At 45.7% G+C, this 143,622-nt stretch overlaps 2 protein-coding genes across 4 annotated transcripts; both read left to right on the plus strand.

Moving 5' to 3' along the window:
- The first annotated feature begins 7,726 nt into the window (after nucleotides 1-7,726).
- On the plus strand, nucleotides 7,727-78,382 carry DNAJC5 (DnaJ heat shock protein family (Hsp40) member C5). Of its 3 annotated transcripts, none has more exons than XM_083361003.1 (6): nucleotides 7,727-8,120; nucleotides 36,617-36,712; nucleotides 66,698-66,815; nucleotides 71,902-72,115; nucleotides 74,206-74,377; nucleotides 77,276-78,382. In XM_083361003.1, exons 3-6 carry the CDS (start codon nucleotides 66,709-66,711, stop codon nucleotides 77,377-77,379), a joined length of 597 nt encoding a protein of 198 aa, XP_083217129.1. In that variant the 5' UTR covers nucleotides 7,727-8,120; nucleotides 36,617-36,712; nucleotides 66,698-66,708; the 3' UTR covers nucleotides 77,380-78,382. The 3 variants fall into 3 exon arrangements, with proteins under 3 accessions (XP_083217129.1, XP_083217130.1, XP_083217131.1); XM_083361004.1 differs by having other exon boundaries at nucleotides 7,727-8,116; XM_083361005.1 differs by lacking the exon at nucleotides 7,727-8,120 and having other exon boundaries at nucleotides 36,333-36,712.
- A 10,108-nt stretch (nucleotides 78,383-88,490) lies between these two features.
- On the plus strand, nucleotides 88,491-109,270 carry LOC310639294 (tripartite motif-containing protein 54-like). The gene is made up of 10 exons (XM_083360902.1): nucleotides 88,491-88,761; nucleotides 93,747-93,907; nucleotides 94,312-94,477; nucleotides 95,661-95,756; nucleotides 97,326-97,559; nucleotides 98,909-98,931; nucleotides 99,035-99,159; nucleotides 100,092-100,360; nucleotides 103,458-103,619; nucleotides 108,191-109,270. Exons 1-10 carry the CDS (start codon nucleotides 88,594-88,596, stop codon nucleotides 108,290-108,292), a joined length of 1,506 nt encoding a protein of 501 aa, XP_083217028.1. The 5' UTR covers nucleotides 88,491-88,593; the 3' UTR covers nucleotides 108,293-109,270.
- The last annotated feature ends 34,352 nt before the right edge of the window (nucleotides 109,271-143,622 follow it).

The following is a 143,622-nucleotide window of genomic DNA, read 5'->3' on the forward strand; positions in this document are numbered from 1 at the left end:
ATGAAAATCAGCTGGGTGACTTTCAGCCAATCGCCAGGAGACTGGGAGTTCTAGTCCCACCTTAGGGATGAAAATCAGCTGGGTGACTGGACCAATCAGCAGGAGACTGAGTTCTAGTCCCGCCTTAGCTATGAAAGCCAGCTGGGTGACCTTGGGCCCGTCACTCTCAGCTTTATCCACCTCACAGGGTTGTTGGGGGAAATAAGGGAAGGAAGGAAGGAGTATTAGGTATGTTCCCTGTCTTGAGTTATTTATGAAAAAATAAATAATAAAGGCAGAATAAAAAGATATAAGTTTTGTGTTTTTCTTTGTTGTCAGGGAAGCAGGACGTGGACCTGTGGCCTAGATTACTGCCCTATTAAAATGTGAATTCACACTATTGGATGTGATACAGATGTGATACAGTTCATAGGAAATGTCCCCAGCCGCATAACTTTTTTATAATTCCCTAATGGGGACATGTCCAGTGGTATATCCATGCAAAACAATATGTGATTTATTACACTTAATACACTACAGGATTCATAGCACATAATAGGATCCTGGAGGATTGATGGCTGGTGGGTTAAAATTTGTGTGTTTTCACTAGACTCTCAAATCCCAAAGCAAAATATGACCCCATCATCTTTTTTTGTTGTTTGGATATTGCCCATCACTCATCAAAGCCACATGGAGGCCCTAAGGTAATGCCAAACCATTGCTTAATGAGACTAGGTTTGTCCTGTTCTCCTAACATCTAACCTGGTTAATGAATTAACCTGTTTTCTGCATTCATACAAATACACTGATCATAACCAAATGGTCTGAGTTACTACAAAAGGCTTAGCTGGAAAAAAAACCCTAATCAAGATTAACACTATCCAACTTAACATGTGCGAATAGAGTGGCTAGATACTGTTCAGATAGTCCTTGACTTGCAACCATTTGTTTAGCCAACATTCAAAGTTACAACGGCAATGAAAAGACTGACTTACGACTGGTCCTCACACTGACGACTCTTACCGCATTCCCCACAATGAGGTGATCAGAATTTGGGTGCTCAGCAACCTGCATGGTTGCAGTGACCCGGGATCATGTGATCACCAATTGCCACCTTTCCAGCCAATTTCTGACCAGAAAAGTAAATGAGGGAAGCTGAATCCATGTAACAAAAATGATTTGCTTAACAAAAGGTCGTAAAATGGTTGCTTTGCATCAATCATGTCACACCCGGCTGTGTTGCAGCTTTGCTTTTGAAAAATCCACCTTGCTGTGTGACAAACACTCGAAATGACAACAGGCAGACATAATTTCACACAATACCTTCTCCGGGCAATCTTACGGCTTGCTGATTATTGTGAGTCAGCCAGTGCAATGAAATGACGGTTCAGCGATGCAAACTCAGAACGTAGTTAATTCAGTTCAGTGAGCAACAAGCTCAACATGTTCTTCTAACAAGAGGCAGAGAATACATCTTAATTCTGCAGCAACATTATGTAATGAACCTTTTAAGCAGTTGGGCTACAGGTTGAGGTTTTTTTTGCCTGTGATCAATGTCTCTTGAAAGTGCACAGTTATTAAATGTGCATTTGATAGGAGTTTTTTTGGGTGGTGGGGGGGAGAGAAGAACACAGGTAGTTGATAAATAAAAAATATTGGTGTAATAAATAAAAAATATTGGTATGATATCAAGAAGGACTTGGGTGAGTAAATGCCTGAGGCACAAGGAACCATGGTATCCTAGCCACTGAGAAGAGCCAGCTAGCCAGCATATCGAAAAAGAATATATACAGTATATACTGTATATATATTTGCATAGCATTCTTTTCCTTTCATTTTTAAGTATAGGTAGTCCTCAGTTTATAATAGCTTGTTTAGGGACTGTTCACAGTTACATCACGGAAAAAAGTGACCATTTTTCACCCCTACAACCGTCGCAACATCTCCATGCTCGTGTGATCAGCATTCAGACAGTCGGCAACTGACTCGCGTTTATGACGGTTGCGGTGTCCCAGGGTCATGTGATCCCCTTTTGCGACCTTCTGACAAGTGAAGACAATGGGTCAACCAGGTTCACGTAAGAACTGTGTAAATAACTTTTAAGAACTGCAGTGATTAGCTTAACAACCGTGGCAAGAAAGGGACAAAGATCAGTTAGCTAGTGTCTCGCTTGGCAACGGAAATTTTCTTCTCAATTGTGGCTGTAAAGTCGAAGATTACCTGTAGTAAAAACAAATCTGTATAGAAAAAAGAATCCAAAAGGATTTGTCACAAACCCACTTGAGGTATATATTATATATTTGAGGTTTTTCCCTATCTATTGACTGGTTTCAGGCCAAGACCTCAGTGAGAATTCCTAAGCAAACTTGGGATTTCTTTTAGAGCAGGGACAGAAAAGGAATAGATAGTACTGCACAGGTGGTCCTGTACTTAACAACCGTTCATTTAGTGACGATTCGAAGTTACGACGACATTGAGAAAAGTGACAGACGGTTCTTGCTCCGATTGACTGGTGTCCCCTGGGTCACGTGATCAAAATTTGGTCGCTGTACGTATTTACGACCATCGCAATATAATCCGAGGTCATGTGATCGCCATTTGCAATCTTCTCAGCTGGCTTCCGTGGGGAAAGTTAGATTCACTTGATAACTGAAAGTTGTAAAATTGGACACAATTCATTTAACAACCGCCTTAATTAGCATTAAAAATTCTGGGGTCCCAACGGTGGTTGTAAGTTGAGAACTACTTACCTATCACCTGTCTATCAGCGATTGTCTTCACATTATTCTGTTGATAGTTCCCACTTTAGTAAACGTGCATAAAATGATTTACTTGCTCCAGCTTTTCACATTTCTGGCCAAATTTGTAATTACTCGTGACATTTTGCCATCTTGGTCGTTGATGCATTAATTTTTGGGGATCTGTAGTGCTCAATGCACCATGCACTCTTTAACAGCTGCAGCTGGAAGCATTATGTTCAGGGATAGCAGTCGATGCCGTTTTGAATTATGATAGAATTGGAATTAGGCAATGTTTTAAGATTAATATACTGTAAGTATAGTGCAAATGTGTACTGTGATTTTTATTCTTTTGCTAGTAGTGCAGTTCAGTAAAAACACAATACAGGTAGTCCTCGGCTTACAATCATTTGTTTAGTGTTCGTTCGGAGTTACAACAGCACTAAAAAAATGACCGATGACCGTTTTTCAGACAACTGTTGCAGGATGCCCATGGTCATGTGATCAAAATTCAGACATTTGGCAACTGGCTTGTATTGATGATGGTTGCAGTGTTCCGGAGGGTCATGCGATCAAATTCTGTAATCTTCTGACAAGCAATGTTAATGGGGAAGCTGGATTCACTTAACAACTGTGAGAAGTCAGGCCCCCCACCCACCCAGAGAAGGAAATATTAAAAGGGCAGAATGTTATATTTCCCCAAAGGATCTTAAAGAGGCAGAAAAGCATGCCCGGTTTTTCTTAATAGCCCCAAGTTTTCCTCCCCCAAGGAGAAACCAGCTCTGTAGAAATGCAGATGTAGATAATCCATTCAGGAAGGTTGGAGCTCTCCAGCTAGAAGCTTAGGGAGACAAAGACACCTAAAATCTACATACCCCACCCAAACTCTAGGACTAGGATTAACCCACAGATGCCAAAGGGGCACACTCAGACTCAGGTCAAAGTTCATGCCACAGGAACAGCTCCAAACAAAAGGCTCCAGAGGGTATAAAAACCCACTCCCTACATGTGCTCTCTCTCTTTTCTTCCAGAGCCATCTTCCTGTCTGGTTCTCTTCTTCAATAAACTGCAACAGTCGCCATGTTGTTTATTCCCAGCTTGGACTGAACCATGATGAAGACTTTTCCTCCAACACAACTTTGTTATAACTTAACAACTGCAGTGGTTCATTTAGCTGTGGCAAAAAAAGGCCTTAAAATGGGGTAAAACTCACTTAACTGTCTTGCTTAGCAACAGAAAGTTTGGACTCAATTATGGCTGTTGCAAATAAAAATATATTACAGCAGCAATTGGGACTGGAATTACTGTCACAGTTAGTGACACGGTTTTAAAATGTGTCTGCGTTGCCTAGCAACAGCAATCCGTAGCAGCTGTGGTTAAGTGAATTGTACAATTGTTGGGCAAGGCAAGTTCCTGCTGGCTTCCCAGAAGCAAAGCCACTGGGGAAGCCAGCAGGAAATTGCGAGTCCCAGGCCAGCAAGCAGTTCAGCAGCCGTTGCCAGGTGCGGAAAGGGAGCAAGGGGAATGTGCAGAGGGGAGCATAGGGAGGCAAGGGGGGTATATTAGAGGCACTGGGAGGGTCAGGGAGGGTGAGGGGATATGTGAGAAGTTTATTTATTTATTTAGCGTATGGCTGGTCACACACAGAATTAAAAGCACTTCATATTTACAAGTTAGAACAGTTAAAACATTTTTTTTTAAAAAAGAAGCAATTATAAAACCTAAGAGGAAAACAGAAATAACGTTTCAGAGTTTAATGTCGAGTTTGGAGATCCAGTCAGTAGCTGCCGTTGTTACGCAGAGGAAGTCCTTAAAATCTCCTGGGTATCTTCTATTAGTGCATTCCCTCACTATATGTTGGATAGTCTGTCAGGGAGCCCCGCAATCACATTGTGCTGAAGGTGTCTTTTCCCATTTATACAGAGAATCGGCACACACCCCATGTGTCGTTCTAATTCTATTGTATGTCACCCATATGTGTCGGGGTAGATTAAATCCTGGAGGTATACTATTAGGATTAATATGCTCAGAAATATCTTGGGAGGTATAGCTACTCCATGCTTCCATCCATTTTTGTATAGTGCTCTGATGTTCGGCCAGCAGCTTAAGCGCTGTGAGGAGTGGTGGATTTCTTGACTTTAATCGTCATCTTAAGAGATCAGAGGTATAGGCATGAATGGGTAGAGAGGAGTTTAGCAGGATCTTACTATACTCCCGAATGAGAGCTTCTTGTCGTCGTAAGTGCGGGGGAAGTATGTGGCTAAGAACTGGTAGCCAGTGAATAGGTGTAGATTTTATGCACCCAGTAATTAATCTCATCCTATGCTTGAGTTGAACATCAACAAGTCTTGTATGTGAGCTGTTTATCCATACAGGTGCGCAGTATTCTGCTACAGAGTAGCAAAGCCCAAGGGCTGCACATCGAAGAGTTGGAGCTGAAGCTCCCCAAGTTGTTCCGCATAGTTTTTGCAGAATGTTGTTTCTGCTGTTAACCTTGGCAGCCATATTCTGAATATGTTTTTTAAAAGACAGGGTCCTGTCTAAGGTGACTCCCAGATATTTTGGAGTTGCCTCATATGGGAGCAATTTGTTATTTAGGTATACATTGAGTTCTCTTTTTGCCAGTTTATTATTAAGGTGGAAACATGATGTGACTGTCTTACTTATGCTTGGGATTAACCTCCATTGGTGGAAGTATGTGCTCAGAGTTGTAAGGTCGGCTGTAAGTACACCTTCTGTAACTTCGATGTCCTTGTGGCTATATGCTAATGCCAAGTCATCAGCGTAAGAGAACTTTGTTGATAGCGTGGGTGGTATATCGGAAATATATAAGTTGAATAAGGATGGGGCCAATACCCTTCCAACTTTTTATTATTATTATTATTATTATTATTATTATTATTATTATTATTATTATTTATTACAGAGCCCTGAGGGAGTCCATTATTCAGATGTCTTTGCTTACTAATTTTATCGCCCATGATGACTTGAAAGGTCCTTGCTGAGAGCATGTTATTTATTAGGCGGCCCATGGTCCTACAAGGGACAGCGTGGAGGAATTTGCTTAATAGACCATCCCTCCACACTGTATCGTATGTGAGAAGTGTGATGTGTGTGCGTGTATGGTCAGCAGGAGCACGGAGGGAGATGTGTGGATGGTGAAGACTTGGTGACTTACAACCTTGCCTGCTGGCTTCCCCAGTGACTTTCTGAGGAGGCTGGCAGGGAAGGTTGCAAATGATGGTCACGTGACGATGGGGTGCTGCAACCTGTTGTAAGTGCAAACTGAATTACGTGAAGTCGCACATATCTTTCGGGCTGCCAAGGCCGGGAAACACTGGACTGGCGTGTGAATATTGTTTTCAGCATTCACGTTTCTTAACCAGCAAACAAAACCTAATGGATCAAGCATCTCTCTGCTTTACACCGTCATGACTTACAGTCCAAATTATAGGCTGAATTGTGCTTGTAGTTATAGGACTACCTGTAATCAGAAGTGGCCCCTATGTCAGACCTCAGCAGGTGAAGCAAATCTGGTGGTAAATGCACGGATAGGGGACCACTGGAAAATTTCTCAATTGTACTCTAAACTCGGAAGGGGAAGAAACTATATGATGTCCTCATTCCTCAACTTTGCTCTTTGAGACAGCCCAGCTTTGAGAGTGCAGAAACTTTGCACTAGTTGGTCCTCCCAGAGCTGGGTGGGAATTCTGGGGGGTTGTAGTTCTAACCCATCTCAACCTTTGGAGAGGTGCGTGCGGACCTCTGCGAGAACGGGCAGCGGCGCCACTCTTTGGGAAAGCTGTCGCGGCACGTTTACAGGCTGCCGAAGGAGGTAGCTCTGCAAACGGGCCGTCGCTGTCGCGCAACCGGGAACCGGTTCCATCACACATTAAAAAAAATGGCAACTGTGCGCGTCCGCGCATGGACGCACACACGTGGCTCCCACTTTTTTTATGTGTGATGGAATCGGTTCCCAGTGGCTCTTTTCCTTTTTCAGGTTGCCGACCCCTGTTTTAGGTCATCTAGTCCACACACACCCCGCCCAATACGTGGACATGCGTGTGTAATGCTTAGTTGCACATCGCTTTCTCTTCCATTTTTCATAAGAACAGAACAGACCGATAGAAATTGCATAACTGAGTTGCAGGAAAACCAGAGAATTCTGCTTTGATAAGGCTTCACAGAGTACCAAACATCCATCTTCCCTGGTGGTCTAGTGGTTAGGATTCGGCGCTCTCACCGCCGCGGCCCGGGTTCGATTCCCGGTCAGGGAAATGGAAACTTTTTTTTTTTTGTAACTTAGCGCCAACTGCAGAGAGCTCGACCCGATTAGAAACCTTCCTCTTTGGCATCTGCCTCCCTCCGGAATACCCCAGCGCCTATCATCCCCAACCAGTCAGCCCGCCAGAACACGAGGCGGGGGGGGGGGGGGGCGGGGGAGTTGCGCCTCCTGCCGCAGCACCACTGCGCCTTGAGGAAGCACCGGGAATCCCCCTCCCAGCAAAGCCATGTGCGCACGCGCGAGGGAGGAGGAGGAGGAGGAGGGAGGAGGGAAGAAAAGGAGGAGGGCTCTCTCTCTGTCTCCCTCCCTCCCTCCCGCCCGGCCGGCCGTCCGCGCGCCTCGCGCCCCTCACGCGCCTGGGAAAGCGGCCGCCTCCTTCTTTTCCCTCCTCTTCATCCGACGCCAGCCTCTTCCTTTAATCCTCCTTAATAAATATATAAATATCTATCTAACTATCTTTCTAAATCGTGGTGTTTTTTTTCCCCCTCCCTCCCTCTGGTCGAAGCGCGCGCTCCTGGCCTCCCTCACGAGTGCGGAGACGCCGCCTTCCTCCGCCGGCGCCACACAAAAACCTCGTCTGAGGGAGACGCAGGCTCCAGACCGCGCGAGTCTCAGGCGCGCGCGCGCGCGTGCGCTCTCTCTCGCTCGCTCCCTCGCTCCCGTCCCCTCACCCTCACGCGCCTGTTTCTCTTCTATCCCCTCCCCCACCTCCCCAACCACACGCGCCTGTTCCCCTCACGCGCCCCCGCCGGGCTCTCTCTCTCTCTCTCTCGCGCGCGCGCGCACACATCCCTCCCTCCCGCTACCGTCCCCGTGAGCGCGCACGTCGCTTGTGTCCGGGCGCGCTGAAGGGAGGGCGCGAGCGCTTCGGGTTTTTTTTGGCACCGGCCGGCCGGCTGCCTTCTTCCCTCTCTTTTCCCCTCACGCCCCGTCGCCGGCCCTGCTTCCTTCCTGCCTGCCTCTCGCCCGTCCGTCCGCCGCCTCGGCTGAGGGGAAACGCGAGCCCGCCTCTCCCGTCGCGGCTGCCGGAGGCCGCCCGCCCGCCTGCCTACCTACCTACCTACCTACCTACCTACCGGCGGCGGCGAGGAGGAGGAGGAGGAAGAAGTCGAAGGCAGGTGAGGGGAGCCGGGCGAGGCGACGGTGGCGCAGTCGGGCGGGGTGGGGGTGGGTTTCGTAAATGGGGGGATTTTGGGGGGCGGCGGAGAAAAGGGGAGCCCCGGTGAGGGAGGCCGTTCCTTCCCAGCCGCCCGGAGGAACCGGGATAGAAGACCGGGGAGAGAGGAGGGGGGGTCGTCTCTCTCCTTGGTGCTCATCTGAAGCCCCCACCCGCCTTCCCCATTTTATATAGGCTTTGCTGTCAGGGATGAGGAGGAGGAGGCCGCGGATGCTGGAAGGAGGCGAGCGGGCCAGCCAAGGAGGGGGGGCAGGATTGGGGAGATGATGATGATGATGATGATGATGATGATGATGATGATGATTTATTGTATTTGTATACCGCCCTTCTCCCGAGGGACTCAGGGCGGTGAACAGGGCACATATAAATAGAGAATACAAAAATTAAAAAGAATTAAATAATTGCCCAGATAAGAACAATAACAGTATAAAAACCCTGTTGCCCATGCTGCTGGGCCGGGGAAGGCCCCCCCCAATCTCTTAGTCTGTCTCTTGAGATGTTGGGGTGGGCTGCTCCAAAGGTATAGTTGGGTTTTGCAAGCAGGAGATCTTCTCTGCTTCTTGGTGGGAAGCTGGGCCAGCAGCCCTTTGCGGACAGGAGCATCCTTTGGGCCTCTCCTGCTGGGATTTAAATTTTTTTTAATTTTAAAAAAAATCTCCTTTCTGGTGGGAATAGATACAAGCTGGGGGGGAGGGGGGAGTAAAACACCCACCCACCCCTAAATTGCATACAGTGCTGGGCTTGCATTTTTTTTTCTAATTTGGGAGGGGTGGGGAGGGAAGAATCCTCCCCGCCGGTGAGGCTTCCGAAATCCCTTGCCTTTCGAAATCCCTTGCCTTTCGTTTGATTTTTTTTGGGGGGGGGGGAAGAGGGTCCTTGAACAGCAGTTTGGCTTTATGGATTGGAGGAGGATGGTGGAGAACGAACGGAGTAGCCTTCTTCTTCGTTGGGTGCCATCCTTGGTGCTGGTGGCTGATGCAGTTTCTATAACCAGACCCCGGAGGAGAGAGGATGAAGAATCAAAGAGACGTGCGTCATTCCTACATTTTATCTGTGTCTCAGAATTACAGACTTGATGGCCCAAACCGGTCAGTTCGTTATCCCTGTTGGTGGAATTAGGGAGCTCTTTTATGGAGGGGTGGGGGGGAAAGGGAAAGCCATCCGGCTAAATGCTGGTGCTGTTGGAACACAGCAGGGACTTGCATCAACTTTTATGCCTTGCACGCCTGGTTATCTAGCAAAGCATCGGTTTGCAATATTGCAATTAATAAATGCACTGCTAACGTTTGCTCTTCATTTCTGCCTTTTGGATAGGGTGTGGAAAAGGGAGGGGGGGAAGTGAACAAAATCAGCACATCCCTTTGGACCGGTAGGAGATAAAATTTGCTTTTATCAGTTCAAGCTGTTTTATTGCTGCAATTTTCTCCTTGGGATGTGTAATGGTGAGAGTGCCTTTCTGGCTGGTTACTGAAGCAAAAATTGAGTTAGATAGGTCATTCCATGAGCTACTGCAACATCTTTAATTACTGTACAGAAAGGCATTTATTTATTTATTTGCAGACTTTATAGGCCTTTCCAATCCACTGACTCTGAGCAAATCCATAGTTGGAGTTAAATACATAACAATCAAAGGTTAAAATCAAGACCATACACTATAAAACATCAGACTCACCGGTAATCAAACGTTCCCCTGTCCAAAAAAACTAATTAAAAGTAAATGTGGAAGGATAGTCACAGCAGTCTTGCTGGATGAATTATTAGATGAATAAGACCCTTTATCTGGGGGTATCCTATTCCAGATTGGGGAATAGCCCCAAAGAGGCCTGTTTCTGTAGTCCTTATATATGGCAATATGTGATCAAAAGGACCTTTAAAGATCTTACCCTACTTAAGGGTTGGGGGGGCAGATGTTTTTTGGAGGGAGATGGTCCCCCACAGAAATCAAAATAGAGCTGTTAGATGGTCCAGCTGCCACAATCTGGAACAGCTTCTATTGCCAATTGCCTTTCAATGACATCCAAAAATAGAGTTCATCACAGTAGGCCAATCCAGGCAAAAATTACAGAAGGTTGCAGTTGGTATCCAAGATGGAGCTCTGCAAAGGCACTCTTGACTGACTGCTGCTTAATTATCCCTCTACATTTAAAGCTGGTAGTTTGTTTGTTTTTTTGGATAGGGGAATGTTAGATTCCTTATGTATCTGGGTGTTTTATAATGTATGGTCTTGGCTTTAACCTTTGATTGTTAGGTATTTATTTTAACTTAGTTGACTAAAAGGGCCTATAAACCCTGCAAATATATAAGTGTGCTATTTAAATTCAGTTGGAGGGGGAGGTCAGAAAGGTGCTAGTAGTACTTGCAGGCTTGCTGAAAGGAGCAGGCATAGGCTCCCCTTTAAAATCTCCCTGATGAAAACTTGACTGCCTCTTGATTTCATTCCACTTGACTACAGGAGGACGAGGGCTACATACAAACTGGGTCAGTGGCCTGCCCTCCCTTTGGCAGCAGCGAAGTCTGTTGTGATTCCCAGGACTTTTGACCGAAGGCCAGGGGAACTGTTTTAACATATGGGATTAAATTGAATATTGCCAGTGGTGCATGATTCATTTATTTTACAGTTCTGCATAAAGCTAATTGAATTAGCACATCTTATTTTCTCGGTGCACGGAAAGGGAGATAAACTTCGGGAGAAAAAGAGGAGGTGAAAGAGTGTCCAGCAGATTTATGTTTCTGTCCTCTGAATTCTTCTTGCAGTCCAAGGGACTCGCAGGAGTCTTCTCCAGCACCTTAGTTCAAAGGCCTCTGGCATCTGACCATCTACAATGTAATTGTTGTTGTTAGTTGCGAAGTCGTGTCCGACCCATCGCGACCCCACGGACAACGTTCCTCCAGGCCTTCCTGTCCTCTACCATTTTCTGGAGTACATTGAAGCTCATGCCTCCTGCTTCAGTGACTCCATCTAGCCACCTCGTTCTCTGTCGTCCCCTTCTTCTATTGCCCTCCATCTTTCCCAGCATTAGGCTCTTCTCCAGTGAGTCCTTCCTTCTCATTAGATGGCCGAAGGATTTGAGTTTCAACTTCAGGATCTGGCCTTCTAAAGAGCAGCCAGGGTTAGAATGAGTCTCCACCCTCATTAATCATTTCCCCAAGCAGAGCTGAATGTTGAGAAAAAGTAGCATTCCTAACCCTCTTAATGGTGACCGGTGTTGCTTTGGTATTTTTTGTCCCGTTCCCCAATCTTTCTTTCTTTAGAGCAGGGGTGTCAAACTCCCGGCCCGCGGGCCGGATGTGTCACACAGAAGCTGTCCTCTACCCCAGCTCCGGCAAGGGGGGAAAAAGTCAAAAGTCACGCTACGTCGTGACAGGTCATGTGACACGGCAAGTTTGACACCCCTGCCTTAGAGCGGGATCTAAGTTAAGATCTAAGGAAATAAAATTGCCTTGAGTTTCGTTTCTTGCATGTGCCTCCTTCTCGGCTGTGGGTGTGGCTGCATTTATTGGTTGAGCTACTTTATGGGTTTTTTCCAATTAGCTTCAGTTCCTCGTATAACAAGGAAGCTGTTGGTAATTATGTTAAACCTTTCTTCCTTTGCTTTTTAACTTACTGCTGTCTGTCCCAAAAGGTGCTTTTTTTCAAAAGGCAACTGGACTTTATTTTTCCTGGAAGATGTTTTGCTTCTCACCTTCTTATCCAAGAAGCTTCTGGGATGAGAAATGAAACATCTTCCAGGAAAAAACAAAATCCAGTCGCCTTTTGAAGGGGGGGGGAAGCACCTTTGGAACAGCCATGACCTGGATGACTGAGAATCTCCATAGACCAGGGGTAGGCAACCCTGGCTCTTTTAGGACTCGTGGACTTCAACTCCCAGAATTCCTGAGCCAGCATGGGGGAACTATGGCTCCTTCATGACTCGTGGACTTCAACTCCCAGAATTCCTAAGCCAGCATGGGGGAAGTATGGCCCCTTTGTGGCTTGTGGACTTCAACTCCCAGAATTCCTGAGCCAGCATGGGGGAACTATGGCCCCTTCATGACTCGTGGACTTCAACTCCCAGAATTCCTAAGCCAGCATGGGGGAAGTATGGCCCCTTTGTGGCTTGTGGACTTCAACTCCCAGAATTCCTGAGCCAGCATGGGGGAACTATGGCCCCTTCATGACTCGTGGACTTCAACTCCCAGAATTCCTAAGCCAGCATGGGGGAAGTATGGCCCCTTTGTGGCTTGTGGACTTCAACTCCCAGAATTCCTGAGCCAGCATGGGGGAACTATGGCCCCTTCATGACTCGTGGACTTCAACTCCCAGAATTCCTAAGCCAGCATGGGGGAAGTATGGCCCCTTTGTGGCTTGTGGACTTCAACTCCCAGAATTCCTGAGCCAGCATGGCTCAGCTTGGAAACCTCTCCCTTTTCCCTCAGCATGGCTGGCTCAGGAATTCTGGGAGTTGAAGTCCACGAGTCCTAAAAAGAGCCAAGGTGGCCTACCCCTGCCATAGACATTATTTCTGTCTGGTGACATGGAATCCATGACACTTTTCTTAATGGAAACTGTAGCAGTACGTCTGTTGATGCCCATTACCATAAGAATGACAATATTAAAACATTGGCTTCGCTCAGCGGAGCCTTGGGGTGGATGTACACGTTTAATAAATAAGTAAAAATGTTAATCATCTTTCCTCATTGGGTCAAGAATCTCTCTCAGTACAGATGGTCCTTAACTTAATGGGACCAGAATATTTTGTTCCTAAGCGCAAGGCGAGTGTTGAGTGAGTTGTGCCGAATTTTATGACCTTTTTTTGCCATGGTGGTTAAGTGAATCACATAGTCATTAAGTGAATCCCCATTGACTTTGATCATCAGAATCCAAGTGGGAAGGTCGCAAATGGCGATGACACGACCTCAGGATGCTGCAACCATCGTAAATACTTGCTGGTTGCCAAGTGCCTGAATTTGGATCACATGACCGTGGGGAGGCTGCAGGAGTTGTAAGTCCATGGACTGGTTGTAACTCACTTTTTCAATGCCATTGTAACTGGTCACTAAACAGGTGGCTATAAGGTGAGGACTACCTGCATTTCCTATAAGCAGAGTAAAGAAAAATATTAAAGGCTATAGAAGATTTATAATACGATACTTGTTATGAATCAGTTACATTTTCAAGTCCATTCTCACACTTCAACCTCCACACAAATGTAAGTAGGACGTGGCATTTAGATTCATCGTAATTGCACACTTCTGCAGTCTAGACTTCTGACTACGCGAGAAGGATGTACAGTGTGTTGTGAGAATTCATTATTTTAGTTTGTCATAGAAACCCTCTATCACAGGAAGCCATAAAATGATTTGTTTGGGCATAGAGCAGATGGTATGAATTTGTCTGTGCTGTATTTCAACACCCTTGAATTGAATGATAGAAGTCTTGCTTATTTTGGGTATGTTGTTTGGATATTTAGAACCTGAACAAAATTGTTACTGGGGTGAGTTTGCCTTTGCCATGAATTTGCTCAAGGGTTTCTTACAACAAGGCTTTTCAACCAGTGGTACGGGTACCACCTGTGATACATTGGCACCTGGCAGGTGGTATGCGAGCATCCTAGGAAAGTGGTAGCGGGGGAGGGGAATGAGCTGAACCGGTGGCAGCACCGCACAAGCCTGAGCGAGAGAGAGACAGCTGGAGCTGCAGGGCTGTCAGGGCTCAGCGGAAGCGCCAGGATCGGCTCCAGCTGGAGCTCGGCACTGATCCTGGTGCTTCTGCTGAGCCCAGGAGAAGCGCCGATCAACTGGAATGTTGCAGCATCTCCAGGGTCTTGTGATTTACATTCAGATGCTCGGCAACTGATTCATATTTATGACGGTCACATTGTCCCAGGGTCATGTGAAGTGACCAAAACCTGCTGCAACCACCCAGCAGAGGGGGGGGGCAATAAAAACCAAACACCCCCCCACCCCTGCACCCCACCCCCACTGCCAATCCTCAACAGAAATGCTCACAACAGTGAAAACCTCGGACAGGAGGAAGAGCGCCGCCAGGCAGGCAGGCAGGCAGGTTTGTTGCTCGGCTGTGGCTTAGGAGTCACTTTTTTCAGTGCCATTGTAACTTCGAACAGTCACTAAGCAAACTGTTGTAAGTTGAGGACTACCTGTACTTCATCACTCCTTTCCTTTTTTTTTTTTGGTCATCAAGTTTTTGACACCTTGCTAGGCGACTGGTGGTCCTCGGATGTCGCCATATCCTAAAAGTGGTACAATGGGTGAAAAGGTTGAAAAGCCCTGTCTTACAAGATTCAGTTAATGCAAGCAGCTATTCACCCAGTTGCCTCTCTCCGCTGTTGGTGGCGAAATGTCCACTTGCTGAGTGAAGCATTTTAATATATCTGTTCTTGGAGGCATCTCTGGCTGTATCCATGGAAACCTTTAACTACTTCTAGATTTCAGCTAGTGGCAAAAGTCTGAAGGAAAGCTGTAAGTTTTTTATTGCATGCAGGATGATGATCCAGCAATTCCCTTTCATACACACCCTATCGATGCTTCTCAACTTCATGCATCTCTTAAGATATGTGGACTTCAGTTCACAGAATCCTCCAGCCAGAATGCTGGCTAAGGAATTCTGGGTGTTGAAGTCCACACATGCTGGATAGGGAATTCGGGGAATTGAAGCGCATGCATCTTAAAAGTTGCTGGAGTTGAGAAACACTGCACTAGACAGTCCATTTTATGCTCGTTGGGTTTTTTTTTTAAATTCCATTTATATCCCGCCCTTCTCCGAAGACTCAGGGCGGCTTACAAGCTTAGCAGTAGCCTTCATTCTATGTATATGCCTGCTTATTAGGGCTTTCACACACACACACACACCCCAAGCGGCATTATTACAAAGTCAGCTTAATTGCCCCCACCAATCTGGGTCCTCATTTTACCTACCTTGGAAGGATGGAAGGCTGAGTCAACCTTGAGCCTGGTGGGATGCGAACCTGCACTAATTGCAGGCAGCTGGTGTTACTTAAGGAGGCATTAGCCCACTGCCCCACCAAGGCTCTTTTGTTTGTTCCAAATCTCAGGTGTGTCAGAACTGCCAAGAATTTTACAGGTAAGCAGTTCCTGCACACACTGTCCCCCAACTTGCTCTCTTGGAACTCCTACTTTTGTAATTCCAAGTGAAAGAGCAAGTTATCCAACATAGTGAGCCTTGGTGGAGCAGTGGGCTAATGCCTCCTTAAGTAACACCAGCTGCCTACAATTAGTGCAGGTTCGAGTCCCACCAGGCTCAAGGTTGACTCAGCCTTCCATCCTTCCGAGGTAGGTAAAATGAGGACCCAGATTGTTGGGGGCAATTAAGCTGACTTTGTAATAATGCCGCTTGGGGGGAAGGCGAAAGCCCTAATAAGCAGGCATATACATAGAATGAAGGCTACTGCTAAGCTTGTAAGCCACCCTGAGTCTTCGGAGAAGGGCGGGATATAAATGGAATTAAAATAAAAATAAAAATAAAAAATCTCTAGAAAGCAGCATCAAACCTTGTTGAGTAACAATTGAGTGTATAAATGTTAAATGTTTTTGTTTTGAGGGCAGAAGTGAAGTGAGAGCTTGAGGGAGGGGGGGGCTTATCAGCACATTTTATTTGGCAGCTGTGTGGGTCAAGTGTACCCACACCGAAGTTTTATTTGATGGTCCTGTTGGCTGGATATACCGAGCCCTGATCCAATTTACTTAGGAAGCAAGCAGTTCAGCTTCCAAATGAAAATAGATGAATGTGGTCTATTAAATTACTTAATTTGTAAAGTTCATCTTCCTGCCGTTTTTAAAGGTGGCTTTGTGTTTGTGCTTTCTACGTGCTCTCTTAGGCCAAACTAAAATGTGGCCTTTTCAGGCTGAGAATCACGTCGTTATAAATAATAGCAGTGATTGTTTAAAAAAAAAAAAAGACCTTTGCCACGGCCAGTGGAGCTGTCCAGCATATAATACTGAAATGAATACCTGAGTTTCTTTCTTAGATTCTTTGGTTTGGTTGAGTGTCTTCTGAGTTGAGCTGAATACAGGTAGTCCTCAACTTACAACCAGTCATTTGGTGACTGTTCATAAGTTTCAGTGGCACTGAAAAAAAAGGGCTTTCTGAGCGTTTTTCACACTGATGACTGTTGTAGCATCCCCACGGTTATGTGACCAAATTTTGGGCATTTGGTAACTGGTTCCTATTTAGTGTCCCAGGGTCTTTTACTTTACTTTTTACTTTTTTACTTTTATTAAATTTGTATACCGCCCTTCTCCCGAAGGACTCAGGGCGGTTAACAGGGCATATATAAATAACAATACAAAAATTAAAAAGGAATTAAATGCCCAGTTAAAAATTACAATAACAATAAAAGCAATAAAAGACCCATTAAAAACCCTAATGTTCCCCATCAGGCCAGACCAGCTAGTTCAAATAAGTGGGTCTTCAGCCCGCGCCGGAAGGAGCGAAGGTCCGATGCCATCCGGAGCTCAACCGGCAGTTGGTTCCATAATGCCGGAGCGCCCACAGAGAAGGCCCTCCCCCTGGGGGCCACCAGTCGACATTCCCTGACCGGAGGCACCCTGAGGAGGCCCTCTCTGTGGGCACGCACAGGGCGGAGGGGAGTTGACGCCGGCAGCAGGTGGTCCTCGAGGTACGCCGGACCCATGCCATGTAAGGACTTGAATATCATAACCAAAACCTTGAACCTCACCCGGAAGACAACTGGTAACCAATGTAGCTAGCGGAGCAAAGATGTAACATGGGAGTACCGGGAAACTCCCAAGACAACTCTCGCGGCCGCATTCTGTACCAGTTGGAGCCTCCGAGTGGTCTTCAAGGGAAGCCCCATGTAAAGAGCATTGCAGTAGTCCAGGCGAGAGGTCACGAGCGCATGAGTGACCGTACACAGGGCATCCCGGTCCAGATAGGGCCGCAACTGGCGCACCAGGCGAACCTGGGCGAAAGCCCCCCTAGTCACGGCCACTATATGGTCTTTTGAGACGTTCTCACCAGCAAAGTCAATGGGGAAACCAGGTTTACTTAACAAGCATAATTTAACAACAAGCACTGATTCACTTAACAGCTGTGGCAAGAGCAGTTGTAAAATGGGGCAAAACTCAGTTGACAACTATTCCACTTAGCAACAGAAATTTGGGGCTTAACTGTGGTTGTAAGACGAGGACTACCTGTATGCTTCCTGGAATGTATTAACTCTCCACCCCCACCCCCGGGCGGTGGGGAGAAAAATCAACTTTCCAGATTGTAAGAAGGAGAGAAAGTAGAAGAGGTGTGAGTCAACTTTTTCATGCTTGATGTACTACATTTTCTTCTTTTCTTTTTGTCCTCCTCTACTTTTTTGTCCTGTAGGAGTTCAGTGGGATAAATACACATCTGGAAAAAAAATAAAGGCTGGAAGAAAGAGAAAATATTAAACATCTGTTTTAGAGTTACTACTTTGCTGAGGGGAAAGGGCTATTGAGAAGGAGCTACAGATGTTTGTGCGTTATTGTGTAGTTTTACCTTAAAGGCCTTTTATTAGGGGCTGGAGCAGGCTCTTGAAAATGCTCCCATGGTCTAATGCAGGAGTTCCCAAATGGGGGTGCTCGCACCCGCTGGGGCTGTGAGACGATATTCCAGGGGGCACGAAAACTTGGGTTTCGGAGTTTCATAATTATAGTGTATATGCATAACCAGGTATCACTTTTGTAAGGGGTGAGAGAGTATATCAGAAGCATTCTAGGAGTACGGAGTAGAGAAAAGGTTGGGAGCCTCTGGTTTAATGTTTATGGAAAAAATATATGGAAATAAATAATTCACATACCACATAATTTAAAGCGACTGGCAATTCTGAGAGCTTTTGGGTCTTAATACTGGTGCTAACGTTAGCCTGTTAGCTTTGCAGACACCAAACTTTTTTTTTCTCTGTAGAATGCTTTACAACATTAAGTAGTTTTTTTTAGAAAAATTGAAAATCTGAGGGCCAATGTTTATTTTTGTATTTTTTAAAATTTATTTTAATTAGCCCAGATCACCTTGTAGGAGAGATGGGTGGCCTAAAAATTTTAAAAAATAAAATAAGGCTTCCCCCCCCCCATGAACAAAAAGTTGGAGTATGCATTTGGTAGTTAATTAACCATGTAATGTTTCTTTCTATTCAGTTTCAATTTCCATGAGTTTGAGGATTTAGTATGTTAAAATATGGAAACGTGCCCTGTTCCTTTCTTCGTCATCTTCACGTGAAAGAAAGCAGTGTGTGGATTATTTTATCCTCATTCAGAATTGGCAAATGAGGTATAATCCATAGATCCATGATGCAATGCCGCTTTTTGTGTCGTGCGTTGCACTCACCTTAAGATCTTAACCGGTCTCTTAGTTGATAAGGAAGCCTGCAAAGCCTTCCATAGCACAGAACGTGGTCATAGGAACTCTGGTGACCCAGCGGTTAGAATACAGTATTGCAGGCTGACTCTGCTCACTGTCAGGAGTTCGATCCTCACCAGCTGAAGGTCGACTCAGCCTTCCATCCTTCTGAGGTCAGTAAAATGGGGACCCGGATTGTTGGGGGGCCATAGGCTGGCTCTGTAAGCCGCTCAGAGATGGCTGTGAAGTGGTATATAAGTCTTGAGTGCTATTGCTGTCGTTTGCTGTCCATCTTCTCAGCTTTATCTACCCATGCCCTCAGGTGCAGCAGAAGAAGCTTGCGTCCAGTAGGAAATGTTATACGGTGGGATCTAGAAAGAGGGCTTCTTCTGCGGCTGCACATTAATAATAATAATAATAATAATAATAATAATAAGAAGAAGAAGAAGAAGAAGAAGAAGAAGAAGAAGAAGAAGTTGGAAGGGACCTTGGAGGTCATCTAGTCCAACCCCCTGCTAAGGCAGGAAAACTTATACCATTTCAGACAAGTGGCTGGCCAGTCTCTTCTTAAAAACTTCCAGTGTTGGAGCATTCACCACTTCTGGAGGCAGGTCGTTCCACTGGTTAGTTGTTCTAACTGTCAGGAAGTTTCTCCTTAGTTCCAGGTTGCTTCTCTCCTTGATGAGTTTCCATCCGTTGCTTCTTGTCCTGCCTTCAGGCACTTTGGAGAATAGCTTGACTCCCTCCTCTTTGGGGCAGCCCCTGAGATATTGGAAGACTGCTATCATGTCACCCCTCACCCTTCTCTTCATTAAACTAGACATACCCAATTCCAGCAACCGTTCCTTATATGTTTTAGCCTCCAGTCCCCCAATCATCTTTGTTGCTCTTCTCTGTACTCTTTCTAGAGTCTCGACATCTTATCCTATGGAACTTCCTTTCCCTTACGTCAGGCTGGGCCCGACCCCGATAGTCTTCTGGAAAGGCTTGGAAGACCTACCTGGCTTTGCCACCTGGCCTCGGGGATCAGAGGGTGGCGTAGATCCCATAAAACAGCTGTATTGCTCTTGAATGGCTGTGCTCCCCTGGTGATTGCACTGCGTAACCTTTCATCGTTGACTTGTTTTTAATGTTTGCACTGCTTGCACGCCCGTTTTGTTCTTTTGTTTTGGCACCGTTTATATTTTAATCCAGAGACATGGAGGTGAGGCGGGCGGAGATATAAATTGGATAAATAAATGGAGAGTTAGACAGAGAGACAGAAACACAGAAGGATTGCAGGCTTGTGATATTTCTACATCGTGGAAGAAAATTGCATCCCTCCAGTGGGGGATGTAGCATAAATTTGCAAATGAAAGTCTTCCCAGTTAAACTGCTCTCTTTCTGGTCCTCATTTTTTTATTTTTTTTGGACAGCAACATGCTTTCACGGCACCAAATAGAATAATTAACACAGCTAGCTTATGTAAGATGGTCCTGAATTCTAACAATAAAATCCATACAAAATACCTGGCGTAGTTTCTTTAGTTTATTGACTACCACAGACTTCTAAAAAACACATATGCTGAAAACAGATTGTCCATAAATATAGAATTAAGGAACACCCAGATGCCCGTGGTTGTATTCCAACATGGGGAATGTTTGAAACTGTTGCTGTACAATATTGATGGCACTGAACAAACAGCGAGGCAATAAAGCCGAGAACGTTATTTTGAGATTATTCCATCGAGGTGGTTCTCAGAGGAACCACTTGATACGTTTCACTGAGAGAAACAAATAGGGCCGTTTCCTTATGATAAAACACTAGTCATTTCGGGACAGAATGAAGGCATTAGTAGCATAGATGCTATAAAAGGAAGTCAAGATAGGTATAGAGCCTTGGTGGAGCAGTGGGCTAATGCCTCCTTAAGTAACACCAGCTGCCTGCAATTAGTGCAGGTTCGCATCCCACCAGGCTCAAGGTTGACTCAGCCTTCCATCCTTCCGAGGTAGGTAAAATGAGGACCCCGATTATTGGGGGCAATTAAGCTGACTTTGTAATAATGCCGCTTGGGGGGGCGAAAGCCCTAATAACCAGGCATATACATAGAATGAAGGCTACTGCTAAGCACATTGATTTGTACTTTAAATTGTAAGCCACCCTGAGTCTTCGGAGAAGGGCAGGATATAAATGGGATTTTTTAAAAAAAAGACCAAATGGGAAATCCGCTCCAGGTTTTCCAGCCAGCCCGCCCAGTTCCTGAGTCAAATGTGTCCTTAGAGCTAAGCCGCTGCTCTGGCTGCTGCCTTCCCCACCTGCCTTTCAAGTTGGGATATACTACAGCTGCTCTTCAACTTTAGAAGAAAAGACGCCCAGACCCCAGCCTGTAAAAAATCACAGACTGCAGCTTCTTCTCCAATTGGTCCCGCTTTCCCTGCACAGACTAAATGGGAGATCCGCTCCAGGTTTTCCAGCCAGCCCTGTCCCTAAATTTTCAGCACCCCGTGTATAAGACGACCCCTGACTTTTGAGAAGATTTTCATGGGTTAAAAATTAGTCTTATAGGCCGGAAACTACGGTAGGTAAAATGAGGACCCAGATTGTTGGGGGCAATTAAGCTGACTTTGTAATAATGCCGCTTGGGGTGTGTGTGAAAGCCCTAATAAGCAGGCATATACATAGAATGAAGGCTACTGCTAAGCTTGTAAGCCGCCCTGAGTCTTCGGAGAAGGGTGGGATATAAATGGGATTAAAATAAAACAAATAAATAACAGTGTAAAAAAAACAACACAACCCATAGAGGTGATCTTGGAGAAACCGTGCAAAAGCAGTTTGTCAAAATATGATTTACAGTAAGTTCAGAACAGGAAGAAAACTAGAAAGGAACTCATATTGGCGGCTATGCTTTAACTCTCAGAGGGGTGGGGGCAGAAATAGTCCGTTTTTCATGTTTCTGCTACTTTAGCCTGTTACCAGTAAAGTTTAAAAATTACCTGTGGAGTCGTTGATGCTCTCTGAGCTTGGTGGTTTTCTTACAGATGTTTCATTGCCCAACTAGGTAGGTAGAGTGCCCTGTTGATGCTATCTAGTTGGGTAATGAAAGAAAACCACCAAGCTCAGAAAGCGGCAAAAACACCAAAGTCCAACCCTGAGCTAAAAATATTCTCTTCTATCTAAAGTCTCTTTCCTGACCCGGTCTATCCTGAAGGGCTGACAAGTATTTTTTATGTTTAAGGGTGTCCTTATAAGAGAGCTGTTTATTTTAAAGTGCCATAATCTCATATGAGAATCTTAATAGGCGTGGTTCTGAATTTTTTTTAAATTGGTTATATCCGGGGACGTTAAAGACACAGTACATACATTTCTACAACGAACAGATCCGATTGTTGATTGGCCAATTTACAAGCCTAGCAGGCATTTCTGTACCGTATGTGGGCAAGACGTAGGCTTGGTTTAAAACCAGCTTTGAAAAACACTGAAAAACTGGATTAAGAAACACAACTGGTTGCTCAAGTCGAGATAATTAATTGGAGTTGGGCACGTGTGAAGGAGAATGGGTTGCAATAATACTGATCCAAAACAATAAGAAATAACGAGCAAGTTTTAGAAAGCCGGGCATGTGCTGTGTTCTTGCTTACGTAAGTTTGGTGCTAGGAGCAGTGCTGAATCAGAAGGTAAGCCTCGACTTACACAACCGCAATTGTGACCAGAATTCCCCTTGCTAACCAAGGCGATTGTTAAGTGAGCCATGTCTGATTTCACGATCTTTTTGGCCACGGTTGTTAAACGTATCGCTGCAGTCGTTAAGTGAATCCAGCTTCCAATCCAGCATTGGCTTTGCTTATCAGAAGCCAGCTGGGAAGATCACAAAATGGCGATGACAGTGACCCCAACAGTGCTGCAACTGTTGTAAAATGCATGCCGGTTTCCAAATGTCCAAATTTTGGTCCTGTGACCAGCAGGGTGCTGTGACAATCCTAAGCACGAGGACCATTCTTTTGGCAGTACCGTTGTAGCTTCCAACGGTTGCTAAACGAATCGTTAAGTTGAGCACTTAACCTGTGCTAGCCTTCTGTGGCCAACAGGGTCAACCAAAGCATTGAGAGATGCTTGCAAAGAAAGCATGAAGGAATAGCTTTGTGGTGTTTATTCCAAGCACCTGCTTCCAAGAATTAACCATTGGCAAGGGACTCTTCGTTATGCACAGCACCATTTAGCCACATGCATTTAAGAAGAGCAAATCCTCACCCCAAACTCCACACTCACTTTATTTTCGTAAATTAGAAAGTTCCAGACATTGGTTGTGCTTCTTCCCTTTCCCATTTCTTGCTATTATGGCCTTTTCCACCGAGGAAGTAGAATTGCACATGGTAACCCCAAGTGTGGATTGTAAGCCATACATTCATCTGAAAGCATTACAGTAAGGTAATTATTTTATTTCTTTTGTAGTGATTTCTTGAGAGCTAGTTAAAGGCAGCAGGCTGGATAACTGGGAAACCATGAATTCTGGTCCTACCTAGGAAGACGATAAGGACAAATCACCTCCATAAATGCTGCCAGGAAAACTGCAGGGGTTTGTCTATGTAGTGACAAGTGGTTTCTTATTGAAAATGTCCTTTTCTTCTCCAAAAACTGTTGCACACTGAATTGATATTTTTATTGAGCTGTCTGAGATCGCTTTCTTAGTTATCATTAACTATCAAAATATATGTATCCTGGGATTTTATTTTTGCTTCAGTCCTCTCTCTCTCTCTCTCTCTCTCTCTTGTTTGAATTGATTATGCTGCAGATATTGTAATGTAAATCACTGAACGTGTAGAAAAGCATGTTTGAGTGTTGAAGTCAGTGATTCGGTGATAAATCAGAAATAATATTGGCTCATAGCATTCGTGGCCTTTACTGTGTGTAGATTAACACTCCGTGCATGAGAATTAAATAGGAGGATCTTAAACACTTAATACAGAGAAAGGTAGGTACAATTTAATAAGCATAACAGAAACCTGAGGGAATCTCTCCTATAACTGGGATATTACCAGCTGAAGAAACAGAAGTAATTAAAGGGGTCTGGTGGTAACTTTTCCTAGTAACAAATTACATTAAAAGGCATAGGCCTTTGCGACTCGTAGCTCACTTCATCAGGGGCATAGAGTGGCTGGATTGATGTGGGATTTATTGTAAATGGGGTTGAGGTGGAGGGGCAGACAAGCTTGTTATGTAAATGTGAGATAGATTACAGGTACTATATCAATAAACAATTGCAATGTATTAAAGTGAGAATAACAGAATAACATAGTTGGAATAGACCTTGAATGTCTTCTAGTCCAACCCCCTGCTCAGGCAGGAAACCCTATACCAGTGATGGCGAACCTTTTAGAGACCGAGTGCCCAAACTGCAACCCAAAACCCACTTATGTATCGTCGGGTGCCGGTTGGGTGTGGCCATTGGGGTGGGCATGGACCATTGGGTGGGCATGGCAGCAGTGGTAATGGCAGACTGGGTGGGACTAAAAAGTTCAATCAATTCCAACTTTGTGACATCTTTTTTCCCCCGCAAGGAATTGAAATTGACTGATGGATTGAACCTTGTTTTTTTTTTCACACGGCGGCAGAGGCCTAAAACCCAGCTGAAGGCCTAGGACTGGGGCAATGACATGCGTGCCCACAGAGAGGGCTCTGGCACGCATGCCATAGGTTCGCCACCACGGCTATATACTATTTCAGACCAGTCTCTTCTTTAAAAACTCCAGTTGAGCACCCACAAGTTCTGGAGGCAAGCAATTCCACTGGTCAGGACATTTCTCTCTTGGTTGAATCTCTTTTTAATGATCTTCCACATGTTACTTCTTGTCCTGCCTTCAGGTGCTTTGGAGAATAGGTTGGCCCCCTCTTCTTTGTGGCAGCCTCTCAAATATTATCCCTCCTAATCCTTCTTTTCATTAGACCACGCATCCCACTGTCTATAATAGATATTATAATATCACAATATATAATAGATAGTCTGTTGTGTTTGTTCTGAGATATCATGAAAACTTTTTAATGTACATGAATTCAGCTAAGTAATAGAAAGGGAAGAATAATTGCACCGTTGCATTATATACTGAAAGTATCCTTGCTCACAAAGCCAAGAAAGTGAAGTTGGCAGTAAAGAATCTTGAGTTAAAGTAAGCGGAGAGAAGGAAATAATGAAAACACTGTTGTTGTTTTCTCCCACCCAATCATTGAGAAAATGCGAAGGATTCCTTCCGAAACCAAAGCAGACACCTCTGGAGAGAACGTGAAGTTGTGTTATTGCTTTGAACTGAAGACAATTTTTGGTCCTTCGTGGCTGTTCCTGCCTTGTTGATTTTGCCTGTCCAAGAATGGCAGAAGGTAGGGGGGGGGGGGAAGCAGCTATCTTATTTAATGGCACCTGACAGATAAAACTTGATGAAATGGAAGTAGCGGAAAGTGATCATGTAATGCTAATGTTCTTGATGGTAAGGAAACTAAAGCTGGGTGCAGTTGAGTGCACGGGAGTGGATTTTTATAAGCTCAGAAGAATGATGGTTGTGGTTTCATTCTAGGACAGGGGTAGGCAACCTTGGCCCCCTCATGACTTGTGGACTCCAGCTCCCAGAATTCCTGAGCCAGCCATGCTGAGGGGAAAGGGAGAGGTTTCCAAGCTGAGCCATGCTGGCTCAGGAATTCTGGGAGTTGAAGTCCACGAGTCATAAAAGAGCCAAGGTTGCCTAGCCCTCGCCTAGGCCTAGGCCGTTTTATGACTTGTGGACTTCAACTCCCAGAATTCCTGAGCCAGCCATGCTGAGGGAAAAGGGAGAAGTTTCCAAGCTGAGTCATGCTGGCTCAGGAATTCTGGGAGTTGAAGTTCGCAAGTCATGAGGGAGCCATAGTTCCCCCATGCTGGCTCAGGAATTCTGGGAGTTGAAGTCCACGCGTCATAAAAGAGCCAAGGTTGCCTACCCCTGTTCTAGGAAGACACTGTGGAGAAGAAAAGGCTGGTTGGATGGTCCAAGGAAAAATAAATGCTCAGAACCATGACAATGGCTACCACAAAATTCTAGCAAGGGAGACAACAGGAAGTATAAGCCTCTGGGACTATCCAAAAACTGCAATAAGGAACTGAGGGGGGAAAAAGACAACATATACAGGAAGTAGAAAGAGGAACAAGTCACCAAGAAAACGAATGAGCAGCTAGCCCCAAATTGTAGACCATCTTAAACCCAGAAAAGCTGAAACTCAGAATTCGCTGGTGAAAGATGCTAAGAATACCAAGGACTCGTTCAGATATTTTCAAAATAAAAGGAAGAGGGGGAAAAAAATGGTTAACCAGCTGCTGAATGAAGATGGCAGCATGCTGAGAAAGAGTATTATAGGCAGAACTAGTACACTTTAATTATAACAGAATTAACAGAGTTGGAAGGGGCCTTGGAGGTCTTCTAGTCCAACCCCCTGCTCAAGTGGGAGACCCTGTGACATTCCAGATAAATGGCTGTCCTGTTTCTTCCTAAAAGCCTCCAGAGATGGAGCACCCACAACTTCTGGAGGCAAGCCATTCCACTGGCTAATTGTTCTGTCAGGAAATTTCTTTTTAGTTCCATAATTACGTTCTTCCAAAAAAAAGTATATATTTATTTCCTTGCAATGATTTGTAGTTTTCAGTGTCAGATGAATTACATCTGGGGGTCATGGTCAATCCTGGACAATGGATTAGCAGATTACTGGAAAAGGGCAGATATTGCAGTGCCTTCAGAAATGATGCAGATGGAGTATTTTGAGTTTTTTTAAAAAAGTGAAGTAGAGGAAATAATAAAAACACTCATTGTTGGTTTCTCCTACCCAATTGTTGAGAAGATGTGAATGACCCCTCCCGAAACAAAGGATAGTTGTTGTTGTTTTATTTATCAAATTTTTAAAACTGCCCACCCGCCTTGGAGAAGTAGGTAGATAATTGACTTCGGCCCCTGGAAAGATGATAGAGCATCATAAAATGAAAAGTATGCACTCCTGAAAAGAAAAGAAAAAAAAGTGATTGGCTCATACTCTGCAAACAGAAATAAGATTCAAAATGATTCTTAATAGGCTGGATTAGTGGGGTGGAAATAACATAATTAAATTTACAGAGGCATAGAGCTAAATGCTTACGAAACAAATTGAAGGCACTTCATACAAAATGGGACTGTTTTGTTTGGCAGCGCTATCTATCTGTGAAAAGGATCTTGGAATAATACGGGTAGTTGATTACAAACTGAATTTGAGTCAGCAGTTTTTACGTGACTGGGTGGGAAACAGAAGTAAAGGCTACCTCAACCAAAGTTCATTTTCCAAACCAGAAGCAGTTAATACACTTTATCTCATGATGATGATCGTGGGTGTAGAAATTTCACTCCTGTGTTAATAGATGGAAGGAGTTGACTTTTGCTTTCAGAAGAGAAGGATGAGGAGGAATATCTTCAAGAACCTTTCTAGGGATGTCATCCAGAAGACCCCCCCAAAAAACCCCAAAACCCATTTTTTTCTCATTCCAGAGGGCAAGGCACAGAATAATGGCATTAATGAAGGCAAAAAACAAACAAAAAACTAGAAAAATGTTTCTAGCAGCAGTCAAAAACAAAGAGACAGTGACCCAAAGAGATGGTGTTTTTTAATTGGGATTCTAGAACAGGGCTTTTCAACCAGTGGTACGGGTACCACCTGTGGTACATTGGTACCTAGCAGGTGGTACGCGACCATCCTAGAAAAGTGGTAGCGGGAGAGGGGAATGAGCTGAACCAGTGGCAGCACCACACATGCCTGAGCGAGAGACGGCTGGAGCTGCAGGGCTATCAGGGCTCAGCGCTGATCCTGGCGCTTTTTTTGAGCCCAGAAGAAGCGCCGATCAGCTGGAATGTTGCAGCATCTCCAGGGTCTTGTGATTTACATTCAGATGCTTGGCAACTGATTCATATTTATGACGGTCACAGTGTCCCAGGGTCATGTGAAGTGACCAAAACCTGCTGCAACCACCCAGCAGATTGATGGGGGGGAATAAAAACCAAACACCCCCACCCCACCCCCGCTGCCAAACCTCAACAGAAATGCTCATAACAATGAAAACCTTGGACAGGAGGAAGAGCATCGCCGGGCGGGCAGGCAGGTGTCTTACTCGGCTGTGGCTTGGGGGCCCCTTTTTTCAGTGCCACTGTAACTTCGAACAGTCACTAAGCGAACTGTTGTAAGCCGAGGACTACCTGTACTTCATCACTTTTTTCCTTTTTTTTTTGGTTATCAAGTTATTGTCACCTTGCTAAGGTGGTACTTGGACGTTGCCATATCCTAAAAGTGGTACAATGGGTGAAAAGGTTGAAAAGCCCTGTAAAATCTAGTCATTCCTTTCTTGAGCTGCATCAGTTCAGCACTGTAGTAAAAACTGCTAGTAAGTCGAGGACTACCTGTATACCTATTAGCAGCCAGTGAGTTAGTGGTTGCCGATTTGAATCGGGACAGTTGATGGCGACACAGTTATGTGCTCATGTTCCTGGCTTTAATGGCGCTTTTGTCTTGGATTTTTAAAAACCTGTGTGTTAATCGCACAACTCCATTGGGGTCATTATTTTCCTGTGGCGTAAAATGCATTGCCTAATTTTGTGGATGCAACATGCGTTCGGCTGTGTTCCTCCGCAGTTTGCATTATTACACGTACTACATGTACGTGTATATGTGTTTTAAATGAGTCCACGCCCCGTGCAGAAAAAGGGAAAGACAGGTAGCTATTTTCAAATTTTTATAGCTTACACGCTGTACAAAAGAGCAAAAATTAGGTGGGCCTTTGAGGGTGAGGGTGTTCCTTTGCAGAGCAAGATGCCAAACTTAATATGTACGACCAAAAAAAAAAAAGAAATTAAATGGATGCCAGGGAGAACCTGAAGACAATCTGGAGTAGTTTTGAGTGCTCACTGCAGGCCCAGAATGCTGGTTTGCTCTCTGATGGGAGGGGGGGGCACAAACTAGATTTTGAGGAATAGACTGGAGTTTCTGGGAAAGAGTTGACAAAAGACAGTGACTGGACCTCAGTTTTGCTTGCTGGATAATTCACTTAGTGAGAACACTCCTTGCAGACCTTGTTGCTAAGCAGGGCGTGGGGTGTGTGTGTGTGCTCCAGAGGGGTGAGGAAAGGCTGGGGAAGGGCATCCTCAAGCCACATGTGAATTGGGTCAGCCCTGGTGCAGGCTGCACACCAGAAGGCCAGGAGGCGAATGGGTGTCAAGGGAGGGTGCAATATGCAGGAAGGTAAGGCTGGATAGCCCAGCGCAAATCCAAGCAAATGGACGGATGGACAGATGCTTGCAGCAAGGAGCGAACACAGCCAGTTGTGAGTTGAGGGCTTGGGAGGTGTGGTGCACGCTTACGCACAGGTGCAGGAAGCCAGGGGACAGATGGTGCAAACACAGGAAGGCCAGGGATGGAAAAGGGCAGTGCTTTTTTTTTTTTTTTTGTAAGAAAAAAGGTGCCGGAACTCACATCTTGTTAATCTTTTATTTACCTTTTGCCTGGAGTCAATCACTGTGCACACACCCACACACGTCAGTTGTGTAACGAAACATAACGGTCGCCACCTGCAGTAAGCACTCGGCGCACGATCACACGACCAGTCACAAGCCGAGCAGCCGGATGAAGTACGCATGCATCGGACTCGACACACAAGAAGCCCGCATGCACCGTTTCACCGATTTTGCTGCCGACCTGCTTATGCTCGACAGGGCGATTGAAGTCCACCTGGACCAAACGTCAAATTTTCAAAAGTTACTTTTAAAACTTGGAAAATCCATCAAAAAAAAAGTTGCCGGAACTCCGTTCCAGTGAGTTCTATGACAAAAAAAAAAAAGCACTGGAAAAGGGGTAGTAGCTATTTTTCCCCCTCCCCCCATGCTTTTTCTTTTTCTTTTTTTTAAAAATTATTATTTTGCATTTTATATCTCTTTGAAACTTAATAAGGTTGCTTACATTTTGACTTGCATTAAAATTGCAGGTTCCGTTCAAGGTTAAATGTAATCAAATATATTTATTTTATTACATTAAAAAAAAAAGAAGAAGAAGACCACAGGTGGATGGGGCGGCTGGGCACAAGTGCAGGAAGTGGGGTGGGTGGAGGTGGAGAGCGTGGTACAACTGCAGGAAACGTGGACTTGAACCAGAGGGACTTTCAATCTTCCTTGCCAGCTTCCCCATCGACTTTTCTTGTGGGAAGCCGTTAGGGAAGGTCACAAATGCGTTACGGGATGCTGCAATCCCTTGCAAGTTTAAGCTAGTTGCCAAATGCCCAAGTTGTGTTCACATGATAGTGGTCACAGAACTTCGATTTGTACAGTTCCCGAACGAGTGATCGGTGAGGGCTACTTGTACTTAAAAGGATTATAAGTACAGGTATCAAACAAAGCGAAAGGTGTAAAGGGACAGAAGAAGAAAAGCAGTTTGGGCACATAGACACTTTGAATATTTTAACATCTGACGGTATTTTCCCTCTGGCAATGTTTGAAGAACTATCAGTCCTTGAACTGCTTTAGCAGCAGTTATCATTATTTAAGATTTAAGAATTTCACCTAGGCGAAATGAAACAAAAGCTTCTTCCGCAGCAGCAATTCTCAGACTTTTCCTTTATCTCAGGGGTGTCCAGCCTTGGCTGCTTTAAGGCTGGTGGAATAATAATAATAATAATAAATAATAATAATAATAATAATAATAATAATAATAATAATAATAATAATAATAATAATAATAAGTTGGAAGGGACCTTGGAGGTCATCTAGTCCAACCCCCTGCTCAGGCAGGAAACCCTATACCATTTCAGACAAATGGCTGTCCAGCCTCTTATTAAAAACTTCCAGTGTTGGAGCATTCACTGCTTCTGGAGGCAGGTAGTTCCACTGGTTAATTGTTCTAACTGTCAGGAAGTTTCTTCTTAATTCCAGGTTGCTTCTCTCCTTGATTGGTTTCCATCTGTTGCTTCTTGTCCTGCCTTCAACAAGTCCATGCTGGCTGGGGAATTCTGGGAGTTGAAGTGCGCTAGTCTAAAAATGGCCAAGGTTGGACACCCCTGCTTTACGTTGATCAGTACACCTGGCTTCTCTGCTCTTTTTACAAAAAAAGAGAGAGAGAGAGAGAGAGAGAGAGAGAGCTTTCTTTACGAGAGTTACAGCCACTGCTGTACAACAGTTGTTTATAGTTTGCAGCCCAAAACCCTAAAAAAAAACTAAAGCTATTTTTAAGAGACAAACGGTCAAAACCGCGTGAGATCACTCAATCTTTTAATACTCCCATCCCAAATCTTGTAAGGTTTTGAGCGGGAAACCAAAACATTTAAAACTTTGGTGACCTTGTATGATTTTAAAGATCTTATTCTTGGCAGCTTCACGGGAAACACAGTTGAGGTCCTCCATAATCCCCCCCCTGCCCCGCCTACAGGTTGGAATTAATATTCAACCATTGTTAAAAAGCTTAGGGTAAAAATAAATAAATTAGCAGCTGGAAATAAAAAGCAATTTTATGCCTTCGTAAATATCTTCCTGTGCTGTAAAGTACAGCTCTCCGAAGGCGCGGGTTTTGCAGAATTAAGAGTCGGGAGGGTGAATTTCCCAAACAATCCCTATTTCAAGGACCCCCTTTGCCTTCCAGAGGGGATGCACTAGGAATCAGGAAGAAAGTGGCCCTTTGGAGAGCAAAACCAATATCTTAAACCAGGGGGTCTTCAAACTTGTGGACTTCCAACTCCCAGAATTCCTCAGCTGAGGAATTCTGGGAGTCGAAGTCCGCAAGTCATAAAAGGGCCAAGTTTGAAGACCCCTGTCTTAAACTCCGCTCAAGAAGACAGAGATGTATTAATGAGCTTGACCAAGAATCAGGAGATGGTGATGCAGTCCTTGGTTGCATGTTGCTCACTATCAGCGAAGAGATTTGTCTTCTTGCTGGACCATAGGAAACCTGCTAGAAGGATCCTTGGTGCTCTCCGAGCTTGCTTGTTTTCTTGCAGACGCTTCATTACACAGACGAAGTACCATCATCAGTGCTGGCAAGGAGTGGGATTTGCTCTTAGTTTTATCTTCCAGTGTCTTGCCCTGGCGGTGTTGGGGTGAGGTTGGTCTTGGGATCTTTATTGTTGGCTTGTTTGTCAGTTTCTTGATTGGGGTGTGGTTTACTTGATTGGTCTGATGTTAATTTCGGAGTTAATCAGTGCTCATCTGGGTGCTAGTTGTGGGTAGAGAAGTGCTGAAGTCTTTTTGTTCCCTTTTTGGATAGTTGACTGTCTTATTTTGCACAGTCTATATACTATAGATACGGTTTATGTCTATTGCTATGGATGGCTAATTTGTCAAGAGTGCCAGGCTCCTAGAAATTCCCTAGTAGTAGGGAAGAAACGGAGATAGTGACAGATTTTGTTTTCCTGGGCTCCAAGATCACCGCAGACAAGAAATTAAAAGACGCTTGCTCCTGGGGCGGAAAGACATGGCAAATCTAGACAGCACACTAAAAAGCAGAGACATCACCCTGTCAACAAAAGTGTGTATAGTCAAGGCTATGATCTTCCCAGTTGCAATGTATGGCAGTGAAAGCTGGACCGTAAGAAAGGCTGAGCGCCAAAGAATTGAGGCCTTTGAACTATGGTGCTGGAGAAGACTCTTGTGAGTCCCTTGGACTGCAAGGCGATCAAACCGGTCAGTCCTAGGGGAGATCAACCCTGACTGCTCTTTAGAAGGCCAGATCCTGAAGTTGAAACTCAAATCCTTTGGCCACCTAACGAGAAGGAAGGACTCACTGGAGAAGAGCCTCATGCTGGGAAAGATTGAGGGCAAGAGAAGAAGGGGACGACAGAGAATGAGGTGGCTGGATGGAGTCACTGAAGCAGGAGGCGTGAGCTTCAATGGACTCCAGAAGATGGTAGAGGACAGGAAGGCCTGGAGGAACGTTGTCCATGGGGTCGCGATGGGTCAGACACAACTTCACAGCTAAGAAGAACAACAGGGAAGGCTTCTTGTTCTGCCTTCACGTGTTTTGGAGAATAGGTTGACCCCCGTCTTCTTTGTGGCAGCCCCTCAGACATTGGAACACTGCCATCATATCAGACATCATACACGAAGCATTCATGTTTTTATGTTGCTTATCCTGCTTGTTAAGTCTGTTCTTAATGTGCAGCTGATACTTTGCGTGGCTGTTCCCAGATGGCATCTCTGGGTGCAACAACTTCAAGTCCTCCCACCTTGTCTGCCATCCTGAGCTTTGCTCTTAGAAATCACATTGCACACTCATAGTCTGGTGATCACCTGGCAGAAAAGAGTGCTTGGTTCTTTAGGGGAGTAAGATCATGACATCCGGCCCTCTCAATTCCTGGCAAATAGATGGGGAAGAAATGGAGGTAGTGACAGATTTTGTTTTCCTGGGCTCCAAGATCACCGCAGACGGGGACTGCAGCCAAGAAATTAAAAGACGCTTGATCCTCGGGAGGAAAGCCATGGCAAATCTAGACAGCACACTAAAAAGCAGAGACATCACCCTGCCAACAAAAGTGCGTATAGACAAGGCTATGGTCTTCCCAGTTGCAATGTATGGCAGTGAAAGCTGGACCGTAAGAAAGGCTGAGCGCCAAGGAATGGAGGCCTTTGAACTATGGTGCTGGAGGAGACTCCTGTGAGTCCCTTGGACTGCAAGGCGATCAAACCAGTCAGTCCTAGAGGAGATCAACGCTGATTGCTCTTTAGAAGGCCAGATCCTGAAGCTAAAACTCAAATCCTTTGGCCACCTAATGAGAAGGAAGGACTCACTGGAGAAGAGCCTAATGCTGGGAAAGATTGAGGGCAAGAGAAGAAGGGGACAACAGAGAATGAGGTGGCTGGATGGAGTCACTGAAGCAGGAGGCGTGAGCCTAAATGGACTCCAGAAGATGGTAGAGGACAGGAAGGCCTGGAGGAACGTTGTCCGTGGGGTCGTGACGGGTCGGACACGACTTTGCAACTAAGAAAAACAACTAATTCACAAGTGTGCTGGTGTGCTGGTCTTTCTTCAGTTGCAGTTCTTAGATGTAGAATCATAGAATCCTAGGGCTGGAAGGGACCTTGGAGGTCTTCTAGTCCAACCCCCCTGCTCAAGGCAAGGAGACCTTATATCATCCTGGTCAACTGGTTGCCCAATCTTTTTTTTTTAAAGCTTCCAGTGAGTGGGAATTACTGTATTATGTCAGGGGGGGGGTTTGGCAGGAATTTTTTAAATTTTCAGGTATGGTAGAGAGTTTGCTTTGATTTTCTTTTCTCTTTGGAAAGAATAGTATTCTTTCCCACCAACCATGGAGGATTAGAGAACACCCGTTAGCGGAAAAATGGGATTTGCATGTTTGAAATCTTAGATTGCTTCCTGGTTAAAAAGATTTTAACACAGAATTCATTTGGCTTTAAAAGAGTCAGAAAATAGGCTTTGTTACTTTCCTTGATGGAGTTTGGAAATGTAGTATTTAACCAAGAGGCTTTAGTGGCGGATGAACACGAATGAATCAAAGCAAGAGGTTTTGACCCCTGAATTCGTACTTAGTTGTGTCCTGTTTGCACGATACCTTTGCTTAGAGCACAAGGTCACAAATCTTTACAAGACACCGGTCAGTTAGATGTAAATAGCTGAATTTTAATCCTCCAAGCCTATTAAAGCCATGATATTTGGGCTACTATGTTCAGCAGAGCTAATTATAGGCCAATTCTTGCTAAGTCAAATAATTAGGGAGGGTAAATGGTTAAAAAGAATCTTGTGATTCAGTTAGATCTCACGAAGAATTGCAATCACTCGAGAAGCTTGTCCTTTTCTTCATGAAGCTGAGTTCAAGGACTCTTGGTTCTCACGTTTCCACCGTGGGCTTCTAAACCCACCATTTCATATCTTATCCCTCATACTGACCTCCCCTTAATGTACAGAATGGTGAATTTTATGCTAATGAGACAGCACGAAAGAAGCGCTGAGCAAAATTGAGATCTGCAAAAAAAAAAAAAGAGAGTAGACCCTCGAACAACGTACAGTATCACAAATGCAGCGTGACTGATTTGCAACACCCCACAACCACAGCCCATTACTTGCGGTTGTGGGTTGTCTTCTGCCTCAACAGCGGTACCGTCAGCTGGGCTTTAAGTAAGAACAGCGGGTTCAGATATGATCCAGAGCTCCAGGCTAAAATACTTTCATAATAATAATTAATATTAATAATAATAATAATAATAATAATAATAATAATAATAATAATAATAATAATAAAGTTGGAAGGGACCTTGGTGGTCATCTAGTCCAACCCCCTGCTCAGGCAGGAAACCCTATTCCATTTCAGGCAAATGGTTGTCCAGTCTCTTCTTAAAAACTTCCAATGTTGGACTGTTCACCGCTTCTGGAGGCAACTAGTTCCACTGGTTAATTGTTCTAACTGTCAGGAAGTTTCTCCTTAGTTCTAGGTTGCTTCTCTCCTTGACTAGTTTCCATCCGTTGCTTCTTGTCCTGCCTTCGGGCGCTTTGGAGAAGAGCTTGACTCCCTCTTCTTTGTGGTAGCCCCTGGGGGTAGTGAAATTGCTTTGAGTTAGTTAATACAGGTAGTCCTCGACTTAGCGACAGTTCGTTTAGCGACCGTTCAAAGTTACAATGGGACTGGGAAAAGTGACCTATGACCATTTTTTCACACTTACGACCCTTGCGGCATCCCTGTGGTCACATGGCTCAAAATTTGGACCCTTGGCAACTGACTCAGGTTCTTGACGGTGGCAGTGTTATGGGCTCATGTGATCAACTTTTGTCATCTTCTGACAAGCAAAGTCAGTGACTCTTGAGATGAGGCAACCGTCATAAACACACACCAGTTGCCAAGTGCCTGAATTTTGATCGCGGGGATGCTGCAACGGTCGTACGTGTGAAAACTGGCCATAAGCCACGTTTTTTTCCAGTGCCGTTGTAACTTTGAACGTTCGCTAAACGAATGGTTGTAAGTCAAGGACTGCCTGCAATATGAAGAGAGCATCAAATTCCTTATGCAAGCCATCATAGTTGGGGGAGAAAAAAATTGGCAAGTTTCTTAGAGATACCTGAAATTGTTCCTAAAGAAGTGTGGTGACCTCATGGTCATAAAATGGACCAAGTATCTATGGTGTTGAATTTACAGAACTAGCCAATAGGGGTTTATATTATTAGCTAGGGGCGCCTGTATGATGATGATGATTATGATGACAATGTTATCCATTCAGTCGCATCCGACTTGCCGATTCTATAGGCCAGGTCTCTCCACATCTATAGGTACAAAAAGGTCCAGAAGACAGTCCTAGAGGTACAATCCAAGATTTGTTTGTTTGATATATCTTTCACACGTGCCATATACTGTATATTTTTATTTGTATGCATATATATTGGCGAGTAGTTTGCATTGTGGATAGCGTTCAATTTTGTTGTGAGAAAAAGACAACACAATAAAGATATTCTAATCCTAATATACATACATAATTCTGATATACACAGAAAACAGACAGAGCTTAGTTTATGCTGTTATGTTTGCTAGCTGCATTTTGGGGGCGCCGTACCATGCTGATAACGCCTGCACCCACAGTCTGTTATTAGCCAACATTAACAGTTTGTTTGCATATGTGATTGATACAGTCAAAATAGAAGAGTACTTAATGCTCTTTTAAGGGGAACGTGGAATGAGAAAGGTCACTGTTTTTAATGTTATAACTAGTCTTCTACCAAATCCACTAAATGAATGAATACATAATGATATCTGAGTTCTAAAAAGTCCAGGGCCTTTTAAACTCTGTGTACTTGTTAAGAAAAATAGATTTACAGGCATTTTAGTTTTAATCGATTTTAACTTTGTATGTATGTATTTTTAATTTTTCCCTGTAAACCGCCCTGAGTCCTACGGGAATAGGGCGGTATACAAGTTTAAATAATAAATAATAAATAAATAAATAAATAAACTGCTCGCTGTGCAAAAGGCCAGAGTATTTGACTCTTAACAAAAATATTAAGCAGTCAACTGCGTTCTTTTCCAATTCTGTGTTTTTTTTTATAAGCACAAAATAGTTTAGGGTCAGAAAAATCTAATAGACCACGATTCCCTTTTGTTCTGTCCTTAGGAGAATCTTGTTCACATACCTATCTACGAAGAGTTAACTCCAGGATCTGCACCCAGGATCTGTTTTGCCTCATTTCACAAGGACGGCATTGTTTCAGTAAGTGAAAGTTCATTTATCTTTTGCAGGGTTTGCAAATAACTCACAGGCAGATGATACAGCAGAAACCAAACGCATGACTTCGATTCTTCAAATGCATCTGGGCTGAGAATCTGCAACATAGCTGACGATAGAAAGAAAGGGGTCAGACATTTTTCCAAGTATCCATCTGTTGCCAAAATTGCCACTTTAATCAAAGAATAGGAGTATTAGGTATATTCACCACTTTGAGTTATTAACAAAAAAAAAGACAGAATAAAATCTAAAAAAAAAAGTAAAAAAGAAAAGCAACACAGTACACCAGATTGCAAAGACAAATAACTACAGTATTATTCATTTAGCAAGTATTGGCACAATTATTCCTGACTGATAGGTTTGCATTGCAGTGGTCTGATGCTGGTGAGAAAACTAACAACCAATCAGTGGTCTAGTGTTACCAAGTAAACATCTCCATGTGGGAGTTAGGATATTGTGCTGAAGAAGTTTATAGTGGGAAAGACTGCATAACAGTTATATGGGTTAGTTTTCAAAAAAGATTAGTCCTACATAAGCAATGTATTTTCCCCCAAAATAAGAGTGGGTCTGATATTATTTTTTGCTCCAAAAGACCCATTAGGGCTTATTTATTAGCTGCCTGCAATTAGTGCAGGTTCGAGTCCCACCAGGCTCAAGGTTGACTCAGCCTTCCATCCTTCCGAGGTAGGTAAAATGAGGACCCAGATTGTTGGGGGCAATTAAGCTGACTTTGTAATAATTTAATTTAATTTAATTTATTAATATTTCTATACTATAATGCCGCTTGGGGTGTGTGTGAAAGCCCTAATAAGCAGGCATATACATAGAATGAAGGCTACTGCTAAGCTTGTAAGCCGCCCTGAGTCTTCGGAGAAGGGCGGGATATAAATGGAATTTAAAAAAAATTCCGGTCAGGTCTTATTATTGGGGAAATACAGTACTAAATGCGTCCATCTGGCAGATGGGCTTAGTTTGGGGGTGGGGCTTCTATTACGAGCATCCTGAAAAATCATGCTAGGGCTTATTTTCCGGTTGGGTCTTATTTTGGGGGAAATGGTAGGTGGAGAGCCACGTTAGTCTGTTTGATAGCCTTTTTTCAGGCTAATAAATTTTACTAAAAAGGCATACCTTTAAAGCCCTACATGGCTTAGGCCCAGGATACTTGCAGGACCATCTGCTGCCGGGAACAAATTCCCATCGCCCAGTACGCTCACACAGAGAAGGCCTCCTCAGGGTACCGTCGGCTAGACAATGTCGGCTGGCAAACCCCAGGGGGAGGGCCTTCTCTGTGGGAGTGCCAGCCCTATGGAACCAGCTCCTCCCTGAGCTTCGGATGACCCAAGATCTCCGGTCCTTTCGCCGCAGCCTCAGAACACTCCTTTTCCACCTGGCTGACCTGGACTGACAGGGATTTTAATTATGTTTACAATTTTAACTCTAATCTTAATTTATTTTAATTTGTAATTTTAATTTATTGTACAGAGATCTTTAATTTTGTTGTTGTTAGCCGCCCTGAGTCCTTCGGGAGATAGGGCGGGATATAAGTCCCATTAATAAATAAATAAATAAATAATCTTTTGAGCTATAGCTCACTTGCCTTTGATGAAATGATCTGAAGCTCACAAATGTTTGGTTTTTAATAAAATTCATTAGACTAAAAAGGTGATACCAATATCTATATCTATCTATCTATCTATCTATCTATCTATCTATCTATCTATCTATCTATCTATCTATCTATCTATCTAAAGCTTGAAATGTGTAAAGATTGCAAGTACTGCTCTTAATAAGAATAGGGCAAATGAAACTGCATAAATACCGGTATTTATGTTTGTGTTTGTTAAGTATTTAGAATACCTTGCTAGGCCCCAAACACGGGACAAATCTTATTTCCTGTTTCATATATATATATATATATATATATATATATATATATATATATATATATATATATATATATATACATATACATATATACATATATATATGTGTGTGTGTGTGTGTGTGTGTGTGTGTGTGTGTGTAAATTACTAACAAAGAATTAAGGGAGACTAAGATTCTTTGTTAGTAATTTACACAAATATATGAACTGTCCGGTGTGACTACAGCCTGTTCGATGGCCTTTGAGCTAAGGCTGAAAACAGGAAATAAAGATTTGCCCCATGTTTGGGGCCTAGCAAGGTAATCTAAATAGTTAACATTTGACATATATATATAATTAATTTAGAATACCTTGCTAGGCCCCAAACACAGGACAAATCTTATTTCCTGTTTCAGGCTAACCCAAGGCCATCCACAGGCAGTAGTCACAGCAGTGACAGCTCATATTTGTGTAAATTTAGGCTGAAACAGGAAATAACACACACATATACACACATACATACACACAAATATACACACACGCATATATATATTTTATTTTATTTTATTTATTTTATTATATTTATATATCGCCCTTTCCTGAAGGACTCAGGGCGGTTTACAGGGTGATTAAAACAAAAAATACAAAAGTTAAAAACAGTTTAAAAATTACCGTATATACTTGAGTATAAGCCGACTCGAGTATAAGCCGAGACCCCCAATTTCACCCCCAAAAACTGGAAAAAGTTATTGACTCGAGTATAAGCCGATCCGCCGTTCTGCAAGCCTCTGCCGCCAGCAGAGGCTCGATCCGCCATTTTGCAAGCCTGAATACACAGGAATACCCTGTGTAGCCGCAGCTCGTCGGCAGGTCTCCGTTCCTCCTGCCGACCTTTGGGGAGGTTTGGGCGCCTCCCCAAACCTCCCCAAACCTCGGCAGGTCTCCGTTCCTCCGCGCAGACCTGCCGACCTTTGGGGAGGTTTGGGCGCCTCCCCAAACCTCCCCAAACCTCGGCAGGTCTCCGTTCCTCCGCGCAGACCTGCCGACCTTTGGGGAGGTTTGGGCGCCTCCCCAAACCTCGGCAGGTCTCCGTTCCTCCTGCCGACCTTTGGGGAGGTTTGGGCGCCTCCCCAAACCTCCCCAAACCTCGGCAGGTCTCCGTTCCTCCTGCCGACCTTTGGGGAGGTTTGGGCGCCTCCCCAAACCTCCCCAAACCTCTGCAGGTCTCCGTTCCTCCGCGCAGACCTGCCGACCTTTGGGGAGGTTTGGGCGCCTCCCCAAACCTCCCCAAACCTCGGCAGGTCTCCGTTCCTGTTTGGGGAGGTTTGGGCGCCTCCCCAAACGTCCCCAAACCTCGGCAGGTCTCCGTTCCTCCGCGCAGACCTGCCGACGTTTGGGGAGGTTTGGGCGCCTCCCCAAACCTCCCCAGGTCTCCGTTCCTGTTTGGGGAGGTTTGGGCGCCTCCCCAAACCTCCCCAAACCTCGGCAGGTCTCCGTTCCTCCGCGCAGACCTGCCGACCTTTGGGGAGGTTTGGGCGCCTCCCCAAACCTCCCCAAACCTCGGCAGGTCTCCGTTCCTGTTTGGGGAGGTTTGGGCGCCTCCCCAAACGTCCCCAAACCTCGGCAGGTCTCCGTTCCTCCGCGCAGACCTGCCGACGTTTGGGGAGGTTTGGGCGCCTCCCCAAACCTCCCCAGGTCTCCGTTCCTGTTTGGGGAGGTTTGGGCGCCTCCCCAAACCTCCCCAAACCTCGGCAGGTCTCCGTTCCTGTTTGGGGAGGTTTGGGCGCCTCCCCAAACCTCCCCAAACCTCGGCAGGTCTCCGTTCCTCCGCGCAGACCTGCCGACCTTTGGGGAGGTTTGGGCGCCTCCCCAAACGTCCCCAAACCTCGGCAGGTCTCTGTTCCTGTTTGGGGAGCTTTGGGCGCCTCCCCAAACCTCCCCAAACCTCGGCAGGTCTCTGTTCCTCCGCGCAGACCTGCCGACCTTTGGGGAGGTTTGGGCGCCTCCCCAAACGTCCCCAAACCTCGGCAGGTCTCCGTTCCTGTTTGGGGAGGTTTGGGCGCCTCCCCAAACCTCCCCAAACCTCGGCAGGTCTCCGTTCCTCCGCGCAGACCTGCCGACGTTTGGGGAGGTTTGGGCGCCTCCCCAAACGTCCCCAAACCTCGGCAGGTCTCCGTTCCTGTTTGGGGAGGTTTGGGCGCCTCCCCAAACGTCCCCAAACCTCGGCAGGTCTCCGTTCCTCCGCGCAGACCTGCCGACCTTTGGGGAGGTTTGGGCGCCTCCCCAAACGTCCCCAAACCTCGGCAGGTCTCCGTTCCTGTTTGGGGAGCTTTGGGCGCCTCCCCAAACCTCCCCAAACCTCGGCAGGTCTCCGTTCCTCCGCGCAGACCTGCTGACCTTTGGGGAGGTTTGGGCGCCTCCCCAAACCTCCCCAAACCTCGGCAGGTCTCCGTTCCTGTTTGGGGAGGTTTGGGCGCCTCCCCAAACCTCCCCAAACCTCGGCAGGTCTCCGTTCCTCCGCGCAGACCTGCCGACCTTTGGGGAGGTTTGGGCGCCTCCCCAAACGTCCCCAAACCTCGGCAGGTCTCCGTTCCTGTTTGGGGAGGTTTGGGCGCCTCCCCAAACGTCCCCAAACCTCGGCAGGTCTCCGTTCCTCCGCGCAGACCTGCCGACCTTTGGGGAGGTTTGGGCGCCTCCCCAAACGTCCCCAAACCTCGGCAGGTCTCCGTTCCTGTTTGGGGAGGTTTGGGCGCCTCCCCAAACCTCCCCAAACCTCCCCAAACCTCGGCAGGTCTCCGTTCCTCCGCGCAGACCTGCCGAGGTTTGGGGAGGTTTGGGGAGGCGCCCAAACCTCCCCAAAGGTCGGCAGGAAGAACGGAGACCTGCCGAGGTTTGGGGAGGTTTGGGGAGGCGCCCAAACCTCCCCAAAGGTTGGCAGGTCTGCGCGGAGGAACGGAGACCTGCCGAGGTTTGGGGAGGTTTGGGGAGGCGCCCAAACCTCCCCAAACAGGAACGGAGACCTGCCGAGGTTTGGGGAGGTTTGGGGAGGCGCCCAAACCTCCCCAAACGTCGGCAGGTCTGCGCGGAGGAACGGAGACCTGCCGAGGTTTGGGGAGGTTTGGGGAGGCGCCCAAACCTCCCCAAACAGGAACGGAGACCTGCCGAGGTTTGGGGACGTTTGGGGAGGCGCCCAAACCTCCCCAAAGGTCGGCAGGTCTGCACGGAGGAACGGAGACCTGCCGAGGTTTGGGGACGTTTGGGGAGGCGCCCAAACCTCCCCAAACTGGAACGGAGACCTGCCGAGGTTTGGGGACGTTTGGGGAGGCGCCCAAACCTCCCCAAAGGTCGGCAGGTCTGCGCGGAGGAACGGAGACCTGCCGAGGTTTGGGGACGTTTGGGGAGGCGCCCAAACCTCCCCAAACGTCGGCAGGTCTGCGCGGAGGAACGGAGACCTGCCGAGGTTTGGGGAGGTTTGGGGAGGCGCCCAAAGCTCCCCAAACAGGAACGGAGACCTGCCGAGGTTTGGGGACGTTTGGGGAGGCGCCCAAACCTCCCCAAAGGTCGGCAGGTCTGCGCGGAGGAACGGAGACCTGCCGAGGTTTGGGGACGTTTGGGGAGGCGCCCAAACCTACCCAAACGTCGGCAGGTCTGCGCGGAGGAACGGAGACCTGCCGAGGTTTGGGGAGGTTTGGGGAGGCGCCCAAACCTCCCCAAACAGGAACGGAGACCTGCCGAGGTTTGGGGACGTTTGGGGAGGCGCCCAAACCTCCCCAAAGGTCGGCAGGTCTGCGCGGAGGAACGGAGACCTGCCGAGGTTTGGGGAGGTTTGGGGAGGCGCCCAAACCTCCCCAAACAGGAACGGAGACCTGCCGAGGTTTGGGGAGGTTTGGGGAGGCGCCCAAACCTCCCCAAACAGGAACGGAGACCTGGGGAGGTTTGGGGAGGCGCCCAAACCTTCCCAAACGTCGGCAGGTCTGCGCGGAGGAACGGAGACCTGCCGAGGTTTGGGGAGGCGCCCAAACCTCCCCAAAGGTCGGCAGGAGGAACGGAGACCTGCCGAGGTTTGGGGAGGTTTGGGGAGGCGCCCAAACCTCCCCAAAGGTCGGCAGGAGGAACGGAGACCTGCCGAGGTTTGGGGAGGCGCCCAAACCTCCCCAAAGGTCGGCAGGAGGAACGGAGACCTGCCGAGGTTTGGGGAGGTTTGGGGAGGCGCCCAAACCTCCCCAAACGTCGGCAGGTCTGCGCGGAGGAACGGAGACCTGCCGAGGTTTGGGGAGACGCCCAAACCTCCCCAAACGTCGGCAAGTCTCCGTTCCTCCGCGCCCTGCCTGCCTGCTTCTTTCCGCTGCGGAAAGAAGCAGGCAGGCAAGGCGCGGAGTTTGGGGAGGTGCGCGCGCACCTCCCCAAACCTCCCCAAACTTCGGCAGGTCTCGGACGGCGGTGGCTTGGGAGAGGTGCGGGCGATCCCGGAAGCACCAAAGCCTCGGCCGCGCACAAGTCCTTGGTAAGTTTTTTTTGTTGACTGGAGTATAAGCCGAAGTGGAATTTTTCAGCCCAAAAAGTGGGCTGAAAAATTCGGCTTATACTCAAGTATATACGGTATATCCGTCCCTGAACAAATAAACCCCAGTTAAAATTAAAATTAAAATTAAAATTCTCAGCCTGGGCCAGAGAGCTTGAAGAGCCAGGTCTTCAGGTCCCGGCGGAATGAACGGAGGTCGGGGACAGTCCTAAGCTCCACTGGCAGCTGGTTCCAAAGGGCAGGCATACATACACACACACACACACACACACACATACACACGTGGGGATTTTTGCTCCAGTTTGTCAATGGAGAGATTGGTTTGGTTATCCTGACCTATTCGTTCTGGCAGAAGAGGCCTACTGTGGATCCCATCAGCCAAGGAATTTCGGCCGATGGGTTCCAAAGAGCCTTTTCTGCCTCGTCCCCACCCTTCGGAACATCCTGCCACTGGAAGTGAAATCCACCCCTTCCCTTCTGGCCTTCAGGAAAAGCACGGAGCCCTAAAGGAGAAGCTGCTGGCCGGAGGTGGGTGGTGCAATATCAGTGAAACTGCTACTGCTGCTCCGTTCCAAACCTGGGATATTTTTTTTTAGATAACTCTTTATCCTCTGTATCTTTTGTCCGTTATATTTATGAAGGGTTTTATATCTGTATCTTCGATTACGTTGTAAGCTGCCCAGAGTTGATGTGAACTGGGAGATGGGCACCATATAAATTTAATAAATAAACGAACAAATAAATAGGTCAGTAGGTTGTAAGAGGAGGAGGAGGAGGTTCTCCTTGGTGCTCTCAGAGCTTGGTTGTTTTCTCACAGATGTTTCATTACCCGGATTCAGCCCTGTTGGGTGGAGATTCCCGTAGGAATCTACCCAAATTGCGGGGAAAATTGGGAGGCTGAGCAAACATCTAAAAAGGAACAATGGGGGGGAAAAAACTTGATGTTTTTAGGAACAGTGCAAGGATGTAATCGCTAGGGAGTAAGTTCACTTCAAGCCCATTGTTACTTTTTTCAAACTCACGAGCATATGTTCCGGTATACTCAGTGGTGGGATTCAGCCGGTTCGCACCACTTCGGCAGAACTGTTAGCTAATTTTTTTGCTGCCCAGGCCCAGAATGGACTTCCGGAAGCGGCATCCACCACAGAGAACCGGTTGTTTACCTATTTCAGGGGTGTCAAACTCAATTTCATTGAGGGCCACATCAGCATTGTGGTTGCCCTCCGGGGGCCGGGTGGGTGTGGCCTGGGTGGGCGTGGCCTACTGGGTGGGCGTGGCTAAAGTGTGTATGGCCTACTGGGTGGGCATGGCCAGCTCTACGTCGTTCGCATCAAGGGTGCCTATGGGGGCCTGGGCAGGAGTGGGACAGATCTGAGGGTCTCTGGCAGAAGGAGGGTCTCTGGGCCAGGGCCAAGGCAGTGGGGGCCGTTCCCTCACTGTTTCCAGGATGGTTTTGGGGGCCACATGAAAGCACTTTGCAGGCCGGATCTGGCCCCCGGGCCTTGTGTTTGACATGTCTGGCCTATTTGAATCCCACCACTGGCTATACTGCTATTTATTTGTTTGCCTATTAAATTTATTTGCCGCCCAGCTTGCTGCAGGGCTGCTCTGGGTGGCTTAAAAGAATAAAAAGGAAGAAAAATGAAAAGCCTGTAAATAGAACACAAGTTAAAATAACAGAGCGATAAAATAACAGAAGAGCCAAACAAGAATTAATGCATCAACACAATAGCAATAGCCCTTATACTTATATACCGCTCCCCAGTGCTTTACAGCCCCTCTCTTAAGCAGTTTACAGAATCAGCCTGTGGCCCACAACGATCTTTGAGTCCTCATTTCTACTGACCTCGGAAGGATGAAATGCTGAGTCACCCTTGAACTGGTTAGGATCGAACTCCTGGCAGTGTGAGCAGAGTCAGCCTGCAGTGCTGCGTTCTAATCACCGCACCACCACTATAACAGAAAAGACGGATGCAGAGACATCACCCTGTCAACAAAAGTGCGTATAGTCAAGGCTGTGGTCTTCCCAGTTGCAATGTACGGCAGTGAAAGCTGGACCATAAGAAAGGCTGAGCGCCAAAGAATTGAAGCCTTTGAACTACGGTGCTGGAGAAGACTCCTGCGAGTCCCTTGGACAGCAAGGCGATCAAACTGGTCAGTCCTAGAGGAGATCAACCCTGACTGCTCTTTAGAAGGCCAGATCCTGAAGCTAAAACTCAAATACTTTGGCCACCTAATGAGAAGGAAGGACTCACTGGAGAAGAGCCTAATGCTGGGAAAGGTTGAGGGCAAGAGAAGAAGGGGACGACAGAGAATGAGGTGGCTGGATGGAGTCACTGAAGCAGGAGGCGTGAGCTTCAATGGACTCCAGAAGATGGTAGAGGACAGGAAGGCCTGGAGGAACATTGTCCATAGGGTCGCGATGGGTCGGACACGACTTCGCAAGTAACAACAACAGAGAGCAGAGAGCAAAGCAGGGGTGGCTGAGGAAGTTTTAGCAGCCACCTCCAGTGTGGAACTCAGCCATCTGCTCCCCAGGTCAATCAGCAATGCTGTCCTCTCCAAATGCCTTCAACTTCAACTCAGTTTGAGTTTGTCATTTTTTTTATTTTTTTTATTATTTTTTTGGGGGGGTGGGGGGAGCAAATAGACACACTTCCAGTAGAACAGGATGTGCCGTTCCCATCCGTGCGTTTTTCAAAAGCAAAAAGCAATCTAAAAATAAAAATTCACATGGGGCTGAGAACCAGATGGACCCTAGGAAGCGTCTGGGTGAAAAAGGACAGCTGTGGGAAGAAGCATCATGGAAATTCCAGGTTTGCATTCAACACATTATGACAGTGTTTCTCAACCTGGGAACCTTTCAGATGAGTGGATTTCAACTCCCAGAATTCTTTGCTGGGCTAAGGAATTCTGGGAGTTGAAGTCTGCCCATCCTAAAGTTGTTGGAAGTTGAGAGATGCTGCTCTAGTTGTTGAACTGGGATTGCAGGTGACAAAAAAGTTTGGCATGTCCAATTCTCTGTGAGTTGTCCCACATCTGAAAGTTGCCGAGGTTGAGGAACACCCGCGTTAAATCTACCATTTAAACATTGGAATAAATGCTCTGAAAAGGTTAGGGGTTTAATTTGAGTCAGGTTGGTCGGTAGATGGTTAAAAAGTGTGCTGTTTAATCCCGGAGATTATATTTCTTTGTAATCTTTGTGCATTCAGAGAGATTTCTCTCTGGCTAGAAACCACAACAGATGGAGGGTGAGTGTGTAGCGTGCCACCTGCATTAAAGGTACAGAACATTAGCCCTGCCTAAAAATTTCCATGCTCATTTGTGGCCTAGAAAACATATAAAACCAGTGCACAAAAAGTCCCCTCAAGCTCAGGAATCTAATGGAGTCGTCCCTGCCTTAAAAAAAGATACTGTTAGGGCACAAGCTTTTGTGAGCTTCAGCTCAGATGCATAGAAAAGCAAGACTGTTAGGGGATTTAAATTGAGAAGGAGGGAGGGACAGACAGACTGATTATGCAAATGCAGATTTACATGTGAGACAGTCTCTTAGCCATTAAGAATTGTAATGTGTTTGAAAAAAAACAACAAACCTTGTTAAGAACTTTTGAGAGAGCAGAATATATTTTGATGGATGTGGGTTGATTGATTGATTGATTTTATTTATTTATATCCCGCCTTTATTGTTTTTACAAATAACTCGCGTCCAATGTCCCTTCGTCCTGTTTACCCATAGCAACAACCCTGAGAGGTGGGCTGGGCTGAGAGAGAGAGTGACCAGCCCAAGGTTACCCAGTTGGCTTCCATTCAAGACTAGGACTCACATTCTCCTGGTGGATTGGCCCCAAAGTCACCCAGCCAAATTTCATGGCTAAGGCAGGACTTGAACTCACAGTCTCTTGCTTTCTTTCTAGCCTGCTACCTTAACCACTGACTAGACCAGGGGTAGGCAACCTCGGCTCTTTTATGACTCATGGTCTTCAACTCCCAGAATTCCTGAGCCAGCCAAGCTGGCTCAGGAATTCTGGGAGTTGAAGTCCATGAATCATAAAAGAGCCGAGGTTGCCTACCCCTGGACTAGACCAAACAACCGCATCGCTCAATATGACACTCTGACATTACAATTGTTAGCGGACAAAGTACCCGGTTTAAATCCAACATTGGTTTAATTCGTGCCTCTTGAGGGGAAGGAGTTGCATCACCTGAAAGCTGATGCTTTTTGATAAAATGTCTTGGTCAGGAAAAATACACCAGTTTCCTGAGTTTCGGCTATTTTAGACCAGCACGAGTCTCTTTCTACAATGCCTCCAACAGTCATCAGGCCCCAGCAGCGTACTTCTTGGCATTTCATGTAATTTCGATTTGGCGAGCATTTCTGCCTTCAGTTTAGAGCAGGGCTGTCCAGCCTTGGCAACTTTAAAACTTCTGGACTTCAACTCCCAGAATTCCCCAGCCAGCCATGATTTAGAGTAAACCGTGCTTCTAGCCTTTTTTTTGAGACTCTCATGCTGGAAATCCAGAACGAAAATGAAATGGAGTCTTTAGCGGGACAGAAGAAAAAGATGAAGAAGAACTATCAGTCCCAGATGTCTCCTTGCATCCTATTCACAGCTTGGCTACCGGAGATGGCTTTGCAGCGGTTTGGCAAAGCCCGTGATCTCAACCGTCATGTGCTAGCCGATAGGTAGCTTTGGCCAACGGACCACGATGAACTCTTGGCAAAAATATAACATCCTTGAAAGTTTTGAAGGCTCCCATTCTGCTTTTCAAAAACTATTCTGGTTTCTGCTTGTGTGAAGCTTTGATTGAGCAGATTTGGATGCCTTTGTAGCTAGTTAAACCTTATGTGACCTGGTCTATATATTATACTAAACCATACTTGGTTTTACCATCATTCATTAGGTTCATGGTACCAGATTCAATTATGGCTTAACAAATAATGCTTGAATCCATTCACTGAATTACAGAAGATGAGATTTAGTGCGCTGTGTTGGCATTCTAGGTTTTCTTTCCGTATGTAAGTTCCTTTAATCCAGGGGTAGGCAACCTTGGCTCTTTTATGACTCGTGGACTTCAACTCCCAGAATTCCTGAGCCAGCATGGCTCAGCATGGAAACCTCTCCCTTTCTCCTCAGCGTGGCTGGCTGAGGAATTCTGGGAGTTGAAGTCCACGAGTCATAAAAGAGCCAAGGTTGCCTACCCCTGCTTTAATCAGTTTCTCAGGCTCCCCATTCATCATTTAACGTTATAACAGCACCAAGAGGTGACAGTGGAGAACAAAAAGCCAAGGTCAAACATACTGCATTTGACCAAGTACAGGTAGTCTTCAAATTACATTCTCTCATTTAGTGACTGTTCGAAGTTGCAACACTGAAGAGACTTATGACTGGGTTTCGCACTTATGACCCATTGCAGCATCCCCATAGTCACATGATCAAAATTCAGGTGCTTGGCAGCTGGCCTGTATTTATGACAGTTGCAGTGTCCTAGGGTTATGTGATCACTTTTTGCGAACTTCTTACAAGCAAATTCACTGGGGAAGTGAGACGCACTTACTGTGTTTACCCAAAAGTTAGGCCTCCACCAACAATAAGCCCTAGCTTGATTTTTGGAGGCCAGTGTAATATAAACCCTATCCCAAAAATAAGCCCTAGTTTTAGGGTGAGTCACATACCTAAAAATCAAGCTGGGGTGGGGGTGTGGAGCTGCCCCACCTGCCCTGCACCCACTTACTTTGCAGCCAGGCCTCTCCTTGCTGGCCCACTTCTTCTGAGGCCTCTTTTGCAGCCAGGCCTGCATTTCTCAGACACAGGGTTTTCCAGAAGGCCTGAGCAGCCAAGAACCGAGCTATGGATTCAATCCATAGCTTGGTTCTGCAAGACCTCAGCTGCCGAGCACCAAGCGATGGATTGAATTCATAGCTCGGTACTCGATTGCTTAGGCCTTCTGGAAAGGGCTGACTGCAAAATGCAGGCCTGAATGCAGCTGCAGAACTTCGGCCCCAGAAGAAGTGGACTGGCTGGGTGGGTGGGGCTGTTGGTTCCAGAAGTGAAGTAAGACCTGGTGCCTCTTTTGGAGGGGGAAAAAAGACAAAAACCTGGTCTTATTTTGGGGGAAACACGAGTACCAATCACGTTACTAGCTTAACCACTGCAGTGATTCATTTAACAGACATGGCAGAAAGATAATAAAGTTGGCTGCGACTCACTTAAGAACTGTCTTGCTTAGCAATAGAAATTTTTGGCTCCATAGTGTTCATAAGTCGGCTACCTGTATATCCCAGTTGCATGATGATTGCCTTCTACCTGCGCCACGTTCCTTTTAATGTGTTTTCCAGTTGTTAACAATCTTACCCCCAGCTCATGGAGTTTCTTTTGCCCCTTGTAGCAAGAGAGTGACAGCTAGGTGTTTTAGCTTAACGAAAGGCAATGTTGTTTCTCGCAGTTGTCTCAATTATTTCGGCCACGTCATGCAGGGGAATTAATTGGAGAAAGCAATTACGCTTGGAAGAGTTCGCTTTAAGAGGAAACCAAGCCACCGAAGAACAACGTGGCTGGACACCCATCAAAGTTGACACCAGCCCGAACATAGAGAAACTCAAAGAGATGGTGCAAGATCGGAAGATGCGGATGTCACTGAATGGATAACATCACCACCATCATCTTGTATTTGACATAGAGGAAAGGGAAGCAATTTTGTTTTCGGGGCGGAATAGGCTAGTGCAGTGGTGGCGAACCTATGGCACGCGTGCCAGAGATGGCACTCAGAGCCCTGTCTGTGGGCATGTGCGCCACCGCCACCAGTAGCAGGTCCATCAGGCTGCCACCGCTGCCCGGAGCAGGAGCCCCGCCCAGCACAAAGGAGGCGGAGTGGCCGACTGGCAAGCCTCGAGTAGAGGTCACCAACCATTGTCTATTGGTGGACTGGAAGAAAAGGGAGAGGGAAGCATTATACATGCGTGCATGTGCACATGGAGCCGTGATCACACACGCGCTGCAAATGGAGTGGGGCTAGCGCCTGCATGATGATCACTAGCCCTGCCCCGTTCTTGTGTGGTACAGCGCCTTGTATCTGCACCCCGTGGCTCAGTGGCAGTGGCCGGTTTTTTTTTAAATCCCATTTATATCCCGCCCTTCTCCGAAGACTAAGGGCGGCTTACACTGTAAGCACAAATCAATGTGCTTAGCAATAGCCTTCCTTCTATGTATATGCCTGCTTATTAGGGCTTTCGGGGGGGCCCAAGCGGCATTATTACAAAATCAGCTTATTGCTCCCAAAAATCTGGGTCCTCATTTTACCTACCTCGGAAGGATGGAAGGCTGAGTCAACCTTGAGCCTGGTGGGACTCGAACCTGCACTAATTGCAGGCAGCCGGTGTTACTTAAGGAGGCATTAGCCCACTGCTCCACCAAGGTTTTTGCGCCTTGCCGCACGGTGGCCCATTTTTGCGCCCCTGTTTTTTTGCGTGCCAGAGGCGGCACTCAGAGGCGCCTCCCTCCCCCCCCCTGAGGGTACCACAATGCTGATGCGGCCCTGGCACTTTGCGATAAATAAGTGGGTTTTGGGTTGCGGTTTGGGCACTCAGTCTCTCAAAGTTTCGCCATCACTGGGCTAGTGACAAGGCCAAGGCAAGTTGCTAGTTGGAGAATTATGCTCATTTCTTGAATGCCATTTTCAGCAACTTCCTTTATCCACAAATAGGCTGCGTTTACACAATGCAGCTGATTAGTCGTCTCTTTGTCGCGTGCTTTGAACTTGGTCGTTTTCCCGGAGATGTTTCACGATCAGGCTAGGGGCAACATCATCAGTGCAGCAAAGACTAAAGTTTGCTGCTCATATATTTGCCCAGCCAGCCTTGGTTGGGGTGCGGTACCATTTTTCTTTGATGCCTCTTAATAACGAGGACACGGTTTCTTCCTTGATTGTTTCATTGGTGGGGGTTCCCTGCTGATCTAGTTGTGAGCTGCTGGAAAAGATGCGCTGTGGGCTGTGTTTGTGTTGTTTTGTTCCTTGACTTTTGGTGGTATCTTTTTCAGTAGCAGGAGATCTCCACGTGTCTTTTCAAGACTGATGCGTCAGTTATGCCAAACGTCCAGGAAATCCTCTAGCATTTTTGCATTTTGTTTTGCCTTCAAAATGTCAACAGTTTCCCAGCTGAAATTGCGATTGCGTTTGCCTGTGTTTTGAGAGATTACGGGATTTCCATCGTGTCTTCTGACTGCCTTCTGTTGATGTTCAAGATGCGTTCTGCCAGACCTGTATGTCCTACATAATGGCTGTTACAGTTGTGTTACTGCATGTTGTAGGTACCTTCTCTTTGTCTTCTTCAGCCATTAACTTAAGATGTTTTGGAAGGATGTGATTGGTTTATATGTCGCTGTGATGCTAAGAGGTTACAGTCTCAGGTAGGTTTTTTTATGTACGGAAAAGGCACTGTTTTCATAGGTTGAGATAGAAGTGTTGTGATAAGGTGTATAATTAGATATAGCCCAGCCTATAAAAGAAATAAATATGCATAAGCAAGCGCCAAACTTTGCCCATCCACTGATGCCGTTACCTATCCTGGCAACAAAACATTTGCAGGTAGAAAGGCAGTGACAAACTATTTCTGAGCTTATGCCGAGAAAACCTGCCGGATTGTTCATATCATCATCATGATCTGACGTTGCAGCGTCTAGCTAACCTTGTCTATGGCAGCAGGCAGGCAGTGTAGGGTAATGATGGTGCTTGGGGCCAGAATTTCTGTCACTGAGCAGTACGGTTATAAAGCTTGACGTCATGTTGACTGCCTCCCTGTCATGGTTCCGACAGATGAAACTCTTCAAAGAACTTCGAGGCATTGTTTACCTTAAAGAATCTTTATTCAAGTTGCACGGCATCGGCAGGAACACGGTCAAAGCCAAAATCTGAATTCCCCTCCCCTGATACATAGTATCAAAGCACAATTCCCTCCTCCAGTTAACCGTCATAAATCACATTCTCCAATTAGTTTGAAATGCAAGCTTTCCCCTCCCTTCACCAACCCGGCCATTTCTTATCACCTCTTTATTTTAAAAGCCCCTGAATTGTTATGTCTAACTAACTACCATCACATTCCTCCTCCTGCAGCTTCATCTAATTCTAAGAGTAAAACATAGGAAAGAAACAAGGCTGCATCTCCCCATGTTGTCACAGCAAGAACATCCGATGTTATCAGCATGGACGCTCACTTTGCAACAGCAGTTCCAGCGGTCCCCAGCTACTATCATTAAACAAACCGCAGTGGGTCATTAAGCAAGGAGCTCGTGGGCTCGCGTCTTCCTGCTGACTTTGCCATTGACTCGGCTTGTGAAGGTCACAAGTGGCGATCGCGGGACGTTGCCACAGCTGGAAATGCGAGCCATTGGTTGCCTGCCCGGATGATGATCACTTGATCACAGGAGCAGTTGTGATGGCTGGAACTTAATAATCATAATCATAACAGTAAAGTTGGAAGGGACCTTGGAGGTCATCTAGTCCAACCCCCTGCTCAGGCAGGAAACCCTATACCATTTCAGACAAATGGCTGTCCAGTGTCTTCTTAAAGACTCCCAGTGTTGAAGCATTGACAACTTCTGGAGGCAGGTTGTTCCACTGGTTAATTCTTCTCACTGTCAGGAAGCTTCTCCTTAGTTCTAAGTGGCTTCTCTCCTTGATTATTTTTCATCCGTTGCTTCTTCTCCTGCCTTCCGGCGCTTTGGAGAATAGCTTGACTCCCTCTTCTTTGGGGCAGCCCCTAGTCTTTCTCTTCATTAGACATACCCAATTCCAGCAGCCGTTCCTTATATGTTTAAACTCCAGTCCCCTAATCATCTTTGTTGCTCTTCTCTGTACTCTTTCCAGAGTCTCAACATCTTTTTTACATCGTGGTGACCAAAACTGGATGCAGGATTCCAAGCGTGGCCTTACCAAGGCATTGTAAAGCGGTATTAATACTTCACCTGATCTTGATTCTATCCCTCTGTTAATGCAGCCTAGCACTGTGTTGGCTTTTTTGGCAGCTGCAGCGCACGGCTGGCTCCTATTTAAGGGATGGTCCACTAGGACTCCGAGATCCCTCTCACAGTTCCTACTCTTGAGCAAGGTACCCCCTATGCTATACCTGTACATTCGGTTTTTCTTGCCTAAATGTAGAACCTTACTTTTTTCACCACTGAATTTCATTTTGTTAGATAGCGCCCAGTGTTCAAGTCTGTCCAGATCCTCCTGTATCTTAAGCCTATCTTCTGGAGTATTGGCTTTTCCTGCCAGCTTGGTGTTGTCTGCAAATTAGATGAGTTCCCCATTTATCCCTTCGTCCAAATTGTTGATGAAGATGTTGAAGAGCACTGGGCCCAGAACAGAGCCCTGGGGCACCCCACTACACAACTACATAACAACACTACATAACAACTGGGGTAAGAAAGGCCGTAAAATGGGACACAAGTCGTTAACAACGGTCTTGCTGAGCAACAAAAAATTTGGGCACAATTGTGGTCGTAAGTTGAGGACTACCTATAATTTGTTCACTCATGGTCTAGCCCAGCGGCAGGCAACCTTGGCTCTTTTATGACTTGTGGACTTCCAACTCCCAGAATTCCTGAAGGCTGATCATAAGTGAGTTTTGTCCCATTTTACGACCTTTCTTTCCACGTCAAGCGAATCACTACAGTTGCTAAGCTAGTAACACAGTTGTTAAGTGAATCTGGCCATCCCATGGACTTTGCTTGTCAGTAGGTCACAAAAGGGGATCACAGGACAATGATGGGTTTATTGGTGATGATTCAACAATCATCTGATTGTGATTAGTCTAGTGCAGGAGTCGGCAACCTTGGCTCTTTTATGACTCGTGGACTTCAACTCCCAGAATTCCTGAGCCAGCCATGCTGAGGGGAAAGGGAGAGGTTTCCATGCTTAGCCATGCTGGCTCAGTAATTCTGGGAGTTGAAGTCCATGAGTCATGAAGCGGCCATAGTTCCCCCACGCTGGCTCAGGAATTCTGGGAGTTGAAGTCCACAAGTCATTAAGGGGCCAGAGTTCCCCCATGCTGGCTGAGGAATTCTGGGAGTTGAGGTCCACGAGTCATGAAGGAGCCGGAGTTCCCCCATGCTGGCTCAGGAATTCTGGGAGTTGAAGTCCACGAGTCATGAAGGGGCCATAGTTCCCCCACGCTGGCTCAGGAATTCTGGGAGTTGAAGTCCACAAGTCATGAAGGGGCCAGAGTTCCCCCATTCTGGCTGAGGAATTCTGGGAGGTAAAGTCCACGAGTCATGAAGGGGCCATAGTTCCCCCATGCTGGCTGAGGAATTCTGGGAGTTGAAGTCCACGAGTCATGAGGGGGGGGCATAGTTCCCCCATGCTGGCTCAGGAATTCTGGGAGTTGAAGTCCACAAGTCATAAAAGAGCCAATGTTGCCTACCCCTCTAGCCTACAGTGTTGTGTTCCCTGGTGGCCCCTCACCAAGTTCTTATCATGTTCCCTTTGCAGCCCAGAGCAGGTCATCCTGGCCTCCTGCTTGCTGAGATTTAAAACCTTCAGCTCCTGCCTTATCTCTGATTTACTCTACCTATCACTTGTTTCAACCTCTGGGTACCCGGCTTCTCTCCTTCGTGCTCTCTGATGTCCACTGTTGCCCAGCAGCCACACTGATGCTGATCTGCTCTCCCGTCTTGTCCTTCCCTCACCTCTTCTCTGTCTGCCTTTAACCCTTAGGGACTTCAGCCGTTATGCCGATGACAGTCTCACTCTTTCCCCAGCATCTCTTTCCATCCCCATCTTTAGCTCAGCCAGGCTGGCCTGTCGCTCTGCCTCCCTCCTCCGACCAAGGTAGATGCATGCTTGATCTTGAGCCGCCCAGTCTCCTATCACCACCTCCCAGAAACCTGAAATCAATATTAGGATCCTGAATTTACCACTCCCTGCCTATCCCACCAGTTTTCCATAAGAAGTTATCCAAATTTCTGTCAATAACTCATTGGATGCCTTTCTTTACGCTTCCTTTACCTTGTAACGTATAGATTTGAAGGGGCGGGGGGGAGGTATTTGATGAGTTTTTACGATTGGTTTTGAACAGGGTTAGGCAACTATGGCAACCTTTCGGCCTGGGAATGATGCTGGCTCAGGAATTCTGGGAATTGAAGTCCACAGGTCACAAAGTTGCCATAGTTGCCCACCCTTGGTCTTGAGCCACAAACAAATACAGGTAGTCCTCAGCTTAACAACTGTTTAGTGACCGTGAAAAAGGTGACGTAGGATCATTTTTCACACTTAACGGCTGTTGCAGCATCCCCATCGTCACATAATCGAAATTCGAACACTTGGCAGTCGACTCATATTTATGATAGTTGCAGTGGAGAGAGAGAGAGAGAGAGAGAGAGAGAGAGAGAGAGAGAGAGAGAGAGAGAGAAGTCTAGGACTTCCTGTTTAACTGAACTGAGCTACTGTCCTTTCCTCAAGCAAAATAAAACTAGGGAAATGCTGGTGTCTGTTTCCTCTCTTATGTGTAGCCAGGTCTCCTCTAAATAATGATTTTTGGGGAAAAAAATTTGCCTTCGTTGTTCTATCTGGCACAAAACACATTATTTGACATTAACTTATTACTTAATATTAGCTCTGTCTGCAGTGTAGACGTATCAAGTTCTCTGCTGTCCTAAGAGTGTCTTGCCCTTTCAAATGTGCCATCTAAAAAATATTGCTGATTGCTGTCCCTGTATTTAAGATACACAAATCATTTTTTTTCAGGAACCTTCTTAAATGCCGGCAAAGACATTTATTATTTATTATTAGTTTGTTCAGATCTTATTCATGTTATTGAAAAGATTTCAAAAAGCAGAGATGATATAAATACAAAAAGCAGGCTAGCTAGAGCAATAGTATTCCCTATAACAATGTAAGGGTGTGAGAGCTGGACACTTAAGAATGGTGATTGAAGAAGAATTGACGCCTTTGAACTATGGTGCTGGTGTAAATTACTGCATATATATAAGAGGAACAAACAGCCACTACCACACACTTCTCCCAGAAGAACGAAGCTGAAGCCACCAGCCTGAGGATGACGGATGAGATTTCGTCGAAACGTTGCTCTTATAACTTCAATTCTATGTGGGGAAAAACCTGAATGACCAAAGATCTACACACAAACACCCGCGAAAACCTCAGAAAACATATGAAATCTCATCCGTCATCCTCAGGCTGGTGGCTTCAGCTTCGTTCTTCTGGGAGAAGCGTGTGGTAGTGGCTGTTTGTTCCTCTTTTTTAAACTGCCAGAGGGGGTGTGTTCTGTGGGTGGAGAAGAACGAAGCTGAAGCCACCAGCCTGAGGATGACGGATGAGATTTCGTCGAAACGTTTCACTGGAGAAGGCAAGGATGCTAGGAATGGTTAGTTCAGGGGTAGGCCACCTTGGCTCTCTTATGACTTGTGGACTTCAACTCCCAGAATTCCTGAGCCAGCCTGGCTCAGCTTGGAAACCTCTCCCTTTCCCCTCAGCATGGCTGGCTCAGGAATTCTGGGAGTTGAAGTCCACGAGTCATAAGAGAGCCACGGTTTCCTACACCTGGGTTAGTGGAACAAGAAGAAGGGGCAAGCAAAGAACACGCTGGCTTGATAACACCAAATCTGATGCAAAGTTGAACATTCATCAACTGAAAGAAGGTATGACAAGGTAGCATGGAGAACGCCAGCCTATAAAGTCTCCAAGAGTTGGGCATGACTGAATGGATAAAAACAAACCATTTATTAACTAAATTTAAATAGCCACTGGACAGCTTACAATTATTTTTTTTAAAAAAAAATCCATTTTTATTATTATTATTATTATTATTAATTTTATTTATATACCACCCTTCTCCCGAAGGACTCATTAAAAACCCATTAAAAAAAACCCTTACCATCTCTTCTATGGCAGGAATAGCACGACGGCTTGACTGCTCCCTCGCCGTCTCCCAGCCCCATTGGCAAAATCAAATTTTTAGGGTCTTTCAGAAAAAAAAACAGCAGGCTGGGGAGCCAACCGTACTCCAGAGGGGAATGATGTTCCACAAAGAAACGGCCACCCACCGAGAGAGTGGATCCTTTTTCCTGGTCCCACCAGATGACAATCCCCTAATCAGTGGCACCTGTAACATGCTCCGCTTTCCTGTGCAGGTGGGCCGGGTAGATGTAAAACATTGCATATAACCGTGGTGGTGAACCTATGGCACGAGTGCCACTGGTGGCACGCAGAGCCCTCTCCATGGGCACGCGCACTGTCGCCGCAGTCCTAGGCCTTCAGCTGGGTTTTATAAAACCTTTTCGCTTTAGGCCTTCGCTGCTGTGTGCAAAAAAAAAAAAAGTTCAGTCAATCAATTTCAACTTCTCGCAAAGTTGGAATTGATGGATTGAACATTTTAGTCCCACCCAGTCTGCCGTTACCACCGCAGCCACGCCCACCCAATGGGCCACGCCCACCCGGCACCCGACAATACATGAGTGGGTTTCGGGTTGCAGTTTGGCCACTCGGTCTCTAAAAGGTTCGCCATCACTGGCATATAACAATAACACAAGCGTTAGTGACACATTTCTCAGTGCAGCAAAAAGAATGGCCTTTCCCCCCTGCCATGTCAAATAGTTTGGAATGAAAAAGCAGGTAATTTCATATACGTTTGTTAGCAAGATTTTGGATCCTTGTGGACCTTTGATCCTTGGAACTTGAGCAAAAGTGTTTTAATTTAATTTCCGCTTTCTTCAGAAATTGGGGGGATGCAAATCCCAGGGAATTCCAGGGGTGTAGATCATTCTGGGAAGATGAAACAACATCCTGGGAGAAAGGCAAGCTTCTTCTGTACCGTTGCCAAGAAAACAGGTTTTAACAAAACGCAGATTAATTTTCCAGTAAAAAATTAGTGTTGAAAAGAGCCTCGCTTCCATGTTGGACATGTCTTTTTCCTCATTATTTTAAACTGGGTCGAGAAAAGGACTTGCAGAAAAGCTCTCTGCCACCTTTGGTCTCCTGTGTCTTTCAAAAGGCAGGCTTTGATTTTACATGATTTAGATTGATGCTTGCCTCATGCAAAATTTGAGGGTCATTTGTTTATGTGTCTCTAGGATGTCAGGTGCTTTTAAAAGAGCCAGTTTTGAAAATCAGTTGAGGAAAAATCTTTTGTTTCCCCCATCTCTGTAGCTATTGTTGTCTTGGAAGGGGATGGCCCTCATCAAGGGAAGACACAAGAGTTAATCCGAGGGCTTTAAAAATACCTTTTCCATCAGGCCTGTTTAATCTAGCATAGCTTGCTGCAGTGACCTGATCCCAAAATAGCTGGCAGTGTGTCTTCTCTCAGAGTATTTGCTGCTAAATAATGACAGATGGTGATTTAGCTTGCTTCCAGACTGAAGCCCTCTACTGCAGAACTTCAGAAATTTGGACAGAAGGGAGAATGAGGTTCAAGGACTTTTTCAATTGGAGTTAATTATTATACCCGTGCACTTCAAATTCAGACAACCAGCAGCAAGGTGGACAGACTCCCATTATACCAGGGATGGGTGCACTGTTAAGGACAGACCTGAAAGACCATCTGAGGGACGGATTGTCATGGAGAAAAATCTAAATGCCCGTTAAGAGTCGACACTGACTTGATGGCGCATAAGCCTCAAGTTGAGTTTGACAGGATAGGTGGGTTTTTAATAGGTAAAGGTAAAGGTTCCCCCACACATGCGTGCTAGTCGTTTCCAACTCTAGGGGCCGGTGCTCATCTCCGTTTCAAAGCCAAAGAGCCAGCGCTTGTCCGAGGACGTCTCCGTGGTCATGTGGCCGGCATGACTAGACGCCAAAGGCACACGGAACACTGTTACCTTTCCACCGTTACCTTCCCACCGGAGTGGCCCCTATTTTTCTACTTGCATTTTTACGTGCTTTCGAACTGCTAGGTTGGCAGAAGCTGGGATGAGTAACAGGCGCTCAGTCTGCTACGCGGCACTCGGGATTCGACCCGCCAAACTGCCAACCTTCTGATCGACAAGCTCAGTGTCCTAACCCACTGAGCCACCGCGTCCCTTATGGGTTTTTTAATACCCACCCCTAATTTTAATCTTTGAATTTCCATGAGATTAGATTAGCAATCTCCCCTTTACGATATGCTATGTTTTCATCAAACTCTACCGAAAAGTTATGTAATACGTTTAAATAAAAACACAACAGTTCATTTTGTGACCACTCCAAAGTTACAACGGCACTGAAAAAAGTGACCATTTTTCGAACATACAACCATTGCAGCATTCCCCTATATGGTAACATGGTCAAAATTCAGATGCTTGGCAACTGGTTCAAATTTATTTTTGTAATCATTTAACAGTTTTGTGTAAGAAAATAGTAGGAAAAAACAGGGAGGAGAAAAGGGAGGGGAAAGGTGAGGAAAAGAAGGGAAAAAAGAAAGAACAGGCATTGACGTCCAACTCCCTCTGGTACTCTAGTCCAGGGGTTGGCAACCTGAAAAAGGAAAAGAGCCACTGGGAACCAGTTCCATCACACATAAAAAAAGTGGGAGCCGCGTGCGTGCGTCCATGCATGCGCAAAACGGGTTTTTCTTGCGCATGCGCGGATACGCACGGTTGCCATTTTATTTATGTGTGATGGAACCGGTTCCCGGTTGCGTGACGGCGACGGCCCGTTTGCAGAGCTACCGCCTTCGGCAGCCTGCAAACATGCCGCAACAGCTTTCCCAAAGAGCGGCGCCACTGCCCATTCGCGCGGAGGTGCGCGCGCACCTCTCCAAAAGGTTTGGGGAGGTGCGCATGCACCTCCGCCCATTCGGAGAGGTGCGCGCGCACCTCTCCAAACGGGCGGTGCCACTCTCCATTTGGAGAGGTGTGCGCGCACCACTGCCCGTTCAAAGGTGCACGCGCACCGGGCGGCTGGGAGCCGCAGGAGACGGCTCAAAGAGCCGCATGCGGCTCCGGAGCCGCGGGTTGCCGACCCGTGCTCTAGTCCATACCCTTGCTCAGGCAGGAGAACCTATATCATTTCAGAGAAGTGACTGTCCAGTCTCTTCTTAAAACTTTCCAATGATGGAGCGCCCACGATTTCTGGTGGCAAGCTGTTCCACTGGTTAATTGTCCTCACTGTCAGGAAGTTTCTCCTTAATTCCAGGTTGCTTCTCTCTTTGATCGGTTTCCAACCATTGTTTCTCGTCCTTCCCTTTGGTGCTCTGGTGAACAACTTGGCCCCCTCTGCCTTGTGGCAGCCCCTCAAATACTGGAATACTGCTATCATGTCTCCCCTATTTCTTTTCTTTAGACTAGCCCAGGGGTAGGCAACCTTGGCTCTTTTATGACTCGTGGACTTCAACTCCCAGAATTCCTGAGCCAGGAATTCTGGGAGTTGAAGTCCACGAGTCATAAAAGAGCCAAGGTTGCCTACGCCTGGACTAGCCAAATCCAAGTCCTGCAGCCGTTCTTCGTACATTTTAGTCTCCAGGCCTTCGACCATCTTAGTTGTTCTTCTCTGATTAACCCAGAGGACCATGTGGCCTTTTACAGGTAGTCCTCAACTTACGACCGCAGCTGAGCCCAACATTTCTGTTGTTAAGCAGAACATCTGTTAAGCGAATTTTTGCCCTGTTTTACGCCCTTTCTTGCCATATTTGTTAAGTGAATCGCTGCAGTTGTTAGTTAGTAAGCTGGTTGATAAGTGAATCTGGCTTCCCCCTTGACTTGGTTGGTCAGAAGCTCACAAAACCTGATCACATGACCCCGGGACCCTGCGACCGTCATAAATATGAATCAGTTGCCAAGGTGTCTGAATTTTGATCGTGTGACCACGGGCATGCTGCGATGGCCACAATTGTGAAAAACGATCGTGTCACTTTTTTTTTTTTACCCCAGTGCCGTTGCAACTTTGAATAGCCACTGAATGAACTGCGTTGTAAGTCGAGGACTACCTGTATTATGGAAAACTTATTATTTTGTCTTTTCGCACGTCTGGCCAGCTCGCACTCCAGCAGAGTCACACATTTCAGGGTGGTGGGAAGTGAAAATGAGCTAGATGACATGGTGACCTGGGGCTATGGAAAGACTGTTTTATCGAGCTTCAGCAGTTGAGATGCTTTTTTTTTTTTTAAAAAAAGTAGAGTCTTCAATAAGAAGGAGAATGAGGGAAGAGGAGGCCCTGAGTCATTTGGGCAAATATTATCTCTCATACTAAGAGAGCTGCAGTGGGAAAGCCACAGGTCTTAACAGGAGAGGCAGAGACATCATGAAAAATGCATTGAATGGAAGGAATTCAGCATTGGGCTCCATGGGGGACGGTTGTCACAACCGAATCGCTCTTCTCTGTGAATCAAGGATGTCCAACCTTGGCAACATTAAGACTCGTGGACTTCAACTCCCAGAATTCCCCCGACTAGGGAATTCTGGAAGTTGAAGTCCACAAGTCTCAAAACTGCCAAGATTGAATGCCCCTACTCTAAACACTGACCGATCAAACCGGTCGGTCCTAGAGGAGATCAACCCTGACTGCTCTTTAGAAGGCCAGATCCTGAAGTTGAAACTCAAATCCTTTGGCCACCTCATGAGAAGGAAGGACTCACTGGAGAAGAGCCTCATGCTGGGAAAGGTGGAGGGCAAGAGAAAAAGAAAGGGATGACAGAGAATGAGGTGGCTGGATGGATTCCCTGAAGCAGTAGGCATGAGCCTAAATGGACTCCAGAAGATGGTAGAGGACAGGAAGGCCTGGAGGAACGTTGTCCATGGGGTCGCGATGGGTCGGACACAACTTCGCAACTAACAACAAAGTAGTTTAATGAAGAGAAGGACTAGGGGTGACATGAGAGCCGTCTTCCAATATTTGAGGGGCTGCCCCAAAGAAGAATGGGTCAATCTGTTCTCCGAAGCACCAGAATTCAGGAGAAGAAGGTGGTAGAGGACAGGAAGGCCTGGAGGAACATTGTCCATGGGGTTGCGAGGGGTCAGACAGGACTTCGCAAACTAACAGCAACTCTAAACACTAGATAGGTAAATACATGGAATTCCTCGATGGTGATTTGAGCCACCTGGAAGAGAAGAGGAATGTATAAGTGGAGATGAAGGAGGAAGTATGGAAGAAGGAGAAAAGAAGGGTTATCCCCCCCACCCCCCAAAAAAAGAATGCGTCTTATGTGCTTGGTCCAGAAATTCAGGGGGTCTTGGCAGAAGAAACAGCACACTTCGCCTCTCTCTCTACCAAGCGTCCCCAAACTCATCAATGCTTTTTCAGCAATCTTACCTTGTGCTTATTCACAAAGCTTGGAGATGGACTTGCTCTTCAGAGCTTTTGCTAAGGCAAACGAAGCCGGGAATGCATCCCCTGCGTGCCGAGGTATATGACCGTGGTAATTTGAAAATATGAGGAGAGCAATAGCAATAGCACTTGGCCTTATATACCGCCTCACAGTGCTTTACAGCCCTCTCTAAGCCGTTTATAGAGTTTATAGCCTATGGCAGGGCTTTTCAACCCGTGGTACACGTACCACCTGGGGTACACTGGCACCTGGCAGGTGGTACGCGAGCATCCTAGGAAAGTGGTAGTGGGGGAGGGGAATGAGCTGAACCGGTGGCAGCACCGCACAAGCCTGAGCAAGAGATGGCTGGAGCTGCAGGGCTGTCAGGGCTGAGCGGAAGCCCCAGGATCGGCACCAGGATCCAGCTGGAGCTCGGCACTGATCCTGGCGCTTCTAAGCCCAGAAGAAGCACCGATCAGCTGGAATGTTGCAGCATCTCCAGGGTCTTGTGATTTACATTCAGATGCTTGGCAACTGATTCATATTTATGACGGTCACAGTCTCCCAGGCTCAAAGTGACCAAAACCTGCTGCAACCACCCAGCAGAGGGGGGGGAAATAAAAAACAAACACCCCCCACCACACCACACCCCCGCTGCCAATCCTCAACAGAAATGCTCAGAACAACGAAAACCTCGGACAGGAGGAAGAGCGCCGCCGGGCGGGCAGGCAGGCGTCTTGCTCAGCTGTGCCTTGGGGGGCACTTTTTTCAGTGCCATTGTAACTTCGAACAGTCACTAAGGAACTGTTGTAAGTCGAGGACTACCTGTACTTCATCACTTTTTTCCTTTTTTTTTTTTTTTGGTCATCAAGGTTTTGGCACCTTGCTAGGCGACTGGTGGTGCTCAGATGTTGCCATATCCTAAAAGCGGTACAGTGGGTGAAAAGGTTGAAAAGCCCTGGCCTCTTGCCCCCAACAATCTGGATCCTCATTTTACCGACCTCGGAAGGATGGAAGGCCGAGTCAACCTGGAGCCAGTCGGGATCGAACTGTTGGCAGTCGGCAGAGCTAGCTTGCAGTACCGCATTCCAGCCACCGATCCACCGGGGCCCTTTCTATTGTTGCAGGACATTTATGAACGGTTTGGCGACACCCCGCCTGCCATCCAGCAGCCAAGCTGGTTGGGCTAGAAGGGGACAGAGTAGCCTTTAGCGCTGGAGCCTTGCACTTTATTGTGACTGAGGAGCAATGAGAGGTTTGCAGTGACATTCCTGAAGTGGGGTGAGCTGGTTTTCCCACCTTGGGCTGGGTGGGCCTTGCTGTTTTGTTTTCTCATTGGGATAAGTCTAAAAAGAGGCCTCGCCTGTTTTTCTCTTGCTTTTCCTCTCTGGAAGTAACAGGGAACTGTCATCTCTGTTTCTCAGCAGTTTTTGTTTTTTGTTTTTAACCAGAAGGGAATGATGTGAGCTACGAGGAAAGCATCCTCAGGGCTACTCTATGGATTCCCTGTTATTGTGGCTTGCTGAGCCTCTCAGATCATCTTCCCATGAATCATCATCAACGGACCTTTGTGCTCCCGGGATGATGGGGCTGTGTGTGTGTCTGCGGCTTTTTCCTGATCAGCCTATTTTGGCCCTAGCTGGCAGCTGGAAAAATAACACACAGCGCTACGGAGCGACTTCCATAGCTTTCCTTTCTCTCCCTGTCGCCTTTTCTCTCTCTGCATAAGAGTCTCGGGCTGAAAACGGGGGCCACAGAAGCTTTGAGCTCAAAGTTAATAAACGTTTGCCAATGCAACCTGGCGGCATGGATTTGGACCAACCTCGGCGAGAGATTGGTGGCTAGAAGCCAACCCATGGAACTCAGGTAGTTCCCCAACTCACAATCCCAATTCAGCCCAGCCTTTCTGTTGCCGAGCAAGACAGGTGAATGTTGCCCCGTTTTATGACCTCCCTGGACACAGCCGTTAAGTGAATCAGTAGAATTGTTAAGGTAATAACTCCACTCTTAAGTAAATCCGGCTACCCGGTTGACGTTGCTTGTCAGAAGGTCGCAGAAGGGGACCGTGTGACCCCCGGCATGCGGCAACCGTCGTAAGTACCTGCCAGTTGCCAAGCGTCCGAATTTTGATCAAGTGATCATGGGGATGCTGCAAAAGGTCGTCAGTGTCGAAAAAGGTCCCAAGTCCCTTTTTTCAATGTTGTAATTTGGAGTGGTCACTAAACAAATGGCTATAAGTCAAGGACTACCTGCATAACAAATTCACATTTTTATCAAGTTCACAGAAATAATGTTCATCATTAAAGACTCTGCTTTTCCTATGAAAAAAAAGGGATGGGTGCTTAAGATGAAATGTATTAATTTAATGATAAAGAAACATGTCACTGCTTTATGGAGCTGTAGTCGGAACCTAGCAGTTTGAAAGCATGTAAAAAATACAAGTAGAAAAATAGGGACCACTACGATGGGAAGGTAACAGCGTTCCGTGCGCCTTTGGCGTCTAGTTATGCTGGCCACATGACCACGGAGACGTCCTCGGACAAGCGCTGCCTCTTCGGCTTTGAAACGGAGATGAGCACCAGCCCCTAGAGTTGGAAACAACTAGCACACATGTGCAGGGGAACCTTTATCTAGTCGGAATATATAGGATTGAACCTGACCCTGTCCTGATAAAGCTGGTCAGGCAGTAAAAAGATCCCGGGAGATCTTCCAAATGATCCTCATCACAGAACAAAACAGAATAATAGAATTGGAAGGCACCTTGGAGGTCTTCTAGTCCAACCCTCTGCTCAAGCCAGAGACTCTTTAAGTCTAAACCATTTCAGATTGAACCTGACCCTGTCCTGATAAAGCTGGTCAGGCAGTAAAAAGATCCCGGGAGATCTTCCAAATGATCCTCATCACAGAACAAAACAGAATAATAGAATTGGAAGGCACCTTGGAGGTCTTCTAGTCCAACCCTCTGCTCAAGCTAGAGACTCTTTAAGTCTAAACCATTTCAGACAAACGGTCATCCGATCTCTTCTTAAAAACTTCCAGTGTTGGAGCATTCACAGCTTCTGGAGGCAGGTTGTTCCACTGGTTAATTGTTCTCACTGTCAGGAAGTTTCTCCTTAGTTCCAGGTTGCTTCTCTCCTGGATTAGTTTCCATCCATTGCGTCTTGACCCGCCTTTGGGTGCTTTGGAGAATAGCTTGACTCCCCCTTCTTTGGGGCAGCCCCTGAGATATTGGAAAACTGCTATCATGTCACCCCTCACCCTTCTCTTCATTAGACTAGACATGGCTGCAGAGGTTCGGGAACCTGGCCTTTTCTAATCCAGCTCAGCGCTTCGTATTGCAGAGTGCTAGTTTTATGAAGAGTGGTGAGGACGGCCGAAAAGATCATTGGCAGTTCCCTCCCCTCCATCCAGGACATAGCACAGAAGGGTTGCTTGAACAGGGTCCGCAAGATTGTCTGGGACACGACACACCTGTTTTCCTTGTTCCATTCTGGGAGGAGGGGGCTTCGTGGTATCCGTAGCAGAACATCCAGATTCAGCCATAGTTTCATTCCATACAGCACTGACCTCGTGAACTCGGTTGCTGGAATTGGGTATGTCTAGTTTAATGAAGAGAAGGACCAGGGGTGACATGATAGCAGTGTTCCAATATCTCAGGGGCTGCCACAAAGAAGAGGGAGTCAAGCTATTCTCGAAAGCGCCCGAAGGCAGGACAAGAAGCAACGGATGGAAACTAGTCAAGGAGAGAAGCAACCTTGGAACTTAGCAGAAATTTCCTGACAGTGGGAACAATTAGCCAGTGGAACAACCTGCCTCCAGAAGTGGTGAATGCTCCAACACTGGAAGTTTTTAAGAAGAGACTGGACAGCCATTTGTCTGAAAGGGTTTCCTGCCTGAGCAGGGGGTTGGACTAGATGACCTCCAAGGTCCCTTCCAACTTCTCCTTCTTCTTCTTCTTCTTCTTCTTCTTCTTCTTCTTCTTCTTCTTCTTCTTCTTCTTCTTCTTCTTATTATTATTATTATTATTATTATTATTATTATTATTATTATTATTATTATTATTATTATTATTATTATTATTATTATTAAGCTTCCTCCTTCCATTATGTATGCAAAATGGACAGTATTTAATATTTATTTGTTATGTATATGTACAGGATGTGGGTCTATACCTATGTTGTATATAGGATGTTTTAGGTGTGTGTCATGTATGTGTTTCACTTTGAGAGCAGGCAGCTACATTTCACTTTTGATGGGTGCCATTGTGCCCACAGTAAAAAAAAAAAAGACAATATTTATCTTATCTTATGAAGATAGGAAACCACTTTTATGTCATCTTTTGAATACTTTTCTTCCTCACAGGGTAGCTCAGGATGGGGGATCAGAGGCAACGTTCGTTATCCACATCCGGAGAGTCACTATATCACGTTCTAGGACTGGACAAGAATGCCACCTCAGATGATATTAAGAAATCCTACAGGTAAGGGGGCAGAGCCTCATTCTGAAGATAGTATTGATTTTAAGATTCATTTTAAACATTTGCAGGCTATCGCAAGTTTGAAGCATCCCCAGCTGGCACACAAATAGGTTGCATGCAAACGTACAAGCAGCTCAGCTTTCGATTTTGGATCTCTTGAGTTTCTAGCACAGGGCTTTTCAACCTTTTCACCCACTGTACCACTTTTAGGATACGGCAACATCCGAGTACCACCAGTCACCTAGCAAGGTGTCAAAAATTTGATGACCAAAAAAAAAGGAAAAAAAGTGATGAAGTACAGGTAGTCCTCAACTTACAACAGTTCGCTTAGTGACTATTCGAAGTTACAATGGCACTGAAAAAAGTTCCCCCCAAGTCACAGCCGAGCAAGACACCTGCCTGCCCGCCCAGCGGCGCTCTTCCTCCTGTCCGAGGTTTTCATTGTTGTGAGCATTTCTGTTGAGGATTGGCAGCAGGGTGGGGGCGGGGTGTTTGGTTTTTATCCCCCCCCCCCGTCTGCTGGGTGGTTGCAGCAGGTTTTGGTCACTTCACATGACCCTGGGACACTGTGACCGTCATCAATATGAATCAGTTGCCAAGCATCTGAATGTAAATCACAAGACCCTGGAGATGCTGCAACATTCCAGTTGATCGGCGCTTCTTCTGGGCTCAGCAGAAGTGCCAGGATCAGCGCCGAGCTCCAGCTGGAGCCTGGCGCTGATCCTGGTACTTTGGCTGAGCCCTGACAGCCCTGCAGCTCCAGCCATCTCTCGCTCAGGCTTGTGCGGTGCTGCCACCGGTTCAGCTCATTCCCTTCCCCTGCTACCAGTTTTCTAGGATGCTCACGTACCACCTGCCAGGTGCCAATGTACCACAGGTGGTACCCGTACCACTGGTTGAAAAGCCCTGCTCTAGAACTTGAAACGGGGAGTCCTCAACTTACAACCACAATTGGGACCAGAATGTCTGTTGCTGTAGGCAAGCTGGTTGTTAAACTGAGTCGTGCCTGATCTTACAATCTTTTTTTCCCCCCTACAATTGTTAAGTGAATGGCTGCAGCAAAGTAAATCACACAGTCGTTAATTTGAAGCTGGCTTCTCCCTTTGACTTTGCTTGTTGGAAGCTGGCTGGGAAGCTTGCAAATGGCCATGACAGGACTCTGCAACTGTTTTAAAATAAATGCTGGTTGCCAGGTTCCTGGATTTTGAGCACAGGATTGCGGGGATGCTGTGGCAATCATAACTGCGAGGATTGGTTATCACTTCCTTTTTTGTTGCCGTTGTAACTTTGCACACTCACTCAGAAGCCGAGGACTTCTTGTACGACGTTAGCTGGTGCGTCGACCAGTAAATGCACTCGCCAGCTATCTCTGTTTGAGAAAATAAGGCATTTGGCATCTGCCCCAAACACTCTTGAATTGGGTATTCAACAGAAATTCAATCAGCTATGACCTCCCCAGGTTTTTGCAACCAAAGACGTCCGCTTACCTTATTTTAAAACGAGTTGGTTTACTTTCAATGTTAAGCAAACATTAAACAAATATTAAGAACATTTGGGAGCATAGCCTCAAACTGACAAGAGGGAAGTTGAAAAGTAACGTTAGAAAACTTATCACTTGTCAGAAGGAGCAGTGGAATCTTGCAACCAAAACTTCCAGGGGAAGTAGTGGAGCAATACTCAGTAGCTGAGTTTAAAACATGTTTGAGATAATAAACACATCACGTGGCAAAAATAAAAAAAATAAAATAAAACCTCAAAGGAATGACTCAATGGACCATCTTTCTTCCTATGTTTCTGCGTTTAATGGAGGTGTAGAACACCTGAAATCTGGAGAGAAGTGCTTTGTGGTTGTTGTTGTTTGTTAGCTGCGAAGTCGTGTCCGACCCATCGCGATCCCATGGACAACGTTCCTCCAGGCCTTCCTGTCCTCTACCATCTTCTGGAGTCCATTTAGGCTCACGCCTACTGCTTCAGTGACTCCATCCAGCCACCTCATTCTCTGTCGTCCCTTTCTTCTTCTCTTGCCCTCCATCTTTCCCAGCATGAGGCTCTTCTCCAGTGAGTCCTTCCTTCTCATTAGGTGGCCAAAGTATTTGAGTTTTCACTTCAGGATCTGGCCTTCTAAAGAGCAGTCAGGGTGGATCTCCTCTAGGACCGACCGGTTTGATCGCCTTGCAGTCCAAGGAACTTGCAGGAGTCTTCTCCAGCACCATAGTTCAAAGGCCTCGATTCTTTGGCGCTCAGCTTTTCTTATGGTCCAGCTTTCACTGCCATACATTGCAACTGGAAATGTGGTGCTTCATACCAATAAGTGGCATGTTTTTCTGGGTTCACAGTTATGTTTGAGGTAAAGAAGGTGCCGAAAGCCCCAGGTTTGAGGGTGCTACTTGCAGAGCAAGAAGAAAAGGCTAAATCGACTTGGATTTTCCCTCCTAGTATTAAGCAGACACGCAAAACATGAATTAAAAAATAGAATCACACAGCTCCAAATCTAGGGATGCGTTTTTATTCCTTCCACGCCAAAACTTATCCTAATTACTTCATCCTTTTTTTTTTCATTTCAGCCATGCAATTAGGGATTAGGTCAACTTGTTCTTTGGCTGTTTCTAATCAGTGGGAGTTAGAAATCCTACCAATGAATGACAAAATACGAAGTTGCAGTGTTTCTCCTAAAAAACGTATCAGGTATTTCCAGATCTGTCTATGACTCAGGCTGATCAAGAATAATGTATTTTTTTTAAAAAAAAAAGGTTGGATGGGAATCATGTACTTTTAGAAGAAGCTGAGCTATTGGCAGTAAATGTTATTCTAAAGTTTTGATGTGAAGGGTTAGACCAGGGCCAGGCAACCTTGGCTCTTTTATGACTCGTGGACTTCAACTCCCAGAATTCCTGAGCCAGCCATGCTGAAGGGAAAGGGAGAGGTTTCCAAGCTGAGCCAAGCTGGCTCAGGAATTCTGGGAGTTGAAGTCCACGAGTCATAAGGGGGCCATAGCTCCCCCATGCTGGCTCAGGAATTCTGGGAGTTGAAGTCCACCAGTCACGAAGGGGCCATAGTTCCCCCATGCTGGCTCAGGAATTCTGGGAGTTGAAGTCCACAAGTCATGAGGGGGCCATAGTTCCCCCATGCTGGCTCAGGAATTCTGGGAGTTGAAGTCCACAGTTAGACAGTTTGTGATGGAGAGTGGATTATCCTCCTGCACCTAGGAGCCTGTAGACTCCTTAGTGCTCTCTCAGCTTGATTGTTTGCTTGCAAATGTTTAATTGCCTAACTAGGTAACATCATCAATGATAGAAGGGGGCAGTGTTTGCGAAGTGGAGGAGGAGGAGGAGGATGACGACAATCATCCCCCTCCTCCTCCTCCTTGCCCTGTCTGTGTTGGCACCAATATTTGAGCTACAAATATTCTCTTCTCTTGGTACTTACGAGCCTGTTCTGGAGTAAATGGAAAGAGTCTTCATGTTTTTTTGTTTCTTATCTGGCCTATAGTTAGCTAAATTACTTACTTTTAATTACTTTTTAACTTTTGTAATTCTGTGTTTTTATTCTTGCCCTGTACACCGCCCTGAGTCCTTCGGGAGAAGGGCGGTATAGAAATATTAATAAATTAAATTAAATTAAATGTGCCTTGCACTCAAGAAATAACTTCCTCTTTCTTTCTTTCTTTCTTTCTTTCTTTCTTTCTTTCTTTCTTTCTTTCTTTCTTTCTTTCTTTCTTTCTCTCTTTTTCTTTCTTTCTTTCTTTCTTGTGCTTTTGCTCAAGAGGCAGCTTAGTCAGAAGTTAAGCTTCCTTATATTTCTTAACAATTCTGCAATTTACTTCAGATGCAATGAGTGGCATTCATTTATTGCAGACATGTCAAAGTCATGATGTCGCACGACGTATCGGGACTGTTTTGCCATTGCTGGCAGTGGGGTGGGCGCGACTTCCGCATGATGTGTCTGGCCCACGGGCCAGCAGTTTGACACCCCTGATTTATTGCACCCAGCTTTTCTTTTTAATGGGAACTTCCACTACTTAATTACCGGTACTTGCTGTTCTTTTAGCTCTGCATAAGCTCAGGAGCGCGTTCTCCAACAAGGGCTCCTGCCCCAGTTTTTCCATGAGACCATTGGGGAATGCGTAACAGAGAAAGTTTTAATCAGTTGATTCTCTTAGGTCTGAAATTTAGCAATTTAATTCCCCCCCCCGGTACATCTTAGAAGGATCGTGTAGGTAAAGTTTGAAATGCTTATAATAAAAGATTTGGAAATATCTTCATGGCGCTTGGAATCGAAAGCAGGAAAGGTGCATTGGAGTGGGGAGGGGGGTGCTTGTGCCCCACCTGTTCACACCTGCTGAAAGAAGCTGCATTGGCAAAGTTGAATTAAAAATAAAATAATTTTGTCTCTTTATAATAGTGAGTGCTTCCTTGCAAAGTCAGGTATAGCTAATCCTCAACGTACAGTCGTAATTGAGCCTAGAGTTACGGTCGAAAGTCATGGTGGTCATTAAATGGGTCACCATATGACTAGATCCGATTTGCCAGCATTGTTTTATGCTGGTCATTAAGCAGATCCATTTTACACAATGGGTTTTTTGTTTTTTTGGCCAGAAAATGGAAATAAACACCAGCAAAACTGGCCAAAAAAAATTAAAAAATCGAAAATTTCCATCACATGATTAGCAGAGGTGGCAAGAGGCCATAAAGGTGAGCTGGTTTGCAGCATCCCAAATGGGATTGCGTGAAGGGGATGCAGCCATTGCAACTTTGAAATCGGGTCACAAATAGCTCCAGCTTTCCAGCCTGATGCCTTCATCACTACAGGGGGGTCCTTGACTTACGACCAGTCACTTAATGACAGTTACACCCCCAAAAGCTACATCCTGAGTATGTATCGAATGTGAAGTCTGTATTTCACTTTCACATACAACAAATTTGGTGTATAAATGAGTATGTGTATTAGAGAGAGCTCTAGCTTCATTTTTCTCAGAATTCCAGCTTTTTGAAAAGTAATTCCCATATGACTGTTCCAGCATTATATTTAATATTTTGTCAAGCCAATTTCCCCCCCACACCCTCCTAAATACCATTTAATTCTATCATAGGAAACTTGCATTAAAATATCACCCGGATAAGAATCCAGATAATCCAGAAGCCTCAGATAAATTCAAAGAGATTAACAACGCACACGCAATATTGACTGATGCTACAAAAAGAAATATTTATGATAAGTATGGTTCTTTGGGCCTGTATGTAGCAGAACAGTTTGGAGAAGAGAATGTGAACACCTACTTCGTGTTATCCAGCTGGTGGGCCAAGGTAAGTAGCAAGTGGATTCTGTTTGGAGATTAATTACATTGATTTTGTCTTTTAAAAACAAAATTTGTCTCATTCAAGCGCCTTTTTTTCTAACATGGAAAAAAAGTACTTAAGTATTTAGTCTTCCACCTGGCTACCACAAGCCACTTTCTTTGGTCTCTTTATCCTGTTCTGTCTTTCCCCTCTATAAATTGAACAGCTGCTGAGGCTTGTAAAAAAGCTAACTGCACTGTGGTTAAAGGAAATTTAAATCACATATGATTTGTGTGCCAGTTAATTTTCCTGGGGTTAATAAACCTTTCCAAGGCAAGAAGCAGGCTTGCAACCTTTAAAGAATGCAGAAAGATCACAGGAGATCATATTTTCCTAGATGACCCTTTTCTCTGGGAGAGGAGAAGAGAATACTTTAGCAGAGGACATTGAATTTCCATTTATAGTTTAACAAGGGTATGCATTAAAATCTTTTTTTTTTAAGTCTGGCATTTGCATTAATATTGTCAAAAGTTCAGCGTAATCGTGATGAACTTTTCTAAAATGGATTCATTTTCATATTTTTTTTATGACAAGATACAAACTTGAGGTCAAAAGGGCATCTTAACGTCCCGGAATTTTTCATGAGCAATGCCTTTCCTATACAATTTCTTGAAAATTCTAAATTGCATTCTGGAAGCTTTCTTAAAGCATGAAAAAGATCTGACTCAATTAAATCTGGTGAACAAAAAGGGCGAATGGTATTTTAGCGCTTGAAAATATCATATGATGTCACCTATTTTAAGCCTCTTGTACGTTTGAGGGCTCTGCTTCCTCGTTTTGATGAGTCAGCCACGGGTATCTTATTACTTTTCAGCTTTTTCCTGGATTATCTACCATGATAGAAACATTTTGAGCTTCATCCGAGAACTTGGTCTTAATAAGCTATTGCTACTCTTGTATAGAACCATTTTGTCTTTATGGATGCAGTTTAGATGTATTAGATCAGATAGATAGATAGATAGATAGATAGATAGATAGATAGATAGATAGATAGATAGATAGATAGATAGATAGATATCAGCCCTTAAGACATGTAATCAGCAGTAGATCTTTCCATTGCCGAGAGTGGAAACTGGTCTTTCAGTGTGACCAGTTCTTGTCACTCTCTTTTTCTGATCTGGCCTCCCCAGGCACGCTTGCTTGCTCCATAGGGATGGGCTGCCTCAGGGATCCCCAACCCCTAGCCCAGGGGTAGGCAACCTCGGCTCTTTTATGACTTCTGGGACTTCAACTCCCAGAATTCCTGAGCCAGCCATGCTGAGGGGAAAGGGAGAGGCTTCCATGCTGAGTCATGCTGGCTGAGGAATTCTGGGAGTTGAAGTCCACGAATCATGAGGGGGCCATAGTTCCCCCATGCTGGCTCAGGGATTCTGGGAGTTGAAGTCCACGAGTCATGAGGGGGCCATAGTTCCCCTATGCTGGCTCAGGAATTCTGGGAGTTGAAGTCCACGAGTCATGAAGGGGCCATAGTTCCCCCATGCTGGCTCAGGAATTCTGGGAGTTGAAGTCCACGAGTCATGAAGGGGCCATAGTTCCCCCATGCTGGCTCAGGAATTCTGGAAGTTGAAGTCCACGAGTCATGGGGGCCATAGTTTCCCCATGCTGGCTCAGGAACTCTGGGAGTTGAACTGCATGAATCATGAGGGGGCCATAGTTCCCCCATGCTGGCTCAGGAATTCTGGGAGTTGAAGTCCACGAGTCATGAAGGGGCCATAGTTCCCCCATGCTGGCTCAGGAATTCTGGGAGTTGAAGTGCATGAATCATGAGGGGGCCATAGTTCCCCCATGCTGGCTCAGGAATTCTGGGAGTTGAAGTCCACGAGTCAGCAAAGAGCCAAGGTTGTCTATCCGTGTCCTAGTCCATGGACCGGCACCGGGCTGCAGCACGCCAGAAACCGGGCCGCGCAAACAAGCGAAGCCCCGTCCACGGGATGCAGGCAGCACGCGAAACCATGCCCCATCCGCTCCGTGGTAAAACTTCTCTCCGAGGAAGCAATCCCGGATGCCCAAAGGGTTGGGGGGAGCGTTGGTTTACCTTTCTTTTCCCCCCTATCCAGGCACTGTTCGTCTTTTGTGGGCTCATCACTGGGTGCTACTGTTGCTGCTGTCTCTGCTGTTGCTGTAATTGTTGCTGTGGAAAGTGTAAACCGAAACCCCCCGAAGGAGATGAACCGGAATTTTATGTCTCTCCAGAAGACCTGGAGGCCCAAGTACAATCAGACGAGAGGGGTAAGTGTTAAACCACCAGGAACACCTCCAAACATCAGAAAAGGGGAAACAGCTGATAGGATGTGGCTTAAGATACCATATAGTCGAGAATCAGTCAGTGATGGTGAACCTTTTAGAGACCGAGTGCCCGAACTGCAACCCGAAACCCATTTATGTATCATCGGGTGCTTGGTGGGCGTGGCCCATTGGGTGGGCGTGGCTGCGGTGGTAGCGGCAAACTGGGTGGGACTAAAAAGTTCAATTCCAACTTTGCGAGGTCATTTTTTTTACCCACGAGGTTGAAATTGATTGATTGATTGAACCTTTTTTTTTGCACATGGTAGCAGAGGTGTAAAGCGAAAAGGTTTTATAAAAACCCAACTGAAGGCCTAGGACTGGGGCGACGGCACGTGTGCCCACAGAGAGGGCTCTGCGTGCCACCTGCGGCACGCGTGCCGTAGGTTCGCCGCCACGGGGTTAAGGCCTCGGGATAGAAACGAGGACACGGTGAGTTCTAGTTCTGCCTTAGGCCTGAAAGCCTCCTGGCTGACTTTGGGCCAGTCCCTGTCTCTCAACCCAACCCAACCCACCTCGCAAGGCTGCTGTTGTGGGGGAAATGGGAGGAGGAAGACGTGTTGTCTACGTTAGCCACCTTGACTTACGTTATTCTAAAAACAATAAATAAATGTATAAATACGTAAACGGATAAATACACAAGAATTTCAGATGGCACCTTCACTCCCCTCTCTGTGCACACGCATCGCCCCAGGTGTGTTGTGACAGCTTCAGGGGAGAAGACAGTTGGAGAGCTCTCTCAAATAATGATTTGGCTTATTACCCTCCTTGCTTTCTCCTCCCTTCCCCTGTGCAGATTTGCATGCCCCGTCAATCCAGCCACTCTCTGCCTCCGGTGAAAAGCCTAAAGCTGTTCTACCCACCATTGTATTTTTTTTATGTTCATTTTTCCGATCAAAAAGCACAACAGAAAGCATTTCTGCACGCATTGTCGACACATGCTTTTACTTCTGTGGACTTGTTTAATCGCTTTATAATTCGTCAGACAAGAAACTGCTTAATAAAAAAAATGACGGCAAATTAATGAATTGAGCGTTCAAGGAAGTACGATTTTTTTTTAAAAAAAAAATGAAATAGGTGAAATCTGTAAAATGAATGTGGAACATAGAATGTCGCCGTAATTTGTTCTCACCAGCTTGTTACACCACCCCATTACAGGTGGCTCTCGACTTACAGCCATTTGTTTAGCGACCATTTGAAGTTACCACAGCACTGAAAAAGAATGAACTTATGACCGGTTGTCATAGTTACTACTGTTGCAGCATCCCCATGATCACCTGATCAAAATTCCAATGCTTGACAACTGGCATGTATTTACGATATTTGTACCCTCCTGGGGTCCTGTGATCACCTTTTGTGACCTTCTGACAAACAAAGTCAGTGGAGAAGCCAGATTGACTTAACAACTAATGTCCCAAAGGTGCTTTTTCAAGAGGCAACTGGTCTTTCTTGTTTTTCCTTGAAGACCTTTTGCTTCTCATCCCAGAAGCTTCTTCAGCTCTGACTGGATGGTGGGGAAGGGGAAGATTTATACTCCTTGTAGACAGCTGGTCATTTGCATCCTTTTAGAGAGTCCTTGAGTCCACCTGGAGGTTTACCTGTGTCCTCATGGTCACCTGAGTGGTGCAAATGGGTGTGGAGCCTTCTTGGAATCGCTGAAAGGACTATTGTAGAAGGACAACACAGATAAACCTCCAAACCTCCAGGTGGCCTCAACGACTCTCTAAAAGAAGGCAAATGACCAGCTGTCTGTAAGGAGTATAAATCCTTCCATTCCCCACCATCCAGTCAGAGCTGAAGAAGCGTCTTGGATCAGAAGGGAAACGTTTTCAAAGAAAAACAAGAAAGCCCAGTTGCCTCTTGAAAAAAAGCACTTTTGGGACAACCATGCCCTGGGTGACTGAGAATCTCCACAAACAGCAACGGTTGACTTAACAACTGTCAAAAAAAGGTTGTAAAATGGGGCAGAATTCATTTAATCATTGTCGTGCTTAGCAATGGAAATCTGGGGCTCAATTGCGGTTGTAAGTCGAGGACTACCTGTACCATCTGAGTAGCTACGGAATACTTTTTCTTACAATAGATGGAGAATTTCTGGCAAATCTTTGTTTCCACCAGTGTTGATGCGTTGCATATTCTGCTAATGCTTATGTCATGGTTCCGACAGATGAAACTTCAAAGAATTTTTAGGCATTGTTTACCTTAAAGAATCTTTATTGGAGTAGCATAACATCGGCACTAACACAATCGAAGCCAAAACTGAATTCCCCTCCCCTGAGCACAGAGTTTCAAAGCACAATTCCCTCCCCCAATTAACAGTCATAAATCACATTCCCCAATTAGTTTGAAACCTGGGCCGTCCCTCCAGCTCTCCAGCCCGGCCAATTCTTTATCGTCTCTTATTTCAATAACCTTGGTTCTCACACTAGGTGTAGTATTATTATGTCTAGCTAGACTCTCGTGCACATTCCTTCCCCCTCCCGGCATCATCCGACTCGAAAAGCAAAAAAAGAAGAAAACGGTTGCATCTCCATCTGTTGTCAAAGCAAAAACATCCGATGTTAGCAGCGTTGACATCCACACACACACACACACACACACGCTTACAAACAGGACAGATCTCGCAACTTAAACAAAAAGCGCACGTTAGGGATTGCCTCTCGATCTAAGCTGGACGCAGTCACGTCGACCGTAGCGGCTGGGTCCGGAGAGAGATAGGCACAGCGGTTCAAATGAGAGCGCCCTTTTAATAAAAGGCGTCGGTCAGGAAAGGAGCTAGCAGAACCCATCTCGATGTTCAACTTTCACAAAGCTGCCGTCTCTCTCTTTTTTCTTCTTCTTCAGAGAACACCGAAGGCCCCATCGTGATCCAGCCAGCCTCGGTCACAGAGACGACTCAGCTCACGGCAGATTCTCACCCCAGCTACCACACCGATGGATTCAACTAAGTTAAGGAAGCACTTATTTAACCCGGACGGATAAGAATACATAATTATATGGTCAATCCAGCACTAGAATCATGGACATTAGGCATAGATTGTGGGGAAGGGAAGGCCTTCGCCAATGGTCAACTGGGCAGCTTCGCAACCGGCTGGCAAACGTTTTGTAATCCCCTCGTCATCTTTTTTGTCACCTTCAGTGTCGTATCTCAATGAGACATGGAAGTACTGTAGCATGCCGAATCTGAACCTGGTTAGCTTTTAGCCTTCTTTCTCCCCCCCCCACTTTCTTTTTTTCTTTCTTTCTTTCTTTCTTTCCTTGTTTTCCCGTTCTGTTTTTTTTTAAAGGAAGAATAGCATGTGTCAAGTTTACATTATAAACGTTTTTGTGTTGTCAGTGTACCAAGGAGTTGATCCTGACGAGTGTGACGGTTGCATTCTGCATTTCAAGCAGCAAGACCGGTTAGAAACAGTGAGGCACTTTTCAAAGAGAACTTAACATTTATCAAAGGAGCCGCAAAACTTCCATACAGTTGAGCCACAGACACACACACCCCCTACACACACACACTCTCCTGCTCCGCTGGAGAGCAGCAGAGGTGGCCCACCTGCCCGTTGGTCCCTCGACTTCTGCCCCGGTAAATTTATTTGGAAAAATGCTGACGTGGCAAGGAAGGGAGTGTGGCGTTTCCTTTTTTGAAGGATGCTGTTTTCTGGAAATGGTTGTTTCGTTTTCTTCTTTCAAAGCTGTCTGATAATGCTTCACAGGCGTCTTGTCCAACCTTCTCTGCGGTTGGCAGGGAGTTGTAATCCACTGTATCTTCACCTCTGGCAAGATTGTTTTGCCGTTTTCTTGTGTGGGAGTGGGCCAAAGTAGGGCCTTTTTTTTTAAACTACAAAACCAGAACTTACTTGAATCATCTCTTGACATTTAAATTAAAACGCACGTTCTTCTTCTTCAAATTAGAAAAAAGAAAAAGAAAAAAGCATTCCCCAAACTGTTTATAGTTAAACTGCTGGGGTGGGTGGGTGGGTTTTTGGGGGGGCTGCAAATGCATGTTCTCGCTGCCCAGATGGGAGTGAAGTGTTATAGCCAAGAGCAACTTTTAGATTTTTGTCTGAATGTACATCGGTCTGGCAGTTGTTCTCAAATCACACTCTTTTAAAATAATAATAATAATAATAATAAATCTTATCAAGTTGACTTTATAAATTATGTAGTCTAGTGATATGCATAGATTTATTTTTAACTTATGTTTTTAAATATCCCTAGCACCTAGCGCACGGTTTCCTTAAATGGGCGCCATCATCCAGCAGGTGTTGGGGTGGGACCCTCTGCATTCACCAGCCGGTGGGATTCACTTCCATTTTTGGGGAGCTTACGAGAGTGATGTCAAGCATTCCTTTGATGACCATCAGCCCCTTGATACAATCGGAGCCCCTTGCTCACAATTTGCGTAGTACCATCTTGGTTTCTACGCCCTGCCTCTGACACGTGATATTGTGGCGGTCATGGGGCTGATAACAAAGGACGCAATTCACGTCCTTTCGCACCTCGACAGACTCAAGGCATGCGGTTGTCACTCACCTCCCTCTCCTTTTCTCAAGGTTCACAGCTGGGAATTTGGGGATTTGTAGTTCCAACCCAAGTGGAGGCCACCAGGCTGAGGAATAGTTAGTGAACTAGCAGGTCACAATTCTGATAGTGATTACTATCATAGAATTGGCTGCTGTTTCCCTCCCACCCCCTTTTGCGACCTGCAGGGCAGGAATCAGATGCCTGAAACTGACTAGAACTGAGCAGGTGGAGAATGAGGTGGACCTGAGATGGCCAGATCAACCTCAAGTCCATGTCTGAATTTTTCCAGTTAGTTGGTTGGCTGGCTTCTTTCTCTGCCCCAGGTCTCCCTTTATAAAATGGGAGTAATCCGTCTCATATGTCCAAATTTTATTGTGCGGTACTTCACATATTTGAAGCAGTGTGTGCAACAGGGTTGTTGTATGAGTTGTAGGTCTAAACAGTGATTTTTATTTGAAAGGAAACTCACTTGCTTTTCCATGTATCTTGTGTAGAGCAAGGATGTCCAACCTTGGCCGTTTTAAGACCACCAGTGGACTTCAGGCTGGGGAATTCTGGGAGTTGAAGTCCACAGGTCTTAAAAGCGGCCAAGGTTGGACACCCCTGGTCTGGAGAAATGTTCTGCAGATGTTCTTCTGGACCAAAATTCCAGTTGGGTTCTTTCTGTTGAGCATTTTCTCTGGGACATGCGGGGGAATCCATCACGCATGAAAGTTGTATGTTCATCCAGGCAGTGGGGTTTCTTGAAAGTTTCCTCTGTGGTCCAGAGCTGTTTCAGTTTTGTGGTAGACCAGGTTAGGTTTGTTAATAAAGGCACCGGTCAGAAACTCCCCACTTTTTCCAGCTGTTTTTCCGCTTCGATCTCTTCCCCCACCTTCTTTGTCTCACCATCTCGTTCCCACTTTGCATTCTCTCCTCCGGGATGGGCACCCACGAAATCCCATCCCCAGCTTGGCATCACGCGTGTGAGGTTGTCGTGGCCCATTGTGATGTTGTCATAATTTCTGTCCTATCCAAGGGCAGGTGGCAGCTACGCATTTTGAATGCTCCCTGGCGTTATATTTGTGCATGTGTTGAATCGTTGCAAAGTGAGCACTTTCACTCTTAAGAGGCTGTTCTGCAGGATTTCTATTTTAAGGCGGTCACTTTTTGTTTTTTAAAACGGCAACAGTTTTATCTCACATAATACTTGAAATAGTCTGGTTGTTGCTCCACTCTATGCGTGGTGTCCAACTTTGGCAATTTTAAGACCTGCGGACTTCAACTCCCAGAATTCCCCAGCCAGCTTAGCTGGCTGGGGAATTCTGGGAGTTGAAGTCCGCAAGTCTTAAAGTCACCAAGGTTGGACCTCTATGGTTTAGATGAACTTTCCGCCACACCCCCCCCCCCCTTGCTTTTTGCAGCTTCTTTTTAAATGCTTCTCTGTGGCTTCCTCTCCCCCTTCTGGACCTAGATATAATTTTGATTATTTTTTATTATTTTTTTTACAATTTGAAGGATGATGTGCTAACCCAAACCCTTTCTCAAAATTATCAATCGGATAAGTACCCTGCTTGCTCAGTTCACTCGCAGAAAATTGAAGTATCCTCTCTCTGTCGTGGAGGACAAATGCATATCTGTAATTAATAATGCAGTTTATTAATTTACCTGTGTGTGTGTGTGTGTGTGTGTGTGTGTGTGTGTGTGTGTGTGTATGTGTGTGTGTATATATATATATATATATATATATATATATATATATATATATATATATATATATATATATATATATATATATATATATATATATATATATATATGGATTTCCAAAGCCCCATCTGGTTTATTTCATAGCGTCTGAAATAAAAACAGTGGGTTAATAGTAAAATGTATACGCAGTAATTGAAGTGTTGATAATCAGGTGTTGAATCTCATTGTGTTCCTGTTGCTAAAGTTTACTCTTGATTTTTCCAAGGCAAAAATTGATCACTTGACTTGAGGCCAACGGAACAAAATTTGAACTCTAGATTGTAACATTTAGCCAAAAAAAAAAAAAAGCACTCCGTTTCGGGCACAGAGCTTGATTATTATTTCATTTTTGTCAGCTTTGTTCATTAGCTTCTTTGCGCCCTACTGGTCTGTAATTCCAAATCCCTGGAAACGAGCTGCTGTTAAGTCTAAACTGGCTTACAAATTTGATATTATTTTCATACGTACTCCAGGCACTTTCTCTTTCTCGTCAGACATGCCTCTTAGAATTTCAAGGGGAGGGAAGGTGTCCCAAAAGTCAAAATGGTGTCCTCAGTTTTGCAAGATGCACAATATGTGTAGAAACGTGACAAAAGAGTTTGCTCTTGTCACGTTTGTACACAAATGGTGCAACTTGAGACTGGCCGGGCTTCAATGGTAAGATCATGACTGTCTTGACTTTTCCCATGGAGGAGGTCCTTGATATTCTTTAAGATGGATCAGAAAGTGTTTCAACAGAGGATGGGTTTAAACCAGGGTTCTTCAAACCTGGCCACTTTAAAAAGTGCGGACTTCAACTCCTAGAGTTCCCCAGCCAGCATGCTTGCCAAGGAATTCTGCAAGTTGGAGTCCAGACCTCTTAAAACAGCCAAATTTGGGGGGTGGGGGGTGGGGGTGGTGGGAAACACCAATGTTTTAGATGGTGCCATAACCATTCCAAGTAATTACACTGCAAGTCTTATTCTGTTCTTTGTGTGCTCATTATGCTAAAGCAGGGGTCTTCAAACTTGGCCCTTTGATGACTTGTGGACTTCAACTCCCAGAATTCCTCAGCCAGGCGTGCCTGGCTGAGGAATTCTGGGAGTTGAAGTCCACGAGTCATCAAAGGGCCAAGTTTGAAGACCCCTGTGCTAAAACTTTCCTGCAGGACATTATCATGTTCTTGTAAATTTTCTTGATTCCTCCAACACATTGTTTCCCAACCTTAGTCCTTTTTAAGAGGCGTGGGCTTCAACTCCCAGAATACCCCAGTCAGCCAACGGGGTATTCTGGGAATTGAAGTCCACACATCTTAAAATGGCTTAAGGTTGGGAAAGACTGCTTTAATTTTAGACAGGAGGTACACAGCCTCTTAATTAGCCCGGACCCTTGGTCTTAACGTGTAAAATGAAAGCCACCTTTAGGCCACCAATCAGTGCTGGTCTCCCATTCAAGAGTCTTGATCTTTTAGATTAATTTAATTTAATTTAAAGTTGAGTCAAAGCCAAAGATTTCCTTCCCTGGGTGTAGACAGATTTCTGAACTCTTGCTAGCACATAGATTTTTTTTTCTTTCTTTCTTTAAATCAAGCCCAAATGTTAAGCTCCCGTGAGATGGCTGTCTGTGCCTTGATCAGTGGAGATTTTAAAATTATTTGATCTGCCTTTGGCAGAGGTTCTGTGTTCAATTCAGCACCCTGCCTGGCTCCCCTGATTTTTCAGTAATGGATAAGATGCAAATCTTGACTTTGTTTTTCATTTACCAACTGTTGTGTATTGCCACAGTACCTTCAGCAGCTGTCTGTTCTGATTTGTCTAACTTTGTCCAAACCTTGGCAATAGATGTTAATGTGTTGGTGGTAAGCATAAATAAGGCCCAAAATGGATGACGCCAAGAATTAATTTTCCCCAGAGTTATGGCCAAACTATATTTCAGTCATATCTATTTGATGAAACCTGCCATCCCAGGGACTTGCCCCTTTGAAAGCCAGAAGAGGCTAGTAAGAACCAAGCCAGGGGACCTAAATCCATAAATTCTCTCTTTTTTTTTTTAAGTCCACTGACTTCGGTTTATGAGAAGACTCAAGTGCCAATCAATTTGAAGCCAGAACTTTGCCAGTACCTAATATTTGCACTTTCTTTTTCTCAGACTCAACTCAATACGATAGGTTTCCCAAACTCTTTTCTGATTTGGCAATCTTGCCGATGCAGATATTGCTGCTAAATTTTCTGGCCCTCTGCACTTAGCAACTTGCTCATGTATCCTAAACCTGATGAGATTCAGATTTTCCTTTGAGTAGCCAAATTTCTCTTGATTCCTCCCCCTCCTCCTTTTTTTATCTCCCTTCTTCTCTCCTCTTACCGTCATTTCATTCATTTTCTCCTTTTCTTTCTCTGTCTCCATCTCCCTTCCTCCTTTCTTTCATCTTTCTTTCTTTCTTTCTTTCTTTCTTTCTTTCTTCCTTCCTTCCTTCCTTCCTTCCTTCCTTCCTTCCTTCCTTCCTTCCTTCTCTCTCTCTCTCTCTCTCTCTTTCTTTCTTTCTTTCTTTCTTCCTTCCTTCCTTCCTTCCTTCCTTCCTTCCTTCCTTCCTTCCTTTCTTCCTTTCTTCCTTTCTTCCTTCCTTCTTCTCTCTCTATCTCCTTTTCCTCCTTCCTCTTTCCCCCCTTCTGCATAACTTAGGAGCTTAAATGGGTAAGAAGAATAGAGGGCTCTTAATAACAAGCCGAGGGGCTTCATTAAAAAAAAATTAAGTCACATGTAGGACCTCCGGGCTGTATATTTGTAGCTACGATAGTATAAATGTCCTCAAAGCAGTTGTGTGTATTATCTTGCCCTGCCTTATACCTGCAGCAGCTATATATAATTCGTGGTGGTTTTAGTTCAGTATCCGTTGTTTTTAAGTCTTTGGATAACAACCCTGTTTGTGTGCACAGAAAGATGCCCCATGGAATTGCATGGCGTGTTAGCTCAGCGTTTCCCACACCCAACGCTCTCTTAGACAGAACCTAAGTGAAAACTGGAGCCTCGCTCTGGCTCACGTCCTGCCAATCACCTGCACATACCCTTCTCTTGCAGCTAATGCTCGAAGCATGAATGAGACATTCTGATCCGAAGCATCCCCGAATTAGGACTCTTCAGGGACGGCTAAATAAAAGCCGGGGCTTTCCAGAAGAATTCACCATGAAAGACGGGAGGGCCTTCGGAGATGACCTGAGAAACAGTGAATCGTGTATCCGGAGTGTGGTTATTGAGATCCTTGTCCGATGGTCACCTGCTTTTTTTCATTCCTCTCACTACCACCACCATCGTCAAAACCAAACCAAGAGGACCTTCAAGATCTTCATTGTTTCTCTGGTCACTTTTGAAGGACCTCCTGTCACTCACCGCGTCTCCTTTTTTTTAGCTCTGCGAAGGCCAGGAAGCTATAAGATAAGACAGCGGAAAGATTCAACAGTTGTGTTTACCCCACTAGCCCTGCAACCTTCCCCAGCAAACCCCAGAGCCTCCTGTTGGCTGGAAATGTTCTGGAGAAGGTTGCTGGTCCTTCTCGCCGCCTCTTTCCGGGAGAATGCTGAAAGAGGCAGGTAGAAATTTGATTTATGGAAAAGCCCTCGAGTGGAAAGTAGAGGGGGTCCAAAGAACCTTGTACCCCTTTTCTTCCTTAGGGAGAGCCCTCATCGGACCCCCACATTTTCTTCTCTACGCCCAGAAAGCCACCATTTATCTACCCCCTTACCTTAAAAGGACATATATTTTATATTTTATTGGAGGCGTTGAGCACAATCATTTAACCGTGCAGGTCACAGAAGTTATTTCATTGGAGATGTTTTGAGCCACTTTTTTTATTTTATTTTAAACGTCTCTCTGGGAAGCTCTTATCAAGCAACCAGCCCTTCAGATGTTCCGTTTTTCTTCTTGTTGGGTGTGGATGTCTCTGTGTGAATGTCCTCCAGCTTCATCTTGAACATCAGTGGTTCTATTAATCCAGGGATCTTCAGACTTGGCCCTTTTATGACTTGTGGACTTCAACTCCCAGAATTCCTCAGCCAGGCTTGCCTGGCTGAGGAATTCTAAGAGTTGAAGTCCACAAGTCATAAAAGGGCCAAGTTTGAAGACCCCTTCATTAATTCCTTCCTCATATGCCTGCTCTTCTTAAGGTGTGTTGGCTTTTTTGGGATGTGTGTGTGTGTGAATTTCCACCCACCCCCAGTAGTTAGTTTTCAGTCAGTCATATATTTAAAGAAGAAGTTTGATGGACTGAGGCAGGGCTTTCCAACCTTAGCCACTTGAAGACTTGTGGACTTCAACTCCCAGAACTCCTCAGCCAGCATGGCTGGCTGAGGAATTCTGGGAGTTGAAGTCCACAAGTCTTCAAATGGCCAAAGTTATAGAACCCCTGGATAAAGGGTAGTTGGCCAGTAATATCTGTTTTACAGTGTTGGTTGGGTTTATTAACGGTCCAAAAACAAGCAACGTTTGGCTGGCGCACGTCATTCACTTGAGGCTGATTTTGTATATTTTACTGTGACCTCTTCTGAAACCCATGTAACCTGTTGAGGTATTTTTTTTTCTTTTTTCTTTTCTTTTCTTTTTTTTTTTTTTTGCACTTGTATTTGCAGGATGGGAGAAGGTAGGGGAAATCCCAATGTGTTAAAAAGTAAAATAAAAATTAAAGCAAAAAGTGAATTGTTAAAAAGAGAGAAAGAAAAAAAAACACAATCAGAGTATAGATGCATTTGAAAAGCAATTATATAAATATATATATATACATAGAATATATATATATATATTTTGTTATGTCATTTAAAGGGTCGTCCTTTAAATTGTATGTAAGTAGCTGTGGCTGTACGCACTTTGTGGATTGTTAACACTCGCAAGTCCTGGGCTCCTGTACATACCTCCAGTTCCAGAAGGAATTCTATTATGTTTTAGCATGGTAATTTATGTATTGTATGTCTGAGTAGGAACTTAAAAGTGAAAAATAAATAAAGATTGCTAAATTACCAGAAACCAAGATTGTAAAATAAATGTTTTCATGGCAAAAAAAACAACAAAAATTCTTGGCTTGATTTGCATTTTTTTTCTTTCTTCTTTCCTACAATCTTTGCTGTTTCTAGCCAAAATAGATTTAACTGAAGTGGAAATCTGTAAGTGATAGCCGGATTCAATGTCACAACAGCACTTAAAAAAGTAATGTAATGGTTCCGATAGATGAGACCAGTAAAAATAAGAAATCCGATGTGATTGCTTTCCTCAAAGATCACATTTAATGACTACATAGTATCCGCACAAACAAAGGTGAAACCAAGACTGAAAATGCCCCCCCAAGGTTACAAAGTAACAAGTTGAACTCCCCACCCCTGCAGTGTGTCATAAATCACAATCCCCAATTAACTACTTTGGCAGGCTTTCTAACGGTAGCTTCAGTCCGCCAGAAGTGAGGTAACTTGACCTTGGTTCCCACAGAACAATTTATTGTTATATCTAAACTAAGAGAATACATCTCCCCCCTCCCATTACTGTGGCAACCGAAAAAAAAGTGAAGATGGCTGCAGCCAAATTCATTTGAAGGTTGACAAGTGAATTATGACCAGTTTTCACACTTACGACCATTGTGGCAATCTGACCAAAACTCAGACATTGGCAACTGGCTCGTATTTATGACGGTCGCAGTGTCCCAGGGGTCACGTCATCACCTTTTGCGACCTTTAGACAAGCAGAGTCAAGGGGGAAACCAAATTCACTTAACAATTGTGTTACTAACTTAACAATTGCAGTGATTCACTTAACAACTTGTAGCAAGAAATGTCATAAAATGGGGCACACTTCACAACTGCCTTAGCGACAGAAATGTACTCAATTGGGGTCATAAGTTGAGGATTTCCTGTGCTGGCTGAAGAATTCTGGGAGTCGAAGTCCATTCCACTTAAAAGTTGCTGAGGTGGAAAAACACAAAAGGCCAGTCACACTTGGGTTAAAATGAAACAAAAGGGACTCAAAGTGAAAAGAGGCAAACTATAGGACACAACGGGAATGTTTCTGCGCCATATTGCTCAGCTCGTTCCGTCCTTGGTGATAAAAGTGGAACTCACTTAAATTTCTCTCCAAAAGGAAAGCCAAAAAGCAGCCACTCCACATTCCTTGGCCCCTCCCCCCTCAATTGCAAATTCAGCCTTGGATTAAGAAATATGCCTGGAATGACATTGGGTGGAAGGTGACCCAGGGCTACCAGAAAAACAACTGGACTGTTGCAATGCGCTTTACATGGGGCTACCCTTAAAAAGTATCTGGAAGCTTCAATTGGTATAACGCAGGGGTAGGCAGCCTTGGACTGCCTGGACGTCAACTCCCAGAATTCCTGAGCCAGCATGGGGGAAACTATAGCCTCTTCATGACTGGTGGACTTCAACTCCCAGGATTCCTGAGCCAGCATGGGGAAAACTATGGCCTCTTCATGACTGGTGGACTTCAACTCCCAGGATTCCTGAGCCAGCATGGGGGAAACTATGGCCTCTTCATGACTGGTGAACTTCAACTCCCAGGATTCCTGAGCCAGCATGGGGGAAACTATGGCCTCTTCATGACTGGTGGACTTCAACTCCCAGGATTCCTGAGCCAGCATGGGGGAAACTATGGCCTCTTCATGACTGGTGGACTTCAGCTCCCAGGATTCCTGAGCCAGCATGGGGGAAACTATGGCCTCTTCATGACTGGTGGACTTCAACTCCCAGGATTCCTGAGCCAGCATGGGGGAAACTATGGCCTCTTCATGACTGGTGGACTTCAACTCCCAGGATTCCTGAGCCAGCATGGGGGAAACTATGGCCTCTTCATGACTGGTGGACTTCAACTCCCAGGATTCCTGAGCCACCATGGGGGAAACTATGGCCTCTTCATGACTGGTGGACTTCAACTCCCACAATTCCTGAGCCAGCATGGCTCAGCTTGGAAACCTCTCCCTTTCCCCTCAGGATGGCTGGCTCAGGAATTCTGGGAATTGAAGTCCACGAGTCACAGAAGAGCCAAGGTGGCCTACCCCTGGATAAGATGAAGCCACGCAGCTAATCTTGGGCACCTAAAGATGTAATTCTGGGAGTTGAAGTCCATGAATCATAAAAGGGCCGAGTTTGAAGACCCCTGTTCTAGGTTGCTTCTCTCCTTGATCAGTTTCCATCCGTTGCTTCTTGTCCTGCCTTCAGGTGCTTTGGAGAATAGCTTGACTGCCTCTTCTTTGGGGCAGCCCCTGAGATATTGGAATACTGCGATCCTGTCCCCCCCTCGTCCTTCTCTTCGTTAAACTAGACATACCCAATTCCAGCAACCGTTCCCTATGTTTTAGCCTCCCTATGTTTTAGCCTTATCATCTTTGTTGCTCTTCTCTGTACTCTTTCTAGAGTCTCGACATCTTTTTTACATCGTGGTGACCAAAACTGGATGCAGCATTCCAGGTGTGGCCTTACCAAGGCCTTGTAAAGTGGTATTAATACTTCACTTGATCTTGATTCTATCCCTCTGTTAATGCAGCCTAGCACTGTGTTGGCTTTTTTGGCAGCTGCAGCACACGGCTGGCTCCTATTTAAGGGATTGTTTACTAGGACTCCGAGATCCCTCTCACAGTTACTACTATTGAGCAAGGTGCCACCTATACAACAACAACAAAAAGATTTTAATCCTGGCTTCCACCTTTTGAGATGCCAACTTTTGCATTTGAGCTGAAGGGGCCCTTTAAGACCGAGTCGAAACCTAAACCACTGGTGGGGAGCATCAGAGATACTCCGGTTATATTTCTGGAGGCTTCAAGTAGCATGTGAGCCTCCCGTAGGGAAAGGATGCCGTCAGGTGCTTCTGGGTTTCTCTAGCTTTTTCCCACCACAGTGTCCTGCAAGGACACAGAGAAGGAGCTGCACCTTCGCGAACGGCCGCCTTGAACCCTTGTCATGTCGAAGCACCTGGAATACACCTCCTACCCAAGAGATTGTCCCACCATGGAGAACTTGGAGAGGCAACTGATATGCCCCATCTGCTTGGAGATGTTCACCAAACCCGTGGTCATTCTCCCTTGTCAGCACAATCTCTGCCGGAAATGCGCCAATGACATTTTTCAGGTGAGTTGGGGGGGCGGGGGGAGAGAGAGAAACCTTTCAAAGTGGGTTATGGAAATGTTCCTCTGACGTGGAGCAGCTGACTCAGAATTGGGAGAGCTGAGTTGGGTCAACACTTTGGAGGAGTTGCTTAAGAGGCCTTCAGAGACTTCAAGGATCGCGGCAGATCGGGAGAACCAGGTGGACGGGGTCGTATTGTATGTATTTTTTGTGGGTCGCAATAATTTTGCATTTTTCAGAGGGTGGGGTGCAGTTGTCCTTTTTACAGACGACCTTAAGTCAACTTTAGACTTTGAATTTCACGTATTCCTACTTCGAAAAGGCAGGAAGCTAAAATCCAGCAGATCAGGAAAGGAAAAAAGGGTTCAGAGATTAAAGCTTGGGTTCTAGAAACATTAGCAGAGCAAGGTCTCCCAACCGTAGCCTTTTTAAGATGTGTGGACTTCAACTCCCAGAATACCTCAGCCGGCAATGCTGGCTGAGGTATTCTGGGAGTTGAAGTCCACACATCTTAAAAAGGCTAAAGTTCTGAAACTTTAGACTAGAGCAGGGGTAAGCAACCTTGGCTCTTTTATGACTCGTGGACTTCAACTCCCAGAATTCCTGAGACAGCATGGGGGAACTATGGCCCCTTCATGACTTGCGGACTTCAACTCCCAGAAGTCCTGAGCCAACATGGCTCAGCTTGGAAACCTCTCCCTTTTCCCTCAGCGTAGCTGGCTCAGGAATTCTGGGAGTTGAAGTCCACGAGTCATAAAAGAGCCAAGGTTGCCTGCCCCTGCTTTAGAGGAACTGCAAGGAATGATGGGAAGGATTCTTTCGGAAAATAAATTACTCTGATATTAGAATCCAATTGGGAGGCAACACGATTGTTTTTTGCATTATGTTTTGGCAGCTTGAAGGTGAGTGGACAGATGAAGACCACAGCCCTTCAAAGGTCCAAGGTTGAGATACACTCAACCCCCAGGGCCAAAGTCTACTTATTTGCCATGTTCGATGCTTTCAGAAAACCTATTCTACATTTCCATATTTCTTGGAGCAGAGACCGCCTCATTTGTGGTCAAAAATACCCAAAGTGGCAGTCACAATCTTTCTATCCAAGCCCCACCCATTTTTTAAAAGGGGGCAGGGCTTTCCTGGTTTTGACCACCATCTTGACTTTTTTTTTAACACACCCTTGACCTGCTTGGAGTAACAGGGACCTGTATTAGTGAATTCAGATCAGGAAAACCACAACATAGAGTGCCAGTTTGGCCTACTGGTTAAGGCACCAGACTAGAAAGCAGCAGCCTGTGAATTCTAGTTCTCCCTTAAACGTGAAAGCCAGCCGGGTGACTTTGGGCCAATCACCAGGAGACCGTGAGTTCTAGTCCCGCCTTAGGCATGAAAACCGGCTGGGTGACTTTGGGCCAATCACCAGGAAAAGTTGAGCTCTAGTCCCGCCTTAGGCATGAAAGTCAGCTGGGTGACGTCTGGACAGGTACCAGGAGACAGTAAGTTCTAGTCCTGCTTAAGGCAGAAAAGTCAGCTGGGTTGCTTTGGGCTAGTTTCTCCCTCCCTCCCTCTTTTCTCACCTTCTCTCTTTTTCTCCCCCTCTCTCCTCCCTGTCTCTCTCCCTCTCTCTCCCCCTTTTTCCCTTTTCCTTCCACTCTCCCTCTGTCTCTCCTCCTCTCTTTTTCCTCCCTTCCTCTCTCCCCATCTCCCCTCTCTCTTTTTCCCTCTCCCTCCCTCCCTCTCTACTCCATCTCCCCTCTCTCTTTTTCCCTCTCCCTCCCTCTCTCCCCCATCTCCCCCTCTCTTTTTCTCCCTCCCTCCCCTTATTTCTCCCCCTTTTTCCCTCTCCCTCCCTCCCTCTCTCCCCCATCTCTCCTCTCTTTTTCTCTTTCCCTCCCTCCCCATCTCTCCCCCTCTCTTTCCCTCTCTCATCTCTCCCCCTCTCTCTTTTTCTCTCTCTCTCCCTCCCTCCTTCCCTCATCTCCCTTTCTCTCCCCCTCTCTTTTTTCTCTCCCTCCCTCCCCCTGTCTCTCCCCCTCTCTTTTTTCCCTCTCCTTCCCTCCCTCTCTCCCCCTTTTCTCTCTCCCTGTCCCTCTTCCCCTCCCCCTCGTCTCCTGCCTCTCTCTCTCTCTCTCTCTCTCTCTCTCTCTCTCTCTCTCTCTCGCCAGCCCACTTAGCAGGATTTAATTACTTGTTTGTTTATGAAAATTTATGTTGCTGCCCACTTGCTCTCAGGGACTCTGGGCTGCTTACCAAATAACAACAACAACAACAACAACCAACCCAAGATACAAATGGTTGAAACAATAGCCTAAGAAAGCCAGGATGCAAATAAATAAATAAACATCTGATTGAGACCTGCCACCAGTCGGGCCTTTTTTCTTGTGCAATATGTACCATCGAGATTTCTTCCAAGAGACATTTGTGGCACCAAGTCCACAATTCCTGAAGGTCGACAAATGCTTTCGTTCCTAGTCCTTTGTTTTCCCCTTGGGGATGACCGACACCTGCCTTTGCGCTATTGGATATCCCGGCTTGACTCCAGTCGGTCAGTCGGTCTTCGGCGTTTGGATTCCTTGCAAAAATAATATGCTCTTTTGCTGGAGCGGATCTAGTTAGGCCCCTGCTAACCCCCTGGAGGGGTGTGCATTGAGCCATTGACCTTTGCAAGGCCTGTGCTGCAAAGAAGAAGGACGTCTCTCAAATTCTGGAAGCGTTTGCTTTGCCCTGGTTTTGAAAGGCGAGACGGGGAGAAATTCACGGCAGGCTAGAGAAAGCATTCTACCGTGTTTCCCGAAAATAAGGCCTATACCAACAATAAGCCCTAGCTTGATTTTGAGGAGAGGGCCTAATATAAGCCCTATCCCAAAAATAAGCCCTAGATTTGGGGTGAGGCACACAGCTCTCCTTGCTGACCCACTTCTTCTCCTGAGGCCTCTTCTGCAGCCAGGCCTGCCTTTCTCAGTCACAGGGCTTTCCAAAAGGCCTCTGTAGCCAAGAACCGAGCTATGGACTCAATCCGTAGCTCGGTTCTGCAAGACCTCAGCAGCGTAGCACCAAGCGATGGATTGAATCCATAGCTCTGTCCTCGACTGCTTAGACCTTCTGGAAAGGCCTGACTGCAAAACGCAGGCCCGACTGCAGCTGCAGAACTTCAGCTCCAGAAGACGTGGACCAGCTGGGTGGCGCTGTCGGTGCTGGAGATGAGGTAAGCCCTATCCCAAAAATAAGCCCTAGTTTTGGGGCAAGGCACAGACCTAAAAATCAAGCTAGGGTGGGGTGGTGGGGGTGTGGAGCTGTCCCACACACCCTGCACCTGCTTACCTTGCAGCCAGGCCTCTCCTCCCCTGGCCCACTTCTTCTCCTGAGGCCTCTTCAGCCAGGCCTGCCTTTCTCAGTCACAGGGCTTTCAGGAAGGCCTCTGCAGCCAAGACCCGAGCTATGGACTCAATCCATAGCTCGGTTCTGCAAGACCTCAGCAGCCTAGCATCAAGCGATGGATTGAATCCATAGCTCTGTCCTCGACTGCTTAGACCTTCTGGAAAGGCCTGACTGCAAAACGCAGGCCCGACTGCAGCTGCAGAACGTCGGCTCCAGAAGACGTGGACCAGCTGGGTGGTGCTGTCGGTGCTGGAGATGAGGTAAGCCCTACCCCAAAAATAAGCCCTAGTTTTGGGGCAAGGCACACACCTAAAAATCAAGCTAGGGCCGGGTGGTGGGGGTGTGGAGCTGTCCCACCCACCCTGCACCTGCTTACCTTGCAGTCAGGTCTCTCCTCCACTGGCCCACTTCTTCTCCTGAGGCCTCTTCTGCAGCCAGGCCTGCCTTTCTCAGTCACAGGGCTTTCAGGAGGGCCTCTGCAGCCAAGAACCGAGCTATGGACTCAATCCATAGCTCAGTTCTGCAAGACCTCAGCAGCCGAGCACCAAGCTTAGTATTTGGCTGCTTAGGCCTCCTGGAAAGGCCTGACTACAAAATGCAGGCCCGAATGCAGCTGCAGAACTTCGGTTCCAGAAGAAGTGGACCAACAAGGCGGGGCTGTCAGTGCCGGAGGTGAGGTAAGGCCTACTCTGAAAATAAGTCCTGGTGCCTCTTTTGGAGGAAGAAAAAAAAAGACCTGGTTTTATTTTCGGGGAAACACGGTAACATTTGAGTTACGGAGAGCCAAAGCTTGCTAGTTTTCTGCTGTCAGAGCAACCAGGAAAGTCAGGGCTCTCTCTTTCCTCCAGTCTCTGTTTCTATATTTGGTGGCTGTTTTCACAAATATTGGCAACTTAACCTACCCAAATAGCCCACTGAAGATGCAGGGGGTGGGTGGGGAGTGGGTTCCTCAGAAAACCCCACTACAAAGAAGTGAAACAGGTTGGATTTGCTTGGGATGAGATGTCTCAAGGTGAGCTCAGCTTGATCCCCTTCTGAAGACCTAAATTTCAAGTGGGGAATGATTGGGGGATTAGTCCAAAGGACTAAATAATATCTGATGCCCTTGAAACACACCCCAAGAGAGCGTCTGATTCCTTCCTCCCTTCCTCCCCCTCCCTCCCCTCTCTCCTTCCCCTCCCTCTCTCCCTCTCCCTCTCCTTCTTCTCCTTCTTCTCTTTCCTCATTCCTTTCCCCTCCCCCTTCCTTCCTCCCTCCTTCCCTCCTCTTCCTCTTCCTGTCCTTCTCCAGTCCTTCTCCTTCCTCCCTCTGTCTCTTTCCTCATTCCTTTCCCCTTCCCCTTCCTCCCTGCTTCCCTCTTCCTCTTCCTCTCCTTCTCCAGCTCCTTCTACTTTTTCCTCCCTCCCCTCCTCCTCCTCCTCCTCTCCCCCTCCTTCCCCTTTCCCCTTCCCCCTCCCGAAATGCCGCTTTAACTGACCAGACATTATGATGGTTTCAACTGCGCTTGAGGCGCTCCACGGGGAACTAACTCTACAGGCTGCCAAGCTGCCTTGAAGCGACCATTTACCTTCCCTATCGGGGTATTGATCCTCCCGGTCTCTTGCACTCCGCAGTCTCGAGGGACCACCCTGGGCTCTGCAGGGAGATTCCGCTGCCCATCCTGCCGTCACGAGGTTGTCCTGGACAGACACGGCATTTACGGCTTGCAACGGAATCTGCTGGTGGAGAACATCATTGATCTCTACAAGCAAGCATCGGCAAGCGGACCAGAGAGGTTGGCTGCCTTCTCAGCTATTCTGGGGATCTTTCACCCTCACCCCCAAATGTGGGTGGACTTATTCATCCATCCATCCATCCATCCATCCATCCATCCATCCATCCATCCATGCATTCATTTACTTATTCATTCATTCATTCATTCATCCATCCATCCATCCATCCATCCATCCATTCATTCATTCATTCATTTAACTTCTTTGCCACCCCATCTCACCAAGGGGGTTATCATTCCAGCTTGCTGGATCCAGGTAGGCCCTTAAAAATTGGGTCAGCGGATTTGACCAAATACAGAATTCAAAGGGGATTTGGAAACCTTGGGGAGATCTATTCTTCCTCCCTCCGTAGATTCTTTTCTTTTTCCCCCCCCCTCCCTGAATATTTTTCTTTCTTTTCTAACAGACCTCTGTTAAAAAGCGAGCACGCGACCTGCGAAGAGCATGAGGAGGAAAGGATCAACATTTATTGCGTGACGTGCGCTGTTCCCACGTGCTCCCTGTGCAAGGTTTTCGGGGAACACAAGGAATGCGAAGTGGCTCCACTCTCGGACATCTGCACAAAGCGGAAGGTGGGCTTCAGCCTGCCGAGATAGGATAGGATAGGTTAGGATAGGATAGGATAGGATAGGATAGGATAGGATAGGATAGGATAGGATAGGGTGAGATGAGATAGGATAGGATAGGATAGGATAGGATAGGATAGGATAGGATAGGATAGGATAGGATAGGATAGGATAGGGTGAGATGAGATGGGATAGGATAGGATAGGATATAGGATAGGATAGGATAGGATAGGATAGGATAGGATAGGATAGGATAGGATAGGATAGGATAGGATAGGATAGGATAGGATAGGGCGAGATGAGATGGGATGGGATGGGATAGGATAATTGTCTTCATCTTGTCATTAGAATAGGGGGCGGGGGAAGAGATGAGGCTTTGAATGGGCTAGTTAGAGAATCGAAATCTCTCCAGTTCTCTCCAGATGTTTGTTGAGGAAAAAGATCTATGGAAACTTTTCAAGGACATTCTAATCGCTGTGAAGAAGATAGCAGACTGTTCTCAAAACCGGAAGGTGTTTACATGAATTACGTAGTAGACATCTGGGAGGTTTGGCTGGGAATGTCATATGCTTTGGTTAGAAGTCTTGGGATTTTAGAGTTAGTTTTTCTTCACCTATACCAAGTCGTGTTGTGTCGTGTCGTGTCGTGTCATGGAATGGAATGGAATACAATGGAATGGAATGGAATGGAATGGAATGGAATGGAATGGAATGGAATGGAATGGAATGGAATAGAATAGAATAGAATAGAATAGAATAGAATAGAATAGAATAGAATAGAATAGAATAGAATAGAATAGAATAGAATAGAATAGAATAGAATGGAATGGAATGGAATGGAATGGAATGGAATGGAATGGAATGGAGTAGAGTAGAATAAAATAGAATAGAGTAGAACAGAACAGAACAGAACAGAATAGAATAGAATAACAAAACAATATCTGGGTGATTTGGGGCCAATCACCAGGAGATGGTGAGCTCTAGTTCCACCTTAGGCATGAAAGCCAGCTGGGCGACCTTGGGCCAGTCCTTCTTTCTCAGCCCACCCCACTCCACAGGGTTGCTGTTGTGGGGGAAATGGTAAGAATAAGATGTTTGCCCCCTTGACTTGTTTACAAGAAGATAATAAAGGTGGGGTGTGAATAAAATAAATACAAATCCTGACCGCAAGGCCATCTGCTCCTCTCTAGGCGGAGCTGACTGATGGAATTGGGGCTCTTGTAGCAGCCAATGACAGGATCCAGACGTACCTGGCGGAACTGCAAAGCAAGGGCAGCAATGTTGAGGTAGGCCCTGATTCATCTTCCAGGTTTTTTTTCCTGAAAACCAGGAATGGCTTCCAGATTTCTTGACACCCCTCAAACATTTTCAGGGACTGCATTCACACAAGTTAATTAACTGGAATGGAAATACAGTCAGTCCTCAAGTTATGACCGTAAGATAGTGAGTTCTAGTCCCACCTTAAGGATGGAAGCCGGCTGGGTGACTTTGGGCCAATCACCCGGAGGCGGTGAGTTCTAGTCCCGCCTTAAGGATGGAAGCCGGCTGGGTGACTTTGGGCCAATCACCCGGAGGCGGTGAGTTCTTAGTCGCGCCTTAAGGATGGAAGCCGGCTGGGTGACTTTGGACCAATCACCTGGAGACAGTGAGTTCTAGTCCTGCCTTAAGGATGGATTTATCCTCCAGGAATTAAAATCTATCATGTATTTTTAAAAGTACGGTATGCTAACTCCTTTGGTTAGAAAGCCATCCAGGCTGACAAATTTTTAAAAAAGTAGATTCAGAAGGACAACTAGCAAGAAACTCCACCGTTTTTAACCAGGGGTTAGACCGCAAATGTATGTAGTGGGCACCTTCACAAAATGGCCACATTTTGACATCCCCAAAGTGTATTGTTGGGCAAACACAGCCTCAGTAACCAACCATAGTTTAAAGTTTTATTATTATTTTTTTAACAGAGTTCAATAATAATTATTCAACAAAAGTGTATTGTCTGAGTATCTTATTCAGTAATACAAATTAAATTCCTAATCCTAAGAGCCTTGGTGGCGCAGTGGGCTAATGCCTCCTTAAGTAACACCAGCTGCCTGCAATTAGTGCAGGTTCGAGTCCCACCAGGCTCAAGGTTGACTCAGCCTTCCTTCCTTCCGAGGTAGGTAAAATGAGGACCCAGATTGTTGGGGGCAATAAGCTGACTTTGTAATAATGCCGCTTGGGGGTGTGTGTGAAAGCCCTAACAAGCAGGCATATACATAGAATGAAGGCTACTGCTAAGCTTGTAAGCCGCCCTGAGTCTTCGGAGAAGGGCGGGATATAAATGGAATTAAAATAAATAAATAAATAAAATAATCCCTAAATCTTTTCTCTAACCATTGATAAAATAGGCCCCAAGTTTGAAAATACTTTGTTTCTTCTTTTTCTTTCAAACTTAAAGTAAGTCTGTCCATTTCCACACAGTCTGATATTGTTTTGATTATTTCTTTGTCTGGTGGCATTTCTTCATTCCTCCAATATTATTGTGCAAATATAACTCTCGCCGCTGTTATCACGTGCAGAATCAAATACGTACTTTGCTTATCAAGTTTTTCTGGCCTTATACCTAGTCAAAAAAAAAAATTCAGGTTTATAGTCTATGTGTCTCTCTAACATTTTTTCTAACCATGTGAGGATTATTGTCCATTGTCTCCTTGCTTTAACACATGTCGAACACGTGATAATAAGTTACCTGGTTTGTGTTTGCATTTCCAACATTTCTCTGACATGTTTTCAAACATTTTTGCTCATCTTGTTGATGGCAAATGGTTTATTAGACCATCTCACCTGGATGTGCTGCATGGTTCTTCCTTCTTGAGCAGGCAAATTGCAAAGCTCAGAAGCAGGCCCTGTGTGAGAAGTTTGACCGGATGGGGGCTATTTTGGAAGAGCGGAGAAAGATCATGCTGCAACGGGTCACTTATGAACAGGAGCGCAAGACCCAGCATCTGAAAGGGCTGAGCAAAATTTGCAGCGACCACATCGAATCTTCTTCCAAGCTGGTGGACACAGCCCTGCAATCCATGGAGGAGCCTCAGATGTCCGTTTTTGTTCAGGTAAGGGCCCTGAAACCAGCAAAATATAACATATATAAAAGGTATCCTCGACTTAACAACCATAATTAGGACCAGCAATTCCAAAGGTGGTTTTTTTTCCAGGAGGCAACTGGATTTTCTTGTTTTTCTTTGAAGACGTCTCACTTCTCACCCAAGAAGCTTCTTCAGGTTCTGACCGGATGGTGGGGAACGGAAGGATTTATACTCCTTGCAGACAGCTGGTCATTTGCCTTCTTTCAGAGAGGCGCAAGCTGTTGGGGATGAGTCTGTGCGGTCTGCATCTCAAATTGCAAATGGCTCCTGTAGTCTGCAGCATTTTCTGGAAATCCATTCCAGAAATCCAAGTTTGAGATGCAGACAACACGAACTCATCCCCAACATCTTATGCTTGTCTTCAACGGAGAAGGGACACAGGACAGAAAAACATTCCCTGCAGCCAAGAAGGCTCTACACCAGGGGTCTTCAAACTTGGCCCTTTTATGACTTGTGGACTTCAACTCCCAGAATTCCTCAGCCAACATGTCTGACTCGGGGTTTCTGGGAGTTGAAGTTCACAGGTCATAAAGTTGCCCACCCTTCTCTTATACCTCAGCCAACATGTCTGACTCGGGGTTTCTGGGAGTTGAAGTTCACAGGTCATAAAGTTGCCCACCCTTCTCCTATACCAGGGGTCTGGCCTCCAGGTGGCCTCAATGACTTTCTAAAACAGGGGTCTTCAATTTTTAGCCCTTTGATGACTTGTGGACTTCAACTCCCAAAATTCCCCAGCCAACATGTCTGACTCGGGGTTTCTGGGAGTTGAAGTTCACAGGTCATAAAGTTGCCCACCCTTCTCCTATACCAGGGGTCTTCAAACTTGGCCCTTTTATGACTTGTGGACTTCAACTCCCAGAATTCCTCAGCCAGCATGCCTGGCTTAGGAATTCTGGGAGTTGAAGTCCACAAGTCATAAACGGGCCAAGTTTGAAGAACCCTGCTCTAAAAGAAAGCCTGGTAGAATTTCAAGCACTGTCACAAAATGGCTGCCCTACTAGTTATAACAGTAAAGATGCTTCAAAGATAAATCTAGGTAAAGTTGATTATTTGGGGGAATCACATGACCCCGGGACGCTGCAACCGTCATAAATATGAATCAGTTGCCAAGCATTCGGATTTTTTTATTATGTGAGCAGGGGCATGCTGCAAAGGTCGTAAGTGTGAAATATGGTCATAAATCACTTTTTTCAGCACTGTTGTAACTTTGAACGGTCACTGAACGAATTGATGTAAGTCGTAGACTAACCTGTATCTTTTCTCATGATGATGTTTTTCATATTGATCTTTTGTCTCTTTGTTCCCCAATATATCAGAATGCCAAAGTTCTCATCCAAAGGTGAGTAGGATTTACTCTCTTACAATATCCATACCTTTGGGAATTGAAAATAAAAATAAAAATCAAAGGTTTCCACCTGTAACTTCATCCCTCTTCCTTGCAGGATTGTGGAGATGAGCCACAGCTGCCAAGCAGAAGTCCTAGAGCCAGGATATGACAACATGGAACACTACACAGTGGATTTCAATGCCGAGGAACGAATCCTGTATCAACTGGATTTCATTAAAGGTCATAGAATCACGGAATTGGTTTGGAAGGGACCCTGGAGATCTTCTGGTCCAGGGGTCTTCAAACTTGGCCTTTTTGTGACTTGTATTGTATGTAGTATGTTTTAGGTGTGTGTCATGTATGTGTCTCACTTTGAGAGCGGGCAACTAAATTTCATTTTTGATGTGCGCCATTGTGCCCACAGTAAAAAAATGACAATAAAGGTTATCTTATCTTTATGTCTTGTGGACTTCAACTCCCAGAATTCCTCAGCCAGGCACGCTGGCTGAGGAATTCTGGGAGTTGAAGTCCACAAGTCATAAAAAGGCCAAGTTTGAAGGCCCCTGGGCTAGATTCACACAGCTTGCTGAAGTAAAACCAGCTACTCCTCCAGTCATGACCTCAAGGGCCCCCAGAATTTCCATTTGCTAAGCAGGACGCTTGTTAAGCAAGTTGTGACAGATTTTACGGCCTTTTTTGCCATGGGGGTGGAGCGTATCGCTGCAGTTGCTAAATGAATCGTGCGGTCATTAAGTGGATCTGTCTTTGCCCGTTGGCTTTGCTCAGTGGTGAGAAAGCCTTTCAAGCATTCAAAATGAACATTAAGAAGGTCTAAACCACTTCAACATTTCATCCAAAGCACCAGAAGGGCAGGAGAAGAAGCAACGGATGGAAACTAACCAAAGAGAGAAGCAACCTGGAAGTAGCGTTCTTCTTTCCAAAAGACAACTGGGACTTTTTTGGGTGGTTGTTGTTTTTTTTCTTTGAAAATGTTTCGCTTCCCATCCAAGAAGCTTTTTCAGTTCTTCAGAACTGAAGAAGCTTCTTGGATGTAAAGCGAGACCTTTTCCGAGAAAACAAACAGTCAAACACAAGAAAGTCCCAGTTGCCTTTTTGGAAAAGGGCCTTTTGGACGTTGATGTTCATCCCACCAACATCTGTCTTTGTTCTAGTTGAAGACCCCGAATTGGCGGCTGAAGAAGAAGGGGGCTGTGGGGAATCAGAAGACACTTTAGGAGAGGCCGAACCAGAAGGCGGCGAGAGGGAAGAGGACCTCCAAGACTCTTTTGCCCTTGGGAAGGAAGACCCATGGCAAGGACTATCTCCTCTGGTGAACGGGACTCGGAACGGTACTGCTGTTGGGGCAGGAGCGTCAACCCCAGAGGCCACAGAATCTCTGCTTGAAACTAGCCAAGAAAGCAATCTATGGGCCACCCAGCAGGTAAGATCCAGATCCCGATCTCCTGATCCAGAAGTCCCGCTCAAAAAGCTGGAAGCAATCTGTGCCAACTCCACCCACTCTTGGTTCTTCCTCTCTCGTCTTCTTTCTTTTTCTACTTTTCCCATTGCCAAATTTAATTTTTATGCGAAGTTTCTCAGTTCTCCCTCTCCCGGTTTGTTCACTTGAGGAGCAAGCCTTATTCCACTCTCCCCGGCTTTGCTCAGAACACCAGCTTGAACGTCATGTTAGTGGGCACCACTAAGAAGGATTTATAGAAACTGGAAGAGGTTTAAAGGAGGGGGATAGGGGTGATCAGGGGGCTAGAAACTTAAGTTTTAGAAGAGAGGTTTGAAGGAAGGAGACAGTTTTGACCCTGAGAATAGAAGACTGAAGGAAAACATGATTGCCTTCTCTCTCTCTCTCTCTCTCTCTCTCTCTCTCTCTCTCTCTCTGTGTGTGTGTGTGTGTGTGTGCATACACACCCATTCACCCATCCCTCCATCCCTCCAACCCTTCAACCATCCATCCCTGCATCCCTCCCTCCAACCCTCCCTCCCTCCCTCCCTCCCTCCATCCATCCATCCATCCATCCAAACATACATAGATTCAATTAATCCTATTCAACTATCCATTCATTCATCCATCAATTCAACCCTCCCTCCCTCCATCCAACCATCCATTCATCCCTCCAACCCTCCATCCATCCATCCAAACATACATAGATTCATTCATCCTATTCAACTATCCATTCATTCATCCATCAATTCAACCCTCCATCCATCCATCCAACCAACCAACCCTCCATCCATCCAAACAAGGAAACAAACAAACAAGCAAACAACCAACTGTCTACTATGTTTATATGGCCATCCATGACCATGAGCCATGGTGGTGCAGTGGTTAGAATGCAGTACTGCAGTACTGTTATCCCCCATAGATAGGGCCTGCAACTTGGGCGTCCTCCTGGACTCACGGCTCAGTTTGGAAGATCATATAGGAGCCGTGGCCAGGGGGGCTTTTGCCCAGGTTCGCCTGGTGCGCCAGTTGTGGCCCTATCTGGACCAAGACGCCCTACGTACAGTCACTCATGCGCTTGTGACCTCCCGGATAGACTACTGCAACGTTCTCTACATGGGGCTGCCCTTGAGGACCACTCGGAGGCTTCAGCTGGTGCAGAATGCGGCCGCACGAGTTGTGATGGGGGTTTCCCGATACTCCCATGTAACGCCTCTTCTCCACGAGCTGCATTGGCTTCCAGTTGCCCTCCGGGTGAGATTCAAGGTGCTGGTGATGACCTATAAAGCCCTAAGTGGCATGGGTCCGGATTATCTTAGGGAGCACCTGCTGCCAGCATCCACTTCCCATCGTCCTGTGCGCTCCCACAGGGAGGGCCTCCTCAGGGTGCCGCCGGTCAGGGAGTGCCGGCCGGCGGCTCCCAGGGGGAGAGCGTTCTCTGTGGGCACGCCTGCCCTTTGGAATCAGCTGCCTGTGGAATTCCGGATGGCCCCCGACCTTTGCTCGTTTCGCCGGGACCTAAAAACTTGGCTATTCGAGCTTGCCGGCCTGGACTGAGGGTTTTGGGGTTAATGGTTTTAATTTTTAATTATTTTGGGGCTATTTAATTTAATTTTATCTGTATATATATTGTATTATTTTAATTGCCCTGTAAACTGCCTTGAGTCCCTCGGGAAAAAGGTGGTATATAAATCGAAATAAATAAATAAATAAACAAACAAACAAATAAACAAATAAATAAATAAATAAATAAATAAATAAATAAATAAATAAATAAATAAATAAATAAATAAATAAATACTTCTGCTCACTGCTGACTGCCAGCAGTTTGGCAGTTCGATCCTCACCGGCTCAAGGTTGACTCAGCCTTCCATCCTTCCAAGGTTGGTAAAATGAGGACCCGGATTGTTGGGGGCAAGAGGCTGACTCTGTAAATGGCTTCGAAAGAGCTGAAAAATCCTGTGAAGTGGTATATAAGTCTAATGGCTATTGCTATTGTGATCCTTCTCTTGGAAGTGACTCTGGCAGCTTACTACTCTTCAAACGCCTGAAAAATGGTTTCATAGAAGAAGCTGAGGATGCAGAATAATTAGTTCAGTAATCAGGTTAACCATGAATGGTCTTTGATGTTGGTATGTTATGTTAGGTAGGTTCTCACATGCCCGATGATTCTTATAACCACACCTTTCAAATTCCTGATACAGGTAGTCCTCGACTTTCAACCACAATTGGGACCAGAACATCTGTTGCTAAACAAGGCAACAGTGTGAGTCACACCCAATAACAGATGGTTCTTTCCCCCCATGTTCCTCGCTAGGTTAAGATTTTACTGTAACATGGCCCGTTTTGAGAGACATGTTCAGTGAAGCGCTAGCGATTTGCTAAGATTTAAGTTCGATGTGCGATACGCAGGCAGTTAAAAAGCGTCTTATAAACCCTACACTCTTTCTGCAAGGAAATGGGTAGATCGATACCTTTCCAGTTCCCTCAAACTAGATTTTTTTAAAACAAAACAAAACAAAACAAAGCACAAATCTATCATGGATTGATTTATGCCAGGGAATCTGATATATTTATTTATTTATTTATTTATTATTTGATTTATATACTGCCCTTCTCCCGAAGGACTCAGGGCAATAAAATAAGAATATAGGATACAAGATTTAAAGTTAAATGATTGTGCCCAATGTAGTAAGTTAGTTAAAAACAATGTTAAAACCCCAAACCCATCAGACCAGGCCGGCTTGTTCGAATAGATAAGTTTTTAGATCACGCCGGAAGGAGAGAAGGTCGGGGGCCATCCATAGTTCAGCCGGTAAGCGGTTCCAAAGGACTGGTGCGCCCACCGAGAACGCTCTCCCCCTGGGGGTCACCAGTCAACATTCTCTGACCGGTGGTACCCTGAGGAGGCCCTCTCTGTGGGAGCGTACAGGATGGAGGGAAGTTGATGCCGGCAGTAGGTGCTCCTGTAGGTAATCCGGACCCATGCCATATAGATATCACAACGTTCTCAAATCCAAGGTTTTGTTGAATATCCAGATTTACACTCCTTTTTCGTCTTCTGGATATGCATATATTTTAGACCCAGCTGGATGGAGAACTCCAGGTGATTGACGCCACTTCGCCATCACCTCTGCCTGAGGGTGACCTAGCAGATAATGTGGCTGGAGATGATTTCAGCACCACGGAGAGCTCAGCAGAGAACGAAGAGGGTGGACACGGATTGGCATCAACTACCAGCCAGGTTTGGTATCATTTTAATAATAAATAATAATAATAATAATAAAGTTGGAAGGGACTTGGAGATCATGTAGTCCAACCCCCTGCTCAGGCAGGAAACCCTATACCATATCAGACAAATGGTTGTCCAATCTTTTCTTAAAAACCTCCAGTGTTGGAGCATTCACAACTTCTGGAGGCAAGTTGTTCCACTGATTAATTGTCAGGAAGTTTCTCCTTAGTTCTAGGTTGCTTCTCTCTTTGGTTAGTTTCCATCTGTTGCTTCTTGTCCTGCCTTCAGGCACTTTGGAAAACAGCTTGACTCCCTCTTCTTTGTGGCAGCCCCTGAGATACTAGGAGACTGCTATCATGTCCCCCCTGGTCCTTCTCTTCATTAAATTAGACATGCCCAATTCTAGCAACCGTTCCTTATATATTTATATTTATATTTATTATATTTTTATACCGCCCTTCTCCCGAAGGACTCAGGGCAGTGTACAGGGCAATAAATATAAAAACAGAATACAAAAGTTAAAAAACGATTAAATATAATGCCCAAATTTAAAACAATAATTAAAAAACATATTAAAACCCCAGCCCTAACCCATCAAACCAGGTCAGATTGCTCAAATAAATACGTTTTTAGATCGCGCCGGAAAAAGCGAAGGTCGGGGGCCATCCGGAGCTCAACCGGCAAGCGGTTCCACAGGTCTGGCGCGCCCACAGAGAACGTCCTCCCCCTGGGGGCCACCAATCGGCATTCTTTGATCGGAGGCATGTTTTAGCCTCCAGTCCCCTGATCATCTTTGTTGCTCTTCTCTGCACTTTTTCTTTTTCTTTTTTACATCGTGGTGACCAAAACTGGATGCAGTATTACAGTAGCTATTGAGATTCCTCTGAGCATTTGGATGAAGTCAGATCAAGACACACACACACACACACACACACACACACACACACACACACAGCTTTCTGGGCCCTGTGAAAAATTGTATGCATTTTTAAAATATTGATTTACAGCAGAGGTAATCCCAAAGCTGCTTTTTCAAAAGGCAACTGGACTTGTTGTTTTTCCTTGAAAACTTTTCGCTTCACACCCAAGACATTTCTGAGAGAGATGAGAAGCAAAATGTTTTCAAGGAAAAACAAAACCAAACCAAGCTCCTTTGGGACCACCATGATTATGAATCTCCATATAGACATACAATAATAATAATAATAATAATAATAATAATTATTATTATTATTATTATTATTATTATTATTATTATTATTATTATTATTATTGATGATGATGATGATGGTGGTGGTGGTGGTGGTGGAAGGGACCTTGGAGGTCATCTATTCCAAACCTCTGCTCAAGCAGGATCCCTATATCTTTTTAGAAAAACGGTTGTCCAATGAAAAGAGGAGGAGTTACTTAGTTTTGAGAAAGAAGAGAACCTAGGAACTTCAGAATTTCTTTTATCTCATAAAATTTCTTATATAGATCAAAATAGAGTCAGTTTGGTTTAATGGTTAGGGCACCAGACCATGAGTTCTAGTCCTGCCTTAAGCATGAAAGTCGACTGGATGTCTCTGGGCCAATCAGCAAAAGATGCTGAGCTCTAGGCCCGCCTTAGGCATGAAAGCTGGCTGGGTGACTTTGGGCCAATCACCAGGAAGCAGTGGGTTCTAGTCCCGCCTTAGGCATGAAAGCCAGGTAGGTGACTTTGGGCCAATCACCAGGAAACAGTGGGTTCTAGTCCCGCCTTAGACATGAAAGCCGGCGGAGTGACTTTGGGCCAATCACCAGGAAGCAGTGAGTTCTAGTCCCGCCTTAGGCATGAAAGCCAGGTAGGTGACTTTGGGCCAATCACCAGGAAGCAGTTAGTCCCGCCTTAAGCATGAAAGACAGGTGACTTTAGGCCAATCACCAGGAAACAGTGGGTTCTAGTCCTGCCTTAGGCTGACCTTGGGGCCAATCACCAGGAAGCAGTGAGTTCTAGTCCCGCCTTAGGCATTAGTGACCTTCAGCCAGTTCCTCTCTCTCAGCTTAGCCCACTTTACAAGGTTGTTGTTGTGGGAAAACTAGAAGGAGGAACATGTCTTGCCACCTTCAATTATTTGTAAGAATAATAATGGCGGGATGTAAATAAAATAACTAAATTAGGAAAATTAGGAAAAAACAACAACACCCTGTCTTGATGCAGGGTTTGGTATAAGATCTGACAGAGATAAACTGAAAGATTTTTTTTTAAAAAAACCCAGCTACACAGGGATTTCAGAATGCTCTTTATTGGTGTGGGTAGGGAATTATAACAGAAATCTTAAAAGCCTACAACATACATTAAAGGCAAGCAGAGCTTTGATCACATCATATGACTTTTTAACACTATACCCTGGGGACACACAACGCCCCCACCCCCACTTTCCCACTGTCATCCCAAAGCAGCTGGAGAGATCTGTGTAGAGTTGGTTGCAATGAGTCATTAGGATGAGTAATGAAGGCTATCGGCCATGAATTAACCAGGCTCTCTTCTGAAGCCGTAGGTTTATTAATACATCTTCTTCTACACGATAGCAGCCCTCCAGTATTTGAGGGGCTGCCGCAATGGGGAGGGAATCAACTGATTTTCCAAAGCACCAGAAGGCAGGACAAGAAACAACGGATGGAAAACAACCAAGGCGAGAAGCAGGAGAATTAAGGAAAATTAAGGAGAAACTTCCTAACAGTGAGAACAATTAACCAGTGGAACGACTTGCCTCCAGAAGTTGTGGGCGCTCCATCACTGGAGGTTTTTAAGAAGAGACCGGACAACCATTTGTCTGAAATGGTACAGAGTCCCCTGATCAGGAGTCTGGAGGCTAAAACATAATGAAGAATGGTTGCAGGAATTGGGTATGTCTAGCCTAATGTCTAGTCTAATGCCAACCTAGCAGTTTGAAAGCACATAAAAATGCAAGTAGAAAAATAGGTACCACTACGGTGGGAAGGTAACAGCGTTCCGTGCGCCTTTGGCGTCTAGTCATGCCGGCCACAGGACCACGGAGACGTCCTCGGACAAGTGCTGGCTCTTCAGCTTTGAAACGGAGATGAGCACCGGCCCCTAGAGTTGGAAATGACTAGCACGCATGTGCGGGGGAAACCTTACCTTTACCTTAGTCTAATGAAGATAAGGACGAGGGGGGACATGATAGCAGTGTTCCAATATCTCAGGGGTTGCCCCAAAGTAGAGGGAGTCAAGCTATTCTCCAAAGCACCTGAAAGCAGGACAAGAAGCAACGGATGGAAACTGATCAATGAGAGAAGCAACCTGGAACTAAGGAGAAACTTCCTGATAGTTGGAACAATTAACCAGTGGAACTACTTGCCTCCAGAAGTGGTGAATGCTCCAACACTGGAAGTTTTAAAGAAGGGACTAAACAGTCATTTGTCTGAAATGGTATAAGGTTTTCTGCCTGAGCAGCGGGCTAGACTGGAAGACCTCCAGGGTCCCTTCCAACTGTGTTGTCCTGTTACTCTGTTATTGCCACACAATTTTATGGCATTAGGGTTATGTTTGAGTCTGTGATTTCTTGTGGACAGAATCCTAGGAAGAATCTTTGAATCTTGCTCTAGGGCAGGGGTAGGCAACCTTGGCTCTTTTATGACTCATGGACTTCAACTCCCAGAATTCCTGAGACAGCATGACTCAGCATGGAAACCTCTCCCTTTCCCCTCAGCATGGCTGGCTCAGGAATTCTGGGAGTTGAGGTCCATGAGTCACAAAAGAGACAAGGTTGCCTACCCCTGCTCTAGGGTTACAGTCACACAACAGACTTCATGATGAGTAAATATCTGTATTACATGTATATCAATTTTCTGGGCTCACAGAAGGCATTCAAACGAACAGGCTGGGTTCATACCGTGCCCTAAGATAGGGGTCCCCAATTTGTGGGCCGTAGCCCACTATCGGACTATGCCCAATTTGCAACCAGGCCAGGTGAGTGGCAGGCTGGCTCACATGTGCAGAACCCCCTCGCAAGAGCGGCGCCCCGAAGTCTTCTCTCTTGGGTGAATGGAGCTGTGCATGTGCTCACCCTGCCTGTTTAGCCTCTCTCCCCCCTCCCCCCCACTAGCTGGACCACCAAGCCTCTTCTGATGCTCCCAGAAGCAGACCAGTGAGAGCCGAGGCTGACTGGAACGAGAGCGCCCTGCTCAGCTTCATTGACATTTCATTACCGCACTAGGTAACATCATCAGTGCAAATGGCATTAGTAAGCACCGATGATGCTACCTAGTTGGGTAATGAAACCTCGGCAAGCCAACAACTAACTCAAGAGAGCATCCAGGACTCCACAGCCATCGTCCTCTTCCTCCTCCCTTCCTCCTTCGCTCCGCAAACACCACTCCCTTCTAGCACTGACGACGTTGCCTAGTTGGGTCATGAAACATCTAAGCAACCTCAGAGAGCACCAAGGAACACCCACCCACCCCCCGGTTCAACCTTGAGCTACAAATGTTCTCTTCCGTCAGGAAGCTTAGTTGTGCGAACTTAAGTCTGGAGCTTCTCGTTTCCATCTTTACGTAGGGAAGCCATTCTGGACTCGCCCCAGCCTTTCCGTCTTTTTCAGGCTTCTGACTCCAGTAGCGCAGCTGACCGATGGAGAAGTGAGGACTTCGCGGAACCTCTTCTTAGCAGCTCCTTCAATCCTACGCTTTGGCTCCACGATTAAGACAAGTTGGCGGAAGAGCAGCATGCTTCTCTTGGTTCCGTGTTGAACACTTTTTTTTTTCCTCCTGCTCTTGCAAGCATCCGAATTTCCAGCAGAGTTTGGGACATCATCATCATCCGGTCAAATCTTCCTACAGGAAGACAAGAAGCTCTGTGGCGAGAGATGATGGGTTGTCCTTGACTTACAAGCACAATTGAGAGCCCAACATTTCTGTTGCTAAGCGAGACATTGGGTAAGTGAATTTTGCCTCGTTTCACAAACTTCCTTCCTAAAGTTCTTAAGGGAATCACTGCAGTTGTTAAGTCAGTAAGGTGGTCGTTAAGCGAATGCGGCTTAAGCACTGACTTTGCTTCTCAGAAGGTCGCAAAAGGGGAGGGGCTGTCACATGACCCCGGGATGCGGCAACCGTCATAAATATGAACCAGTGTCTGAATGTTGGTCACATGACCATGGGGATGCTGCAACGGTCATAAGTGTGAAAAAAAAGCTGATCAGTCACCTTTTCCCGTGCCACTGTAACTTTGAATGGTCACTAAACCAATGGTTGTAAGTCAAGGACCTCCGGTACAGATTTTGAACTACGGTGTAATTAGAAAATGAAGTCATTTTTATGGCCTGGTAGAATTTCAAGGGCTGTCACAAAATGGCTGCCCTACTAGTTATAAAAATAAAGGTGCTTCTGAGGAAAGAAAAATCAGGTCCGGTTCCAAGCTGGGAATAAAAAATGGAGGATGGCTGCTTAGGAAAAATGGTTGCAGTTTATCAATGAGCAGGGCCAGCAACAGGGTGCAGTTCTGGGACAGCTGACTAATTGATTTGATGAGCACAAGGATTTTTATACAATTTTGTAACTGGAGGCTTGCTTTGTGTGCTTTTGTTATCCGATTCGTTTAGCTCGTTTCACAAAGATTAGCAACGGGTCTAAAATGCTGGCTTCCTTGAGTTTTAATCTGGTCAAATAGATGCCATTATTTTATTTTTTTTATTAAAGAGTTTTATAAAAAAATAAACTGTGTTTATTAATTTAACAACCGCAGTGATTCACTTAAGTGCAGCAAGCAAAGTTGTAAAATGGGGCAAAACTCACTTGATAAATTTCTCACTTAGCAACATAAATTTTGGGGCTCCAGTGTGGCTGTAATTTGAGGACCGCCTGCTTTTGTTTCAAGGAGTGAAGCAGGGAGAAATGGGTGACCTTTGCTTCTGTCAGGCCAGAAGGCCTGTGTCTTACCCCAGTTTAAGAAGAGAGAGAACGATTAAAATAAAGTTTATTGAGCAGGCTTTCATGTCCATGCTTAAACCAAGCGGTGGCTTTCATCCGTTGGAGAGAAAGTACGTACGACAGGCGTGAACAACTTCTACGCAAATTAGCAAATCTGGATTGCAGTCACCAGCACAAGCAACTGAGTCATCGCTGATAAACTAAGCACATACGTGCAGGTGCACAAACTGACACTCACAACTGCACGCTCAAAGCTGATGAAGGTTTACACAGGATGTGCGTTGGACAGCATTCGAGAATGATCACACCCCCAGATGTTATGGTCTCAAGACTGGAAATCCTGTTTTTCTTGTGTTCTAGAAATTGTTTGTCCGTTTTTAAAGCTTATTTGTTGTGGTGTGTGTGTGTTTTCTTTTTGCCGTAGATAGGGCTCGCAACTTGGGTGTCCTCCTTGATTCACAGCTCAGTTTAGAAGATCATATAGGAGCCGTGACCAGGGGGGCCTTTGCCCAGGTTCGCCTGGTGCGCCAGTTGCGGCCCTATTTGGACCGAGATGCCCTACGTACAGTCACTCATGTGCTCGTGACCTCTCGGATTGACTACTGCAATGCGCTCTACATGGGGCTGCCCTTGAGGACCACTCGGAGGCTCCAACTGGTGCAGAATGCAGCCGCACGAGTTGTGATGGGGGTCTCCCAATACTCCCATGTAACGCCTCTGATCCATGAGCTGCATTGGCTTCCAGTTGCCCTCCGGGTGAGATTCAAGGTGCTGGTGATGACCTATAAAGTCCTAAATGGCATGGGTCCGGATTATTTACGGGAGCACCTCTTGCCGGCGTTAACTTCCCATCGTCCTGTGCGCTCCCACAGAGAGGGCCTCCTCAGGGTGCCGTCGGTCAGGGAGTGCCGGCTGGCGGCCCCCAGGGGGAGAGCATTCTCTGTGGGCGCGCCTGCCCTATGGAACCAGCTCCCTGTTGAGCTCCGGACGGCTCCCGACCTTCGCTCGTTTCGCTGCAACCTGAAAACTTGGTTATTTGAGCTTACCGGCCTGGACTGAGCGATTGGGATTTTAAATTTTTAGAATGTGATTTACTTGTGGGGGCTAATTTAATTTAATTTATTTTTAACTTTGTATATTGTGTTTTAACTGCCCTGTACACCGCCCCGAGTCCTTTGGGAGAAGGGCGGTATATAAATCCAATAAAATAAATAAATAATTCGCAGGACCACGCTCAGACGCCTGGGAGAAAGCAAAGGAAGAATTTCAGGGTTTCCAGAAGGATCTGGAACAAGTGACCACAAGACAGATTTAAGCTGTGCGTTGCGACTTTTTGTATAAACAGTGGGATAGCAGGAAATGTGACACAAGTGCTGAAATTGTGTCTGCCCTGTTAAGGAAAAGGCTATCCAACGCAGCCATCTCCAATACAGGCAGTCCTCGACTTACGACCACAACGGAGCCCAAAATTTATCTTGCTCAGCGAGAGAGCTGTGAAGTGAATTTTGCCCCATTTTATGACCTTTCTTGTCACAGTTGTTAAGTGAATCACTGCCTCTATTAAGTTAGTAACACAGTCATTAAGTGAGTCTGGCTTCCCCACTGGCTTTGCTTGTCAGAAGGTCGCAAAATGGGGTCACACGGCAACCGCCATAAATGTGAGTCAGTTGCCAAGCGTCTGAATTTTAATCCCGTGACTATGGGGACGCTGCAACAGTGTGAAAAACGGGCAGAGGTCATTTTTTTCCCCATATTGTAACTTTGAAGGGTCACTAAACGAACTGTTGTAAGTCGAGGACTACCTGAACTTGAAAAGTTGTCACAGGGAAGAGGGGGGTCAACTTAGTCTCCATGAAGGCGGGACAGGAAGCAATGGGTGAAAACTCATCACCGTGCCTGGCTGAGGAATTCTGGGAGTTGAAGTCCACAAGTCATAAAAGGGCCAAGTTTGAAGAGCCTCTGCATTTAACCAATGGAACTGCTTGCTTCCTGGAGTTGTGCCTGCTCCATCACTGGAGGTTTTCAAGAAAAGATTGAACAACCATTTTTCCAGAACCCTACAGAGCCGGTGGGGGGGGGTTGGACTCAAACAGAGGTCCCCAACCTTTCTGGATTGGTGGCCTCAAGGGAAAGGGAGGAGCAGGCAAATTTATGTGCCCACGCATGTGCCCACAGGCATAAACAGGGCCGTCCCTACCCACGTGACACTCTCAGAAGAGCTGGTGCCTGTGCGCATGTGCAAACGGGTTGCTAGCACCCACGCACATGCACAAATGGGCCACTAGCGCCCACGTGCATACATAAACAGGCTGCTAGCGCCTGTATAACACTCACAGCAGTGCTGGCACCTGTGTGCATGCACAAACTGGGCCACTAGCACCCACATGACACACTGGTGCTAGCGCCCACGTGCATGCATAAACGGGCTGCTAGCGCCTGTCCTTATGCATAAACAGGCCGCTAGTGCCTGTATAACACTCACCAGTGTGCATGCGCAAACCGGGCCACTAGCACCCACGTGCATGCGCAAACCGGGCTACAAGTGCCCACATGACACTCGCACCAGTGCTAGTGCCCATGTCCATGCGCAAACGGGGCCACTAGTTCCCACAGGTATGTCATTCTCACATGCACGCCATTCTTGCAGCCCGGTAGCCAAGAGTCTAAGCACCGGTAGTGGGGCACGGCCCTCAGGTTGGGGACCTCTGGACTAGAAGACTTCTAAGGTAATGTCCAGACCTATGTTTCCAGTACAGGCAGTCCTTAACTTACAACCCTAATTGAGGCCAAAATTTTTGATGCTAAGGGAGACATTTGTTAAGGGAATTTCGCCCCATTTTACGAGCTTTCTTGACCCGGTTGTTAAGTGAATCACTGCACTTGTTAAGTTCGTCACACCGTTGTTAAGTGAGCCTGGTTCCCCCCCCCCCACTGACTTCACCTGTCAGAAGGCGGCAAAAGGGGATCGCGTGACCCCGGGACACGGCCACCATCATTAATGTGAGTCAATTGCCAAGCGTCTGAATTTTCATCACATCACCACAGGGATGCTGCAAAGGTCATAACTGTGAAAACCAGTTGGAGGTCAGTTTCTTTCAGTGCCGCTGTAACTTTGAACGGTCACTAAATGAAGCGTTGTAACCTGAGGACAACCTGTATTCAAAACAGGCAATGCTTGGACACAGCCGCCAATGCTTGATAACCACTTTCCTGCTTTGCCTCTTGTAAAGATTTGTACGGCTGCCCACCTTAAGCAACTCGGGGTGGCTTACGACGACTATAAATTCCATTAACGAAACAATAGAGTAGAATAGAATCTGTAGCTAGAAATGTCGTAAAATGGAGGCAAAACTCACGTAATCTCTGTCTCGCTTAGCAACGGAAGGTCTGGGCTCAGTTGTGGTCATAAGCCTAGGACTACCTGGACACTGAAATTCAGGTCAAGATAAGAAGTTAGCCAAACACACGTTGTTGCTCTGCCTGGCCAGCCAATACATTCCAAAAGACCATTTTAGCCATTAGAGCAGGGGTCTTCAAACTTGGGCCTTTGATGACTTGTGGACTTCAACTCCCAGAATTCCTCAGCCAGGCACTCCCAGAATTCCTCAGCCAGGCACACTGAGGAATTCTGGGAGTTGAAGTCTACAAGTCATCAAAGGGCCAGGTTTGAAGACCCCTGGCCTACATTGACGAGTCTTGCAGCTCCTGCGTTCACCTTTTGCAACCTTCCCACGAGAAAAACAAAAGAATGGGATGAAGAGGGATTTGCTTCATGACCACATGATTCACTTAACAACTTCAGGGATTCCCTTAAGAACGGTCCTAAAAATCGGGCTCCTTAGCCACGTCTTCGCTTAATGATTGCAATGTCGGTCCGGATTGCGGTCGTTGGTTGAGAACCACCTATGTGAAAGTGACACGCAGCTCTCTGCAACATACACAGTGATGAAATGAACGATCCATTGGACTAGGGATAACCAACACCATCCCCCTGGCCCGGCCCTCCCTCCCTCCCTCCCCCTCCCCTCATTTGCCTAAATTACGCAGCAGTATTTTATTATTCCGTGCCTGCTGAGCCATTTTCTCTTCGCGAGCCACTTGGAGGAACTCTCGTAGAAGGTGGAAAGTTAAGTCTAAGGAATTGGGGCGTCCGTCTCGTCTTTTGCTGGAGAAGGCCGATCTTGCCGCTCTCCGTTGCTGGATCCAGTCTCCTGTGGGCGGGCAGGATCTGGGAGAGCTCGGGTCTGGGAAGATCCCCTCTCCGGAGCTGGACAGAGATCCCAAGGGTGAGTCTCTCCCGGCCGAGGCGCTCAGCCACAGGGGCTCCCAACCCAGGTCATTGATCGGCAGAAGCCGGGCCATAGGCAGGCAGGAGGTCCGTGGGAGAAACAGCTGGAGGAGGAGGAGGAGAAGCCCGGCAGAAATCTTGAAGGCCATCCCCAAAACCCTAGGAGAGAATCCAGCAGTTACCCAGAGAGAGTCCCTGGTTTCAAAAAGGCTTCTATTTGGGGTCTGGCAACTTCAAAGCCTCCGACAGCAGGCACATCATTTCAGGTGGATTTAACATCCGGCTAAGCTAAGACTTGTGGTAAGAATGTTGTCCCTGATTACAGGTCTCAAAATAGAAAGGGTGAGCTCCACACCGGGTTATTTAACGCTCCTTTAATTTATGAATATGCTAAAAAAACACAACCCAGACCTTTCTCTACTTTTGTTGCCAGTTGAGAGCTGATTTAAAAGGTTGTCTTCCCCAAACAGGTAATCTATCTTCCTTCCTTCCTTCCTTCCTTCCTTCCTTCCTTCCTTCCTTCCTTCCTTCCTTCCTTCCTTCCCTTCCCTTCCCTTCCCTTCCCTTCCCTTCCCTTCTCTTTCTCATCCTCTTTTTTCCTTCCTTCTCCCTCTCATTTTCTCTTTCTTTCTTTCTTTCTTTCTTTCTTTCTTTCTTTCTTTCTTTCTTTCTTTCTTTCCTTCCTTCCTTCCTTCCTTCCTTCCTTCCTTCCTTCCTTCCTTCCTTCCTTCCTTCTTCACAGCTTTTGAGCCCTGATTAGACCCGGTGCTAAGACATTTCCACACATTCATTAATCCTCTAAAAAGTATTTCTTCCACCACCCTCTCTTACATCCAAACAGAACTCGGCTGGGTGGGAGACCAGCTCAACAAACATATCAGGAATCTGGCTCCCCGTCTCTGATCTTTCCTTCCAACAAATTTGGTGTCCACAAGTAAAGTGTTATATAGCCATCAGTGTACCATGTAATGAAGATCTGTCTTCCAGGTCAGCCAACCTAATCCCTCCTTTTTTTCACTCTTTCTGTGTAAATCAGGGATTTGTGACCAACCTTTCTCACTTTGGAACCTCATGTTTGAGCAGGGGGTTGGACTCCGAGGTCCCTTCCAACCGTTTTATTCTATATTCTGTGTTCTACGAATCTCTTTGATCCTGCTCCAATGTTAAGGAGATGGAAAGATCACTTGCACCGTAGCACCGGTCTGCATTTGCAGGACACATGAAAGAAATATCTACTTTGAGATGATATGAATAAACTGCATTTGTTTCAGTCTTGGTTAAGCTTGCCAGCATAGATGATGATGATGATGATGATGATGATGATGATGATGATGATGATGATTGTTATTGTTATTGTTTTGTTGTTGTTGTTGTTGTTATTATTATTATTATTATTATTATTATTATTATTATTATTATTATTATTATGTTGGAAGGGACTTAGAGGTCATCTAGTCCAACCCTCTGCTTAGGCAGGAAACCCTATACCATTTCAGACAAACAGCTCTTCAGTCTCTTCTTAAAAATTACCAGTGTTGGAACATTCACCACTTCTGGAGGCAGGTTGTTCCACTGGTTAGTTGTCCCCACTGTTAGGAAGTTTCTCCTTAGTTCCAGGTGGCTTCTCTCCTTGATGAGTTTCCATCTGTTGCTTCTTGTCCTGCCTTCAGGAGCTTTGGAGAATAGCTTGACTCCCTCTTCTTTGGGGCAGCCCCTGAGATACTGGAAGACTGCTATCACGTCACCCCTCACCCTTCTCTTCATTAAACTACACATACCCAATTCCAGCAACCGTTCCCTATATGTTTTAGCCTCCAGTCCCCTGATCATCTTTGTTGCTCTTCTCTGTCCTCTTTCTAGAGTCTCGACATCTTTTTTACATCGTGGTGACCAAAACTGGATGCAGGATTCCAAGTATGCTATTCCAATAGCATGCATCTTCCGCAGTCTGTTAGGCTCATGATTTATGGGATACCCAAAGATGCTTTTTCCAAAGGCAACTGGACTTTCTTGCTTTGTTTGGTTTTGGTTTTCCCTTGAAAATGTTTCACTTCTCATCCAAGAAGCTTTTTCAGTTCAGGAGAACCGAAAAACCTTCTGCAGTGAGAAGTGAAACGTTTCCAAGGAGAAACAACCCCCCCCCCAAGAAAGTCCAGTTGCCTTTGGAAAAGCACCTTTGGGACAACCATGACCTGGATGATTGTAGATCTCCATAGAGCTTTAAGGGGTTGTGCACAAAACTCTCAAAAAGCATGAGTTCGGGAACCTAGCTGAGTCTGGTACGTGAACACACAATCGTACACACTTCTTGCCTTCACCAACCTCTTGCTCTCCTTTCTCGCCTTGCACAGGTGGGCAAACGGTTACTTCTCCTTGCCTGCCTCACCTAGTCTTTCCTCCATTAGTCCATTAGTCATTAATAAACCAATAACATCCCACGTTTTCTATTAATCGCCTTTCCTTTCCAAACAGAAGCCCTTCAATTGCAAACTTGCTGTTTCATGAGTTGCATTCTCTCATTCCTCCCAAAGCCCCCCAGCCCACATGGGGCTATTTAAGGTGGGTATGAACTCACCGTCTTTTTCCTCTGCTGAAGTTGCAGTCCCGGACTCTCAGCAACCGAACGCTTGCAATGCTATTTATAGCAGAGAGATTTCAAGAGTCCCTCACTCCCGCCTGGGGGTGGGGAGCAGGAATATAACTGGTAGAGGGAGCACTGGGGCTTGTGATGTAGGCTTGATGTAAGGGAAGGGGACAGAGTGACAGTAACTGCAATGAAGCTCGGTAGCTGGTTTCCTACGTTGAATCTGGTTAGGACGCTAAGCCACGTTCTAGTTTCACACTGGGGAGAACCACGCCAAATGGGCAGAATCCTAGTGCTTGGAAGGGACCTTGGAGGTCTTCTAGTTTAGTCTAACCCCCTGGGCAAGGCAGGAGACCTTATACCACCCAGGATAAAGGGCTATCCCAGGGGTTGGCAACCTTGGCTCTTTTATGGCTTGTGGACTTCAACTCCCAGAATTCCTCAGCCAGCATGGGGAACTATGCCCCCCTTTAGGACTTGTGGACTGCAACTCCCAGAATTCCTGAGCCACCATGGCTCAGCTTGGAAACCTCTTCCTTTCCCCTCAGCATGGCTGGCTCAGGAATTCTGGGAGTTGAAGTCCACGAGTCATCAAAGAGCCAAGGTTCTCTACCCCTGGGCTATCCAATCTTTTCTTGAAGATCTCCAGTGATGGTGCACCCACAGCTTTCAGAGGAAAACTACTCAGTTGAGTAATTATTCTTATTTGTCAGGAAATTTTCTCCTTAGCTCTAGGTTCGGTCTCCCTCTGAGGCGCTTCCCCCAATTACTTCTGGTCCTGCTTTCAGGTGCTTTAGAAAATAGATTGACTCCGTCTTTGACAGCCCCTTAGATATTGGACAACAGCTATCTTCTCTCCCCTACTCCTTCTCTTCACTAGAGTAGACATACCTAGTCCCCTTAGCTATTCATCCTACGATTTAGCCTCCAGACCTTTTATTAACTTTGTTGCTCTTCTCTGTACTCTTTCTAGGGCCTCATCATTTTTCCCCCTTATCGGTACTAATACTTGTAACTGACCTGAAGGGTCCTTGAGGACATGAGGTCCTAAGAGAGCAACAAGGACCCCCTCATTTTTCTATTGGGGCGAGCAAAGAGGAGCCTCCAAAGTTACGACTAACGCCAGGATGAGTGAAGACAGATAAACATGGTTACTTGTTTATAAGAAAGCTAACGCGATTGGCGCCTGCTGTGATATTAGAACAGGGGTCTTCAAACTTGGCCCTTTGATGACTTGTGGACTTCAACTCCCAGAATTCCTGAGCCAGGCACGCTGGCTGAGGAATTCTGGGAGTTGAAGTCCACAAGTCATCAAAGGGCCAAGTTTGAAGACCCCTGCATTATATAGAAACACAGGAACGGGCAGCGCGGGAGCTGTCCTTGGTGCTGAAATCTGCCTAGCTCATAGAAAAGAGCTTGGTTGCCTTCAGAACTGTTTGGGCTCAAAATTTTGGAAAATGTCTAGCTTGATTTGGCTGGAGTGTCCCCCGCCCCACCCCTCTGAATGAAAGAGAAGCCATTGTTTACATATTCATTTATTTTTATATAAAGAAAATACAATCCAACGATGGGGGAAGAAAGGGTCACATAATTACAAAGCTCTGTGGAAAAATAATAATAATAATAATAATAATAATAATAATAATAATAATAATAATAATAATAATAATAATAATAATAATAATAATAATAATAAAAGTTGGAAGGTACCTTGGAGGTCATCTAGTCCAACCCCCTGCTCAGGAGGAAACCCTATTCAATTTCAGACAAATGGGTGTCCAATCTCTTCTTAAAAACTTCCAGTATTAGAGCATTCACAGCTTCTGGAGGCAGGTTGTTCCACTGGTTAATTGTTCTCACTGTCAGGAACCCTGGGAGGTCATCTAGTCCAACCCCCTGCTCAGGCAGGAAACCCTATTCAATTTCAGACAAATGGCTGTCCAGTCTCTTCTTAAAAGCTTCCAGTATTGGAGCATTCACAGCTTCTGGAGGCAGGTTGTTCCACTGATTACTTGTTCTCACTGTCGGGAACCCTTGGAGTTCATCTAGTCCAACCCCCTGCTCAGGCAGGAAACCCTATACCATTTCAAAAAGGGATGTGCTTTCGGGAATGTCGCGCAAAACATCAGGCCATGTCACCTTTGACACACATGTCAAAGCATCTGTTTGCTGCCACTAGTTTAGACCCATATTTAACCAAATCAGTTAAAGACGTGAGAGCTATTTCTGTACAACGTGTAAACTCTGTCCAGTATTCGGCTCATTTAGGTTTGTTTTTTTCCTGATTTAGCCTGTTGTGTGAAACTAACCCATGATGGAAAGTAGTTAGTCCTTGACTTACAACTGTCAGGAAGTTTCTCCTTAGTTCTAGGTTGCTCCTCTCTTTGATTAGTTTCCATCCATTGCTTCTTGTCCTGCCTTCAGGCGCTTTGGAGGATAGCTTGACTCCCTCTTCTGAGATATTGGAAGACTGCTATTATGTCCCCCCTCGTCCTTCTCTTCATGAAACTATTATTTTATTCAGAAAACCAGCTACACTGTTTATCCAAGGTTGTGCTAACTTTGCTGGTGAGGAGAAATTCAGACTATTGCAAAATTTCCAATAATTTTCATCCAGGTAAAGATTCTTATTTTTGACAGTCAAATTGGCTTTGTTCTCAGAGACTGGAAGATGCAGGTCCCTTCTTGAATCTAAATTTTGTGCCAGACTCTTATTTGTGACATTCAAAATATTACTGCTATCTCTTGCTTAAACTGATAATTTTCATTTTTAACCTTCCATATAGACCTATTTATTACTTTCAACAATAGGTTTTTAGCTTATCTACATTATTCACCTTTACATGACCTCTATGCACAAATCAATATTTAAATTAGCTATTAGTATTTATGCTGCTAACACCCATCTAATTTGCAGACAACACCAAGCTGGCAGGAATAGCCAATACTCCAGAAGATAGGCTTAAAATACAGGAGGATATGGACAGACCTGAACACTGGGCACTATCTAACAAGATGAAATTCAGTGGTGAAAAAAGTAAGGTTCTACATTTAGGCAGGAAAAATCAAATGGACAGGTATAGTATAGGTGGTACCTTGCTCAATAGTAGCAACTATGAGAGGGATCTCGGAGTCCTAGTGAACAATCACTTCAGTATGAGCCAGCCGTGTGCTGCAGCTGCCAAAAAAGCCAACACAGTGCTAGGCTGCATTAACAGAGGGATAGAATCAAGATCACTTGAAGTATTAATACCGCTTTACAAGGCCTTGGTAAGGCCACACTTGGAATACTGCATCCAGTTTTGGTCAACACGATGTAAAAAAGATGTTGAGACTCTAGAAAGAGTACAGAGAAGAGCAACAAAGATGATTAGGGGACTGGAGGCTAAAACATATAAGGAACAGATGCTGGAATTGGGTAGGTCTAGTCTAATGAAGAGAAGGGTGACATGATAGCAGTGTTGCAATATCTCAGGGGCTGCCCCAAAGAAGAGGGAGTCAAGCTATTCTCCAAAGCACCTGCAACCAGGACAAGAAGCAACGGATGGAAACTAATCAAGGAGAGAAGCAACCTAGAACTAAGGAGAAACTTCCTGACAGTTGGAACAATTAACCAGTGGAACAACCTGCGTCCAGAAGCGGTGAATGCTCCAACACTGGAAGTTTTTAAGAAGAGACTAGACAGCCATTTGCCTGAAACGGTACAGGGGGGGTTGGACTAGATGACCTCCCTTCCAACTTCTTCTTCTTCTTCTTCTTCTTCTTCTTCTTCTTCTTCTTCTTCTTCTTCTTCTTCTTCTTCTTCTTCTTCTTCTTCTTCTTCTTCTTCTTCTTCTTCTTCTTCTTCTTATTATTATTATTATTATTATTATTATTATTATTATTATTATTATTATTTCAATGTTTAAAATGCCCCTGGGTATTTAGTCACCTCTCTTTCTGGAGGGAGGGCTGATTAACCCTGAAAAACTGTGTGAAAAAGGGGACAAAAGGGGATGTTTGAACTTGGCTAAAATCCTACCAATCTCTGCTTAAAGCTACATCTTACTTTAATTTAATTTAATTTAATTAATTCTTGCCTCCCAGTTCTCACAGGGCATAACTTCTTCCTAGATCAGGAATTATGCCATTAAAACAGTGTTTCTTCACCTTGTCAACTCTAGGATGTGTGGACTTCAGCTCGTCCCTAGGCTGTGAACAGTTGAAGTCACATTTTTCACCAGGCAACTCTTAAAGCAGTGCAGGAGAGACTGGGTGAGATCTACCACTTTTACACCCTCATTACTTTTTGTACCTTCTTAAGCTGCTAAGCATTTTCCCCCCTGTGGTGAGGGAAGGGGGACTCCACGCTGATGTGGAGCACGCCAAGCGGTTTTATATTTGAGGTTTCGTTCTGCCTGCCATCCGCAGTTAACGTGAGCGAATGGGGCAGCCAGATGAATTTTCTATACGTAAACAGACAAGCAAAATAAATAGTCAGATAATGCATCCTCCTCCTTGATTCTCTCTCTCACACACACACACTTAGCTAGATAGATAAACCTCTGTCAGATGCATTCATACTAGTGGCGAAATCTGATTAGAATTTACCTCGGTTAAGATTGATTGATGGCTTCATGTTCATACCATGATCCAGTCTGTGGGCTTCTTGCAGAGGTAACAATATGCCCCCCCCCAATGAATTTAATTCCCTAACTGCATTATTCATGCAGATTGTCTTTGATCTCGTTTGATTAGAAGGTAGGAAGTTAAGTTGGTGGAACTTGCTGATGGTTATGCGACTTGGCACTTTTGATGAATCCGGAAATTTTTCAAATCTGCTTTCGACAACCTACTAGTTTTTCCCATGAGTTATCAGAAAGCAGATGCCCACAGATTTTGGTGCAATCTTGATAGGAACAGGCTCATTTTTCTTTACAGGTGGCTGTCCCCAAACAGCCTTGTCTTTTTTTTAAATAATAATAATAAAGTTGGAAGGGACCTTGGAGGTCATCTAGTCCAACCCTCTGCTCAAGCAGAAAACCCTATACCATTTCAGACAAATGGCTGTCCAGTCTCTTCTTAAAAACCTCCAATGTTGCTGCATTCACCGCTTCTGTAGGCAGGTGGTTCCACTGGTTAATTGTTCTAACTGTCAGGAAGTTTCTCCATAGTTCCAGGTTGCTTCTCTCCTTGATTAGTTTCCATACATTAATTATGTCCTGTATTTTGTTAATTTTCTACTTTTACAATCAAATACTTAACAGACAACATGTTGCCTGGGTCCATTAGTAATTCAGTGGTGCATATTAACTTCTTCAGTCTAGATCCAATTTTACATCACCTAATGTTTCCTCAGAGGGATGCGGTGGCTCAGTGGGTTAGGACGCTGAGCTTGTCGATCAGAAAGTCGGCAGTTTGGTGGGTCGAATCCCGAGTGCCGCGTAGCAGAGTGAGTGCCTGTTACTCGTCCCAGCTTCTGCCAACCTAGCAGTTCGAAAGCACGTAAAAATGCAAGTAGAAAAATAGGGACCACTCCGGTGGGAAGGTAACAGCGTTCCGTGCGCCTTTGGCGTCTAGTCATGCTGGCCACATGACCACGGAGACGTCCTCGGGCAAGCGCCGGCTCTTCAGCTTTGAAACGGAGATGAGCACCGGCCCCTAGAGTCGGAAATGACTAGCACGCATTTGCAGGGGAACCTGTACCTTTACCTTTAATGTTTCCTCTCTTCTTCCTGTAGTACCTGTTTTCCCACACTAGGCAAATACAATTCTTATTGTTATTAATCAATAATATACAATTGAATATCAACATCTTTGTTCAATTTTTCTCATAATATCAATAACGTCGGTTTTAGATAACGGCCTTGTTTAATCTCCATAGGTTAACCACAGTCTGTCAACGCTGCTAACATCGAATGTTTTGCTTTGACAACAAATGGAGATGCAATCATTTTCTTCTTACGTTTTACTCTTAGAGTTAGAGTTAGATGATGCTGGGGGGAGGAAGGTGCACGAGAGTTTAGCTAGACATAATAACACTGAACCTAGTGTGAGAACCAAGGTTATTGAAATAGATGATAAGAAATGGCGGGCTGGAGAATTGGAGGGAAAGCTTTCATTTCAAACTAATTGGGGAATGTGATTTATGACAGTTAATTGGAGGAGGGAATTGTGCTTTGATACTATGTGCTCAGAGGAGGAGAACTCAGCTTTGGCTTCAGACTGTGTTAGTGCCGATGCTATGATGCTACTCACATAAAGATTCTTAAGGTAAACAATGCCTCAAAGTTCTTTCAAGAGTTTCATCTATCGGAACCATGACACAGTCAGGTCTGGTGAGAAGTTGGATGAAACATAATCTGGGAATCCTTTAGAGCAGAGGTAGGCAACCTTGGTTCTTTTATGACTCGTAGACTTCAACTCCCAGAATTCCTGAGCCAGCATGGGGGAACTATGGCCCCTTCTTGGCTTGTGGACTTCAACTCCCAGAATTCCTGAGCCAGCATGGGGGAACTATGGCCCCTTCATGGCTTGTGGACTTCAACTCCCAGAATTCCTGAGCCAGCATGGGGGAACTATGGCCCCTTCATGAGTCGTGGACTTCAACTCCCAGCATTCCTGAGCCAGCATGGGGGAACTATGGCCCCTTCATGAGCTGTGGACTTCAACTCCCAGAATTCCTGAGCCAGCATGGGGGAACTATGGCCCCTTCATGACTTGCAGACTTCAACTCCCAGAATTCCTGAGCCAGCATGGGGGAACTATGGCCCCTTCGTGACTTGCGGACTTCAATTCCCAGGATTCCTGAGCCAGCATGGGGGAACTATGGCCCCTTCGTGACTTGCGGACTTCAACTCCCAGAATTCCTGAGCCAGCATGGGGGAAACTATGGCCCCTTCGTGACTTGCGGACTTCAACTCCCAGAATTCCTGAGCCAGCATGGGGGAAACTATGGCCCCTTCGTGACTTGCGGACTTCAACTCCCAGGATTCCTGAGCCAGCATGGGGGAACTATGGCCCTTTTATGACTTGTGGACTTCAATTCTGGGAGTTGAAGTCCACGAGACATAAAGGTGCCAAGGTTGCCTACCCCTTGCTCTAGAGAGACAAAGATGTACAATTATTTTCTAAATCTAAATAAATAATAATAAATCAGAATTTGCAAGTCCACAGATGGCGAATCACCTCTACAAATAATGTTTCACTTTCAGCTGACTATAGCAGCCTCCCCCTGGTCACATGATCAAAATTTGGACGCTTGGCAACTGACTCACATTTATGACAGTCGCAGTGTCCGGGGTCACGTGATTATTTTATTATTCATCCAAGTATATTGATTAATGTACCTGAACTAAGAATATTTCAGTGGGGGAAAGCAGAATTCTTGGTTCCCTTTAGTTGTGTTTTGGTAATACTATTAAGGGAAAATAGTAACTTTTTGTCAGTGACGTTCAGATAGTCCCCAACTTACAACCATTCGTTTAGTGACCATTCAAAGTTACAATGGCACTGGGGAAAAAAAAAGTGACTAATAACTGTTTTTCACACTTATGACCACTGCAGCATTCCCCATCGTGACGTGATCAAAATTCGGACGCTTGGCAACTGACTCACATTTATGACGGTCGCAGTGTCCGGGCTCATGTGATCCCCTTTTGTGACCTTCCAACAAACAAAGTCAAAGGGGAAGCCGTAGCCACTTAACGACCGCGTGACTCACTTAACAACTGCGGTGATTCGCTCTGGCAAGAAAGGTCGTAAAGTGGGGCAAAACTCAACTGTTTTCCTTAGCAACGTTGGGCTCCCTTGTGGCCGTAAGCCGAGGACTGCCTGTATTCCTCAGCCTACGAACGTTTTAAAGCCCGGCTGAAAAAAAACTAAAGTAAAACTTTCAGAAGCCGGGATTGAGAGCTTTTGAGCTTCTGAGACCAGCCAACCAAGGCAGAAACGTCACAGGCGGCGCTTAGAACATTTGGTCACCCCAAAAAGCCACTTTGTCTCTTGTTTTTTTTTCCATGGGCAAAATCTGGATCCGTGCGCCTTCCTGTTCCCCCTCTGTTTATCTCCTGTCTTGGACAGGAACGCGTGGGATCTACAAGGGTCCCCCCAGGGATTAATTAAAAACCAATGTCTGTTTAGGCAGATCAATTGTCACTGGTTAATAAATGGAACTCGTGACCTGGAGGTTCAAAAGAAATTCCACTGCGAAATAAAGGCCTGGAGGCATCTTTTAAGGCTAGCGTTCCTTCACCTTGGCTGACGCATTTAGGAGTGGGCTGTAAAAACATCCGTCTCTCGTGGGACCCCCGGGGGGTTTGCCAATAAGCCCATCTGTCTTTTCTGGCCCTGGAGAACATCATCAGTCGACACCTGGTCAGCTGGGAAACTGAGTCACACTGTCTCGTCTCTCTCGGGTCTCCCCGAAGGGGTGCAAAATTGTTTACTTCTTGATCACAACCACCGCAGTGGAAAAAAAAAGAGAGAGAAAGAGATGAATGGAAAAGAACCGGCACCACTCAGGACCGGACTGAGATATTTTTTGCTGCTAGGGCTGGAGAACAAAGATACAGGGGTTCTTAACTTACAAACGGTCGAATAGGGCCGTTCAAAGTCACAACGGACACACACACACCCAGCCCCCCCACCAAAAAAAGCTACAGGTAAGTCCTGGAGTTACAACCGTTCATTTAATCCAGTTTTGGTCGCCAAAATGTTAAAAAAAAGATTTTGGGGTTGTAGAAAGAGTACAGAGGAGAGCTACAAAGAGGATTAGGGCACCGGAGGCTAAAACATATGAAGAACGACTGCAGGAATTAGATACGGCCAGCGTAGAGAAAAGAAGGACTGGGGAACGACACGATAGCAGTCTTCCAGTATCTCAGGGGCTGCCCCAAAGAAGAGGGAGTCAAGCTATTCTCCAAAGCACCCGAAGGCAGGACAAGAAGCAAAAGATCAAGGAGAGAAATAAACCTAGAAATAAGGAGACATTTCCTGACAGTCAGAACAATTAATTTGTGGAACATCCTGCCTCCAGAAATTGTGGGTGTTTTGAAGAAGAGACTGGACAACCATTTGTTTAAAATGGTATTTGGCAGGGGTAGGCAACCTTGGCTCTTTTATGACTTGTGGACTTCAACTTCCAGAATTCCTGAGTGAGCCTGGCTGGTTCAGGGATTCTGGGTGTTGAAGTCCACAAGTCATAAAAGAGCCAAGGTTGCCTACCCCTGGTGTAGGGTTTCCTGCTTGAGTAGGGGGTTGGACTAGAAGACCTCCAAGGTCCCTTCCAACTCTGTTATTCTATTAAAGAAGAGGGAGTCAATCTATTCTCCAAAGCACCTGAGGGCAGGACAAGAAGCAATGGATGGAAACTCATCAAGGAGAGAAGCAACCTAGAACTAAGGAGAAACTTCCTGACAGTTAGAACAACTAACCAGTGGAACTACTTTCCTCCACAAAGTGGGTGCTCCGTCGCTGAAGTTTTTCAAGAAGAGGCTGGACAGCCATTTGTCTGAAATGGTATAGGGTTTCCTGCCTGAGCAGGGGGTTGGACTAGAAGATCTCAAAAATCCCTTCCGACTCTGTTATTCTGTTATTCTATAACAGGGGTCTTCAAACTTGGCCCTTTTATGACTTGTGGACTTCAATTCCCAGAATTCCTCAGCCAGCGTGCCTGGCTGAGGAATTCTGGGAGTTGAAGTCCACAAGTCATAAAAGGGCCAAGTTTGAAGACCCCTGTTCTATAATGATCATTTAAAGTTACGAGGGCACTGAAAAAGGTGACTGATGGTCCATTTTTCACACTGAGGACCATTGCAGCATCCCCATGGTCATGTGATCCAAATTCAGGAACTTAGCAACTGGCATGTAATCTATGTATGACAGTTGCAGTCTCCCAGCACCATGGATCTCCAGAGATGTCCATGCTGCTGTGTTCTGGCCCAGTTGTAGCAGTGTAGAACAGTTGGTTTAATTTAAAGTTGATTCAGCTGACTGGGGTCTAAGCACAATTTAACTGGAGGACCAGTAAATTGGTTCAGAGTCCAGCTGACCTTGTAGGCTTAGTAAGAAGCAAGGAAGGTGCCCTTGGAGGCAACAGATCTTGGTTTGCGTTTCCATGCAGATACTAACCTGGTGAGGTAAGATGAGGAGAGTCCATGGGTCCACCTGGATCTCCTGGTGAGGTAAGATGAGAAGAGTCCATGGTCCACCTGGATCTCCGCAGAAGATCCGAGGTCCTTCTATCTTCTCTGATGTTCTTGAAGGAATGTCTCATGGGCTGACGGACCTGAGATTGAGCGTCTGGTGTCACCATTCTCAGGTTAGACAGTCCATGAAACAGTCCCCAGCTTGTCTTCAGCCCAGTTCTTCCTACCTCAGCTGCTGGTGGTGGAGGACTTCATCTGGAGGGGAAAAAAGGAATGGTGAGGAGGTCAACAAGCAACGATCATCGGTGAAGACTGTAGGAGGAAACTCAAGTCTCCTTATCTAAGAAGGGTGAGGCCACAAAAGCGCTCGGAGAGCGTCAAATCTGATTGGGTGCATATCCTGCATTATTCTTCCCGCCCACTCAGTAACGGCCAGATACCCTATTTGGTGACCTTTGCTGGAATACAAGAAAGAGATTGGTGGTTGAAGAGGAGGCTACATTTTTAAATTTCTATGCTACTCTACTCTACTCTACTCTACTCTACTCTACTCTACTCTACTCTACTCTATTCTATTCTACGATCTATTATTCTATTCTATTCTATTCTATTCTATTCTATTCTATTCTATTCTATTCTATTCTATTCTATTCTATTCTATTCTATTCTATCCTATCCTATCCTATCCTATCCTATCCTATCCTATCCTATCCTATCCTATTCTATTCTATTCTACGTTCTATTATTCTATTCTATTCTATTCTATTCTATTCTATTCTATTCTATTCTATTCTATTCTATTCTATTCTATTCTATTCTATTCTATTCTATTCTATTCCACATTTATTCTGTTCTATTCTACTGTATTCTATTCTATATTCTATTCTATTTTTTTATAAAATTTAAATTTATTTTACTTTTTTTACTTATTTCTGCCCAACTCAACCAAGTGAACAATAAAATAATTTAAAATAAAACAAAATAATTTAAAAGACATTAAAACATATAAAAACATCTACAAAAATCAACAAGTATAAACAGCAGCCGACATGATTAATCAACTAATAGTAAAGCCAAGTAACAGGGCTCTTAACACATTCTGAGCCCAAGGCCCAGCTAGATTCGGTTTTATTTTACATTTATTTTTATTTAATTTAAATTTATTTTAAATTTTGTTTGTCTATTTATTCGATTTCCACAGCTTCCAAACTCAGTCAAGGGGTTCTGAGCAGACATTAGAACAATAAAAACATCTACAAAAATCAATAAGTGTGAACAGCAACCAGGATTATTAATCAACTAATAGTAAAGCCAAGTAACAGGTCCACACATTCTGAGCCCAAGACCCAGCTAGATTTTATTTCATTTTATATTTATTTATTTTTAATTATTTTTTAAAAATTCCATTTATATCCCACCCTTCTCCGAAGACTCAGGGTGGCTTACAAGCTTAGCAATAGCCTTCATTCTATGTATATGCCTGCTTATTAGGGCTTTCACACACACCCCCAAGCGGCATTATTACAAAGTCAGTTATATTTATTTATTTATTTATTTATTTATTTATTTATTTATTTATTTTATTTTACATTTATTTTTATTTTTATTTAAACTTGTTTTAAATTTTGTTTCTCTATTTATTCGATTTCCATAGCTGCCGAAGCCAGCCAAGGGGCTCTGAGCAGCTAGCAAATTCTAAAACTACAAAACAACTAAAACAATTTAAAAGACTTTAATGGAATAAAAACTTCCACAAAATCAATAGGCTATAAACAGTAGCCGTGATAATAAATCAGCTAATATTAAAATGACACAAATGGGGGGTCCTTAACACATTCCAAGCCCCAGACCTGGGTACATTTCATTTTCTTTTAAATTTCTTTTATTCTCTTTTAAATATCTTTTGAATTGAATTGAATTGAATTGAAAACTTATTCTATTTTATTTTTAACTTTTATATAGCTGCAGATCTTCTGACCAATTCTGGGCACCTGGCAACCAAAACTTAAAGCAGCCTATAAAATCATATTAAAATCTTAAAAATACTCCCATCGAAACATTAAAAGCAGTAATCAACCTTTGTTCTTAATTGCAATGGGAGCTTGCTACCAAACAAAAGGTGGTATCTTTGAAAGACAAAAATATTCATTAAGATTCAAAGACGTCTAGTCCATCCCTCAATTGCTGTTGAAGAAAATATCTTCTCTGGCGAATAACTATCCGTGTCTTCCCAGAAAAATAAGACTCCTTAACTTTTTATTTATTAAAAAAAATCACCAATCCCTGTTCAGAGTTTATGTGCCCTTTTTAAAATTAAAATTCCACATTTCTGTTTCAAACTACCTGGATTTCTATTTGAAAGACATTTTATATTTTTGTAAAAAAAAAAAGTTTTATGTCCTATTAAGTGCCTTTATTAACTGATCAAGATTTATTTATGGCTTGAAACCCAAAAGACCAGCATACGATACAATAACTAGAAAAGAACATTTTCAACACTGCAAGAAAACGTTCAAGCTTTTACTTAGCAGTTAACTGTGAACGGCACAGGGGAGGAATGAGATGTAGCTATTGATTAAAAAAATGTACATTTCTTAAATGCATCATACTGTATATATCATCTTTAGGGCTGCTCACTCGGTTGCATGTGGGAAACAGTATTTTGGCTTGCAAGATCCTTTCTAGGTTACAAAGCCAGGCCTTCCCTGACGAGGAGAAACTTGACTGGGGTAAAATCAGCCTCTGCGCTTATGGCATAGTGACCCAAATATGTCAAAACTCATCTGTTCTATCCTTATTGTCAACGCAGAAAGCTGCCTCTGTTAGCGGAGTAATTATTGTAACCTGCGCCTGTCTAGCATACCAAGCATTTAAGTGAAAACTTGGATTGTCTGAAACTTGGTCAGGATCTGGGGGGGTGGGGGGTGTCAGTTGTGCATTTTGTGAGGATTGCAAGTGGTAAGAAGGGAAAAGGGGGAAGGAAGGAAGGAAGGAAGGAAGGAAGGAAGGAAGGAAGGAAGGAAGGAAGGAAGGAAGGAAGGAAGGAAGGAAGGAGGGAAAGGAAGGAAGGAAGGAAGGAAGGAAAGAAGGAAGGAAGGAAGGAAGGAAGTAAGGAAGGAAGGAAGGAAGGAAGGACAGGCAAGAGGGAGAGAGGAAGGGAAGATAGGGTGGGAGGGAGGGAGGGAGGAAAGAAGGAGAGGGAGGGAGGAAAGAAGGAGAGGGAGGGAGGGAAGAAAGAAGGAGAGGGAGGGAGGAAGGGAGGGGAAGCCATACACATCTCCATTAATGATACAGCATGATTGTATACCACTCATGCTCTTCTCTGCTTAAGCAAGCAACATTATGCAAGGTGCAAACAAGGAGCAAGCAAAAGAAATTAAAAATGAAACAAAAGAAGAAAGGAAACGGAGTTAAATTTTACACCATTCTTAGTAGCTGCAAAACGGAAAGTGTGCCCTTGTTCATTGCAGTGCGAGGCTACCAATGAGTTCGGGTCTCCTCGCCTGACCACTCGCTGTGTTCTTGCAAGCTTCCTCCCCGTCTGTCCTACACAGTCATGAGCGGACAGACAAAGAGACCCGAACTCATTGGTAGCCTCACACAGCAATGAACAAGGACACCCTGTCAACTCTACAAATGAGCATGGCACACACATTCAATTTCGCAGCTAATAATATTGTTGGACGAGCAGGCACAAAAACAGCCAGGGAAGCGATTGAAGCTTGGGAAATGGGCCCCTCGTCAATCAACAGGAGTGCTGATGTACCCCCAGCTTATCAAGGACTTTGGGGGGTGGGGCTGGGTGGCACAAGCAAACAACAGCCAACGACTTAATAGTCAGACATCAACTCCCCAATGTACATTTAAAAAGCGACACACAACAGACACCCTATAAAGGCCACACACAGAACAGCCCAGAGCACAAAGGAAAGTTCCTCAAGGCTGAGCTCCAGCATGAGTCCAAAAGCTCAGAAGATCAACCCAGATTGGATCCTGAAACATTATCCTGGGACACATATATTCGCCTTCCTTCCCTCCCTCCCTTCACTTCCTTCCCTCCCTCCCTTTTTCATCGGCAGCCCCATAGGGGTGGGAGCTCTGTGGGTGCTGCCCCACCCAGGGTGGGCATTTTGGACCATCCCCGGAGGCAGACTCGCGTCCCGTTGTGAGAGGACGGGTTGTGGTGTGCCCCTGGGAGCATCCAATCAAGTGGCAGTGGTTGGTGGATGGCCCAAATGTCCCACTCCTTTCCTTTGATCCTCCTGTTGGTTTCAATCATTGGACTGCCCTCTCTGGACTCGCTGACTGGATGCATCAATATTCCGACACGGACTTGCTCGCCCTCAGGGGTGCCCCCCTCTCCTGGGTGCGTCCCGCCTTCTTTTCTTTCCCTAATCTCGATGAGGGGCCCAATTGTTGGGACCCTGAGAGATGGCCGGGAAAGGCCAGGGGCTTGCGATATAAACCTAATAAGAGGCCCCTGGTTAATTTTTTAGCTAAATTTTTTAGGGGGTTGGGGAGGGGGGTGGGGGGTAGTGGTTGTTTGGCGGTGGGGGGTAGCCAAACAACTTTGTTGCAGGCCAGGCCTGGGTCTGACGGCGTTCGTGGGGAGCGGGTTGTGGGTACATCTGGGGCTCTTGAGCGGGTCGTGGGACTACCAATTCCCACGACGGGGAAAGGCAGCAGGCGGATAGACAGGGGGCCATATCGTTACCGGGAGGGCCGTCTCCGCTGTCTTCAAGCGGTGAGGCGCTCCGACCCTCTGGTTCTTCCCCGAGGTCCCGGGAGCGGGGATGTGCAGCCTCCTGAGCTCCGGCTGGTGTACCTGAATGCCAGGTCCGTGGTTAATAAAGCTCCCCTCGTTAGGGATCTAGTTGAGGGTGAGCATGCGGACCTGGCTTGCATCACGGAGACTTGGTTGGGCCCAGAGGGTGGGGTCCCTTTGGTTGACCTCTGCCCACCAGGTTTCCGTGTGCCACACCGGCCACGAGCTCAAGGCAGGGGTGGGGGAGTGGCGGTTACCATTAGGGAGACCTTATGTCCGCGGGAGGCCACCGTTTCTCAGATAGTCGGGTGTGAGTCTCTCTTCATGAGATTTGGTCCTGGGGCGCAGTTGGGCTTGCTGCTGGTGTACATTTTGCCTAGTCTCACAGCGGCAGCCCTGCCCGAGCTGCTCGATATCCTCTCGGGTTTGGTGGTTGAGTTTCCCAAACTTATAGTTTTGGGAGACTTCAATCTACCATCCCTGGGAGGTTCATCTGAGCTAGCTCGGGAGTTCATGGCTTCCATGGCGGCCATGGACCTGACGCAAGTAATTTCAGAGCCAACTCATGAGGGAGGCCACACCCTTGACCTGATTTTTTTATCTAGACGGTGGTTGGATGATCTTGGTGGGGGCTCTCCATTTATTATGCCCCTGTCATGGACCGATCATCATCTCCTGCGGCTGGTCTTCCGCTTTGCCACCCCCCGCCGTGGGGGTACGGAGCCAATTAGATGGTACCGCCCCAGACGCTTAATGGATCCTGACAGATTCCAAGCGGCGCTGGGGTCCCCACCTGCCTCCACTGCTCACAGCTCGGCTGATGCCTTAGTGGAAGCCTGGGGAAGGGCAGCCACTGAGGCACTTGACCGGGTTGTACCCTTGCGGCCCCTGACCCGGCGCAGATCCCAGCGAGCTCCATGGTTTTCCGCGGAGCTCCGGGAGATGAAGCGCCGGAAACGGGGCCTAGAGAGCTGCTGGAGGTCTAGCCGATCCGAACCCGACCGATTGCGGTTAAGAACCTATATTAGGTCTTATCTCGCAGCGATGAGGGTGGCGAGGTGTAATTACTTCTCCACCCTCATCGCGTCCGCAGATAATCGCCCGGCCGCCTTGTTTAGGGTGACTCGCTCACTTCTCAATCAGGAGGTGAGGGAGGATCCCTTGCAAGGTCGTGCCGAGGAATTTAGTCATCATCTGTCGGATAAAATCGCTCGGATTCGGACCGGTTTGGACTCCAGCTGGGCAGAGTCAGGCGATCAGGACACGGGCGGTCTTGTCAATGTTATCTGGGAAGAGTTTGATTCTGTGACCCCTGATGAAGTGGACAGGATTATGGGGAGGCTGAGCTCCTCCACATGTTTGTTGGACCCGTGCCCTTCCTGGCTGGTTTATGCAGCTAGGGAGAGGACACGAGGCTGGCTCCAGGCGGTTATATCTGCTTCTTTGAGTGAGGGTTATTTCCCCGCCATCTTGAAGGAGGCGGTGGTGAGACCTCTCCTCAAGAAGCCTGTCCTGGACCCAGCCGTTTTGAACAACTTTCGTCCAGTCTCCAACCTTCGCTTTCTTGCGAAGGTTGTTGAGAGTGTGGTGGCGCATCAGCTCCCTCTGGTCCTGGATGAAGCGGATTATCTGGACCCCTACCAATCGGGTTTCAGGCCCGGGTACAGCACGGAGACGGCATTGGTCGCTCTGGTGAATGATCTCTGGAGGGCGCGGGATAGGGGACATTCCTCTATCCTAGTCCTATTAGACCTCTCAGCGGCTTTCGATACCATCGACCATGGTATCTTGCTGCGGCGTCTCAGGGGATTGGGAGTGGGAGGCACAGTTCTTCAGTGGTTCTCCTCCTATCTCCTGGGACGCTCGGAGTCGGTGTTGGCAGGGGGGCAGAGATCGGCCCCTAGGTCTCTCGTTTGTGGAGTTCCTCAGGGGTCGGTTCTCTCGCCTCTCCTGTTCAACATCTATATGAAACCGCTGGGTGAGATCATTCGTGGTTTTGGAGTTGGGTATCATCAGTATGCCGATGATACCCAACTTTTCTTTTCGACCCCAAACCACCCCAGTGATGCCCTCGCCGTGATGTCCCGTTGCCTGGAGGCGGTTCGGGTCTGGATGGGGAGGAACAGACTTCAGCTCAACCCTGACAAGACTGAGTGGCTGTGCATTCCGGCATCCCGGGACATTCCAAATGTTCCATCTCTTTCTATGGGGGGTGAGCTCTTACCCCCCGTGGATAGGGCTCGCAACTTGGGAGTCCTTCTAGATTCGCGGCTTACTTTGGAAGAGCATATAGTGGCCGTGACTAGGGGGGCTTTCGCCCAGGTTCGCCTGGTGCACCAGTTGCGGCCCTATCTAAACCGGGATGCCCTGTGTACAGTCACTCATGCGCTCGTGACCTCTCGCCTTGACTACTGTAATGCTCTCTACATGGGGCTTCCCTTGAAGACCACTCGGAGGCTCCAACTGGTACAGAATGCGGCCGCGAGAGTTGTCTTGGGAGTTTCCCGGTACTCCCATGTTACACCTTTGCTCCGCGAGCTGCATTGGTTACCAGTTGTCTTTCGGGTGAGGTTCAAGGTGTTGGTTACGATCTTTAAGGCCCTACATGGCATGGGTCCGGGTTACCTCAGGGACCACCTGCTGCCGGCATCGACTCCCCTCCGCCCTGTGCGTTCCCACAGAGAGGGCCTCCTCAGGGTGCCGCCAGTCAGGGAATGTCGACTGGTGGCCCCCAGGGGGAGGGCCTTCTCTGTGGGGGCCCCGGCTTTATGGAATCAATTGCCGGTGGAGCTCCGGATGGCACCAGACCTTCGAACTTTCCGTCGGGGCCTGAAGACCCATCTGTTCGAATTAGCTGGTCTGGCCTGATGGGGATTATTGGTTTTTTAATTGTTTTTAATCTGTACTACTGTTTTATTGGGCAAGGGTTTAATTCTTTTTTTTAATTTTTGTATTGTGTTTTTTGTTTTTTATATATGCCCTGTGAACCGCCCTGAGTCCTACTAAGGAGAAGGGCGGTATATAAATCAAATAAACTATAACTATAACTATAACTCATTTTTCTTCTTTCTTCCTCCCTCCCTCCCTCCCTCCCCAGTGTTTCTCGGCCTAGACACCCTTGAAATATGTGGACTTCAAATTTCACAATTCTCCAGCCAGAATGTTGAAGTCCCGCCATGCCAGCTGGGAAATTAATAATAATAATCATAAAGTTGGAAGGGACCTTGCAGGTCATCTAGTCCAAGTCCAAATTCTGGAACTGAAGTCTCCTCATCTTAACATGGCCAAGGTTGAGAAACACGCTATCCTCCATCATTCTGTCCCACTCATTTTTCTATCAAAAATCTGCATTTCGTGTTCTTGCAGGATAACGAATGCCCATGATGAACAAAAGGAAATCAATAGATTCCTAAATTATTTTTACCTGCATCTGAAGAGCATCAGATAAATCGAAAGTGAAAACACAAAATAAACCTCTAAAATAAAATTAAAAAGAAAACAGTGAAAGACCAAAATAAGGTTCTTCAGATAAATGAGACAAGAACTTACTGAGCCGTTGAACACTATTTTTCCTCTTCCAGTCCAAATTCTTAGCTACTACTGTATCATGTATGGCCTTCTGTCTCCAACTAAAGTTTAATTTTACCAACTTGACATAGGTTTTTCTCAATATTTTTCCTCTTCCAACAGTCAGTTCCCAGCCTGAAACCTGTTGAGTCTTCTTTTTGTCAATTTGTCTTTCAAAATTGTGGAAGTTGAAGTCCACAACTCAAGTTATATGGTGGCATTTTATTGAAAGAGTATTGTTTTTTGCTAGGAAGCCCATAATAAAAATGGCTTTTTAAAACTCTATCCTCAACTACATTTCAACATTCTAGGTTTTAAAAAACCCTGCATTTATTTTCTTTCTTTCTTTCTTTCTTTCTTTCTTTCTTTCTTTCTTTCTTTCTTTCTTTCTTTCTTTCTTTCTTCCTTCCTTCATTTCTTTTCTCTCTCTCTCTCTCTCTCTCTCTCTCTTTCTTTCTTTCTTTCTTTCTTTCTTTCTTTCTTTCTCTCTCTCTTTCTCTCTCTGTCTTCCTTCCTTCCTTCCTTCCTTCCTTCCTTCCTTCCTTCCTTCCTTCCTTCCTTCATTTCTTTCTCTCTCTCTCTCTCTCTCTTTCTTTCTTTCTTTCTTTCTTTCTTTCTTTCTTTCTTTCTTTCTTTCTTCCTTTCTCTCTCTCTCTCTCTCTCTCTCTGTCTTCCTTCCTTCCTTCCTTCCTTCCTTTCTTTTCTTTCTTTCTCTCTTCGAAATGTATCTACATGGTTAAAGTTTTTCAAACTTGTTTCTTATACTGTCATGATGAGAGGATTGTAATGAAAGTTAGCTTGTTCTGCTTTGATGCTCTGCAAACAATTAAGCATCTATTGATAATTCATTAGCTACTTGATACCTAATTGATACTTAATGACCACATTTACTGATTGATACTTAATCAAGCAACAATGGGTACCAGGAGATGACAATAAGTTTCATTTTGAGACCAACCTTACCAATAAAAATAATAAAACTGAACATCTGTAGATCTGCAGCTGGCAACTACATCTATTAAGATCTAGGCCGCCATCTTGACTTTCTTGACACACCCACAACCACACACCGACAACTGTGTTAGCTGAACCGTAAAGGCAAAGTTTGCAAACCCCAGTTAAGTTCATCAAGAACTTAAAGACGACAAATTTAGCAATCCGGACTTTACACTTCAGCATTGCGGAGAGGTTTTCTTGCACTGGTTTTCTGATAAATTCTGTGCAATTCATCAATTCCAAGTTGATTAATTCTAAAAAATATATATTTTTTAAAAAAAATACTGTTCTGTGTCTTCAGCGTGTGTTTTTTCTTTCTTTCTTTCTGATACAAAAAATAAGGGCTATGTTTTAAGTTATAACCACAGTGACCTCCTAAGCTAGGGGTGTCCAACCTTGGTAACTTTAAGACTTGTGGACTTCAACTCCCAGAAAGCTGCCAGTGTTGGACAGCCTGTTCTAAGCAGAAAGGGCTGTGCAAGGAATGAATTCATCAATGGCCCTTCATCAATAAATTATATTACTTTAATTACTCAGCTTGTTTGTTTTTCCCAGGACCGATCAGCAGAATACTCTTAAGATAAATTCTAAGATCAGATTTCACCAAGGAGGCTTAACTTGCATAATGTCCCTTTCTAGGATGACACAATACACAAAGACCGACAAGCCATACTTAGTGTGGCTTCCCCTGTGGCGGGCAGCCCTTAAATTTCTAACTGACCTAGATCCACATTCCTACAAACACAATTAGGGAGCGATGTAGAAGCATAGCCAGCTGCACCAACAGGCTGAAGAACCGTTTCTATCCGTGGGCTGTCAGACTCCTGAATGGCAAATAACTCCACGTATGGTAGACTTGTGAGGCTGATGTGTTGCGCAATAAGTTCACATGGTGCAATAAGATTGTGTGATTGTTAGTAGGATTCACTGGGTTAGGGATTTTTGTTTCTTTTTTTGTCTTCACTGTGAGTTGTGTGTGGGGGGGGGTGTACGAAAGGAGGCTCAGCCAATCTCATTGTACACATGTTGTACTTTGACAATAAAGGTTGATTTGATTTGATTTGATTTGATATTCAACCATCCTCTCTGATCTTCTCCAACAAATGGGATTTACAGATACAGTATACTTTTATACAGTACCGAAAGCTATCGTTATCCTTCTTCAAACGATCATTGAAGGTCTTCTGGTCCAACTTCCTGGCCTCCTGATAGCACCACGGACAAATAGTTGTCCAATCTTTTCTTGCAGTCCTCCAGTGATGGAGCAACCACAACTGTGTGAAGCGAGGTGTCCCATTAATCAATTGTTCTTACTGTCAGGAAATTTCTCCTGAATTCTAGATTGGATCGCTCTTTAATGATCTTCCACCGGTTAGTTCTTGTCATGCTCTCTAGTGCTTTGGAGAACAGGTTGACTCCATCCTCTCGGTGACAGCCCCTCAAGTATGACAGAATAAGAGAGTTCAAAGGGACCTTGGAGGTCATCTAGTCCAACCCCCTGCTCAGGCAGGAAATCCTACACCATTGGACAGACAAACGGCTGTCCAATCACTTACAAACCTCCAATGTTGGAGCACCCACAACTTCTGGAGGCCAAGCTGTCCCACTGATTAATTGTTCTCACTGTCAGGAAATTTCTCCTTAGTTCCAGGTTGCTTCTCTCCTTGATTAATTTCCATCTGTTGCTTCTTGTTCGGCCTTCAGGTGCTTTGGAGAATAGCTTGACTCCCTCTTCTTTGGGGCAGCCCCTGACATACTGGAACATTGCTATCATGTCATTCTCTAGGCCTTCTTTTCATGAAACAATACGTACCCAATTCCTGCAACCGTTCTTCATGTTTTAGCCTCCAGTCCAGGAGTCTTCAAACTTGGCCCTTTTATGACTTGTGGACTTCAACTCCCAGAATTCCTCAGCCAGGCACGCTGGCTGAGGAATTCTGGGTGTTGAAGTCCACAAGTCATAAAAGGGCTAAGTTTGAAGACCCCTGCTCCAGTCCCTTGATCAACCTTGCTGCTCTTCTCTGCACTCTTTCCAGAGTCTCAACATCTTTTTTTTTAATATTGTGGTGACCAAAACTACTGGGAGGCTGCTATCACGTCACCCCCTAGTTGTTTTCTTTTTTTAGACTAATCAGAATCAGAACTGGAAGGGGCCTTTGAAGTCTTCTAGTCCAGTCCCTTGCTCAAGCAGCAGACCCTATACCAGGGCTATGGGAACCTTGGCTCTTTTATGACTTGTGGACTTCAACTTTCAGAATTCTGGGAGGTTGTTGTTGTTTTTTTAATCCCATTTATATCCCGCCCTTCTCCGAAGACTCAGGGCGGCTTACAATCTAAGAAGCACAAATCAAATGTGCTTAGCAATAGCCTTCATTCTGTGTATATGCCTGCTTATTAGGTCTTTCGCCCCCCCCCAGCGGCATTATTACAAAGTCAGCTTAATTGCCCCCAACAATCTGGGTCCTCATTTTACCTACCTCGGAAGGATGGAAGGCTGAGTCAACCTTGAGCCTGGTGGGACTCGAACCTGCACTAATTGCAGGCAGCTGGTGTTACTTAAGGAGGCATCAGCCCACTGCTCCACCAAGGCTCTTGAAGTCCACAAGTCATAAAAGAGCCAAGGTCCCCCACCCCTGCCCTGTACCATTTCAGGCAAGCGACTGTCCAGTCTCTTCTTAAAAACCTCCAGGAATGAAGCATCCTACCTAGCTCCCTCCATCGTTCATCGTACGGACCCCTTATCATTTTGTCGCTTTTCTCTGCACTCTTTCTAGGGTTATCAGATTCCAGGGACAGAAGAAGAAGAAGAAGAAGAAGAAGAAGAAGAAGAAGAAGAAGAAGAAGAAGAAGAAGAAGAAGAAGAAGAAGAAGAAGAAGAAGAAGAAGAAGAAGAAGAAGAAGAAGAAGAGGAGGAGGAGGAGGAGGAGGAGGAGGAGGAGGAGGAGGAGGAGGAGGAGGAGGAGGAGGAGGAGGAGGAAAAAGCAGTCTTTGCAAAGAAACCCATGGCGAGGCAAACTCAGAGATCACGTTTGCAAAAGAGGCTCAATTTTATCCTCTTTGCTTCCTTACCTGGAGGCGAACTCAGAAGAGAGTCTTGGTGGTCCAGGACAGGCTTGTGAGTAAAATCCCCCTCCATTGCATTTGTTTCTTCCTTCGTGCAGTTTGCTGCTTTCCTTCTCTTCTTACAGGTATCTGCTTTGATGGGGCTTTGCCTTCTGCCATATACCAGCCTACCGGTTTCCTGTTTGTTCGTACAAACGCCTGGGGTGAAATTTCCATGACACCCGAGGACTCAGCACGAACAGCCTCTGGGATGAATTCAGAAGAGGTAGGCACAGGACGAAGTTGCAGAAGGCTAAAAAGACTGAATTCCCACCCACCCACACCCCCTTTTCTGCTCTCTGTACAACTTTGATGATTCACCCATGATGGGCTTTCAAACTGTGATTCACCCAACATACCGATTGCTCTCAAAAGAACAGAGCTGGAAAGGTCCTCGGTAAAGGTAAAGGTAAAGGTTCCCCCGCACATGCGTGCTAGTCGTTTCCGACTGTAGGGGCCGGTGCTCATCTCTGTTTCAAAGCCGAAGAGCCAGCGCTTGTCCGAGGACGTCTCTGTGGTCATGTGGCCGGCATGACTAGACGCCAAAGGCGCATGGAACGCTGTTACCTTCCCACCGTAGTGGTCCCTATTTTTCTACTTGCATTTTTACGTGCTTTCGAACTGCTAGGTTGGCAGAAGCTGGGACGCGTAACAGGCGCTCACTCTGCTACTTGGCACTTGGGATTCGACCCGCCAAACTGCCGACCTTCTGATCTCCTTGGAGGAGACCGTATACCATTTTTGGCCAATGGCTGTCCAGTCTCCTCTTAAAGACCTCCAGTTTTGGAGCACCCACAACCTCTGAAGGCAAGTCGTCCTGCTGGTTAATTATTCGAAGTGTCAAGAAATTTCTCTCGCCTGAAAATTTATTTATTTTAAAAAAAACAAAAAACAAATCCATCTTTGTCCTTCTCCTTCTACCAAACTGCAGGGCCCCTTTAGGCAAAAAGTCACAACTCCCTTTGCCAGTGGACCCGAAGGGATCCAGGCTACCTGTTTAACAAGCAGGGCATTGATTCAGGCATTGATTCAAGAACCAGAGGTCCACAGGTCAAGCTAGACTCTAGAAAATGGTATGAAATGATACAGGGCTGGACTAGAAGACCTCCAGAGTCCCTCCCAACTCTGTTGTTCTGTTGTTCTGCTATTGTTCTGCTGTTCTGTTAGAGGTCCTAGGCCCAGAAGCGTCTGTCATTGGCTTCTACCATTTTTCCGCATCTTCCAAACTCAATCTACATCTCTCAGTGGTCTCCTATTCAAATAAGTAACCAAGTCTGGCTGGCCTTGAGAATAAGAATAGAGTAGAGCAGGAAGGGACCTTGGAGGTCTTCTAGTCCAGCCCCCTGCTCAAGCAGGAGAACCTACACCGTCTCAAACATGGGGAATGTTGCCCCTTGACCAGATCAGATCTGTAGCTGTGCAGGAAGTCAGTGAACCCACAAAAATTACATGACTCTTTTATTTTTGGTGGATGTAGGCAAAGTTTTAGGGACTGCCTGTAAGACTGGGTGTGAATAATAGCAACGGGCGGATGGCTGCTCCACATTGGTGAATCAGTTTGGGATTCTCTACATTGTGTTAACAGGTCTTTGGGATTCCACCCCCCCATTGTTTGAAATTGTGTTAATTGCATTTTTGTTTAGGACTGCTTGGGGATTGCCCTTGCAGTTCCTGCCTCTAATGGGCTAGGAACTGGCTGTCAGTTTTTTTGAAAAACGGCTAAAATCTTTGGGATGATTCCCTTGGTATTCCGATATAAAATTATTGATTTTTTTTTTATCCTTAAAGACTAAAGAGACATCCTTGACTTATTCTCCGGTCAGTGTTGAACTATTTAATTCTATTTTATTCTTAAACATACTTGATTGCCATCCCATACTGATCTAATCATACTCAACTGATAACTTTCAAATCCGTATTCACGCAAAACCTACCATAATTACTGTATATCCTATTCATTTTATCATATCCTTCCTTCCTTTTCTCCTTCCCTTGCATCTTCTCATCATAATAATAATAATAATAATAATAATAATAATAATAATAATAATAATAATAATAATAATGATGATGATGTTGGAAGGGACCTTGGAGGTCATCTAGTCCAACCCCCTGCTCAGGCAGGAAACCCTACACCAGACATGTCAAACACAAGGCCCGGGGGCTGGATCCGGCCCGTGAAGTGGTTTCATGTGGCCCGCGAAGCCATCCTGGAAACAGTGAGGGAACGGCCCCCACTGCCTTGGCCCTGGCCCAGAGACCCTCCTTCTGCCAGAGACCCCCAGATCTGTCCCACTCCTGCCCAGGCCCCCAGAGGCACCCTTGATGCGAACGATGTAGAGTTGGCCATGCCCACCCAGTAGGCCATACGCACTCTAGCCACGCCCACCCAGTAGGCCACGCCCACCCTGGCCATACCCACCCGGCCCCTTGAGGGCAACCACAATGCTGATGCGGCCTTCAATGAAATTGAGTTTGACACCCCTGCCCTACACCATTTCAGGCAAATGGCTGTCCAGTCTCTTCTTAAAAACTTCCAGTGTTGGAGCATTCGCAGCTTCTGGAGACAGGTAGTTCCACTGTTTAATTGTTCTAACTGTCAGGAAGTTTCTCCTTAGTTCCGGGTTGCTTCTCTCCTGGATTAGTTTCCATCCGTTGCTTCTTGTCCTGCCTTCAGGTGCTTTGGAGAGTAGCTTGACTTCCTCTTCTTTGGGGCAGCCCCTGAGATACTGGAAGACTGCTATCATGTCCCCCCTCGTCCTTCTCTTCATTAAACTAGACATACCCAATTCCAGCAACCGTTTCTTGCATGTTTTAGCCTCCAGTCCCCCAATCATCTTTCTTTCCTTCCTTCCTTCTTCCCTCCCTCTCTCCCTTCCTTCCCTCCCTCCCTCTTCTCATCTTTCTTCTTTCATTGTCCTTCCTTCGTTTCCTCTCTCCTTTCTTTTCTCCCCCTCTCCCTCCCTCATCCTTCCTGCCTTTCTCCCTTCTTCCTTCATTCTGTGGAATTCTGGGAGTTGATGTCCACCCATCTTAAAGTTGCCAAGGTTGAGAATCTCTGCTGTAGGAGAAGAACCTCTTTATGATAGCAAAAAAATCATGAGGCATCTGGTAGCCCTTGTTCCATCTACCATCTCGTCCTCAAGTTACGGCCGTAATAGCGTCTGCCTATTACAGTCGTAGGTCATGATGGTCATAAAACGGGTTAGTCATAACTTTTTTGGCAGCAGTTGTTAACACCACAGTCATTAAACAAACCCATGATTGGCTATGGGGCCGGTTTTGCCCAAAACCAGAAATAAATGCTACTTTTCGGCAAAACTGTCATAAAATGGGATCACGTGAGCACAGGATGTTGCACATGAGTGCAATTGTGGCCCAGCTGCCAAAGTGCAGTCACATGAAACCCCCCCCCCCGACTGTGGGAATCTTTGAATCTGTACAGAGTGCAGAGAAGAGCAACAAAGGTGATCAGGGGACTGGAGGCTAAAACGTACGAGGAACGGTTGCTGGAATTGGGCATGTCTAGTTTAATGAAGAGAAGGACCAGGGGGGACATGATAGCAGTCTTCCAATATCTCAGGGGTTGCCCCAAAGAAGAGGGAGTCAAGCTATTCTCCAAAGCGCCTGAAGGGAGGAGAAGAAGCAACGGATGGAAACTAATTAAGGAATAGAATAGAATAGAATAGAATAGAATAGAATAGAATAGAATAGAATAGAATAGAATAGAATAGAATAGAATAGAATAGAATAGAATAATAGGAGAAGAGAAGAGAAGAGAAGAGAAGAGAAGAGAAGAGAAGAGAAGAGAAGAGAAGAGAAGAGAAGAGAAGAGAAGAGAAGAGAAGAGAAGCAACCTGGAACTAAGGAGAAACTTCCCGACAGTGAGAACAATTAGCCAGTGGAACCACCTGCCTCCAGAAGCTGTGAATTCTCCAACACTGGAGTTTTTTAAGAACAGATTGGACAACCATTTGTCTGAAATGGTATAGGGTTTCCTGCCTGAGTAGGGGATTGGACTAGATGACCTCCAAGGTCCCTTCCAACTTGATGATGATGATGATGTAGGTCCATCATAATGTTGAACGGCCGCTGTGCGATTGATTATAACTCAAGGACTATCCAAATTAGGTTTTAGTAAAAGGCAGACGTTTCCATGAGGTCTCCTGTCTTTGTCGGATGGTGCAATGATTCTAGACAGAGTCTCGATTCTAGAAAGTGTTAATCACATTTGAAATGAATATATCTGAGCACTAAAAGGGGATTCCGGCTGCTATGTGAAGAAAAAAAAAATCCCAGTGAGAGGTTTGAAAAAGAAAGGGCAAATTTAAGTAGACCAAGCGGAGAATTTGAGTCACGGCTGCAGGGTTCACGTTAAAACAGAGGTGCACAAACTTTGAAAGGGAGTTTCTTTAAAATATTTCATCTTTTTTGTTTCCTTTCTTTAAAAGTTCTGCCATGTCTTCCCCTCCCCCCCAAAAAAAGGCTTAGGGCTCTCCTGCTCTAAAAAGGTGGCTATAAACTTCACTGGGTGAAGGTCTATGGAGATTCTCAATCCTCCCGATCACGGTTGTCCCAACGGTGCTTTTTTCAAAAGACAACTGGACATTTTCTTTGTTTTTCCTTGAAGACATTTTGCTTCTCATCCAAGGAGCTTCTTCAGTTCTGACGGAATGGTG

Source organism: Vipera ursinii (genome assembly GCF_947247035.1).
Source record: "Vipera ursinii genome assembly, chromosome: 3".
NCBI lineage: Eukaryota > Metazoa > Chordata > Lepidosauria > Squamata > Viperidae > Vipera > Vipera ursinii.

Bases quoted from the DNA above. Each gene is read 5' to 3' on its own strand.
- DNAJC5 (XM_083361003.1), top strand. From the start codon at position 66,709: ATGGGGGATCAGAGGCAACGTTCGTTATCCACATCCGGAGAGTCACTA. The intron at 72,116-74,205 runs GTAAGTAGCAAG...CCCCCTATCCAG, and splicing joins TATCCAGCTGGTGGGCCAAG to GCACTGTTCGTCTTTTGTGG. The intron at 74,378-77,275 runs GTAAGTGTTAAA...CTTCTTCTTCAG, and splicing joins AGTACAATCAGACGAGAGGG to AGAACACCGAAGGCCCCATC.
- LOC310639294 (XM_083360902.1), top strand. From the start codon at position 88,594: ATGTCGAAGCACCTGGAATACACCTCCTACCCAAGAGATTGTCCCACC. The intron at 94,478-95,660 runs GTGGGCTTCAGC...GCTCCTCTCTAG, and splicing joins ACATCTGCACAAAGCGGAAG to GCGGAGCTGACTGATGGAAT. The intron at 98,932-99,034 runs GTGAGTAGGATT...TCTTCCTTGCAG, and splicing joins GCCAAAGTTCTCATCCAAAG to GATTGTGGAGATGAGCCACA.